Genomic DNA, 144179 nt, shown 5'->3' on the forward strand with positions numbered 1-144179 from the left:
AAATTCAGCAGCCTTTTACAACAGCATCTGAAAATATAAATACTTAATGGTATCAAAAATGCCCTTGTAAAAAGATGAGCAGGATCCATACATCAAAAACCACAAACATTTTCAGAATTAAATTTTTAATAAAACAAATAAATGGATATATCATGATCAGGAAAAAGAAATTTGAGATTGTTAATATGTTATTTACCCAAAAATGATCTACAGATTCAACTCAAGTAGAATAAAACTCAGAGCATGCCCTTTTGGAGATGTGAACAATGATATTTTCCAATAGCGAATACAATCCTTCATTCCACATGCTGTTCTGCAATGTGACTTTGCCATACGCCCCATGAAATCCTGTCATCTATTTCTCTACCAACTCAGATCTGGGCAGACCATGTGACTGCTTTGACCAATAGAAGATGGTGAAAGTGACATACTAGTTTGGGACATAGTCCTTAACTGGCCTCACAATTCCTACTTTCTACCACTGGGATCCCTGAGCACCATGTAAAAAGTCTGTCTATACTGCTGGAGAGAACTTGCAGCTCTGTGAATAACTGGATGGGGATTGGAACCCTGGAGCTCCCTTCTAGTCGTTACTTCCAAGATACCATAGATATGAATTAAGCTGTCCTGGATCCTATAGACTACTCGGTTATCAGATGAATACCAGACTGACTTCAGCCCATAGAACATGAATCAGAAGAAATATCCAACCTCTGCCTTCATTCCTGTCCCAAAAAATTTTCAGATAAAATAAAATGGTTGTTGTTTAAGGTCACAAAAATTTGGAGGATTATGCTATGTAGCAAAAGGTAACCAGAGCAAAAACTGGAACCTAAAAGTGTGGTGTTTCCATAACAAAAATTTAAAGGATGTGATATTAGCTTTGGTTCCAGGAGATTAACAGAGCTGGACTTCAAGTCTTCTGTAATTAAAGGCTTAAAAGATACGAGGAAGTGCTCTTGGAGGCTGAAGAAAAAGTGATTCATGTTACCTAGTGCTAGAAAAGTTTGGCAATGTCATCGCTGATACTAATGTGGGAAACAGAAAATATACCTAAATGAACAGTGGAGTCAGCTAAGATTTCCAAGTACACTATTGATAATGACAGCTGTGTCTTTTAGCACTGTACAATATGTTAAAGTGTGAACAAGGAGAGATGAGTTTAAAGAGTAAATGTTAATTTTCAAGCAAAATTGGAAACATTTAAAGGAGCCAAGAATTGCTGATTTCAAATATAAAACTGGTCCTTGTGCTTAGTCTATCCCAAGAGTGAAAAACTCTCAAATTAAGAAGACATAAAAAAAAAATCATTTCACAGTTCTATCTATGTTTCTTAAGACTTCAGAAAGAATGGATATATGTATCATAGACTCTATTAACTAGACAAAAAATATTTCTAAGAAGCTTAAGGGTATTACGCCACTGCACACAGTCTTTCAGCCCAAACCTGAGAAGGGAGAGTCTAATGATATTTGTGGATATGGCCCTTGTATAATGAAGTAAACTCAAAACCAACAAAAAAAAAGCCTACAAAATTTTTAAGAGAATTATACTAAAGGAAGCACCATAGGCTTCCTTTACGCATTCATCCATCTATGGATACATACGTTATTTTCATGTCTTGGCTATCGTGAAAAATGCTGCAATGAGCAGGAAGGTGCAGATATGTCTTGCAGGTACTGATTTCATTCTCTTGGACATACACACAGAATTGGGATTGCGGATCATATAGTAGTTCTATTTGAAACTTTTGAGGAAACTCCATACCATTTTTGATACTGAACACATTTATATTGCCACCAACAGGATACTGAAGTCCCTTTTCTCTACATTCTTACCAGCATTTGTTTTCTCTTATATTTGGTAACAGCCATCCTAATAGGGATGAGGTGGTTTCTCACTGTGGTTTTTTGATTTGCACTTCTGTGATGAGTCACAATGTTGAACATCTTTTCATGTTCCTATTGGCTATTTGTCCATCTTTTTTGGAAAAATATATATTCAGGCCCTTAGCTTATTTTTAATTGAGTTATTTGGGTTTTCTGCTATCGAGTTATAGAAGTTTCTCATATTTTGCAGATATTAACCCTTTATGAGATACATGATTTCCAAATATTTTCTCCCATTTCATGGGGTTCCTTTTCATTTTGTTGGTTGTTCACTTTGATGCACAGAAGCAGCCTGGATTTAGAACTTGAGAATGTGGGCTTCAAGTTGATGTCATGATGGGATGAGATCTTAACTCTCCTGATACATTTCACCTCCTCCCTCTGGAAACCCTGAGCTGCAATCTTACAAATGTGACAGCCTCACTGGAGAGACCTTGTTTGTATAGCCAATTTTCTTCATGGAAAAGGAGAAGGGCATAGTAGAGCCTGATCTTCTAGCCATTCCTGCTAAGGCACCATTCATATGCGCCAAGTCATCTTGGACCCTCCTTAACAGCCCAGCAATCAGCTGAATACTAGAGAGTAATCTCAGTTCATGCCAGAAGAATTGTTCAGTCAAGTTCTGCCTGAACAATCAGGAGGAGGAGGAGTAGAAACAGCCCCAAATTTAAAGTTCTAGATGTATGAAACTAGACATATTAAATAGAAATTGTCAGATCATTACTGAAATTAATAATGTTGGCAGAATATTTTACCTGTTTTGGGGAAATAAGCAAAGGTATTTTGTATCATAAAAATAAATTCTACATGGGTTAAAAAAAGTTTTTAAAAGTATCTTTAAAAAATCAAGATGTTAAAATTTATAAAATCTTATAAGAAGGAAATGGAATTTTGCAAGAGTGATGTGATAAAAGGAATCAGAAAGCAAAAGAATATTAAAATGAAACATATTTATATTAAAAATGCATACATACAGCATAAATAAGGTAAATATATGTAGCAAATATCAAAGATATAGATATAGATGTATAAATATAGATATAGATATATAGATACAGATATAGATATAGATATAGATTAGAATGAGTTCATCAAAATTCATCACTCCAACAGATCAAGTGAAAATTCTCACTCCAGTAAATCAAGAATGCAAGAAAATAACTAACAAACTTTATAAACTAGATTTTATGTGCCAGACATTGTGTAGGAAACAGAGAGCACAAAGACAATTAAGTAACTTTCCCTGACTTCAGGGCGGTTATATACCAATGAACATAGACAACTGACCAAGACTTTTATCACATCTCTTGGAAAATTTACACAAATCTGAAAATTAACTAAAAGTCTTAGTCCATTTTGGCTACTATAACAGAATACCACAGACTAGGTGGTAGACAACAAACATTTACTTTTCCAGTTTTAGAAGCTGGGAAGACCAAGATCAAGTTGCTGGCAGATCACTGTTTCATAGAGGCCTGCTTGCTTCCTACTTCATAGACAGCCATCTTTTCACTGTGTCCTAACATGGCAGAAGGGGCAAGTGAGCTCTCTGGAGTCTTGTATAAAGATGCTAATCCCATTCATTTGGGCTCCACCTTCATGACCTAATCACCTCCCAAGGGACTCACCTCCAAATACTACCATATTATAAAGGATTTAAGTCATGAATCGGAGGGTGGGGGGGGAGACACAAACCTTCAATCTACAGCAATGTGAAAAAGTGGAAAAGTTAATTATTTAAATTCTGATAAAATCAAATGTTTGCTATTATAAGGTATGAGCTAACAATACTTTGAATGTTTAAATAAAAGCAATTTATTACAATAAAAGACACATTGCCATTAATCACCCTAAAAATACTCTCTCTTGCTTTGAAAACATTTATCCCATCATTCTGGCCACTATCTGAAGCAGTTCTGGAAGTCCTCTTTCACGAGTGTCTTTAGTTGCGCTGTCGTGGCTGCCTCTATGTCCTGAATCGATTCAAAACATTTACCTTTCATGGTCATTTTGACTTTAGGGAAGAGCCATAAATCAGAAGGTGCCAGATCCAGTAAATAAGGTGGATGAACACACACCGTAATGTTTTTATTTGACAGAAATTGCCATACTAGAAGCAATGTGTAATACGGTGCCTTTCCATCGTGATTAAAAAAACAGTGAATGCTGCTGCCAAGTACCATCCCCTGAAAAGGCAGGGATCTTCAATACGGACAGTGGTGCTTTGAACCTTACTAACAGTGTATGACAAGTTTCAACTTATTCAGTGCTGTCAGTTGGGTGTGAGCTGCGGTTGAGAGAAGGTATGATTTAAAGTATGCCATAAATTATGGATCACAAATGACACATTAACATGAAATGGAAACGTGGTTTTATCCTCCATCATGACAACTCTCCATGTCACACATCACTTCTGGTATGCCAATTTCTGTCAAATAAAAACATTACAGTGTCCTCATCCACATTATTCACTGGATCTGACACCATGTGACTTCTGGCTCTTTCCCAAAGTCGAAATGACCATGAAAGTTAAATGTTTTGAATAGATTCAGGACACTGAGGCAGCCACGATCACACAACTAAAGACATTTATGAAAGGGGACTTCCAGAACTGCTTCCAGAAAATGGCAAGAATGATGAGATAAGTGAGTTTGAAGCAAGGGGGAGTATTTTGAGGGGAATTAATGGCAATATGTCTTTTCCTGTAATATTTTTTTTTATTTAAAAGTTCACCATATTATTTTATCATACCAAGTATTTAGTGAATAGTGTTATGTTTGGGAAACCTTTAAGATGTTATAAGAAATCTCCATGTAATAATAACAGGGATTAAACTCAGGATATAAGGTTTTCATACCCTGTGATTTACCCTTAAAAAGGACCCACTGCCCCATAGCCTTAGCCCCTTATGAATTCAGACTACACAGAGAGGCAGAATCACTACTAAATGCTTCCTACCATTTTTGAGGCAAAAAATATTTTGTTTCAAGCTTGATTCATAGAGAGAATATTATGAATGAGATATCTGTCAAATAAACAATGCATTCTGGCCTCTTTGTAACCTAATAATCTCTGTTCCATTAACAAGAATGATAAGAATAGTTATAAGAATGTATGAATAACATACACTGTCAGCATCTTTCTGAACAATGATATCACCCAAAATATCTAGTGTCAAGCTCTACATTGCATATTTGAAGCTCATGGGTTATGGGTTATTCTTACTTTATATACATAAGGCAGGGCCTGGATCTCAATAGAAAGAAGCCTAGAAAACTGTAAGCAAAAGAGGAGATGGGATATTGAAAAATGGCAGGGGAACTATGAGGTATTCTGAACTATCTGGGAAGATTAATGGATCATCTTCATGAAACTATAACACCAAACAAAGTTGATGCATATGAGGAGATAATATGATTTCCCAATCAGGAAAATACATAAGATTTAGTTATTTTTCTACGTGTCTTCCTTGTTGATTCAGATTCTTTCTATATGCTTAGCCTCCTCATGATGAATATTACAAGCCCAACATCATTCTCCTTCAATCTTAACATCCTAAGCAATATGAAAAAAATTATACATTTAAATATTTTGCAGATACAAAACTGTGATATAGGTATACTTCAAATATTAATATGAACTATCTTTGTGTGGAGAGAAGTCAACCAGGTTTTCATATCTTATTTCTTATTTTATCTCCTATAATCTATAATAAGCACTATTAATCTGAAAAAGATTACATTATTTAAGAGAGAAACATGAGAAACATCTTCCAAAATTAAGACAAATTTTCCGTATTAACTATAGCAAACTCATCACATAGAAAAATCTATAGTCTCAACAGAGACATTTTACACACAAAAACTGAATATATACTTTCCTGAGTTATGAAAAAATTTTAAATATATTTTAAACAATATATATATTGAATTATGAAATTATGACAATTTTAAAAATATATTTTGATCATCAGAAGTATTCACATAATAAATGTTCGCTTTAAATAAATGCCTTTTATTGCGTCTTTAAAATATCACAAATAAGTAAGGGGAATCACACAACATTTTGGTGTTTCTATAGATGGACAGTTTACATCTCATTCATCAGCCTGCTGAACTGTTCCTTTTTCAGAAACATAGACGGCATCCAAAATTTTTCTGATATCTTTGTTTTTTAACTTCTGTGGCTTGTTGAATCAAAGCAACTGAATTTGATACAAGTTCAGTATCATTTCCTTCAAGAGTTAACTCATCTTTCTGGGCTTGAGCTACCGAACAAACAACACCGACCTCACCCAAACTCTGCAGACATATTTTTCACCCAAGAAATTTTGGATTTCAACAAGAGAACCATTCTCCTTAACAACGATGTTGATGGGGAAGTGAGCACAAAGACCTCATCTTATAACAGAAGCCCAATGTAACATCCTTGATTGTGTTCTGTCTATGATGACAGAGAGTGTGAACATTAGCTAGCTCTCTTCTATTTCTTCAACATTTATCAACCCGGAGCCTCTTCTTTTCTTTCCAAATATACTGAGTTCTATATTAATGTGATTGAAGTCCCCCCACAGGGTGCCTCTGAGGCCCTTCAGAGTAACTGTGGTCCCTTCAGAGCAATGTCTACATTTTCTAGAATGTCCACAGTCTGATTGTTGAGAATGCTCTTCATCCTCACAGTAGATGCAGTAAAGAGCAGATAATAAATGATTTTAATCATACCCAAGTTATAGAACCTGAGGAGAAATTAGCTACAGTTCCATAATCACACAAGGTTTCCTGGAAGGAACAATGCTTCATTCAGAGAAATTATACATTTCTCTGCTGCCTCATTTTCTTTTTCTGGTCCACAGCTTTTTCATGGCATTTTTCATCTCTCCATTTCTCAGAGTATAGATTAAGGGGTTCAACATAGGGGTGATAATGGTGTAAAATACAGTCAAGGATTTATCAATCGGTAAAGTAGAAGGAGGTCTCATATATATAAAAATACAAGGGACAAAAAAGAGGACCACCACAGTAATGTGGGAGCCACAGGTGGATAAGGCTTTGCGCTTCCCCTCATGACTAAGATTCTTCAGGGAGTGCAGAATGACCCCATAGGAGATGAGTAACACCACCAAGATGACCACACAGATCCCACCATTATTGGCAACCACAGTGAGGCCAATAAAGTAGGTGTCAGTGCAGGCAAGTCTTAATAAGGGGTACATGTCACACATGAAATGGTCAATCACATTGGGACCACAGAAGGGAAGGTTGAGAGCAAAGAGAAGTTGAATGACAGCATGCAAAAAACCTCCCACCCAGGCCAGCAGCAGCAGCAGAATGCACACTCGCTGATTCATGATCGTCAAATAATGCAAGGGTTTGCAGATGGCCACATAGCGGTCATAGGCCATGACCACGAGGAGTAAAATCTCAGCACCACCAAATAAGTGCTCCATAAAAAGCTGGCTCATGCAAGCTTGGAAAGAAATGGTTTTCTTCTCATAGACTAAGTCTATAATCATATTTGGAGTAATTGTAGTAGAATAAACAGCATCCATAAATGATAAGTAGCCAAGAAAGAAGTACATAGGGGCACCTAGGGTTGGGCTGACCATGACAGTCACAACAATGAGTAGGTTGTCCACCATTGTCACAATGTAGATGAACAAGAACACGACAAACAATATTTTCTGAACTTGAAGGCTCTGAGTAAGCCCCAAGAGGACAAACTCAGTTACATTGGTCCTTTGTTCCATAGGTTCTTCTGTATGTCTTATTTCAGGGCTCAGGACACAATTACCTGTAAATATTTGTATTACTTCCTGAAATCTGAAGATAATTTGTTTATTCATTTAACAAATAGGCATTATGATTTGCTATGTTGCAGTACTTTCAAAGATTATAAGACTATAAGGCTGTTGACAACATGGTCCCTAACCGCAAACATCTTACAGACTATTGGAGAGGCAAGTAATTAGAGACATATGTGAGAAAGGACACGTTATAAAAAGAATGGGTTGCCACACGTAGCTTTCCATCTGGAAGTTCATAAAGTTGACAATATAGCTAATACCTTATACAAAAATAAAAATTGATTTGAGTTTTAATAAACAACTAAAGAAAAATTTACTTTATGTTTACTTTCTAGTTAATAAAGGAGATGACTTTCCGTATTCAAGTGGTGGAAGAATCTTCTTACTAATCACTAAAATCCCAAATAGTCAACATCAAATTGTGTTAAGGACTTAGGAATACATACCATAAAGTTAATAGATAAAAGTAGTTTGTGAAAAAGATTTACATTTTAGAGGACATACACAGAGTTAATATCTAAAATAGAGAAAGAGATTTAGGGAATTAACTAATGAATGACAAACACACCAACAGTACAGTGGGTAAATTACATAAACAGGCAATTCAAGAAGGAATAGTTTGAAATGGCCAATAAAAATATTTAAAATATTATGATAAAATGCAAAAACTCACCTGTATATTGAAATTGAAGTAACAGCTTGTGAACTATAATTTTAACTTGGATTTTTGAAAGGCCGTCAATCAAGTTCTACCTTATCTGCTAATTTTTAAGATTAAACAATGCTTAGAGAACATATTAATTGAACCTATCATAAGATCTCGAAATATCTGCCCATTAAAATATCCCAAATAATTACACTTAAAATTAGTTTCCAATAATACTGATGTTTGAAAAAATAAACTTATTCTGGATCTTTATAATATGAAAATATCCAATAGAGTAATACAGAATTGAATTAATCCCCACATACTTCAGTACTCACAGAGGATGTGGTTTTTGATAAGAATCACATCAGAGAACTTTTACAAGACTGTCAATTTTCACACCATCAATGTCTTCTTGCAAAATGTAAAGTCTATCTCAGAATCTTATGGATAAATGCATCCCCTGGGTTACCTGCATAACAAGAGAGCCTTTCAATCTACGCTCTGGGCCACGGTGCCCTCTTCCTTTCCTTCCCTGCACTGATGCCATCTCTGTGGACACAGAGAGCAAAACAACACATGTCTCATCACTGGCCCTGAACTGTTTCCATGGGACCAAATCTTTCCATGCTTCTGGGAAATCTGACTCATCTCAGTCTTTCTGAAAAAATCCTGCCTTTCAAATTACTGGGATTTTCAAAAAGAATATGAATGTCCTGTTACTAAAGAACTCTGAATCTGATTGTGAACAAAGAACCATAACATTCATTGCTGGCAGAATTTCCCTAATAACAAAATATTGTTAATTAGACATTTTCATAGGTGAGAAAATTGTAACTTGCGTATGAATTATTTCATAAATATTTTACAGTTTGTGTTTAATAGCAACAAGAGGTGAAATAGTGAAACAGCCTTTACAATATCATGATGCTTAATCAGTTTCGCTGGCCTGCCTTCATACAGCATTGTTGAATTTGGGTTACCTAAAGGATGGAGATCAGTTTCATACACATACTCTATGTGGTGAGCCCATCATTTCAATTCCTGAAAAAGCCAGTCATGTGAAAACCCATACAAACAAACACAATCTGAGAAAAAGACAAAGATCTGAAAACACTTTATCTACACTGGAAACGCAACAGAGTATTGAGTCATTCAGTTGGTGCATATCCAAGGATGATTTTTCTCTAATTAAATTCATTGGGACCTTGATCATAATTGTGAGTACTGCACATATAATCACCGTGTAGAACAGCATTTACAGAACCAAGTCCTTGGGGGGAAATCATAAAAGAATAATTTGAGGTCAAATGACCAAAAGGGAAAAGTCCAGTCTGGGCAGAAATGAAATATGTAAAAATCATGACCTTCAAAATAGGCAGACCTGTTTAAATTTAAGCTATATCTTTGCAGATGACATCTGAACTGACTTACAAAAGTTGGTAAGTGTTAATTTCAGAACAAGTGATTCAAAACTCATTTCAAATGCAGATAAAGTGTGGCAGTTTGTCACATAGTTTCAGTCAGGCAAGTGGGTAGGATCTGTGCTGGTATGGGAGTGGGGAAAGAGAAAACAGTGGGACTGTTCATTCCATTTGTCTCACACGCTCGTGGAACATTCACCACAATAGCTAGTACACTAGCCGATAAAACAAGCTGCAATGCATTTCAAAAGATTTACATCATGTAGAATATGTATTTTATAAAAAGGTAATTCAACTAGAATTAGTAAAAAAAAAAATGTAACATTTCTCAGTGATTTGTAAATTAAGCACCACAAGTCCGAATCACTCTCCTTCTACAGCTCTAGCCTCTCCAGTGTTCTACCTGCAGAACTCCAGCTGCCTTGATCTCCTTGGACTCTCACCTTCATCTCTTCACTCAGGGCATCTACCAGGATCTTCCTGGGTATCCCTGTCTGTACCACAGCAGGGAAACGTTTTAAAGGCAACAAGCTGGGACAACCCCCCTGGGCTCCACTTGTTTGCGTCCCATCTCAGTGATCACTGTGAGTTGTTTCTGAGGGATAGGGTCTTCAAAATCATTATTTCATATACTTTTTTTCCTGATTTATTGGCTTGTTTTAGGCAGCAGAGTGAATCTGGTCCCTATTTCCCACTTTAGCCTGAATTAACCTTCCAAGTATAATGATAATGAAATATTTTTAAATTTACCTATATTTTACGAAAATAGGTTAAGGGAAAAATGATCATATTTATAGGTTTCTAAGCATAGTAAATTAATTCTCACTTTCTGAAAAATATATGGTTATATTATGATAATAGATTTTCCTTAATATAATTTTTTTAACTCAAAATCTGTATTATGCTTAATAGTGAAACACTAAAAACTGTCTTTTTTATTTATGATTGTTTTTAAAGCACAATTTTCCTCTTCTTTATGTGAGTCTTTATGCTTATGTCACAATAGAAATACATGAGATACAATTAGAATAATAAGGTTTCAGGATGCCTCTGATCCTCTTTAGCACTGCCAGTGAAGAGAACTTACAATTTCTACCAAAAAACAGAATTATAAAATAAAATTCTCACAACTACTACCAAAATGTTTATGCTTCAATGGAAATGACAACAGTAAAATGATACAGAAAAACAAATGAGATGAAGAATAAAATATCAACAAAATAGATAAATTTTTAGCGAGACTGATCTAGAATGGAAAGGAGAGAACACACAAATTACAAATGTCAGGAATGAAAGAGAGGACATAATACAAATTTACAGACATTAAAAGGATAATAAAGAAATACTACAGATGACTCTATGTTCATAAATGTGACAATTTAAAGGGACTAATTCACTATAGCGCACAAATTGCCAAAGCTCACTTTAAAAAAAAAAATGATAATATGAGAATCTCTTTTGCTGTGAAAGAACTTAAATGCATAATAAATGCCGTTTCAAGAAAGTGGAATCCAAAGGTAAATCACACCATTGATGAATTCTGCTAAGCACTTAAGGAAGAAATACTATCAATTCAATAGAAATGTTTCCAGAATATAGGAGATTATGAAACACCCCAAATTCATTTTTGATGCCAGTGTTACCTTGATGCCAAAATCAAAGAATTTAAAAGAAACGTGCAGATTCATACATGAACACAGGTGTAAAATACTCAACAAAGTTCTAGCAAATCAATAGCTATACATGACACCAACCGGGATTTCTCCTGAGAATGCAAGGCTGGTTTAGTATTTGAAGATCAATGTATATAATTCACCGTATCAGCAGACAAAGTAAAATTATATGATCATCTCAATACCGTGTTTCCCCGAAAATAAGACTTAGTCGGACAATCAGATCTAATGCGTCTTTGGAGCAAAAATTAATATAACATCCAGTCTTATAATACTATAATATAAGACCAGGTATAATATAATATAACATAACATAACATAACATAATACTAGTTCTTATTTTACTATAATATATATTATATATATAATATAATATAATACAAGGTCTTATATTAATTTTTGCTCCCAAAGACATATTAGAGCTGATTGTCTGGCTAGGTCTTATTTTCAGGAAAACACGGTAGACACAAAAAATACTGAGACAAAATCAACTTTTAGTTTTGATAAAAGCCTTTGACAGATGAGGAATAGACGCTAACTTCCCCTTACGATACCAGACATTTCCAAAGCCCGACAGTTAGCATCATACTTAATCACAATAACCCAAATGCCTTCACCCCAAGATTCACCGTTCATATTCAAAAGCAGATGTAGGTCCTAAATTAACTGGCGCAATAAGACAAGAAAAAAAATAAAATTCATGATATTTGAAAGGATGGAATTAAAATTATCCTATCCCCAGACAAAACAGTGATATACCTAGAAAATCTGAAAGAATCTACAATAGCAGCTACTGTAAGTGAATTTAGTAAGGTCACAAGATACACTGTCAAAAAATTAACTATATATCTTTATATATTCCTACAAATAGGAAGAAATGCAGAAATAAAGGACCACAAGGAAGCTGAGAACATGAAAATTATTGATACCATACAGAGTTATTCATAGATTCATTTCTTTTTACTGAATACCTGCTATGCTAGTAATTGTGGTTAGTGCTGAAGTAGAAACACAAATGAATAGACAGTCCTTAACCTTCAGGCACTAGCATAGTATAGCGTATGATTTGGTAGCACTTCTCGAATGGCTCTTCTACTTTAATTTTGAGATATTTATTAGAAGGAAGACTTCCTCAATTAAAGAAAAAATGCTTGTCTTACTTTATTGACTCTCATCTTTTCTAAAACCCACCAAAAAGTATATTGTGTACTACTGCGTGTCAGGCACTATGTTAACACTTTCCATACATGGTGCCATTTAATCATCACAACTTTTTTCCATTATTAAATGAACATTATTGAGCACATTTCTGTTATTGGGACCCCAATGTTTTAATGTTGTTTTTCCATTAAATTTACTGGGGAGACATTGATTAGTAAAATTATATACGTTTCAAGTGTGCAATTCTATAATATTTCATCCATATATTGCATTACGTGTTTACCACCCAAACTCGGTTCTTCTTCCGTCGCCATATATTTGACCCCTTTTTCTCTCTCCTACCTCTCCCCTCCCCTCTTACCACTGGCTATGACCAAACTGTTGGCTGTGTTTGTGAGTTTTTCTTTGTTTGCTTTCCTTGATCGTTTGGTGCTTTCAGTTTTATATCCCACATATGAGTGAAGTCACATGGTTCTCAACTGTATCCGTCCGACTTACTTCACTTAGCATGGTAATCTTAAGATCCATACATGTAGAAGAAATAACTTCTTAAACTACATATTTTTCAATTCATTTAAGAGGTTAAAAAAAAAACTGAGGCATAGAGATGTTTAAAATAACTTTCGCAATGTTACACTATGGTAAGTAAGAAGGTAACCCTGGTCACCTCTCTCCAACATATTTGGAATTCTGATTAAACCCATAGTTGGCTATGTTCTAAATGGTGAGCTCATTCTATCTCTGTCTGTCTGGACCTCAGCTCCAAATGCAGGCGCCTGAGTCATCTACTTATCCACATGTACTTGTGTGCTTCTTCTTCCTGAATACTTGTCACGTTAAAAAAAAAGCTAATCAAAAGAGAAATGCAAATGAAAACCACAATGAGATATCACCTCACCCCAGTTAGAATGGCTATCATCAACAAGACAAATAGTAACAAGTGTTGGAGAGGCTGTGGAGAAAAAGGAACCCTCACACACTGTTGGTGGGAAAGCAGACTGGTGCAGCCACTATGGAAGGCAGTGTGGAGTTTCCTCAAAAAATTACAAATAGAATTACCATATGTCCCAGCAATCCCTCTCCTGGGTATCTACCCAAAAAACCTGAAAATATTTATCCATAAAGACAAGTATGTTCCAATGTTCATTGCAGCTTTACTTATGGTGGCCAAATCATGGAAACAACCAAAATGTCCTTTCATAGATGAATGGATGAAGAAGTTGTGGTATATATACACAATGGAATACTATTCGGTGGTAAGAAAAGATGAAATACGACCATTTGTGACAACATGGATGGATCGTGAGATTATAATGTTAAGCGAAATAAGTCAGACCGAAAAAGCAGAGAACCACATGATTTAACTGATATGTGGTCTATAAACCAAAACAACAAAAGAACAAGACAAACAAATGAGAAACAAAAATTCATAGATACAGACAATAGTTTAGTGGTCACCAGAGGGTAAGGGGGGAAGGGGATGGTAGATGAGGGTAAAGGGATCAAATATATGGTGATGAAAGGAAAACTGACTCTGGGTGGTGAACACACAATGGGATTTATAGATGATGTAATACAGAATTATACACCTGAAATCTATGTAACTTTACTAACAATTGTCACCCCAATAAACTTAAAAATATTATAACATACCTTATTGTTAGACCTGTTTTAGTTTCACAACTACACGAGCAGAAAGTACAGAGAGTTCCAGTATCATCTCTGCCCCCAACATGCAAATCTCCCCACTATGGAAATCCAACACCACAGTGCTGCCCTGACAACAATGGATACATCTGTATGGAAACCCCACCATCACATTAAGTCCACAGTTTATATTAGGGCTCATTCCTGGTGCTGTGCATTCTATGGGTTGCACAAATGTATAACGATACGTATTACATATCCACCATTATAAGATCATACACAATCATTTTGGTGGCCTAAAAATCCTCCCTGCCATATCTAAACTGTCCTAAAATTCTCCATTTCAATTTATCACCAAGAATGAAAAGTCATTGATGTGAGAACCTTCCAGTTAACGAGAGTCCCTTTTAAAAATGCATTTACTCTTAAAAGGGCTCAATGGAAATGGTAGCCTTATATTCAGTAAATATCAAATAAGCATTTACTCTGTGCCAGGTCTATTCTACATGCTGAAAATGCAGCAGAGAACAAAACAGCCAATGTCTCTGCTTTCATGAAGTTTACATTCTAGCAGCAAGAGAGAGAGAATAAACAAATAATGAGATGGTGAAGATTCTGTACGGAAACCAACTGCAGACTGAGTAGGCAACAATCCAGCCATCTGAAGTTCCAGAGGAAGCGTATTTGGGGCATAAGGAAGAACCAGTTCAAAGATCCACAGGTAAAAATAAGGCCCTTGCAGCTGGAGAGCATGACACAGGATACGGTCAGAGATGAGTGTTTGAGTAGAGGCTATTGTACAGCCTAATAGGCAAAAAAAAGGCAATTATATATTTAGTGTAAACTGGGTTAAACTGCTAGCTTTCTTTCTACCAATCAGTTTAGCTCAGCTCCTCTAAGTGAGTGTTTTTACATTGGAAAAAATGTAGAAATTAAAATAAAAGAAGGCATGAAGAGGCAAAGTGGAGATCAATGCTGTTGATTACACCAAAGACTTCAGTAAAGAAAACACCTGCAGGGAGCCCGATGCAAGTTCTGGGGAAAGATGGTTTCTGAGTCTACATGTTTTATTTTGCTTCAATCTGATTCAATCAGAGCTGGATTAATTACAAGTTTAAGGTTGCTTGGTGATCTTTGAGTCAGAAGAAGAGAGAACAGTTAATGATACTCATCCAGGTCAGATGAAATTCTCCGTCCACATACAGAAATTCCTCTCTAGTGGTTTTACTCATGACCTTCAGCTCATTGTCTCTCGTCCCTGAACACAGGCAGAGAAACACTGTAAATTCTTGCTCTTGGGTCTTCCTTGAAGAAACAATTTTAAATGGCTCCCTGCTTCCTGAGTCGCTCTACATCACATCACTTTTTAAGCACTTCTCATGCTGAACGCAGCTTGTTGTTTATATGTTTTCTTACTTATCGCTTATCTTCCTTCACTAGGAAAATGTTACGTGTTAAGTGTCATTATTACGATATATAATACTGTGTTTAACAGTGCAAGTTACAAAGCCAAACTGCATGGGTTCAAATCCCACCTCAGGCATTTTCTAGTTCTGTGACCTACAGTAAAATATATAAATTTCCCAAGTATCAGTGAATTCTTCTGGAAAGCAAGAATAATAATATCTATTTCATCAGGCTCTTTTGGGGATTAAACAATAACTTGCTTTTGTAGCATGAGACAAATTGTAGTAAATAAGAATAGCTATTAGTACAATTCCTAATTATTGTTCTAGACATCTTATTTGTCATAAAGTTTATTAAATTTTGAGGTATTCTTGTACCTGATTTTAACTCGAGAGACATTCACTTTCAAGGTGAATTATTTAGAGAGTGAATCTCAACCATCTTGCATTAATCTGGGGGACGTGGGACTACACTCAGAATCCTGAAATTCCTCATGACCTCCTAATACAGTATCTACATAGAACTGAATAGTAAATATAAATCAGAGAGATTTTCAAAAGTCAGACGGAAATGGAACACTGATGAAGAAGTGAAGGAAGCAACAAACACAGGTGACATTTATTAAGTACTCACTGAGTGACAAGCAGTGTCCTGGATACTTACATTACAGTGTCTCGCCTTAAGCTAAAAATCATCCTAAGAAACATGAATTATTACTATTTCATTCTGCATATGAACTGAGATTACAGTAAAATCCTGAGAGTTTGTGAAATCCATGCAATGCTACATAAACTAATGAGACAGAATTCAACACCAGTAGTATTGACTCCGTAACCAAAATCCACACCACCCAAAACTTTGATGCTAACAGAGGCTGAATAATAACCCTAAAAGTCAATAGAGTCCCTCCCCGAGTTCAAGGGAAAAGTTATCTGACATAGTATCAGTCATAGGAGGAGGTACCTTTTACACGTAAAGAAACAGGAACCAAGGCAAGATCCCTACGGGTCCTCATCCGAACAGAACGATTATTCACGATCAATGATTGTTCAATGATTCTTGCTAGTTCAAGAAGAGCTATAAGCCAATATCAGTCAGCACTAGTCAAGATTTTTTTTTCCTTTTAAACACACTTTTATAACGTTTACTATGTACCTGGAACTTTCATAAGCACTTAACATATATAAACTAACTTAATTGGCCCCAAAATTTTATGAGATAGGTATTATTACCATTTTTATAGATAAAGAAAATAAGGGATAGAAACGTTTAATAACCTTCCAGGGTCACATTCAAACCCAGGAAATCTAACTGCAGAATCTGCTCTTACCTCTGCACCATAATGCCTCCTCTAACCAAATACCTCACTTATTTTTATTCATATTTTTGCTGCCTGCTGCGTTGACCTCAGGTTCATAGGAAAATGATCATTCAGTTCCTCAATCAGTCTTATGGTAGAAAATCATAACCATAAATGGATCATCCCCAAGGCCTAGGAGGCATGAGGCCAGTAGAAATCAGAAAATCAACTAGAAGAATACAGTAAGTGTCTGAGGGTATTGGGAAGGATTCCAGCCCCCAAGGTGTTCTACAAGGCCAGTCAGCTCAAAGTATTATTCTTCACAAGCATTAGAGAGCAATTATGGATTTTCCTTTTTGCTTAACAAAATATTAGATTCATGAGTGGCTCTATATAGTTACCAAGACTCCAGTAATAAAACAAAAAAGTTCATAATGCATAACAGCTAGTGAGCATTTATTGGTAATAAAAGATTTACAAGAATTATTTAATTAATCCTGATAATATCTCTATCATTCTCTTTTGACTCAAACTTAAAGAGGTTGTGGTTTGCAAAGTTCACATTCAATGTGGCAAAATTAAGTGTTGCTCTCAGAACTATGTCATTCAGAGACTGAATTCAGAGATGGGTCATTCTCTTAACCATCATAGTATACTGTGTTTCCCCGAAAATAAGACCTAGCCAGACCATCAGCTCTAATGTGTCTTTTGTAGCAAAAAATTAAAATAAGTCTTGGTATTTAGTATAGTATAGTATAATATAGTATAGTATAGTATAGTATAGTATAGTATAGTATATAAGACCCCGTCTTAAATTGTATTAAAATAAGGCCCAGTCTTATATTAATTTTTGCTCCAAATGACGCATTAGAGCTGATGGTCTGGCTAGGTCTCATTTTAGGGGAAATCACGGTATTAAATCCTACTACACATTCCTCCAAAATGTGCATATAAAATGATACATAAAATATCCTTCACACAGCAAAATTGGGAAAACAGTGTTCTCAATATGAATGACTGGTTAAAATTATAATAACAATAAATTTTAGGCCAAATAATTCTGTAAGAATGGATTGTAGACTTTCCCTTTGGAAGACAGAGATAAAAAGAATCAGGTTAGATGTAGAAAAGTTTAAAAAATATAAAAAGACAGATAATAAGTACAAAAAACATTTCTATTTTCAGAGTGCACTATGTTTTGTTTTGCAATTGCGAAGGTACTGAGCTTCCACTGTACAATTTATGAAGAATTGAGAGATTCATGATTCTCATAGCATCTGCTATGAAAGACATTTCCCAAAACTACCGTGATAAGATGATCCGTTAATAGGCTGAGGATACAAGACAATCTATAGCACTGTTGCTTAGCGTGTATCTGCTTAGATCACCTGCTTAGAAATCTCTGGATAATTGGTTTAAAATGCAGAAATGCCGATCCACCAGCAGTCCTATTCAATTAGAATTTTGAGAGGTACATCCTGGGATTGTGTATTTTAACAAGAATTTCAACTGATTGTGAAAGGACACCAAAGTTTGATAACCAAAGGGGTAATAAAAAAATCTAAATGGAATATTTTCATTAATAAATTTTGATCAACACACATTTACATATAGTGTTCAATTCATCCTAAACCATAGAAATTATGTTATTTTTCTCTTTGCCACTTAAAACATAAAGTCATTTTACACTGCTGTGCTAATTTCTCCTTTGAGGTCAACTTTTCATCCAGAACTTCTTCATAGCATTTTTCACCTCTGCATTTCTGAGGGTGTAGATTAAAGGATTTAACATAGGAGTTATCGTGGTATAAAACACAGCCACAGCTTTATCAATGGGCAGCGTGGTTACCGGACGCAGATACTCAAATATGCAGGGCACAAAGAACAAGACGACCACAGTCATGTGAGCCACACAGGTGGAGAGGGCTTTGTGCCTCCCCTCCAGGCTGTAAGTCCTTAGGGAGCGCAAGATGACCACATAGGACACCACCAAGAGGAGGAAGATTAACAAGCAGATGAACCCACTGTTGGCAGCAACAAAGAGACCGAGGGTATGAGTGTCCATGCAGACAAGTTTCAACAAAGGATACAAGTCACACATGAAATGATCTATGACATTGGGGCCACAGAAGGGCAGCCAGACGAGGAAGAGGATCTGAACAGTTGCGTGGAGAAATCCTCCAGCCCAGGCCACTCCCACAAGGAGGCCACACACCTGTTGGCTCATGATGGCCGTGTAGTGCAGAGGTTTGCAGATGGCCACGTAGCGGTCATAGGCCATCACCGAGAGAAGGATGATCTCAGCAGCACCAAAAAGATGCTCAGTGAAGACTTGAGTCATACACCCCCTAAATGAGATGATTTTTCTCACAGTCAGACTGTCGGCTAGCATTTTAGGGGTAATAGAGGAAGAAAGGCAGCCATCTATTAGAGATAACTGAGACAGAAAGAAGTACATGGGGGATCGCAGGGCCCTGCTGGTGCTGACAGTGATCATAATGAGCAGGTTGCCTGCCAAGGTGACCACGAAGGCCATGAAAACCACAAGAAATGAGAATTTCTGAAGCTCCGTGTTTTGAGTTAGGCCCAGGAGAATGAAGTCCGTCACATTATTCATCCTCTCTGTCAGTTCAGCTCAGGTGACAGGTGACATTCCTAAAAAGAAAGTGACAGACACTCGACCTCAAAGTGACTCCTTCACTTAATTAATAAACATATTCATGCAGTGCCTTGTTCGTTCATTTTTTCAGAAGTCTAAAACAAATGCAAGACCATATCAACAACTTCATTTCTTTTATTCTTACACGTGACAATATAGGTTTTATTTATTTTGTTCTTTTTAATTTCCTAATTTGTTTTTAATTTTCTACAACAACAAAAAATGTAAACTTTTAAAAGCAGAAAAGAAAACTACTATGCATCAAGTATGAGGAGCCAGTCCAGGATGTGGCCATGTATGTGGCCATACATTCACAAACACCCAAAGCTGCATGAATTTTACCACCAAAATGGTGGGACATATTTACCAGTGAAACATCCAATTTGTTCTACTATTTAAATCATATAAAAAGACTCAAAGACATAAAAATATTCTTTCATGAGCCATCCTCTTCCCTAATTTGCCTATCTGGAAGCTTTCTGAAAAACGATGCTGCTACGTCCTTCCAGTCTCAGACTCCGGCGTCCATTCTAGCACTTCCATGTTGTCTCACACTCCTCTCTCTCTTTATTCAACATTGAGTCCTTGAAGGTAAAAACTGGCCTTACTACAAATGCCATCTTATTCCTTTTTGCTATCTCTGATGCTAGCCAAAATGTAATCACTCATTAAGCACTAACTGAGGTAAAAAGAAGGAAAAAAGAGGCAGAAGAGAAAGAACATGAGAGAGAAAGAAAAGAGAAAGGGAAAAGTAGAAACACATTAAACTCCAAGGAAAGAGAAATCGACTTCAAATCCAAAGCCTTAGCACAGGGATGTGAGATATAGTATGGGGAATATACTCGTAGTAAATAACGTTGTAAAGACTGTGTGTGTGGTGTCAGATGGGTACTGGACTTATTAGGCCAATCACTTCATAAATTATATAAATGACTAACCACTGCACTGTACACCTGAAATTAACATAAAATAACATTAAATGTCAACTATAATTAAATATACATATAGTCATGGGATATAAAGTAAAGCGTAGGGAATATAATCAGTGGTATTGTAATAGCTATCTACAGTGTCAGGCAGGTAGTAGGTTTGGTGGGGTCATCGCTTTGTGAGGGGTGTAAATATCTAATCATTATGTTGCTTTATACACCTGAAACTAATAAAAAACATCCAAAGTCTTAGTTTGGGAGTCCGGGACCTACCTCTTATTAACTATGTAACTTTAATTTATTTTATCTATCTGTGCTTCAATTTTTCACCTATTAAAGGAGGGATAAATATGACTATATTTAGGATTGCTGTGAAAATTAAATCATTTTAAACTTATTATTATTATTGTTATATGATTTACAGTTTTCACGTGAGTATCACTAAACAAAACTTTCAAAACTTCCTCTGAACATCTCCAAAAGACAGATTCCAAAAACATATGCTAAACAAGTGAAGAGAAAAGGAGATCAAAGAAAACAAGGATAAATGTCAAAAAAAACAGGTCGTCAGATAAAGAAAAAAAAACATTTTAAGTAAGCTATGTAAGAAATATTTAACATAAAGACTGAATTATTATTTGGTTTGCTGATTTGTTTTGAGGGACTTGTTGTTTATTCATTTCATTGATTCATTTCCTGAAGATACATAAGTATTCTAATACATTAAAAATTCAGTCTTTCCAAATTTGACTCTATAATGAGTGTGGAGTTTACCAGGAAACAAGAAACTTAATTTAGATCCAGTTCGTTATTTAAATAAATGCTTTGTAGAATAGTGTGCCTTACTAGTTTTATGACCTATTCATTTTTATATCCACAGTGCTGGCCAGTATTTGATATTATAAAACATTTGGTAAGAATGAGAAAGGGAATGTGGAGAGAGAAATACAGAAGAGGGGAGGGGAGGGGAAAGGAGGGGAGGAGATGAGAAGTAATGTAAAACAAAGAACAGAAAAGAGAAAAACAAGAGAAAAAAGAGAAATGGACACACCACAGAGTCCTAATAAAGACAATTTTATAATATTTCTAACAAGTGTTGCATTTGAAATCCAAACTTTCTATCAAACTCACATGTTGATTACGGTCATTAGGATCAACAGGAAAAAAAAATTGACAAATAAACAAATCATAGGTTATTCTTACATACAAACTGGTCAGCAAAAAGTTATTTTTGCCCAACTCAATATTGCGGGTTATAAACTATTGACTTGTTATGAGTTGGTTCTTTGCAGAGTCAATAATACTTAAAACAAACTCCTCAAGGTTTTCTTCAATCCAAGGTATGTGCAATCAGAGTCATGGTCATGTTAATTTACTGTGCAAAAAAAATAATGAAGTATTTCCAGAAAAGAAAATGCTGAGGTAAAATCAAAAAGAAGAAAACTGTGCTTCGCCTACATACCAATGCTCACCACATCCTGCGTGTCTCTAAGACTTCTAACCCTGGCCCAACTTGTCCATATAATAAACTAGCCTAGATAGTAGACACATGAACTTTGTATTTAAAAGCAATCTGGATTTTGGAGAGAAGGGGTAGATTTCGGCAGCTCTAGCACATTTCCATTTTACGGGACTCGCAGAAATCTGTATTTTTAACTTTTTTATATAGAATTTGGGCTGATAGACTTGATTCAGGCCCTCAGAACACAGTAGACATTTTTAAAGCTAGGAAAGCAAATCCAGTTACCAAAACATCACCAGTTGATTAAAGGTGTCTTGGATGAGGCATCTCTTGAAGCCAATTCTCCCAGCCTTTTATCAGAGCAGAGCCACAAGATTGGTCCACGAGACTCCCCCTGCCTTCTCCCACCACTTCTCTAGGACCATATGTCTGGAGGGTCAGAGAGAGACTTCCCTTTTGTTGTTCACTCTGCAAAGAAATTCTCAGTCTCACCTTCTCAACGTCTTTAATTCTCACAACAAAGAGACATAGGTTTTATTCATGTGGGTAACTCACCTCTCTGCTATTTCCTCAAGGGAGGAGTAATTAACTTGAGAAGTCTTTGCCAAGATGGCAACCAAATGCCTCTCCCTTCCTCCATGGTCCCTCTGACCAGAGAATGACATTTTGACAAGGGTTAGAATTCATCTGTAGAACTAAGATGACCATCAGGCTACAATCAGAACCTGGATTCTTCATTTCTTTCTTTTTCCCAATGGATATTCATTGAACCTCTAAAATGTACCATGTAGTGTTGCTGTACAATAACCATGATAGTAACTAACTATTGAGTGATGTATGCCAGGCCTGGTGTTAAAAACATCATGTGAAGAATCCTTTGTGATGGTACTATTATTCCCATTTTATAAATGAAGAAACTGAGGCACTATGAATTTAGGTAATTTGCCCAGGATCAGAAGGCAGTAGTGTGGCAGGGGTGAAATTAAAATACAAATCTGCATCCACAGCCGAGATTGTATCTCTGTCCTCAGGATACAAGCACTCAACTACTTAAAAAAGCAAAAGTGGTGAGCACCTAAAAAAGACAGAATGCTGTATGTCTGCGTAATGGAGACAGGGCCTAAACAGGAGTGCAGGTGAAGTGCTCAGGAAAAGTATTCGTAAGGAAGCGACGTGGAAGTTGAAAACAAACAAACAAAAAACTCTCCAAGGTCTAGATGAGATAAGTAATGGAGGGCCTGAGAAGGTTAACAAGTTTAGAGACAGAGCTGGACTCTCATCACTTGGTGAACAGTGACAGCTTAGTTAAATAAAGCACGCAGACACCGGAGAAACACAGACCCACTCTCTAATATAAGCTGTGCTGTGAATGTTTTCTCACCTTAAAATAAGTTACTGACTCATCTTCAAAATGGAACTAATAATACAGGTCATTGTTTTGAGGATTAAATAAAAGACCCAGAGTAAAAAATAATTAATGAACAGCAGCGATATTTGTATTAACAACAACAACAACAACAAAAAAAACAGCATCTCAACTTTTCCACTGTGACTTTGAAAGTCGGTTTTCAAGTGACTAAAGAAATCGACCGTCTCAGACATTCTCCGTGAATTATTTCCCATCACAGAACAACTAACAGTCACCCTCTCTCCCTGGAGCTGCTTGCTACACAAGCCTCGAGCGTGGAAGCCGACCGTGGCTGGACCTTGGGGTCCATGCTTCGGACTCAGGCAACACTCCTGGTGGTGCCTCACTGCTGATTTTGGTATTTCTGGTTTGTAACTTTTGTTTACTATGTGATTGAAAAGACTATATGCAAACAGTAACTAGGGAGATGCAGGGGCTGTATTATTATCAGACAAAAAAAGACTTTAAGACAAAAATGGTTACAAGAGAAAAAACAAGACACTCTCATGATAACATCAATCCATAAAGCGGTGATACCATTAAAACACACATGCAAACATTGACAAAATGAGGGAGGATAGACAGTTCTACAATAAGAGTTATAGAGCTCAACATCCCATTTTCAATAATATAGAGCACAATTAGAAATAAGATCAATAAAGGAACAGAGGATTTAAACAACACTATAAACTCACTAGACCTAACAGAAACATGTTATATATACATGTTATCTTGCTGAATATCGCCTATAATTCTGTGACACAGGTATTATTTTTTATTATTTATTTTCTTATTTGTAATTCCAGTTTATTGGGGTGCCAATGGTTAGTAAAGTTACATAGGTTTCAAGTGTACAATTCTGTAATACATCACCTATATATCGCATTGTGTGCTCACCACTCAGAGTCAGTTCTCCTTCCGTCACCATATATTTGATCCCATTTATCCTCATCTACCAACCCGCTCTCCTCTTACCCTCTCGTAACCACTAAACTATTGTCTATGTCTGTGAGTTGTTGTTTCTTTATTTGTTGAGACAGTTATCATTAAGACTATTTTATAGATTCTCACTGGCTCATGTTCCCATATTTCCATGACTAGAACATTCTGTGCTTTAGGTCTCGGTTTCTGGGGTCACTTCCTAAACACGGTCATAGGAAGGCTCCTAACCCATCTCAGCGGGTTCTCCCCTACCCTCTTGGTCACATATGCCATGACCACAAGAGAGAAAGAACAAACTGGTTTGGCTGCCATCTTGGTTGAAACCGCTAATTCTAATCCCCTGGGAATTGAGAAGTCAGCGCTTCCTGAAATCCTTGCACATGAGTAATATCCATTTAAATATTTCCCTAAAATCACAGGTGAAAATGTTGGTAAGAACAGACCCAGAAAGACCACATAAGCATAAAAAGCCACGGATCATAGAAGCTGTTAGGTTCTGAGTTTCCAACCCCAGACTCCCAGGGACCAAAGTAGTTGTCTCCAGGTTGAACACAGCTTTACTAAGAAAAAGGCTTAAAAGAACTAAGTTCAGGGGACTGCTACTCTAAAGCAACTTTCATTTGTGGCTGATTCTATGGTGCTTACAGTCCCTAACTTTTCTGCTATAACGCAGTGGCCATAACGCAGTCTGCTATTTTCAGAGTTTCAAATCCATTGGCTTTTACTTCATCTGGTCACCAAGATAGACTGGGAAATGTGTAGAACATGTCTTTGAGAGTGACGTCCTCCAATGGTTAGGATTTTTTCCCATCAATTTCTTATGAAGCCTAAATGTTGGAAGCTGTCTGACTCAAGAAATGCATTATCTGAGCTGGGATGCTGTACCTCACACTCACAGGATGGTGTGACCCTATCAAGCAAAACTAAACCTGGCCCATGAACTCAGCATTATTTAAGAAGTCTCTCTCAGCAACTGTTTTCAAGTTATTAGGAAAACGAAATTTATACTTCAGATAAAACTGGAATGAGCCTGCAAAGTAGCCATTAGTGATGGATCGATCAGTGATTGCCACCCCCATGCAAACTGTGCTCTACAAGTACGATGTCTTGTTATTGAATGAACCTGTTACTTCTTTCCCAAATGCATTCAGAGAGGTAGGTACAACCTGTGATTTATTGTGGGTTTTTTTTCCTCAAGGTGATTCTGTCACAATTTTTTATAAATGACTGGCATAGTTAATCTACTAAGAAAAGCAGTAAGGATAGTACGGACCCACACCTGAGATAAGAAAAAAATTATATTATTAAATTATTTTACCTATCATAAAGGTACTATATTCTCTTTGTAGAAATCTTGGGTCAGAATATTTTAAAAAGGATACAAAAATTGTCCTTAACTCACAAATCAGATTAGCACTATTAGTCTAATGCACTTTTTTCAGATACTTTTCATGTATATATGTCATTTTAGACAATTCAGATCATAACAGAGAAGTCGTTTTATAAGCTGAGTTTCCCACTCATTATATTGTAAGACTCTTTTCACACCATTAATTTTCTTGCAAATAATGTCAATGTTCACCTGGTAGTTCATAACTATAATTCATTAATTATTCCTCTTTATACAGCCATTTGGATTGTTTTCACTTTCTCATTATCATAAAAAATGTTGTGAAATACAAGCTGTAAGCGTAATTTTTGTCCATATTTATTTTATGTATGATGGATTCCAACGGACATGACTAGGTATATAAACTTCTTTCCAGAATATACTATATCAATACACACCAGCACTGTGTAATATAACTGTCATAAATCTTTGCCAATTTGCCAGTTAAAAGTATTTTATTATTTTTAAATTGTATTTCTTTGATGACTTATGAAATAGAGAAATTTTCAGACATCCTATTTTTTTCTGATAATTGTATTTATATTAGTTTTGCCCTTATTTTAATAATGGTGTGAGAACACCTTTTTTTTTTTTTTTGGAAAACCTATTTCTATAATAACTATTATCTGTATATTGTCGCAAGTATTTTTCCAGTGTGTTCCTTATCTATATCTAGTTGAATCCATTAGTTTTGTTCTGTATTCATACCATTGCATTTCATTTAAAACGCTGTTCCCCATCCAGAGATTAGATTTATACTTATTTCTTTGTTTTTCTGTTTGTAGACAGATTTATGTTTTATTTGAAGACTTTAATATACACTATTTGGGTTTTTTCTCTTTTTCTGTTTTTGTTTGTTTGTTTGTTGTTTTTGTGATGGCATGAGAAAACCCTTTATTTTGAAAAATGTCTATCCAGTTGTTGAAAAATCTTTTATGATCTATGCATATTATACTTTTAAATATTGTAAAATGTCCTTTTGCTATTTAATCATGCTTGCTTTTTATTGAGCTTATCTGTGCTCATCAGTTTTATTTATATTTGTAAAATACTAAAAAGCTTTTGAATTTATTTATCAAGTCTAATAGTTTTTTATTGTCTGGTATATTGATGTCTGCATTCAACTTTTTTTCTAAATATAATGGGTTGTTTTTCTAACCTCTTGAGTTGAACATTTAGTTCATCTATTTTCTCTCTTCATTTATGTCTTTTAATATTATAACAATCAAATATTTCAAGGATAAGACTAATAAAGGTGTTGTTTTGGTTTTTTTTTATTCTCTTATCAAGAATTTGCAATGTGTGGAAAGCTATGTGTTTTACCTTTAGGACAAAATTTTGGCCTGTGTAATAATGATAGTCTTCAATTCCACTGTGCCATTTGTTATTTTTCCTGTTTTATATATGAGAAAGTTTAGGTGCAGTAAGACCAAGATCTGTATACAACATCCCATGGCTACTAATCAGTGAAAACAGAATGAAACAAACAAACAAAAATAGTCTATCTGACTATAGAGAACATACTCAGTCCAACAAATTACTATGGTTTTGTTTCCTTCTCATCTTAAAAGAATTTGTTTTATAGACACAGAGAAGTTTTCATGGCATTGCTTAGATTGAGTTTTGATTTGCAAAATGACCCTGAAACCTAAACATGACAGAAGGTCTCCAAATAATGAATTCTGAAGTTTCCAATAAATCTGGGGAATTTTGCCTTGCATCATGCTGTCTGTTTTACTCTCTTCAGGATATTCTTCTTCCTTCTTGTTTGATGATCTCCTTAGACAATTCTGTTTCAATGTCGTATACAATCTAACTGCCAGGTATACCTTACTGAAACCTCCAACATTCACACAGTTCAATTTTTTTCTCGATGTGACTACGTCATTCCTAATTTTACATTGAATTCACCTGATGCTTTATATTCATTCTGAAACAAATTAAAAATAACAAGAATAATGGACTCTGAAGCTTAGTTTCATCAGATCAAGTGACTAGAGAAGAGATATGTGGGAATAGACCCTCATGAATTCAAGCCTCTACTCCTCTTACAGGTTCTTTCTTTATTCCTGTTTTTCTGTGGGGCAAATAGCAATTGTTGGGAGAATATCCATCCATGTACAATTACAGTAAAGGTGTCTGGAATGTCAACAGTGATAAAACCATGTTTATAGATATGAATGAGTGTGTGTGTGAGAGAGAGATAGAGATAGGGATGGAGAGAGAGAGAGACAGCGAGAAGGGCGATGTGTTCATTATGTGAATAAATTATATGGCCCAACTTTAAATCTTGAGTTTATCTGCTTGAGTTTCCCACAGTCTTACAGAAAACAATCCTGATAGAAATTATTTACTTGATCAAAATTTATCTGCCACAATTTCAACCCAAGTCCTATTAACAGATAAGTCAATTACCTAAATGCCAAAGTGGATTCATGGAGCAAACGAAAAACATGGCAGAATTCATCCTGCTTGGCCTGACATAGAACCCAGATGTGCAGAAAGTCTTGTTTGTTGTGTTTACAGTCATCTACTTTCTCACTGTGGCAGGCAACCTACTCATTGTAGTGACAATCGCCAAGCCGAGCCCTGGGCTCCCCCATGTATTTTTTTCTTTCTTTCTTGTCCTTCATAGATGGCTGCTGCTCTTCTACCATAGCCCCCAAAATGATATTTGACTTACTCACTGAAAACAAAACTATCTCCTTCAGTGGCTCAGCTCTTTGCCGAACATTTCTTTGGGGGAGTCGAGATCATCCTGCTCACGGTGATGGCCTATGACCGCTACGTGGCCATCTGCAAGCCCCTGCACTACAGGATCACAATGAACAGGCGAGTGTGTGGCCTCCTGGTGGCCACGGCCTGGGCTGGGGGATTTCTTCATGCTCTGATTCAAATTCTTTTCATAGTCTGGTTGCCCTTCTGTGGCCCCAATGTCATTGACCATTTCATCTGTGACCTTTTCCCTCTGCTAAAACTCTCCTGCTCTGACACTCACATCTTTGGGTTTTTGGTTGCCGCCAACAGTGGACTGATGTGTATGCTCATTTTTTCTATTCTTATCACATCCTATGTCCTCATCCTTTGCCCCCTAAGAACTCACAACACTGAGGGACAGAGGAAGGCTCTCTCCACCTGTGCGTCCCATGTTACTGTACTTGTCCTATTCTTCATTCCCTGTATATTTGTGTACCTTCGGCCCATGATCACCTTCCCCATTGATAAAGCAGTGGCTGTATTCTATACTATGGTAACACCAATGTTAAACCCTTTAATCTATACTCTCAGTAACTCAGAGGTGAAAAATGCCATGAGGAAGCTCTGGAGTCAAAGAGTAATCCTGGGTAACAATGCATGTGAATAGAGAAGATAAAAACAAAATCTATACATATTTTAACAACAAGTGTGACTAATAGAAAGGATAATGGTCTTGATGTCAAAACACGTGAGTTTAAGTATATTTTGCTCCTCTTACTTTCTGGAATCTTTCTTTAATGGTTTCTCTTTCAAAAAACATCAATATTTGATTAAATGATGACTAAAATTTCTTCCAATTAGAAACTTCTTTGTATTTACAAATTATTGATCAAAGAAACCTATGTAATTTAACATTTGTCACCCCAAAAAATAAATAATAAAGGAATGAATAAGTAAATAAATAAATGGGATATTGCTAATCAACATGAAAATGGCACAATGCATGGAAAAATCTCTGAATTCGTGTGTTCAGTAAAACAATTCCCTGTAAACCTTCAAGTATAGGTTACATATATAACCAAGAGGCCAAGTATTTAAAATACTTAAACACAAAGGCGGCAGCTAAGCATTTTGTTGAAAATGGATAGTTTTTATCCCAACAACTATAGTCAAAGTAGATTTATTATTGTAAGAGATAAAGATCAACCAAAAATGAATGCGTTTTAAGGAATGAGAGACAGGCATTAAGGCAGGATTCATTCCAAAATTAATGCTTCTGTGTTACACAGTCCCAGGGTGCACCATTTACATTGTAATAAGGGCTCTTCCAAGACTAAATTATTTTCTCTGTCTAAAGCCATAGAGGGACATAAAATTCTTCCAGGTACAGCCAGAGAGAAATCTTGCACATGATTTCCCAAGCAGAAAACAAATTGTGGAGCACCTTTTTTATCAAAGGCATCCTATATACCACTTTACCTCCAAACTAGCTTTTATTGGATGGACTTGTTACTTAGCTAATAGGAACAAAGGTATCTGGTAAAAAAGAGAGTTGATGACAGCTGAGTAATCAAGACATATTGTCTGCACATAAAAATTTCAATAGAAAACTTCAAACCAATTGCAGACCAATGAGATGAGAGGATTTTGAGATATAGACATACCATGTTTCCCTGAAAATAAGACCTAGCCAGACAATCAGCTCTAATGCATCTTCTGAAGCAAAAATTAACATAAGACCCAGTATTATAGTATATTATATTATATTGTATTATATTATATTAATTATATTATATTATACATTTATTGTATTTATTATATATTATATTATATTGTATTATATTATACCCAGTCTTATATTATTGTAAAATAAGACCAGGTCTTATATTAATTTTTGCTCCAAAAGATGCATTAGAGCTGATTGTCCAGCCAGGTCTGATTTTGGGGGAAACACGGTAGTGCCATTCTAAGAGGGAAAGAAAACCCCAGATAGAAGAAGGAGATCAAGATATGGGCCAGGAGAGAAGTTCTGAAAAGAAAAGGAGAAAATCAAAATATATGAATATGAAAAAGTCAACAAGATACAAAGGAAGTCAGTGAGAAAGAAAAAGAGGGACAAACGACCTATAAGACAGAAAGAAAACAACTAAAATGGCAATAGTAAGTCTTTACTTATCAATAATTATTTTAAATGTAAATGGGTTATGCTCCCCAATAATAAAAGGCGTAGAGTGGCTGAATGGTTTTAAAAAGAGATTCAACTGTCCAAGAGACTCACTTAAGATTTAAGGACATTCATAGGCTCAAAGTAAAGTGATGGAAAAAGGTACTGCAGGCAAATGCTAACCAAAACAGAGAAGAGGTGGCTATATTTATGTCACACAAAAATGGACTTTAAGACAAAAACTGTCACAAGAGACAAATAATAGCTTCCTATAATGATAACAGGGCAATTCACTAGGAAGATATAATAATTAGAAATATATGCAACCAACATTGGAGTAATTAAATAAATAAAGCAAAAATTAACAGACCTCAAAGAAGAAATAGACTAGAGCAAAGTAATAGTAGGAAAATATAATACTGCACTCTCAATGATGGATAGGACACCTAGATAGAAAATTAATAAACACAATGAACTTGAACGACAATACAGAACAAATAAACCTAACAGACATATATAGAACATTCCCTCTAATAGCAGTACAATATACATTCTTCCCAAGAGCACATGAAAGATACAGGAGAAATAATACACTAGGTCAGAAATATTCAAAAATTGAAGAAGATTGGAATCATATAAAGTATCTTTGCTTAATACAATCAAGTGAACTAGAAATCAAAAGCAGAAGAAAAAATGGAAAATTTCCCAATATATGGAAATTAAACAACACATTGCTGTACAACCAATGGTTTAAAGAAGAAATTAAAAAAGGAATTAGAAAGTATTTCAAGAAAAACAAAAATGAAAAAAAAACTATACACCATAATCTATGGGATGCAGCAAAAGCAATATTAATAGGGTAATTTATGAACATCTACATTGAAAAAGAAGATCTCAAGTAAAGAAGATCTCAAATAAACAACCTACAGTATCTCTCAAGAAATGAGAAAAAGAGGAACAAAGCCCAAAGTTAGCAGAGGAGGGAATAATAAAGATTAGAAGAGAAATAAATAGAAACTAAAAACAACAATTTTAAAAAATCAGTGAAACTAAGAGTTGGGTTTGTTTGAAAAGAAAACCAAAATATACAAATGGGCTAGACAGAGAAAAAAGAAAAAAAAGTCAAATAAATAAAATCAGAAATGAAAGAGAAGACCTTAAAACTGATGCCACAAAAATAAAAAGACTATAAGAGATTGCTATAAATAATAATACACCTACAAACTGGATAACTTAGAAGTAATGGATAAATTCCTAGAAACATACAAGCTACCAAATCTGAAGCAAGAAGAAATAGATAATCTGAACAGACCGATAACAAGCAAGAAAGTTGAATCAGTAATCACAAACTTCCCATGAAAGGAAAGAACATAGAATTCACTAGTGAAGCCACAAAACATTTAAAGAAGAATTAATGCCAATCCTTCCCAAGCTCTTCTAAAAATTTCATAAGGAAAAAAAAAAAGGAAAAAAAAAAACACTTCCAAACTCGTTTTATAAGGCCAGAATTACACTGTTACCAAAGTCAAACTCAAGAAAACTGTAGGCCAATGTTCTTGATGGACATACATGCAAAAACTCTCAACAAAGTAATAGCAATGAAACGACATCTTATAGAAAGGGAGAAAATATTTGCAAATCATGTAATTGTTAAGGGGTTAATATTCAGAACATATAAAGAATTCATAGAACTCAATAGCAAAAATACCCCAATTTGAAAAATGGGCCAAGGACTAGAATTGTCATGATTACAAAGACGATACACAAAAGGCCAAAAAAGTAAATAAAAAAATGTTAAATATCATTAAACATTAGGGAAATGTAAATCAAAACCACAATGATATATCACCTCAAATCTTGTTAAAATGACTATTATCAAAAAGACAAGAGATGACAAGTGTTGGTGAGGTTGTGAAGAAAAGGGAACACTTGTGCACTGTTGCTAGCAATTAGTACAGCCACTGTGGAAAACAGTGTGGAGGTTCCTAAAAATTAACACTACCATATGATCCAGTAATCCCATTCCTAAGTATTTATCCAAAAATACTGAAATTGAGATCTCAAGGAATTATTTGCACTCTGATGTTTATTTCAGTATTAAGCTCAAGAGCTAAGATGTGGAAACAACCAAAATTTCCATTGATGGATTCATGGATTTCTTTAAAATGTGGTACATACATACATGCAATATTACTTAGCATTACAAAAGAAAGAAACCTGCCATTTGTGACAACATGGATGGATTTTGAGGTCCTTATTCTAAGTGAAATAAACCAGTGATAGAAAAATTAATACTACGTAATTCCACTTACACAAGGTATCTAATATTGTCAAACTTACAGAAGCCAGAAGTAATTCCGTGGTTTCCAGTAGATGGTGTAAGGGAGCAATGAACAGTCATTTTTTTAATGGATACGGAATTTCAGTTTGGGAGGAAAATGTTGTGGAGATGGTTGGTGGTGATGGTTGCATATATGTGAATATACTTAATGCCACTGAACTATACACTTAAATAGTTAAAACAATAAATTTATGCTATGTATATTTTAACACAATAAAAAAATACTGAGGAAGAGAGACAAACTGTGAGTGAGGTTGGCAGAACAGAGGAGGAAAATTAACTGTTGAGGACAGAGTTTGGAGCATTGCTTCGTTATCTGGTTCTGGACTTCAGGAGTGTGTCAATTTGGTTTAAAGGTAAAGGCTGATGAGAACAAAGAAAGGTGATGCTTTGCAGTTCCAGCCAGCTCTTTATTGCCTCAGAAGCTGAGGCGATGAAGATTGTAATGGAGCTTCCTTTCTATAGTGTTTCTATACTCTACATCTGGATGTCTTTATGCATGAGTACTTGGCTGAGTATGATTTTCTCAGCAGCTACTGTGTGAAAACATAGTACTTTGCTGCACTTCCCCCAAGATACTCTATCTGTGGAGCAAAGAGAAAGCTATATTCCCCTGAATACATCTTGAGAATCTGTTATCTAGGTACTTTGTCTAAAGGAAGTTGACATGTCTACGACTTTAAAATTACTCAATTTTTGGTAGATAGGAATCCTGCCATCTAAGACTCCTCAGTAAGTCACTATTAAAAATGAAACAATCTCCAAGGGTATTCTGGCACATAACCTTGAAGACTAGCATTTCCATTCTCAGGGCAGACATATCATTTAGGACAGTCACATTTTCAGAGAGTAATCCATTCTCTGAACTCTCACCTATGCCTGAAACCACCTATATCCTATGTCATACTCACCAATGTCAAAATGAGCAACAAAGCCCCATAGTGAAGCTTTCCAACATCCATTACCCAAGCCCAATACTAAACTATAGCCAGAGACACATGTCCATCCATAGCTCAACTGCATTTCTAAAGCTGGCCTCTAAGGAGGTTTGTGGGTGCCAAGTGGGAGTAAATGCACGATTTTGGCTGATGCTGCAGCAAATCAAATATTTCAACAGACCCAATTACTAATCCTCTGAGGACTTGAGAGGTCAATGCATTACCAAATCCTTTACTTCATGTAAGCCAATTTAAACGTCTCTCTAGAGACAATGAAGAAAAAATTACAAAGAAGGACGTTTAAGGAAGTGACACCAGCAGAGCCATGTACTGACAAGCTGAAGATTTCTAAAGACACTGCTCCCAAGCTCAGTGCATTAGAAGGAGGGCTTAAATCAGGAAGATTAAGAATTCTCTCTACATTTTTCATGGACCTGTTTGGGAAACAAAAATTTAGCAGAATTGATTGAGAAAACAGTGTCCAATCAAGTTGATTTGATTCATGTATACGTTTTATACTTCCATATACTAACTTTTCCTGATTTAAAGAAGTTTGATTGTTCCCACTGTTTTTAAGTTCGATTGAATACAGCTCTAACATATCTGAAAATGTATGTATTTGTGAAGATGTATTTATACTTTCATTGGAAGCCAAGAAGTATAAATTCAATCCTTGAGCTACTAAAGTTTCCTAGTAAAAATAGCTCATTTTCTGAGTAAATCCAGACTGATAATGGGGACCAAAATAAACTGCAATTCCAAGATTGGGAGAGTTGTCTAGAGAGATAAGAATTTCCAGCGTACCAATTGTTAGCTCATGGAGTCTATTTGTGGGTGTGGAGCCTGTGCCACAAAGGGAGGAAAGCAATGGCTGGGCTCGATCTAAACACTGAGAAACCTACAGTCAACTAGATTCAGGTCAGTGATAACTAAATATATTTCCCCAAATTTTAAGCAGATAACTCAATTTAGCCAATTTATTTTCACTGGAATAGTTTTGGTAGTTAGAGTCTGTGAATTGAAGGTTAATCTTACTGTCTGAAAATGAATTTAGACACAACGAAATGAGAAGATCAATAGAAAACACTATCTGTGATATTGGCAGACCAGACACTGTTGAGAACTACTGAAATCACAATTACGACATTGTGGTTCACATTTATGTCTCATAAAGTAGCTGATATTGCAGCTTTCCGTTTCATGCAATTCTTTCTCCTTTTCATGACTTCTTGGTGCCACACTGACGGTAGAATTTGTGGATTACATCCATTAAGAATGATTAACCACACAGTCTCCGACTATAGGAGCCATGAATAGAGAAAAAACAACTCAGAGACGGACCTTTTCTGAAAAGTAAAGATATCTTTCCTCACCTTTGTTGAAGCTGAGAGGTCATGATGCTGACTTCTGTATTCAGAAATGTCTGAGGAAAAACATGTGGCTATGTTTTGGACAGAAAATGGAGAAAGAAGAAAGAGTGGGAGAAGGAATAAAATATCTTACGATCTTTTGTAAACAACATGTACTCACTCTTGAAAACCCATGTACAGATCATTCCAAAAAAAACAAAGTATTCTTTCATATATTCATATTTCCACCAGTTAGCAACAAAACTTCAAGTTCATCTTCCTTGATTAAACTTATAACAAAAGGGCAAATTGCAGTATATTAGGTCATCCCAACATTTGTGTTTTCTCAACAGGAAACTCAAGGAAAATTCATGACTCATTTAATTCCATTTGTAAAATGTAAGTAGGATGACATATCTAATCCAGAGCATTAGTGTATATGTGAAGAAAGACCAACTGCACAGAAAGTTCACTTAAGAAATACTGAGACCTTTTCAGGGAAATGTACATCACTTACACGTCTGCGTTCAAAGATGTGGAAAGAGTGAGCATGAAAGAATCATGTTGAGCCACACACAACAACCAAGGCTGTTGAGTGAATGCTTTTCCATGAGCCATTATAAAGACACTTCCTTGGCATTGAAGGGATGAACTGCCGTGCTGTCTCTATGTGTGTGTGCTTGTACATTCATTTGGCAGAAAGGAATAATAACTCACAGAACACATCTGGTATAGTAAGCCTGGGTACTTTCATGTCTGATGCATGGATGACTTTTGAAATAATATTGTGTTCATATACCTATAAATATTCATGACAGTAGACAAGTATAATTTCAAAACAATTGTTACTATTTCAATATGTCCCAAAAACTTATCTGTGAGAGTTTTAGAGCTAGAAAGTTTGGAAGTCAATGGTAATCAACATTTATAATTAACACCTTTCTTCTATTGTCGTGTTTGTAAGGTATTGTCACTTTTAATTATATAACTAAAGAGAAATTTAAACTCCTTCCATTCTTCTTTGTGACTATCTACAAAACGACAGAGTTGAGTGGAAGGAGTAGTCCAACAATCCCAGAACCAGGAAGAAAGAGGTGATGGCATATTGTAGTATTAAATTTAAAATATCATCACTAAGAAATGCTGTGCTCTTTCCAGATGGATCACATGCTCACAAGCCAAGCTGAACTGAAGGGAAAGATGAGCAACGTAACAGAATTCATCCTACTGGGCCTGACTCAGATTCCAGACCTGAAGGAAGTCTTATTTGCTGTGTTTTTCATCATCTACTTGATCACACTGGCAGGTAACCTGCTCATCTCGGACACCATCTTCTTCAGCCCAGCCATGGGTTCTCCCATGTACTTTTTTCTGTCCCATTTGTCCATTAAAGATGGTTTCTACTCATCTTCCATATAGCACCCAAAATGATCTTTAACTTCATCTCTAAAAAGAACACCATATCTTTCAATGGCTGCATGACTCAGCTCTTTGCTGAGCATTTCTTTGCTGGAGCTGAAATCATCTTCTTAGTTGCCATGGCCTATGACCGCTATGTCGCCATCTGTAAGCCCTTGCATTATAGGACCATCATGAGCCGACGTGTGTGTGGTTTCCTGGTGGGAATAGCTGGAGTTTTAGGGTTTGTTCATAGAGGGATCCAGATTTTATGCATAGCCCAGTTACCATCTGTGGCCCAAATGTCACTGACCTTTTTATGTGTGATTTAATACATGTCCTGGAGCTAACCTGCACACTCACACCTTGGGGCCCCTGATTACTGCCAACAGTGGGTCACTGTGCTTGCTCATTTTTTCTATGGTGGTTGTTTCCTATGTTGTCATCCTGTGCTCCCTGAGGACTCACAGCTCTAAAGGCCATCACAAAGCCCTGCCTATGTGTGCCTCTCATGTCACTGTTGTCATCTTATTCTTTGTACCTTGTTCGTCACTGTGCCCAAGACCCATGACCTTCTTCCCCACCGACAAAGCTGTGACTGTGTTTTGCACCATAGTAACTCCTATGTTGAACTCTTTAATCTACACCCTCAGAAATGCAGAAGTAAAGACTGTCATGAAGAAGCTCTGGGGGCAAATAGTGAATACTGATGATGAATAAATCTTGTGATTAGAGTATTTAAGAAAAAACTCTAGTGATATTTCATCGGATTTATTCCCCTTAGTTGATTAAACTTGGGATGATAAATTATCTGCCTGGATCGACTTTCTTCAGGTGCCTACATGCTGTGGGCCGTGCTGATGTATCCATTAAGGCATCGGAGGTGCAGTGCCTAGAGCCCATAATAGATTCATGAGCCCATGAGAAGTTTGCATTACTTTTAAAGAGAGAAGAAAAGTAAACATAATCCAAACATAACTTGGATTATAGTCATTTTTAAACCAACACAGTCATAAAATATATTTTTTAACATTTTTATGGAAGAAAGGACCCATGAGGACAAAAGTACCAGAGGCCTACAAAAGTCATAATGTCACCCTGATTGTGGATATGAAACAGATCAACAGCAATATTCTTTTGTTTAATAGCAATATTCTTAAACACTATATACAGCAATACAGCTAGAATAAAGTTTTATTTTAAAAGAGGAAAAACAACAGTCAACAATGGACCACATGAACGATGGTGGTCCCATTGATTAAACGGAGCTGAAAAATTCCTATTGCCTCGTGACATCGTAGCTGACATAATGTTGCAGGGACAGAAATTACTGACTGTTTGTGGTGATGCTGGTGAAAACAGACCTACTATGCTGCCAGTCAGATAAAAATATATCACACAATTGTGTACAGTACATAATATTTGATAATGTTAATAAATGACTATGCTACTGGTTTACGTATTTACTATGCTATACTTTTTATCATTGTTTTAGAGTGCACTCTTTCTACTTATACAAAAAGTTTTTGCTGTACAACAGTATGCCATGTTATGCCAGCAGCAACCTCACACATCTCGTGTTTACTGCATCTCTTGATAGGCATCATTTTCTTTTGTGCTTGATTTCATCTCATGTTGTCCTGTCCAGTAACAAGCTGTACAGGCTTGCAGCCTACAGGCAATAGGCTACATAGTGATGTAAGAACAAGTACGTGTCATGAAACTGGACAACAATGATACAAATCTGGATTGTAGAAAACAATCCATATCATGAACATAATGAAATTTTAAGAGATCTGGAAAGAGTCAGATGCTTCGAAGTCAGAGTTTGGGAGTTTTGGATCAAAAAAGCTTGATTTCTCATCTTGCTCCAGCTTTAATTAGCTTTGTAAATGTAAGCAAGTTACTTTACTTCTCTACCTGTATTATTTTTCATCTGTAAAAGGGAAATAGCATTACATACTTAAGTTGTAAGAATTAAATGCTTTAAATTGAAAACATGAGTCAGCTGAAAAATAGCGAGACTTGCTCACACACTGTCACAGCCTTCAGAGATGCCACCAGAGCACATGGAAAGCTGAAGACTGCAGCTCCTGGCAGAGGAGCCCAGGAATATTGCAACTGTCATTCCCCAACCGTGATCATGGGAGGACCACACATCTGCCTCAGCATCACTTCACTTCAAAATATGTCAAAAATGCCATCCATTTATGAATAGGGACAGCAAAACAGTGAGTTCTTATTTCTGCAAAGAAACTTAATGGGGCCAGTGAGCCGGTCTGGACACTAAGAACTAGCCCATCGCCAGCCCTTAAATATCTCCACAGTTACAAATGGGGGAGCTGGTTGGGGCAACTGTGAGATGCCTGAACAGAACTTGTTTCAAAAGCTTTTCGGATATCAACCCCTAATGAGATATATGATTTGCAAATATTTTCTCCCATTTCGTGGGGTTACTTTTCATTTTGTTGGTTATTCATTTGATGCACAGAAGCAGCCTGGATTTAGAACTTGAGAACCCGGGCTTCAAGCTGATGCCATGATGGAATGAGATCTTAACTCTCCTTAGACCTTTCGCCTCCTCCTGCTGGAAACCCTGAGCTGCAATCTTACAAATGTGACAGCCTCACTGGAGAGACCTTGTCCGTATAGCCAAGCATCTACATGGGAAAGGAGAAGGGCCCAGAAGAGCCTGAGCTGCTAGCCATCCCTGCTAAGGCACGATTCACATGAGCAAAGTCATCTTGGACTCTCCTTAAAAGCCCAGCAACCAGCTGAATACTAGAGAGTAACCTCAGTTCATGTCAGAAGAATCGTTCAGTCAAGTTTAGCCTGAACAAATGGGGAGGAGGAGTGGAAACACCCCCAAATTTGAACTTTTCAGACATATAAACCTTGACATATTAAATAGAAAATGTTCACATTACAGTAAAATTAATAAAAATGTTGGCAGATTATTTTATCTGTTTGGGGGAAATAAGCCAAGGTATTTTTTATCACAAACAAAATAAATTCTAGATGGGTTTTAAAAAGTTTTTTGAAAGTAACTTCAGAAAACCAAGGTGATAAAATTTATAAAATCTTATAAGAAGGAAGTGGAATTTTCCAAGAATGATGTGATAGAAGAATGAAAGTAAAATAATATTAAAATGTAACACATTTATAGAAAAAAAACACCCTAAGTATAGCATAAATGAGGTACATATTTGTAGCAAATATCACAAATATAGATATAGATACAGATATAGATATAGATTAGAAAGAGTTCATTCAAATTCATCACACCAATAGATCAAGCAAAAATTCTCACTCCAATAGATCAAGAATGCAAGAAAATAATTGACAAAGTTTATAATTAGATTTTGTCCCAGACATTGTGCAGGAAACAGAGCATGAAGACAATTAAGTAACTTTCCCTGACTTCAGTGTGGTTATATACCAATGAACATAGAAAACTGACCAAGATTATTATCACATCTCTTGAAAAATTCATACAAATTTGAAAATTAACTAGCAGTCTTAGTCCATTTCAGCTGCTATAACAGAATACCACAGACTAGGTGGTAGACAACAAACATTTACTTCTCCAGTTTTAGAAGCTGGGAAGACCAAGATCAAGTTGCTGGCAGATCACTGTTTCATAGAGTCCTGCTTCCTACTTCATAGACAGCCATCTTTTCACTGTGTCCTAACATGGCAGAAGGGGCAAGTGAGCTCTCTGGAGTCTTGTATAAAGACGCTAATCCCATTCATTTGGGCTCCACCTTCATGACCTAATCACCTCCCAAGGGACTCACCTCCAAATACCACCATATTATAAAAGATTTAAGTCATGAATCGGGGGGGACACAAACCTTCAATCTATAGCAATGTGCAAAGGTGGACAAATTAATTACATAAATTCTGATAAAATCAAATATTTGATATTATTTAGTGAACAGAGTTACATCTGAGAAGCCTTTAAGAAGATATAAACACCTCTATGTAATAATAACAGTGATTAAACTCAGGACACAAGGTTTTCACACAGTGTGATTTACCCTTGAAAAGGACCCACTGCCCCCTACTTAGCCGTAGGCCTTTGGAATTCAGACTAAATAGAGAGACAGAATCATGACTACATGCTCCCTAGCATCTGTCAGGCAAATAATATTTTGTTTTGCAAATAATATCTCAAGAGATGTGATAAAATCTTGTTTTAAACTTAATTCAAGAGAGAATTTTCTGAATGAGATCTCTGTCAAATAACACAATACAGTCTCACCTCTTTGTCACCTAATAATCTGTATTCCATTAATAAGAGAGGTACGAATAGCATATACAGTTAGCATTTTCTAACCTATGATATCACCCAAAATATCTGATGTCAATCTCTGTAATTGCATATGCGAAGCTCATGGATTATGGGTTATTCTTACTTTACATACGTGAGACAGGGCCTGGGTCTCCATAGAAGCCTATAAAACACTATAAGCAAAAGAGGAGATGGAATATTGACAAATGGCAGTGGAATTATCACATATTCTGAACTATCTGGGAAGATAAATGAATCATCTTCATGAAACTATAACAGCAAACAAAGTTGATTAACATGAGGAGATATGATTTCCCATTCGGGAAAATACATAAGATTTTAGTTGTTTTTCTGCATGTCTGCCTTGTTCATTCAGATTCTTTCTATATACTTAGCCTACTCATGATTAATATTAGAAGTCCGAAGCATCATTCTCCTTCAATCTGAACATGCTAAGCAATACAAATAAAGAAATTATATACTTAAAGTATTTTGCAGATACAAAAATGAGATGTATACTTCAAATATTAATATGGGCTATCTTTGTGTGAAGAGAAGTGAACTAACTTTTTATATTCTATTTCTTATCTTCTGATATCTGTAGTAAGCACTATTAATTCTGAAAAACATTACATTATTTAACAGAGAAACACGAGAAAAAAATCTACCATTAACTAAAATAAATTTACAATAATTACTATAGCAAACTCATAATATAGGACATAATCTATAATCTCAACAGAACATTTCACCCACAAAAACTGAATATATATTTTCCCAAGAAGTTATGAAAATATTAAAAATATATTTTAAACTACATATATATATTTAATTAGGAAATTATGACAATCTAAAAAACATGTTGATCATCAGAAGTATTCACATAATAAATGCTTTTTCCCATGCCCAAGTTATAGAACCTGAGGAGAAATTTCCTACACATCAATAATAATCCGTCTTTCCAGGAAGAAACAATTCTTCATTGAAAATAGGTGACACATTTCTCTGCTGCCTTATTTTCTGTTTCTGATCCACAGCTTTTTCATGGCACTTTTCATCTCTCCATTCCTCAGAGTATAGATTAAGGGGTTCAACATAGGGGTGATAACGGTGTAAAACACAGTCAAGTATTTATCAATCGGTAAGATACAAGGAGGTCTCACATATATAAAAATACAAGGGACAAAGAAGAGGACCACCACAGTAATGTGGGAGCCACAGGTGGATAAGGCTTTGCGCTTCCCCTCCTGACTATGATTCTTCAGGGAGTGCAGAATGACCCCATAGGAGATGAGTAACAGCACGAAGATGGCCACACAGATCACGCCATCATTGGCAACCACAGTGAGGCCAATAAAGTAGGTGTCGGTGCAGGCAAGTTTTAATAAGGGGTACATGTCACAGACGAAGTGGTCAATGACATTGGGGCCACAGAAGGGAAGGTTGAGAACAAAGAAAAGGTGAACTACAGCATGCAAGAAACCTCCCACCCAGGCCAGCAGCAGCAGCACAATGCACACTCGTTGGTTCATGATCGTCAAATAATGCAAGGGTTTGCAGATGGCCACGTAGCGGTCATAGGCCATGACCACCAGGAGCAGAATCTCAGCACCACCAAATAAGTGCTCTATGAAAAGCTGGCTCATGCAAGCTTCAAAAGAAATGGTTTTCTTCTCATCGACTAAGTTTATAATCATATTTGGGGTAACTGTAGTGGAATAAACAGCATCCATAAATGATAAGTAGGCAAGAAAGAAGTACATAGGGGCACTCAGGGTTGGGCTGACCACAATAGTCACAACAATGACTAGGTTGCCCACCACTGTCACAATGTAGCTGAACAAGAACACAACAAACAATATCTTCTGAACTTGAAGGCTCTGAGTGAGCCCCAAGAGGACAAACTCAGTCACATTGGTCCTTTGTTTCATAGGTTCTTCTGTATGTCTTATTTCAGGGCTCAGGACACAATCACCTGTAAATATTTGTATTACTAGTGACTTCTGGAATTCAGAGGACAATTTGTTTATTCATTGAACAAATAGGAATTATGATTTCTTAGGATGCAGTCCTTTCAGAGATTATAAGAATATACGGCTGATTAAAACGTGGTCCCAAACTTCAACCATCTTACAGACTAGTGGAGAGGCAAGTAATTAGAGTCATACCTGAGAAAGGACACGTTATAAAATGAATGCGTTGCCACACATAGCTTTCCACCTGGAAGCTCAAAAAATTGACAATATAGCTAATACTTTACACAAAAATAAAAATTGAATCAAGTATTAAAGAACAACTAAAGCAAGATTTACTTTATGTTTACTTTCTAGTTAATAAAGGAGATCACTTTCTATATTCTAGGGGTGGAAGAATCACTGCAGTCCCAAATAGACAATATCAAATTTTGTTAAGGATTTAGGAATAGATACCATAGTGTTAATAGAAAAAAGTAGTTTGAAAAAAGATTTACATAACAGAGCACATACAGAGTTCATATGTAAAACAGGTAATTAACAAATGAAAGACAAACACACCAATAGCAAAGTCCATAATTCAAATAAACAGGGAATTAAAGGAAAAATATTTTGAAATGCCCAATAAAAAATATTAAAACTATTATGATAAAATGCAAAAACTCACCTGTATATTGAAATTGAAGTAACAGCTTACTAAATACAATGTGAACTTGTATTTCTGAAAGTCACTCAATCGAATTCTGTATCATCAGCTACTTTTTAAGATTAAACAATGCTTAGATAACATATTAATTAAACCTATCATGACATCTAGAAATACCCGCCCATTAAAATGACCCCAAATAGTTATACTTAAAGTTAGTTTCCTAGAATAGTGATGTGAGGAAAAATAAATTTATTCCAGATCTTTATAATATGAAAATATTCAAAAGAGTATTACAGAATTGAATCAATCCCCACATATTTCAGTACTCACAAGGATATAGTTGTTTATGAGAATCACATGAGAGGTTTCATGACAGCGTAAATTTTCACACCACCAATGCTTTCTTGCAAAGTGTCAAGTCTAGCTCCGAATCTTATGGATAAATGCATTCCCTGGGTTTCCTGCATAACGAGAGAGCTGTTCAATCTACGTTCTGGGCCATGGTGCCCTCTTCCTTACCCTCCATGAACTGATGCCATCTCTGAGGACACGGAGAGCAAGACAACACATGTCTCATCACTGGCCATGAACTGTTTCCATGGGACCAACTCTTTAATGCTTCTGGGAAATCTGATTCAACTGTTTTTCTGAAAAATCCTGTCTTTCAAATTGTTGGGATTTTCAAAAGGAATATGAATGTCCTGAATCTCGATTGTGAACAGAGACGCATAATATTCATTGCTGGCAGAATTTGTCCTAATAACAAATATCGTTAAATCAACATTATGACTGGAGAGAAAATTGTCACTTGTGTATAAATTATTTAGATAAATATTTTACAGATTGTGTTTTATAATAACAAAAGATGAAGTAGTGAAACAGCCTTTACAACATCATGATGCCTAGTCAGTTACGCTGGCCTGCCTTCATACAGCATTGTTGAACTTGGGTTACCTAAACGATGGAGAACAGTTTCATATACATACTCTATGTGGTGAGTCCATCATTGTAATTCCTGAACAAGCCAGTCATGTGAATACCCATACAGACAAACACTCTCTGAGATAAGGACAAAGGCCTCTAAACACTTTATCTACACTAAAACTGCAACACGACATATTGAGTCATTCAGTTGGTGCATCTCCAAGGGGGATTCTTCTCTAATTAAATTCATTGGGACCTTGATCATAATTGTGAGTACTGCACACTCTGCATCTCCAGAGACGCCACCACGATAATCACCGTGTAGAATAGCATTTACAGAACCAAGTGCGCAGGGGTGGGCGGGGGTGGGAGGGGTGTGGAGAATCATAAAAGAACAAGTGGAGGTCAAATGACCGAAGGGAAAAGTCCAGTTTGGGCAGAAATGAAATATGTAAAAACTCTCTTGTTTAAATCACGACCTTCAAAATAGGCAGACCTGTTTAAATTTAAGCTATATCTTTGCAGATGACATCTGAACTGACTTACAGAAGTTGGTAAGTGTTAATTTCAGAACAAGTGATTCAAAACTCATTTCAAATGCAGATAAAGTGTGGCAGTTTGTCACATAGTTTCAGTCAGGCAAGTGGGTAGCATCTGTGCTGGAATGGGAGTGGAGAAAGAGAAAATAGTGGGACTGTTCGCTCCATTTGTCTCAACACGCTCGTGGAACATTCACCACAATAGACAGTACACTAGATGATAAAACAAGCTGCAATGCATTTCAAAAGACTTCAATCATGTAGAATATAAATAGGTAATTCAACTAGAATTAATAACAAAAATGTAATTTTCCCAGTGATTTCTAAATTAAGCACCACAAGTCTGAATCACTCTCCTTCTACAGCTCTAGCCTCTCCAGTGTTCTACCTGCAGAATTCCAGCTGCCTTGGTCTCCTCGGACTCTCAGCTTCATCTCCTCACTCAGAGCAACTACCAGGATCTTCCTGGGTATCCTTGTCTGTACCACAGCAGGGAAACATTTTAAAGGAAACAAGCTGGGACAATCCCAGGGCTCAGCTTGTTTGCTTCCCATCTCAGTGATCACTGTCAGGTTTTCCAAGGGCTAGCATCTTCAAAATCATTATTTCGTAATTTTTTTTCTGATTTGTTGGCTCTTTTGAGGCAGCAGAGTGAATCTGGTCCTTGTTTCCCCATCTTGGCCTGAATTAACCTTCCAAGTATAATGAATCAAATACATTTAAATTTACCTCTATTTTATGAAACAAGTCAAGGGAAAAGAGATCATATTTATATGTTGTTAAGCATAGTAAATTAATTTTTACTTTCAGAAAAAAATGTATTGTTATATTATAATAAATTTTCCTTAATATAAAGTATAAAGTTTTGAATCCAAAATCAGTATTATCTTAATAGTGAAACACAAAACTGTCTTTCTTACTTATGATTTTTTTTAAAGCAGAATTTTCCTCCTCTTTATGTGAGTCTTTATGTTTATGTCACAATAGAAACACATGAGATACAATTAGAATAATAAGGTTTAAAGATGCCTCTGATCCTCTTTAGCACTGATAATGAAGAGAACTTACACACTCCAGCCAAAAAACAAGAATTATAAAATACAGATTCTCACATCTCCCACCAAAATGTGAATGCTTCAATGGAATTGACAACAGAAAAAGGATACAGAAAAACAAATGAGATGAAGAATTTAAAAATCAATAAAATTGATAAACTTTCAATGAGACTGATCTAGAATGAAAAGGAAAGAATACACAGATTACAAATATCAGCAATAAAAGAGAGGACATAATACAAACCTACAGACATTCAATGGATAATAAAGAAATACTATAGATGACTCTATGACAGGCACAAGAGGCCATAGGGGCCTAACCTCATTTGAGCGGTCAACCCTCACGCAGCAGAACATCCACTGTGGGCAGAGCCAAGTCTGACAACTAGTCAGCATAGGGGTCAATCCCACCTACTGGTAAACCAAAAGCAATTAAATATCAACTTTGAAAGGACAATACACACAACACAGAGTCACCTTCGGAACACACACACAGGAGAAGAAGGAAGTGGTGCAAGTCAAATAAAAAGGACACATACTACATAAAATAACCCAGCAAAAACAAGAACCCTTGGTAGATATTAGGGTATCTACCTAATGTGATGAAGGAAACACACAGAGTCAGCCAGAATGGGGAAACAAAGAAACATGTCCCAAATAAAAGAATGGAAGAAACCTCCAGAATTGGAACCAAATGAAATAGAAATCACCACCCTATCAGAGACAGAGTTCAGAACACTGATGATAAGAATGTTTAAGGAGCTTAGAGTCGACATAAAGAAGGATGTAGAAATCATAATGAACAACTAGTTAGAACTACAGAATACAATAACTGAAATAAAGAACACATTTGAAGGAATTACCAGCAGGTTAGATGAGGCAGAGGATCGAATCAGCGACTTAGAAGACAAGTTAGCAGAGATCACCCAAACAGAACAACAAAAAGAAAAAAGAATAAAAAACAATGAAGATGGTTTAAGAGACCTCTGGGATAACATCAAGCGTGACAACATGCACATCATAGGAATACCAGAAGGTGAAGAGAGAAAGCAAGGGATCAAGAACATATTTCAAGTAATAATGTCCAGAAACTTCTCTAACCTGGTGAGGAAACCGACATACGAACCCAGGAAATGCAGAGAGTTCCAACCAGGATAAACCCAAACAGGTCCACACCAAGACACATTATAGTTAAAATGGCAAAGCTTAAAGACAAAGAGAGAATCCTAAAAGCAGCAAGAGAAAGACAGCGGGTTACATACAAGAGAACTCCTATAAGACTATCAAATGATTTTTTTATAGAAACGTGGCAGGCCAGGAGGGAGTGGCAGGAGGTACTCAAAGAAATGGAAAACAAAGGCCTACAACCTAGATTGCTTTATCCAGCAAGGCTATCATTTAAAATTGAAGGAGAGATAAAGAGCTGCCCAGAAAAGAATAAGCTAAAAGAATTTGTTAACCACCAAGCCAACGTTGCAGGAAATATTAAAAGGGTTTCTGCAAACAGGAGAAAGATGAAAACAATCTAACTACAAATTTAAAAAATGGCAATAACTATATACCTATCAATAATCACTTTAAATGTAAATGGATTAAATGCTCCAATCAAAAGACATAGGGTGGCTGAGTGGATAAGAAAGCAAGACCCTTGTGTGTGCTGTATACAAGAGACTCACCTCAGATCAAAAGACACACATAGGCTGAAAGTAAAGGGTTGGAGTAAGATATTTTATGCAAATGGAAATGAGAAAGAGCTGGAGTTGCAATACTTATATCTGACAAAGTAGACTTTAAAATGAAGAATACATTAAAAGACAAAGATGGGCACTATATAATAATAAAGGGATCGATCCGACAAGAGGATATAACCCTGGTAAACATTTATGCATCCAACATAGGAGCACCTAAATATATAAAACAAATATTGACTGACATAAAGACAGAGATCAACAGTAACACTATCATAGTAGGGGACCTCAACACACCTCTGACAACAAGGGACAGGTCTCCCAGACAGAAAATCAATATGGAAACAATGGCGTTAAATGACACATTGGACCACTTGGATTTAATCAATATTTTCAGAGCATTTCACCCCAAAGCTGCAGAATACATGTTCTTCTCAAGCACACATGGAACATTTTCCACGGTAGACCACATGTTACGCCACAAAACAAGACTTGATAAATTTAAGAAAATTGAAATCATACCAGTTGTCTTCTCTGACCACAGTACTATGAAATTAGAAATCAACTACAGGAAAAAAACTGGAAGACACACCAATTCATGGAGGCTAAATAACGTTTACTAAATAATGAATGGGTCAGCCATGAGATCAACGAAGAAATCAAAAGATATCTGGAGACAAACGAAAATGAAAACACGATGACACAAAATCTATGGGATGCAGTGAAAGAAGGGAAATTCATAGCATTTCAGGCCTACCTAAAGAAACAAGAAAAATCACTAATCAACAGTTTATCTTCACAGTTAAGGGATCTGGAAAAAGAACAACAAAATAAGCCCAAAGGGAGTACAAGGAAGGAGATAATAAAGATCAGAGCGGAAATAAAGGAAATAGAAACCGGAAAAACAATACAAAAAAATCAATGAATCCAAGAGTTGGTTTTTAGAGAAGATAAACAAAATCAACAAACCTTTAGCCAGACTCATCAAAAAACAAGATGAGACTGAATTCAGGTCATTCTCTTAACCGTCATAGTATACCGTGTTCCCCGGAAAATAACACCCCGCTGGACCATCAGATTTAACATGTCTTTTGGAGCAAAAATTAACATAAGACTTGGTAGTATACTATAGTATAGTATATAAAACCTGGTCTTATATTATATTAAAATAAGTCCGGTCTGATATTAATTTTAGCTCCAAAACATGCATTAGAGCTGATGATCCTGCTAGGTCTTATTTTCAGGGAAACACGGCATTAAAACATACCACACATTCCTCCAAAATGTGCATATAAAACGGTACATAAAATCTCCTTCACACAGCAAAATTGTGAAAATAATGTTCTCAATATGAATAACTGGTTAAAATTATAATAACAATAAATTTTAGTCCAAATAATTCAGTAGAAAGGATGATAGACTTTCCCTTTGGAAGACAGAGATAAAAAGAATCAGACTAGATGTAGAAAACATGAAAAAGTATAGAAAGAGAAGGCAGAGAATAAGGCCCAAAAATATTTCTATTTTCAGAGAACACTCTTTTGTTTTGTAATTGCAAAGGTACTGAGCTTCCACTGGATGAGTTATGAAGAATTGAGAGTTTCATGATTCTCATAGCATCTTCTATGAAAGACATCAATTTCCCAGAAAATACTTTGAAAAGATGATCCCATAATAGGCTGAGTATACAACATAATCTATAGCACTATTGCTTAGAGTGTATACATAGATCACCTGCTTAGAAACCTCTGGATAATTTGTTTAAAATACAGATATGTCGATCCACCAGCAGTCCTATTGAATTACAATCTCTAGAGCTGTAGCCTCAGATTGTGCATTTTAAAAAGAATTTCAACTGATTCTGAAAGGACGCCAAAGTTTGACAACCAATTGGGCAATAAATAAATTCTAAATGGGATATCTTTACTGATAACGTTTCATCAACATTCATTTACATGTAGTGTTCAGTTCACCACAAACCATAGTAATTACATTGTTTTCTCTTTGCTACTTAAAACATAAAGTCATTTTATGCTGTTGTTATTACTCCTTCATTGAAGTCATCTTTTGATAAAGAGCTTCTTCACGGCATTTTTCACCTCTGCATTTCTGAGGGTGTAGATTAAAGGATTTAACATAGGAGTTATCGTGGTATAAAACACAGCCACAGCTTTATCAATGGGCAGCGTGCTAACTGGGCGCAGATACTCAAATATGCATGGCACGAAGGACAAGACGACCACAGTGATGTGAGCCACACAGGTGGAGAGGGCTTTGTACCTCCCCTCCAGGCTGTAAGTCCTTAGGGAGCGCAAGATGACCACATAGGACACCACCGAGAGGAGGAAGGTTAACAAGCAGATGAACCCACTGTTGGCAGCAACAAAGAGATCGAGGGTATGAGTGTCCATGCAGACAAGTTTCTACAAAGGGTACAAGTCACATATGAAATGATCTATGACATTGGGGCCACAGAAGGGCAGCCAACGATGAAAAGGATCTGAACAGTTGCACGGAGAAATCCTCCAGCCCAGGCCACTCCCACAAGGAGGCCACACACCTGTTGGCTCATGATGGCCGTGTAGTGAAGAGGTTTGCAGATGGCCACATAGTGGTCATAGGCCATCACTGTCAGCAGGATGATCTCAGCAGGACCAAAAATGTGTTCTGCATAGACTTGAGCCATACATCCATGAAGGAGATAATCTTCTCGTGAAGAGAGTCCACAATCAGCTTAGGAGCTGAAGAAGAAGAATAAATTGTGTCTATCAGGGACAGGTGGGTCAGGAAGAAGTACATGGGGGCGTTCAGAGCCAGGCTGGTGGTCATGGTAACCACAATGAGCAGGTTGCCCGAGACCGTTAACACGTATAGAACCAAAAATACCGGAAACACCACTTTCTGCATTTGGGGGTTCTGTGTAAGACCTATTAAAATGAATTCAGTCACATTCCTTTTATTCTCCATCTGTGTGATGTAGGTGATAAAAACTCTAGGAAGGAATGCTTTGCCTTTAAAGAGAAAAAAAGGAAGGAAAAAGAAACTAACAACATTGACACTGATAGTCAATAAGTCAAATCTGTACAATCAACCTGTTAAGTTTAATGCAAAGAAAAGTCTATTTCCATTTAAATGATGAGAAATACAGCTATCATTTGGTTAAGCTTTAAGATAGTATTTCAAACTAAGTTTTGCCATTATTGATTTTCATTTTTTTCTGCACCTCAGATTCCCTTATTCCCTGTATCTTAATGTATTCCTAAAGCACAAAGACAGTAAAGGGTAAGAAGAATTGTCCCTGTTACATGAGGGCAACATACATCATGAGGTACATGGAAAGGAAACCTCTTCCAGATGATCCCACAAATGCTTCACTGAGAAGCTAGCCTTAGAGTGCCAAGGCCCCGCATAGTGGACTCCCTTCTGGATAGCCCACTGCATCAGAGAATCCTTCCAGGCGCAAAGACCCGTGAGAAGAAGGGTGTGCGCACTTCTAATGGCCACCTCTTCTCTAGAGGGGATGGCCCTTGGGAGAACCAACATCTGACTACTAATACGTTTGTATAACTTCCTGAAGGTCTGTGCCAAAGGTCAGATTTCATGATCAAAATCAGACAGAAAACCACACACTTGACTCATTGATCATCACTATTTCACTTACTACTTCAGTTTCTTGCAAATTCTGAAGTACCGGGAATATATTTTTAAAACACTTGTCTTTTACAATTTTCACCTGCCTCCTTTTGTCCCACACCACACAGAAACAGCTTGGCAATACATATATTGCAATACATATATTGAGTAATACATATATTGCTCAACCATTATATGTAGCAATAACCATTATATGTAGCTGTTAAGTCAAAACTAATGTCTCTGATATCCTCTGTTAACTGACAGACACAAGCACAGATCAGTCCTTTTTCTGTCTTAGTTCAAAGACAAAGAGTGTGCCTATTACTATTCAAATCTGCTAATACCCGTAAGTGTTTAAATGAGAAATGGAGAGAAGCATTGATCTAGCAGGATGACTTTAATAAAAGGGCCCTCAGACCACAATGGAAAGGCAAGGACCTAAGAATGCATATGTCTTCCAAGTAGAGAAACCTTTGTTAATTGTTTAAATTCCACATGTTCCAACATTTTGAATAGGAAACTTTTATTGTTACTCTGCTTTTTCCCCCTTCTTAATAGCATGCAGAGATTTATTTTCACACCATGTAGTTCCTATAATGATAGTTAATTTTTGTTGAGTATTTGCCATGTGGTAGGAAAAATACTAGGTACTTTACATGCATTATGTCACTTAATCTTCACAACAATGCTTTGAAATGGGTACCCTAGTGTCTATATTTTTTTTTAAAAAAAAAAGGAAACTGTGGTTAGGAGGAGATAAATGACTTGCCCAAAATCATAATGATAAAAAAGCAGAGGAACCCATATTCAAATCCAAGCTGTCTCTAGCTCCTGAACACTTAGTACCTCTCCAGTATAGATCCAGGTTACTTCTAGGATTCAGCAATGTCAGAGTTTGGACAAGTCTGTTGGTGCCTAACGCCACTACCTGTGACCATATGAAATCCATGGCAGTGCCTTTGCTAATGTACAAAATGGAGAGTCAGACGGTAATGAGTTGAGGGTCCACTGGACAAGACCCTAGAATTGTTGTACATTAGAAATACTCCAGAACTTTGCATTTTATCAACCAATACACTCTTTGAAGATCAGGAAACTGAGGCCCAGAGAAGTAAAGTCCAAGGAAACACAGCTAATTGATTAGTATCAAACCACCCCTTTCTTCTGATTTGCTTCTATCTCCTCCTATCAGTACAAGGTGGGATTTACGCCTCCCTTTCATCCCTGTAAATTATCAGTCACAGCATTGCTTCAAGGAAATGAGTGACTGTACATAAGCCAATCACTGACTATCCAAGCCATCACACCATCTGTCCGCCTCCTGGAGAAAACCCTCAGTGACCCATCCAGCTCCACTCTGCAACACTATTGCATTATCTCCACACTCCAAAGCCTACAAATTGACTCAGGGATCCATAAAATGTAAACCTATTCCTGATAACATAGATAGATTCACATACAGTGGGGAGAACAAATAGTTCTGCAAAATATCCTAAAACATATAGAAAGTAATGGTTTTAATGGTTTTAATTATGAACCCCTTACTAGAAAATGGGAACTGATTCTTGTCCCTGCATTTAACTTATATTTTAACAGCCTACATTCCTGGTCAAGATAATTATGGGATAAAGCACTCCTCTTAGAAGCCCTTGGGTATCATGAACTGGGACATGAAGGACTCTAAATGCTGTGTGAATAACAACATGGGCTTTCACTCAGGTTGCATATCCCCAAGGAAATTTCTTCACAGGCTGAGGTCACCAGAGATTAAGATACTGAGTTAGTCTCTAAACTGTACTATAAACACACCAGGACATACTCTGTTCATAGAAACCTTGCAATTTGATATATTTTCAGGCAGAGTGATATCTAGACTTGGGGAGCAAATAAAGGCTCAAATCTTATTGCCAACTTGTGATGCAAATATATAAAAAGATCAATTTTTATGCCTTTTCATTGACTATTTTTGGAAGTCTAGGAATTCCACTGGCCACTCAATGAAAGAAGTCATCTCCCCCAGGCAAAAAATTCCTTCAAATTTTCTTCACACGTATTTTCCTTAGGATAGTGGAGATTCACACAGGCAACTATATTCTGACATCTTGCAAATACATACTGAAGCAAGTACTCAGCAGTGTAGAGGGCAGGGTGGGGTTGAACCATACATCATAAGAGTTGAAGCACCTGCTATATTTAAATGTATAGATAGGCAGTGGATGGAGAACCGAAAGAAACCGTAATAACAGCACCTACCATTACTAAGCATCATGTCCCTTATTCTGTTAATATGGTGTATTGCACTGACTGATTTTTATCCATAAGGTCTGAAAACTAAGTTCGCAAACTTGTTGTACTGATGTTGCTAACCTCTTTTGATATCAGAGGGATTATTCATTATGAATTTGTACCAACTGGACAGTTAACCAAGTTTACTATTTGGAAGTGCTGAAAAGGTTATGTGAAAAAGTTAGATGACCTGAACTTCTTGCCAACAATTCATGGCTCTTGCATCAAAACGATGCACGAGCTCACAGGGCACTGTCTGGGAGGGAGTTTTTAGCCAGTAAACAAATAACTGTATTGGAACACCCTCCCTACTCACCTGATCTGGCCCCCAGTGATTTCTTTCTTTACCCTGAAGATAAAAGAAATATTGAAAGGAAGACATTTGGATGACATTCAGGGTAATATGATGACAGCTCTGATTGCCATTCCAAAAACAGTTCCAAAATTGCTTTGAAGGGTGGATTAGGCACTGGCATGGGTCCATAGCTTCTAAAGGGGAGTACTTTGAAGGTGACCATAGTGATATTCAGCAATGAGGTATGTAGCACTTTTTCTAGCATGAAAGAGTTCATGAACTTAATTGTCTGACCTCACATTAACCGACCTTCATTCCTAGGATAAATCCTGCTTGGTCTTGGTGTCTAGTCCTTTTTAATAGGCAACTGAATTCAGTTTGCTAGTATTTTACTGGTACTTTTGTCTATATTTATAAGAGATGTTGGTTATAGTTTTGTTTCCTTGTGATATCTTTGTTTAATTTTGATATCAGGAAAATACTGGTCTTATAAAATGAGTTGCAAAGTGGTCCATCCTCTTTCAGTTTTTAGAAGAATTTGTAAAGTATTGGTATTAATTCGTCCTTAAATGTTTGATAAAATTCACTTCAAAGTGATGCCCAATTGGCCTGGGTTTTCTTTGTGGGAAGATTTTTAATTGCTAGTTCAATTTCTTAACACATTTGGGCACAACTTCACCCCTTACCCAAGTCGTTTACAACTTCACTTTAGTCTTCATTTCTTGCTTCCACAGAGTCTCAAGGTAAGCCATAGATGAGCAATTTGGCCTTTCCCACCTCTTTCCTAAACATGCACACAGTCTGGTCCTATGCACAGCTCTAGTCATACACACAGCCCTCAAATTGCCAGAAATATGTCATAGTATTTCAAATCCCCCTATGGTATGTCATTCCTCCATGTTTCCTTTTAAACGTTTTGTTTAACCTATTGTTTTCTCCAACTGTTATCTACTGCCTAAGGCTGCTGCCATGTTCATGAATTGCCTCTGGTTGTTCTTGACATATGCAATCAGGAGAAAGCATCCAAGTCAAATCAAATAAAGGCAGTCTTATAAGTGAGATCTTCCAAAGAACCACCACACAGGCCAAATAATTCTCTGGGAATAGGCTTTGAACGAGCTCCAATCCCATTCTAATCCCTCCAACAGCTGCCAAGCTGCTATGAGTGCAGGCTATTGGTTTTCAAGGCTACAGAGGAGCTGGGGAGAGAGGATGGAAATGGGACAAATTTATAGCTTCACTACTATTACTGACATTCAGTCATTTTTTTTCTTGAATAAGTACTTCCAGATTGTAAAAGACTTTGGGTAATTTCCACAATTCCAAAAATGTTGACTCTTGACAGTTTTTTTCAGTATTCTCATTGCTTGGTTGGAGGAGAAAATTTTTGAAAGTTCTTATTCTACTTTTTTCACTGACATTTGCCTACTGAGCACTGTGTGGCAGGATTCATGCTGGGTTTCAGTATTTGATGAGCATTAACTTTAATCCCAACTGTAATTCTACGAGTATATATTATTAGCCCCACTTTAGGGTTAAGGAAGCCGCCACCAACTTAGTGACTGACACAAAAATCCAAATGCAAGCTGAGGTTTTGCTGGTATCAAAGTCCATGCTTTTTCTTTGAATTCTACTTCCCTTGGGTCAGAATTATATCAACTGGAAAAAAAATATGTGAGAACAAGAGGCAGGTTATTTCTGGGTACTGATGGCATGGAAAGGGAATTATGAAGAATTGTATTTGTGGTTCTGTTTTGCTGTTTGGATGGAGAATAAAAGTTGGGTTGCAGGCTGTGGTTATGTGTTTATCCACCATGCTTGCTAAATTCACTTATTATGTCTAATACTTTGTTTATATATACTCCTAGATTTTCTGTATGAGGAGTCTGGTTCTGCGCCGAAAGCCTATATGTGATATTTCAGGCCTCTTCATAGATAATTACAAAGGCTTTTTGGCATGCTTCATAGGAGAAAGCTGCTCTCCCCACACCAGACTTGGTAAAGAGCCAATGCATTACAGCATCTACAAAGAGCTGAAGTCAAGGACTCAGGCCTCCCTGGCCAGCCATGCCCTCATGCGTATCTGCATTACTAGCCCAGGCACTTCCATTTGGAGGTCTTCTTACCAGGGAATCTTGAAGACACTTTGCTCCACTCTGACTCAGTACTTTTCCATTCCTGCTAGTCCTTCACCCTTGCCCTCCTCCCGGACCCCCAGATCCATAAAACTGCAGGATCCTTTTGTTCAGGGAGTCCTTGGCAATGAGATGACTCCAACATCTGTGCTCATCCACCTGACTCTTGACTAGTACTCTGCTTCGTGGGGGTTAATGAAACAGGAAGTTGGTGCTTACCCTAGATTTAGCCTCTTGCTTATACTATCAAGCAAGTGATTAAAGACTTTACTGATGTGATTATTTATGGCTGGTTGATTTAATTCCCTACTCTGTCACATGACAGCTCAGCACTCACACTCTCTCCAGCTCAGCTGAGCCCTTGAATCTATATTTAGAATCATGTTATCTGTGAATAATGACAGTATTATTTCTTCTTTTCTTATCTTAATATCTTTCGTTTCATTTTCCTGTCACATTGCACAGGACAAGACCTCCGGTATTATACTAAAAGGAAGTGAGAATAGTGAACATTCTTAACCTGTTCCCAATCTGAGGGGGGAAACTGTTCAATTTTCCACCCCACGAAATATACTGAAATTTATAGATCTTTTGTAAATACCCTTTACCAGCAAAGAATTTATGTTCTATTAGTATTGGCTGAGGGTTTTAATCACAAATAGGAATTGATTTTACCACACTTTTTCTGCATTTATTGAGATGATGCTATGGATTTTCTCCTCTATTCTATTCAGCTGATAAATTATATTGATTATATTTTTAATACTAAAACAATCTTGCGTTCTTGGAACAAGCACAATTTTATAAAGATATATTACTTCCTTGTATATGTTGTTGGGTTAAATTTACTAATATTTTGCTTTGAATTTTTATATCTATATTCATATGAAAACTACCCTGCAATTCTTTCGTATAGTTTTTGTCTGGTTTTAGGATCATGGTTTGCAATTCTCACCTTTTCTTTTCTCTTGAAAAATTTTTGTATGATTGGCATTCTTTTTTCCCTAAATATTTTGTAGAATTCACCAATGAAGTTATCTGAGCCTAAATTTTTCTTTTCATGCAAATTTTTAATTACAGAACCAAATTAATATGCATAAATGTTCAACACTTTATTTCTTCTTTTATAGGTTTTGATAATATTTTTAACTACTTAGCTTATTTCCTCTAAAATTTCACAGTCATTGGCATGAAACTTTTTACAAAAGCCTCTTGCTACTTTTAATTTTAATAGAAATCTGCAGTAGTTGTCCTTTTCTTATTCCTCATATGAATATGATGGGTTTTCTCTTTTTTCCCCCTTGATTAGTCTTGCTCACAATGTATCAATTTTATTAATCTTTTCAAGGTACAAACTTCTGGGTTTATTAATTGAGAAAACAAAAGGGGTCAGATTGCCAAGTAAGATTTATAAAAATCAGGGATCTTATCTAGTAGTATCAAGCTTTACTAAGAATTTAAAGAATGTAAGTACCTATTTGAGCGCTTCAGCTCAATAGCATAATATGTTTTACCACCAATGAACGTAAAATCCTTTGTTCCACCATAAAGCTATGTCAGGAAGATTAGTGTCCCACAAACCGTACAGTCAGCAAAGTTACAGTACTTGCATCACAAGTACAGCATCACATAGATGACTCCAGACAAAATTCTTCTTAAATCCACAGCGACCCATCCTGGACCGTTAGCTTTAGATGAAGGTCATTTCTGCAAGTGAATTATAGTACTTCACTTTTATGGGCATCTATAAATATAGCTAAATTACAATATGTTCCTCTTGATCTTAACCTCTTATGTGGCCCCAAAATGTTAACTTTTCCTTTCTGTATTATTCATTTATGGCTCCCCTTTTAGCAGCAATTACTACTTCTTATTATTTGCATTAATTTTCACCCAGACCCTTTATTTGATATAACCCAGGGTTCCCCTTATCTTCCAATCATCTAAGACCCATTTTGCAGACTGTACTGCTAGTCCTTTGACTACTGCCTAAGAGTCAGTGAAACATATACTATGTCATTATAGTATATACAATACAGTTCTTTTGGAGCCACAGGGCACACCACTCTAAATCTTACCCATTGAGTGGATTTACATTTTCCTTCATTATTCTCTATGCTGTTGCTTTGCAGATTGACTGATTGCTCTCCACTCCTGAGCCACCATCTGCAATCCGTACTACTTGTTATTTAATAACTGATCATAGGGAAGGACTCATTCAGCCGTGAAGCTAGGTCACTCCTCAGGAGGATCTAATGTAGGGCACAAAAGCAGAGCAGTTACTTGTGCATGTGAGCAATGGATGCTACCTTCAGGTTTTTTGGGTAGATAGCCAGGATAGGGATTTTTGGGTCATAAGATAATTCTATTCTTAATTTTTGAGGAACCTCCACACTGTCTTCCATAGTGGCTGTACCAATCTGCATTCCCACCAACAATGTATGAGGGTTTCTTTTTCTCCAGGTGGTGAATACACAATGTGATATACAGATGATGTATTACAGAATTGTACCCTTGAAACCTATGCAACTTTACTAACCATTCTCACCCTAATAAAGTTTAATTTAAAAAAAAATAAAGAGATATTTCTTGTCATGAGTCTCTTTTTAAGAATTGAGAAGCATCAACCAGAAGAACCCCCTTAGTTTTTCTTACTTTATTGGCTAGAATTGTGTCGCATGCTTATCCTTAATCACTAGAAACAAAAAGAACATTACCACAATTGCTTTAGACTAACCCAGATTCACACCTATGGCTTGGGGATTGATCACACTTTCCCACAAACACATGGCCACCTGACACCAAAACAAATGGAGTTTTGTTAGAAAGAATGCAGATGTAACTATTTTGTGGGCAACTAACATACCTAATATGCCTCTACTGGTCACCCCTCTTTCTCTCCTGTATCTGTAACTTCTGTTTTTCTCTCTCTCTTTCTTTTGTCTCTATCTTTCTATCATCTCTTACCCTCCCCCCCCTTAGCTCTTCTCATTGGCATTTAAATATGATCGAGTTTCTCCCATCTTAAAAAATATTCACTCTCAATCCCATGTCCCACTTCAGTGACCACGTTGATTCTCCTAACAATCCTATGAGGTAACATTATCTCTATTTTGCAAAAAGGACACTGAGGCACAGAAAAGTTTAGTAATTTACCCAATCACACAGCTTAGCCAAGATTCAATAAATACTATTATAGTAGTGGAACATGCAAAAATTTCTCTCAAATTTATTTCAGAAAATATTTTCCCTATATTCAATGCAGAATGCAATAGTTGCATGATTTTACATGCTATCTTTTGGTATTCCTCCCAATAATCCCAGTTTATTTAAGACTATTTTATAGGCTCTGATAAGTCAAATGACATGTATAGAATATCACAGTAAACAGAATTGGGAATCACACCCAGATGCATGTCTTTGGTGTATTTCTCTAAGACTCTACCATGTCCCATTCATGTAGAAGATGTCCCTGGTCCTAAGTCTCAATTTCTGCTCAGTCTCCCCTTCTGTTCTGCAGGCATCAGGAAATTTCTAGACTCAAACAGAAGAGCCAACAAAACTTACTCTTAAGCATGATTCAGATTTTTACTATTTAAGAGCACTTTATCTAGTCTACATTTGTCTATCCTCAGGCATTAACAATAGAATACCAGTTTTGCACTGACTTACAGGTTTATACATGTTGTCTTGCTGAATATTCACTATAATTCTGTGACACAGGTATTATTTTTTATTATTTATTTATTTTTAATTCAAGTTTATTGGGGTGATAATGGTTAGCAAAGTTACATAGGTTTCAAGTGTACAATTCTCTAATACATCATCTATGTATCACATTGTATGCTCACCATCCAGAGTCAATTCTCCTTCCATCACCATATAGTTGATCCCGTTTACCCTCATCAACCACCTCCCGTCCCCCTTACCCTCTGGTAACCACTAGACTATTTTCTGTGTCTGTGAGTTTTTGTTTCTTTATTTGTTGAGACAGGTATTATTAAGACTATTTTATAGACTCTGACTGGTTCATGCGTCCATATTCTGATGACCAGAACATTCTGTGCTTTAGGTCTCAGTTTCTAGGATCACATCCTAAACATAATCATAAAAAGACTGCTAACCAATCCCAGTGGGCTCTCCGCTACCCTCTTGGTCACATATGCCATGACCACAAGAGAGAAAGAACAAACTGGTTTGGCTGCCATCTTGTTTGAAGCTGCTAATTCTAATCCCCTGGGAGTTGAGAAGTCAGAGCTTCCTGAACTCCTTGCACATGAGTAATATCCATTTAAATATTTGCCTAAAATCACAGGTAAAAACGTTGGTAAGAACAGATCCAGGAAGACCACGTAAGCATCAACAGCCACGGATGACAGAAGCTGTTTGGTTCTGAGTTGCCAGCCCAGACTCCCAGCGACCAAAGGAGTTATCTCCAGGCTGAACACAGCCTTACTAAGAAAAAGGCTTAAAAGAGCTAAGTTCAGGGGACTGCTACTCCAAGGCAACTTTCATTGGTTGCTGATTTTATGGTGCATACAGTCCCTAACTTTTCTGTGATAATATGGTCTGTTATTTTCTGGGTTTTAAATCCACTGGCTTTTATAACATACTTTATCTGTTCACCAAGAAAGACCGGCAAATGTGTAAAACATGCCTTGGAGAGTGATATCCTGCAATAGTTAGGATTTTTTCCCATCGATTTCTTCTGAAGCCTAAATGTTGGAAGCTATCTGACTCAAGAAATTTAGTGTCTGAGCTGGGATGCTTACCTCATACTCACAGGACTGTGTGACCTTATCAAGCAAAACTAAACCTGGCCCATGTACTCAGCATTATTTAAGAAGTCTCTCTCAGCAACTGTTTTCAAGTTATCAAGAAAAAGAAATATTATACTTTAGATAAAAATCGATGAGCCTGCAAAGCAGCCGTTAGTGATTGATCAATGACTGCTACCTCCATGCAAACTGTGCTCCACAAGGAAGATGCTTTGTTATTAAATGAACCTGTTATTACTTCTTTCCCAAATGCATTCAGAGAGGTGGGTACAACCTCTGATTTATGGTGTGTTTTTCTCAAGGTGATTCTGTCACAGATTTTTATGAATGACTGGAATTCTTAATCTACTAAGTAAGGATAGTGTGGACCCACACCTGAGATAAGAAAAATTTATGTTATTAAATTATTTTACCTCTCATAAAGGTAATACATTCCCTTTGTAGAAATCTTGGGTCAGAACATATTTTTAAAAATCCAAATATTGTCCTTAATTCACAGTTCAGATTAGCACTATTGGTCTTAATGCACTTTTTTCAGATACTTTTCTATGGTATATATGTCATTTTGGACAATTTAGATCATAACATAGAAGCCGTTTTATAAGCTAAGTTTTCCACTCATTATATTGTAAGAATATTTCCAAACCATTAATTTTCTTGCAAATAACCCGATATTTCATAGCTATAATATTTTTCATTGTTCCTCCTTATACAGACATTTGGATTGTTTTCACTTTCTCATTATCATAAAAAATGTATTGTGAAATACAAGCTGTAAGCGTAATTTTTGTCCCTATTTCTTTTTATCTATGATGGATTCCAAGGGACATGACTAGGTATATAAACTTCTTTCCAGAATATACCATATCAGTACACACTCAGAGGTAATATAACTGTCATAAATCTTTGCCAATTTGCCAGTTTTTTACTGTTTTTAAATTTTCTTTGATGACTTATAAAATAGAGAAAATTTTAGATGTCTAATTCTTTTTCGGATAATTGTATTTATATTAGTTTTGCCATTATTTTAATAGTGGTGTGAGAAGACCTTTTTTTAATGTAAAATCTATTTCTATAATAATGGTTATCAGTCTATTGTTTCAAGTATTTTTCTAGTGTGTTCCTTATCTATGTAGTTGAATCCATTAGTTTTGTCCTGTATTTATACCATTGCATTTCATTTAAAACGCTCTTCCCCATCCAGAGATTAGATTTATACTTATTTCTTTGTTTTTCTGTTTGTGAACAGATCTGTTTTATTTGAAGATTTTAATATACATCATTTGGGTTTTTTCTGTTTTTCTGGGTTGTTTTTTTTTGTTTGCTTGTTTGTTTTTTTGTTTGTCTTTTTTAGTGATGGCATGAGAAAACACTTTATTTTGAAAATGCCTATCCAGTTATTGAAAAATCATTTATGAACTATGTATATTATTCTGTTAAATATTACTTTAAAATAATTTTATTTTGAAATTTAATCATGCTTGCTTTTTATTGAGATTATCTGTGCTCATCAGGTTTATTTATATTTTTACAATACTAAAAAGCTTTTGAATTTATTTATTAACTCCACTATTTTTCTAATGTTTGATATATTGATGTCTGCATTCAACTTTTTTTCTGAATATAATGGGGTGTCTTTCTAACCTCTTGAGTTGAACATCTACTTCATCTATTTTCTCTCTTCATTTATGTTCTTTAATATTATAATGATCAAATATTTCAAGGATAAGAATAATACGGGTTTTCTTCATTTTTATTCTCTTACCAAGAATTTGGAATGTGTGGAAAGCTATGTGTTTTACATTTAGGACAAAACTTTAGCCTGTGCAATAATGATAGTCTTCAATTCCTCTATGCCATTTGGTATCTTTCCTGTTGTACACATGAGAAAGTTTTGGCGCAGTAAGACTAAGATCTGTATACAACGTCACATGGCTACTAATCAGTGAAAACAGAATGAAAAAAAATAGTCTATCTGACTATAGAGAACATACTCTGTCCAACAAATTATGATGCTTTTGTTTCCTCCTCATCTTAAAAGAATCTGTTTTGTAGATCCAGAGAAGTTTTCATGGTCTTCCTTAGATTGAGTTTTGATTTGCAGAATGACCCTGAAACCTAAACATGACAGAAGGTCTCCAAATAATAAACTCTACAGTTTCAAATAAATCTGGGAAATTTTGCCTTGCATCATGCTCTGTTTTATCCTTTTCAGGATATTCTTCTTCCTTCTTGAATGATGATATCCTCAGACAATTCTGTTTCAATGTAGTATAAGCTAACAATCTAACTGCCAGTTACATCTTACTGGAACCTCCAACATTCACTCAGTTCAGTTTGACTACATCATTCCTAATTTTAAGTTGAATTCACCTGATGTTTTATATTCACCCTGAAACAAATTAAAAATAACAAGAATAATGGACTCTGAAGCTCAGTTTCATCAGATCAAATGACTAGCGAAGAGATATGTGGGAATAGACTCTCATGAACTCAAGCCTCTACTCCTCTTACAGGTCCTTTCTTTTTTCCTGTTTTTCTGTGGGGCAAATAGCAATTGTTGGGAGAACATCCATCCGTGTACAATTACAGTAAAGGTGTCTGGAATGTCAACAGTGATAAAACCATGTTTATATTTATGAACAAGTGTGTGTGTGTGTGTGTGTGTGTGTGTGTGAGAGAGAGAGAGAGAGAGAGAGAGAGAGAGAGAGAGAGAGAGAGAGAGAAAGAGAGAGAGAGAATGAGAGAGAGAGAGAGAGAGAGAGAGAGAGAGAGAGAGAGAGAGAGAGAGAGAGAGAGAAAGGCTATGTGTTCATTATGTGCTAATTCTGTGGCCCCACTTTAAGTCTTGGGTATCTCTGCTTGAGGTTTCCACAGTCTTACAGAAAAAAATCCTGATAGAAATGTACTTGATTGAAATTTATCTGCCACAATTTCAATCCATGTCTATTCACAGATAAATCAATTATCCAGATGCCAAAGTGGATTCATGGAGCGAATGAACGTGACAGAATTCATCCTGCTTGGCCTGACACAGAACCCAGATGTGCAGAAAGTCTTGTTTGCTGTGTTTACAGTCATCTACTTTCTCACTGTGGCAGGCAACCTACTCATTATAGTGACAATCACCAACAGCCGAGCCCTGGGCTCCCCCATGTATTTTTTTCTTTCTTTCTTGTCCTTCATAGATGGCTGCTGCTCTTCCACCATAGCCCCCAAAATGATATTTGACTTACTCACTGAAAAGAAAACTATCTCCTTCAATGGCTGCATGACTCAGCTCTTTGCCGAACATTTCTTTGGGGGAGTCGAGATCATCCTGCTCACGGTGATGGCCTATGACCGCTACGTGGCCATCTGCAAGCCCCTGCACTATGTGATCACAATGAACAGGCGAGTGTGTAGCCTCCTGGTGGCCACGGCCTGGGCTGGGGGATTTCTTCATGCTCTGATTCAAATTCTTTTCATAGTCTGGTTGCCCTTCTGTGGCCCCAATGTCATTGACCATTTCATCTGTGACCTTTTCCCTCTGCTAAAACTCTCGTGCTCTGACACTCACATCTTTGGGTTTTTGGTGGCCGCCAACAGTGGACTGATGTGTATGCTCATTTTTTCTATTCTTATCACCTCCTATGTGCTCATCCTTTGCTCCCTAAGAACTCACAACACTGAGGGACAGAGGAAGGCTCTCTCCACCTGTGCATCCCATGTTACTGTAGTTGTCTTATTCTTCATTCCCTGTATATTTGTGTACCTTCGGCCCATGATCACCTTCCCCACTGATAAAGCAGTGGCTGTATTCTATACTATAGTAACACCCATGTTAAACCCTTTAATCTACACTCTCAGAAACTCAGAGGTGAAAAATGCCATGAGGAAACTCTGGAGCCAAAGAGTAATCCTGGGTAACAATGCATGTAAATAGAGAAGATAAAAACAAAATCTATACATATTTTAACAACAAGTGTGATAATAGAAAGGATAAAGGTCTTGATGTCAAAATATGTGAGTTTAAGTATATTTTGCTCCTCTTACTTTCTGGAATCTTTCTTTAATGGTTTCTCTTTCAAAAAAAAATCAATATTTGATTAAATGACTCAAGTTTCTTCCAATTAGAAACTTCTTTGCATTTACAAATTATTGATCAAGGAAACCTATGTAATTTAACCTTTGTCACCCCAAAAAATAAATAATGAATAAATAAATAAATGGGATATTGCTAATCAACATGAAAATGGCACAGTGTATGAAAAATCTCTGAATTCGTGTGTTCAGTAAAACAATTCTCTGCAAACATTCAAGTACAGGTTATATATATAAAACCAAGAGGCCAAGTATTTAAAATACTTAAACACAAAGGCAGCAGCTAAACATTTTGTTGAAAATGGATTGTTTTTATCCCAACAACTGTACTCAAAGTAGATTTATTACTGTAAGAGATAAAGATCAACCAAAAATGAATGCGTTTTAAGGAATGAGAGACAGGCATTAAGGCAGGATTCATTCCAAAATTAATGCTTCTGTGTTACACAATTCCAGGGGGCACCATTTACATTTTAATAAGGGCTCTTCCAAGAATAAATTATGTTCTCTGTCTAAAGCCATAGAGGGACATAAAATTCTTCCAGGTACAGCCAGAGAGAAATCTTGCACATGATTTCCCAAGCAGAAAACAAATTGTGGAGCACATTTTTTATCAAAGACATCCTATATACCACTTTACCTCCAAACTAGCTTTTATTGGATGGACTTGTTACTTAGCTAATAGGAACAAAGGTATCTGGTAAAAAAGAGAGTTGATGACAGCTGAGTAATCAAGACAGATTGTCTGCACATAAAAATTTCAATAGAAAACTTCAAACCAATTGCAGACTAATGAGATGGGAGGAATTTGAGATACAGACATACCATGTTTCCCTGAAAATAAGACCTAACCAGACAATTAGCTCTAATGCATCTTTTGGAGCAAAAATTAATATAAGACCCAGTATTATATTATATTATATTATATATTTATTGTATTTATTACATATATTATATTATATTGTATTATATTATACCCAGTCTTATATTATTGTAAAATAAGACCAGGTCTTATATTAATTTTTGCTCCAAAACATTATTAGAGCTGATTGTCCAGCCAGATCTGATTTGGGGGGAAACACGGTAGTGCCATTCTAAGAGGGAAAGAAAACCCCAGATAGAAGAAGGAGATCAAGATATGGGCCAGGAGAGAAGTTCTGAAAAGAAAAGGAGAAAATCAAAATATATGAATATGAAAAAGTCAGTAAGATACAAAGGAAGTCAGTGAGAAAGAAAAACAGGGACAAACGACCTATAAGACAGAAAGAAAACAATTAATTTGGCAATAGTAAGTCTTCACTTATCAATAATTATTTTAAATGTAAATGAGTTATGCTCCCCAATAATAAAAGGCATAGAGTGGCTAAATGGTTTTAAAAAGAGATTCAACTGTCCAAGAGACTCACTTAAGATTTAAGGACATACATAGGCTCAAAGTAAAGTGATGGAAAAAGGTACTGCAGGCAAATGCTAACCAAAACAGAGGAGAGGTGGCTATACTTGTGTCACACAAAAATGGACTTTAAGACAAAACTGTCACAAGAGACAAAGAATAACTTCCTATAATGATAATAGGGCAATTCACTAGGAAGATATAATAATTAGAAATATATGCAACCAACATTGGAATAACTAAATAAATAAAGCAAAAATTAACAGACCTCAAAGAAGAAATAGACTAGAGCAAAGTAATAGTAGGAAAATATAATACTGCACTCTCAATGATGGATAGGAACCTAGATAGAAAATTAATAAACACAATGAACTTGAACGACACTACAGAACAAATGAACCTAACAGACATATATAGAACATTACCTCTAATAGCAGTACAATATACATTCTTCCCAAGAGCACATAAAAGATTATACAGGAGAAATAATATGTTAGGCCACAAAGATTCAAAAATTGAAGAAGATAGGAATCATATAAAGTATCTTTGATTAATACAATCAAGTGAACTTGATTGAATCAAGAAATCAAAAGCAGAAGAAAAATTGGAAAATTTCCCAATATATGGAAATTAAACAACATATTGCTGTGCTACCAATAGTTTAAAGAAGAAATTTAAAAAGGAATTAGAAAATATTTCAAGACAAACAAAAATGGAAAAAAAAAAAACTATACGCCAAAATCTATGGGATGCAGCAAAAGCAATACTAATAGGGTAATTTATGAACATCTACATTAAAAAAGAAGATCTCAAATAAACAACCTACAGTATCTCTCAAGAAATGAGAAAAAGAGGAACAAAGCCCAAAATTAGCAGAGGATGGAATAATAAAGATTAGAAGAGAAATAAATAGAAATTAAAAAATACAATTTTAAAAAATCAGTGAAACTAAGAGTTGGGTTTGTTTGAAAAGAAAACCAAAATTTACAAATGGGCTAGACAGAGAAAAAAGAAAGAAAAGTCAAATAAATAAAATCAGAAATGAAAGAGAAGACCTTAAAACGGATGCCACAAAAATAAAAAGACTATAAGAGATTGCTATAAATAATTATACACCAACAAACTGGATAACTTAGAAGTAATGGATAAATTCCTAGAAACATACAAGCTACCAAATCTGAAGCAAGAAGAAATAGATAATCTGAACAGACCGATAACAAGCAAGGAACTTGAATCAGTAATCACAAACTTCCCATGAAAGGAAAGAACGTAGAATTCACTAGTGAAGCCACAAAACATTTAAAGAAGAATTAAGGCCAATCTTTCCCAAGCTCTTCTAAAAATTTGATAAGGAAAAAAAAAAAAAAAAAAAAAAACACTTCCAAACTCGTTTTATAAGGCTAGAATTACACTGTTACCAAAATCAAACTCAAGAAAAGAAAACCGTAGGCCAATGTTTTTGATGGACATACATGCCAAAATTCTCAACAAAGTAATAGCAATGAAACGACATCTTATAGAAAGGGAGAAAATATTTGCAAACCATGTAATTGTTAAGGGGTTAATATCCAGAACATATAAAGAATTCATAGAACTCAATAGCAAAAATAGCCCAATTTGAAAAATGGTCCAAGGACTAGAATGGACATGATTACAAAGACGATACACAAAAGGCAAAAAAAGTAAATAAAAAAATGTTAAATATCATTAAACATTAGGGAAATGTAAATCAAAATCACAATGATATATCACCTCAGATCTTGTTAAAATGGCTATTATCAAAAAGACAAGAGATGACAAGTGTTGGTGAGGTTGTGAAGAAAAGGGAACACTTGTGCACTGTTGCTAGCAATTAGTACAGCCACTGTGGAAAACAGTGTGGAGGTTCCTAAAAATTAACACTACCATATGATCCAGTAATCCCACTCCTAAGTATTTATCCAAAAATACTGAAATTGAGATCTCAAGGAATTATTTGCACTCTGATGTTTATTTCAGTATTAAGCTCAAGAGCTAAGATGTGGAAACAACCAAAATTTCCATTGATGGATTCATGGATTTCTTTAAAATGTGGTACATACATACATGGAATATTATTCAGCATTACAAAAGAAGGAAACCTGCCATTTGTGACAACATGGATGGATTTTGAGGTCCTTATTTTAAGTGAAATAAACCAGTGATAGAAAAATTAATACTACGTAACTCCACTGACACGAGGTATCTAATATTGTCAAACTTACAGAAGCCGGAAGTAATTCCATGGTTTCCAGAAGATGATGTAAGAGGGCAATGAACAGTCATTTTTTTAATGGATATGGAGTTTCAGTTTGGGAGGAAAATGTTGTGGAGATGGTTGGTGGTGATGGTTGCATCAGCCATGTGAATATACTTAATGCCACTGAACTATACACTTAAATAGTTAAAACAATAAATTTATGCTATGTATATTTTAACACAATAAAAAAATACTGAGGAAGAGAGACAAACTGTGAGTGAGGTTGGCAGAACAGAGGAGGAAAATTAACTGTTGAGGACAGAGTTTGGAGCATTGCTTCGTTATCTGGTTCTGGACTTCAGGAGTGTGTCAATTTGGTTTAAAGGTAAAGGCTGATGAGAACAAAGAAAGGTGAGGCTTTGCAGTTCCAGCCAGCTCTTTATTGCCTCAGAAGCTGAGGCGATGAAGATTGTAATGGAGCTTCCTTTCTATAGTGTTTCTATTCTCTACATCTGGATGTCTTTATGCATGAGTACTTGGCTGAGTATGATTTTCTCAGTGGCTACTGTGTGAAAACATAGTACTTTGCTGCACTTCCCCCAAGATACTCTATCTGTGGAGCAAAGAGAAAGCTATATTCCCCTGAATACATCTTGAGAATCTGTTATCTAGGTACTTGGTCTAAAGGAAGTTGACATGTCTACGACTTTAAAATTACTCAATTTTTGGTAGATAGGAATCCTGCCATCTAAGACTCCTCAGTAAGTCACTGTTAAAAATGGAACAGTCTCCCAGGGTATTCTGGCACATAACCGTGAAGACTAGCATTTCCATTCTCAGGGCAGATATATCATTTAGGACAGTCACATTTTCAGAAAGTAATCCATTCTCTGAACTCTCACCTATGCCTGAAACCACCTATATCCTATGCCAGGCTCACCAATGTCAAAATGAGCAACAAAGCCCCACAATGAAGCTTTCCAACTTCCATTACCCAAGCCCAATCCTAAACTATAGCCAGAGACACATGTCCATCCATAGCTCAACTGCATTTCTAAAACTGGCCTCTAATGAGGTTTGTGGGTGCCAAGTGGGACTACATGCATGACTTTGGCTGATGGTGCAGCAAATCAAATATTTCAACAGACCCAATTACTAATCCTCTGAGGACTTGAGAGGTCAATGCATTACCAAATCCTTTACTTCATGTAAGCCAATTTAAACGTCTCTCTAGAGACAATGAAGAAAAAATTACAAAGAAGGACGTTTAAGGAAGTGACACCAGCAGAGCCATGTACTGACAAGCTGAAGATTTCTAAAGACACTGCTCCCAAGCTCAGTGCATTAGAAGGAGGGCTTAAATCAGGAAGATTAAGAATTCTCTCTACATTTTTCATGGACCTGTTTGGGAAACAAAAATTTAGCAGAATTGATTGAGAAAACAGTGTCCAATCAAGTTGATTTGATTCATGTATACGTTTTATACTTCCATATACTAACTTTTCCTGATTTAAAGAAGTTTGATTGTTCCCACTGTTTTTAAGTTCGATTGAATACAGCTCTAACATATCTGAAAATGTATGTATTTGTGAAGATGTATTTATACTTTCATTGGAAGCCAAGAAGTATAAATTCAATCCTTGAGCTACTAAAGTTTCCTAGTAAAAATAGCTCATTTTCTGAGTAAATCCAGACTGATAATGGGGACCAAAATAAACTGCAATTCCAAGATTGGGAGAGTTGTCTAGAGAGATAAGAATTTCCAGCGTACCAATTGTTAGCTCATGGAGTCTATTTGTGGGTGTGGAGCCTGTGCCACAAAGGGAGGAAAGCAATGGCTGGGCTCGATCTAAACACTGAGAAACCTACAGTCAACTAGATTCAGGTCAGTGATAACTAAATATATTTCCCCAAATTTTAAGCAGATAACTCAATTTAGCCAATTTATTTTCACTGGAATAGTTTTGGTAGTTAGAGTCTGTGAATTGAAGGTTAATCTTACTGTCTGAAAATGAATTTAGACACAACGAAATGAGAAGATCAATAGAAAACACTATCTGTGATATTGGCAGACCAGACACTGTTGAGAACTACTGAAATCACAATTACGACATTGTGGTTCACATTTATGTCTCATAAAGTAGCTGATATTGCAGCTTTCCGTTTCATGCAATTCTTTCTCCTTTTCATGACTTCTTGGAGCCACACTGACGGTAGAATTTGTGGATTACATCTATTAAGAATGATTAACCACACAGTCTCCGACTATAGGAGCCATGGATAGAGAAGAAACAACTCAGAGACTGAGCTTTTCTGAAAAGCAAAGATATCTTTCCTCACCTTTATTGAAGCTGAGAAGTCATGATGCTGACTTCTGTATTCAGAAATGTCTGAGGAAAAACATGTGGCTATGTTTTGGGCAGAAAATGGAGAAAGAAGAAAGAGTGGGAGAAGGAATAAAATATCTTATGATCTTTTGTAAACAACATGTACTCACTCTTGAAAACCCATGTACAGATCATTCCAAAAAAAACAATGTATTCTTTCATATATTCAATATTTCCACCAGTTAGCAACAAAACTTCAATTTCATCTTCCTTGATTAAACTTATAACAAAAGGGCATATTGCATTATATTAGGTCATCCCAACATTTGTGTTTTCTCAACAGGAAACTCAAGGAAAATTCATGACTCATTTAATTCCATTTGTAAAATGGAAGTAGGATGACATATCTAATCCAGAGCATTAGTCCATATGTGAAGAGAGACCAACTGCACAGAAAGTTCACTTAAGAAACATTGAGACCTTTTCATGGAAATGTACATCACTTACATGTCCACGTTCAAAGACGTGGGAAGAGTGAGCATGAAAGAATCATGTTGAGCCACACAACAACCAAGGCTGTTGAGTGAATGCTTTTCCATGAGCCATTATAAAGACAGTTCCTTGGAATCCTGAAGGGATGAACTGCTGCACTGTCTCTATCTGTGTGTCCATGTACATTCATTTGGGAGAAAGGAATAATAACTCACAGAACACGTCTGGTATAGACATAGTGAGCCTTGGTACTTTCATGCCTGATGGACGGTTGACTTTTGAAAGAATATTTTGTTCATATACCTATATTCATGCCAGTAGACAAGTATAACTTCAAAACAATTGTTACTATTTCAATGTGTCCCAAAAAGTTATCTGTGAGACTTTTAGAGCTAGAAAGAAAGTTTGGAAATCAATGGCAATCAACATTCATAATTAACACCTTTCTTTTATTGTGGTTTGTAAGGTATTGCCACTTTTAATTATATAACTAAAGAGAAATTTGTAACAGAAATTAACAAAAGAGAAATTTAAACTCCTTCCATTCTTCTTTGTAACTATCTACAAAACGACATAGTTGAGTGGAAGGAGCAGGTCACCAATCCCAGAACCAGGACTAAAGAGGTGATGGCATATTGTAGTATTGAATTTAAAATATCATCACTCAGAAATACTGTGCTCTTTCCAGATGGATCACATGCTCACAACCCAAGCTGAATCAACAGGAAAGATGAGCAATGTAATAGAATTCATCCTACTGTGCCTGACTCAGAATCCAGACCTGAAGGAAGTCTTATTTGCTGTGTTTTTCATCATCTACTTGATCACACTGGCAGGTAACCTGCTCATCTCAGACACCATCTTCATCAGCTCAGCCCTGGGTTCTCCCATGTACTTTTTTCTGTCCCATTTGTCCATTATAGGTGGTTTCTACTCTTCTTCCATAGCACCCAAAATTATCTTTGACTTGATCTCTAAAAAGAACACCATATCTTTCAATGGCTGCATGACTCTGCTCTTTGCTGAACATTTCTTTGCTGGAGCTGAAATCATCTTGTTAGTTGCCATGGCCTATGACCACTATGTCGCCATCTGTAAGCCCTTGCATTATAGGACCATCATGAGCCGACATGTGTGTGGTTTCCTGGTGGGAATAGCTGGAGTTTTAGGGTTTGTTCATAGAGGGATCCAGATTTTATGCATAGCCCAGTTACCATCTGTGGCCCAAATGTCATTGACCATTTTATGTGTGATTTAATACATGTCCTGGAGCTAACCTGCACACTCACACCTTGGGGCCCCTGATTACTGCCAACAGTGGGTCACTGTGCTTGCTCATTTTTTCTATGCTGCTTGTTTCCTATGTTGTCATCCTGTGCTCCCTGAAGACTCACAGCTCTAAAGGCCGTCACAAAGCCCTGTCTATGTCTGCCTCTCATGTCACTGTTGTCATCTTATTCTTTGTACCTTGTTCGTCACTATGCCCAAGACCCATGACTTCCTTCCCCACCGACAAAGCTGTGACTGTGTTTTGCACCATAGTAACTCCTATGTTGAACTCTTTAATCTACACCCTCAGAAATGCAGAAGTAAAGACTGTCATGAAGAAGCTCTGGGGGCAAATAGTGAATACTGATGATGAATAAATCTTGTGATTAGAGTACTTAAGAAAAAACTCTAGTGATATTTCATCGGATTTATTCCCCTTAGTTGATTAAACTTGGGATGATCAATTATCTGCCTGGATTGACTTTCTTCAGGTGCCTACATGCTGTGGGCCGTGCTGATGTATCCATTAAGGCACAGGATGTGCAGTGTCTAGAGCCCATAATAGATTCATGAGCCCATGAGAAGTTTTCATTACTTTAAAAGAGAGAAGAAAAGTAAACATAATCCAAATATAACTTGGATTATAGTCATCTTAAAACCGGTACAGTCATAAAACATAATTTTTAACATTTTTATGGAGGAAAGGACCCACGAGAACAAAAGTACCAGAGGCCTACAAAAGTCATAATGTCGCCCTGATTGTGGATATGGAACAGATCAACAGCAATATTCTTTTAATAGCAATATTCTTAAACACTTTATATACAGCAATACAGCTAGAATAAAGTTTTATTTTAAAAGAGGAAAAACAACAGTGAACAATGGACCACATGAACGATGGTGGTCCCATTGATTAAACGGAGCTGAAAAATTCCTATTGCCTCGTGACATCGTAGCTGACATAATGTTGCAGGGCCAGAAATTACTGACTGTTTGTGGTGATCCTGGTGAAAACAGACCTACTATGCTGCCAGTCAGATAAAAATGTATCACACAGTTGTGTACAGTACATAATACTTGATAATGATAATAAATGACTATGTTACTGCTTTATGTATTTACTATGCTATATTTTTTATCATTGCTTTAAAGTATATTCTTTCTACTTATATCAAAATTTTTTGCTGTAGAACAGTATGCCGTGTTATGCCAGCAGCAACCTCATACATCTCATGTTTACCGCATCTCTTGTTCGCATCTATTTCTTTTGTGCTTGATTTCATCTCATGTTGTTCTGTCCAGTAACAAGCTGTACAGGCTTGCAGCCTACAGGCAATAGGCTACATAGTGATGTAAGAACAAGTACGTGCCATGAAACTGGACAACAATGATACAAATCTGGATTATAGAAAACAATCCATATCATGAATATAATGAAATTCTAAGAGATCTGAAAATCCTCAGATGCTTTGAAGTCAGAGTTTGGGAGTTTTGGATCAAATGAGCTTGATTTCTTATCTCGTCTCCAGCTTTACTTAGCCTTGTAAATGTAAGCAAGTTACTTTACTTCTCTACCTGTATTTTTTTTCATCTGTAAAAGGGAAATAGCATTGCATACTTAAGTTGTAAGAATTAAATGATTTAAATTGAAAACATAAGTCAGCTGAAAAATAGCGAGACTTGCTCACACACTGTCACAGCCTTCAGAGATGTCACCAGAGCACATGGAAAGCTGAAGACTGCAGCTCCTGCAGAGGAGCCCAGGAATATTGCAACTGTCATTCCCCAACCGTGATCACGGGAGGACCACACGTCTTCCTCAGCCTCACTTCACTTCAAAATATGTCAAAAATGCCATCCATTTATGAATAGGGACAGCAAAACAGTGAGTTCTTATTTCTGCAAAGAAACTTAATGGGGCCAGTGAGCCGGTCTGGACACTAAGAACTAGCCCATCGCCAGCCCTTAAATATCTCCCCAGTTACAAATGGGGGAGCTGGTTGGGGCAACTGTGAGATGCCTGAACAGAACTTGTTTCAAAAGCTTTTCGGATATCAACCCCTAATGAGATATATGATTTGCAAATATTTTCTCCCATTTTGTGGGATTCCTTTTCATTTTGTTGGTTATTCATTTGATGCACAGAAGCAGCCTGGATTTAGAACTTGAGAACCCGGGCTTCAAGCTGATGCCATGATGGAATGAGATCTTAACTCTCCTTAGACCTTTCGCCTCCTCCTGCTGGAAACCCTGAGCTGCAATCTTACAAATGTGACAGCCTCACTGGAGAGACCTTGTCTGTATAGCCAAGCATCTACATGGGAAAGGAGAAGGGCCCAGAAGAGCCTGAGCTGCTAGCCATCCCTGCTAAGGCACGATTCACATGAGCAAAGTCATCTTGGACTCTCCTTAAAAGCCCAGCAACCAGCTGAATACTAGAGAGTAACCTCAGTTCATGTCAGAAGAATCGTTCAGTCAAGTTTAGCCTGAACAAATGGGGAGGAGGAGTGGAAACACCCCCAAATTTGAACTTTTCAGACATATAAACCTTGACATATTAAATAGAAAATGTTCACATTACACTAAAATTAATAACAATGTTGGCAGATTATTTTATCTGTTTGGGGGAAATAAGCCAAGGTATTTTTTATCACAAACAAAATAAATTCTAAATGGGTTTTAAAAAGTTTTTTTAAAGTAACTTCAGAAAACCAAGGTGATAAAATTTATAAAATCTTATAAGAAGGAAGTGGAATTTTCCAAGAGTGATGTGATAGAAGAATGAAAGTAAAAGAATATTAAAATGTAACACATTTATAGAAAAAAAACACCCTAAGTATAGCATAAATGAGGTACATATTTGTAGCAAATATCACAAATATAGATATAGATACAGATATAGATATAGATTAGAAAGAGTTCATTCAAATTCATCACACCAATAGATCAAGCAAAAATTCTCACTCCAATAGATCAAGAATGCAAGAAAATAATTGACAAAGTTTATAATTAGATTTTGTCCCAGACATTGTGCAGGAAACAGAGCACGAAGACAATTAAGTAACTTTCCCTGACTTCAGTGTGGTTATATACCAATGAACATAGACAACTGACCAAGATTATTATCACATCTCTTGAAAAATTCATACAAATTTGAAAATTAACTAGCAGTCTTAGTCCATTTCAGCTGCTATAACAGAATACCACAGACTAGGTGGTAGACAACAAACATTTACTTCTCCAGTTTTAGAAGCTGGGAAGCCCAAGATCAAGTTGCTGGCAGATCACTGTTTCATAGAGGCCTGCTTCCTACTTCATAGACAGCCATCTTTTCACTGTGTCCTAACATGGCAGAAGGGGCAAGTGAGCTCTCTGGAGTCTTGTATAAGGACGCTAATCCCATTCATTTGGGCTCCACCTTCATGACCTAATATCCTCCCAAGGGACTCACCTCCAAATACCACCATTGTGACAGTCCAGCCGCCACAAATCGAACAGTACCCAAATGGGGGAGTGGGAATGAAAAAAGACACTCACACAAATGATGATGCGGCCGGTCTTCAGTGATCCTGAAGCACCAAGTTTACTTTCCTTTACCAATTTATACCATCTGTGTACATGTAGCTTAACAATCATGAGTGTGCATTATCTCATTAAGAGTAAATTTATGACTTTTACATACAAACTACAAAATCCTTGAAACTTTCCCAAAGTCATCATCTCATGACAAAGCCCACCAATTATTCTGCTAATCTTCAGTCCTCAGTGTCCGGGAACTGGTCACTCCTACCTCATTCCTCAGCAGCTTCTAAGCACCCTCCAGGTGTAGGCAGAGATAATGCCTTAGAAGCTGAAACAAGTTAATCATAAACTGAGCCAATCTGCAAGGCTTCAGAATAACAAGAAATCATGGCTCCCCATATCTCCCCCTTTTTTATTTTATAGAAGCAAAATCCATATTACAGGAGATATAAGACGACGGTGCCTGTCTTAGGCATCCCGGGACCGTCTCATCAATTAACCCGTCTTTGGAACTTGTATTTTCTAATACAAGCCCTGTCTTAGGTGTTGAAGGACCTCCCAGGATTTACCCGTCTTTGGCTAACCCTTCCCAATACATACAAGGGGGAGAGAGAGAGACTCAAGACCTTGTCTTAAGTTCAAGCTGATGGATGTCAGCTCGCAAGTCTAACATCCTGCTGATGAAACATTTAATGAGGATGGGGAGTAGGCACAGAACCAAACAGACACAGATGCCCAATGTAAGAAAAATCATAACAGAATGGGTAATATGAGGCATAGATGGCATAGCATTTCTAAGAACATCAATAAACTCAGAAGCAGCCTGGGCTGCATCAAATTTCAAGGGTTCAGCTTCTCTCATATTTTGAATTTCATCATGAAGCCGAAACATATCTAAAGACACATTAGCATCATGCCAAATTTCTTGAAGATGTAAACGAACCCGATTCCAATCATATTGACTATTATTATATCTTTTAGGAGTAACACATATCCAATGATATTCTGAATGACATTCTAAATAAGATTTAACTTTTACACTCTGAATCACATCTCCCATATACTGAACCGTATCATAGAGGGTATTCACCTTTTGCTCTAATTTCTCATCAATAGCTTCTTGAGTCCCTAAAGCCAAAGTAACATTTTTTGAAAGAGTATTAACATAATGAGCATTTTGAATAGTCTGAGAAAGGGCCACAGCTGCTGTAGCAGCAGTTGCAATAATAGTAACCAAAGCCATAATTCCTGTAATTAGAAGTCCAATGAACCGTTTCTGTCTACTCAAAGCATACGTAATTTCTTTGAAAATCTGCAAACTTCTTTCAGCATACCAAGGTCCAGAGATATTAACAGGAAGCATAACAAAAGATGGTTGTTTAAGTATCATAACATTAGTTCCTAACGGCACCCAAGAAATACAATTTGTTAAAGAACAATTATTACAGGAAACATTAAATTGATTTTCTACAAAGTGTACATTAATATTTCCAATCAAAGTGCATATGGGGAAGGAACACAAGCAGATACATTAACAGACTTAACAACAGTGGTCCAATCTCTAGTCCCATCTTGTAAATCAGCCACCTGACTGCAGGGAGTACCTGATTTACAAAACTCAACCATTTGAACAACCTCACCCATTGCTCCCATAAGTCTCCATAATGAATTTTGCTGATATTGCGCATCAGAGCTCCAAAATCCAGAAATTAATTCTCGGGCCCATCCTGACCGGTTACTCCTCGACCAGTCAACTATATATCTGCCTGTTCCAGGGATGTCATAGCGAACAGGATTATTGCCAGGACAATCTTTCCATGGAACAGTCTCAATGTCCAATTTCAGTCTTTTATTGCAAGATGGATGCAATGGAGGGACGGACAGATTTATTTTGCGTCCTCCGGACCAGTCGCCTAACATGTTGAGACGAATAGTCCATCCAACTAAAGAGTTATTAAGATGCATGGTAACAGGAGAACTGCGCAAGCACCCGGAAATTGATTTATTTTTTGCAATACAAATAGGCAAACCTATTCCTATACCATTATAAGTGAAATTCTTTTCCAAATGTTGTTTCATGTGTCCATCAGAAGGCAATCCTAGGGCGTGAGTGTCATTGACATAGACTGGAATCTCAGGACCATCCCATACAGCAGGGTGGAGGATTGGTGGATCAGGTACATAGGCCCAATACGTCTGGTCTTCTTCTGCATTGCTGAGGGTCATCAATGTCATCAGCAGGTAGAGGGTCCACATGTCGCACCAATCGTTCTGGCAGCCACCGAGGGCCTTCTGCATCCTGTGGAAAAACACAAACATGTCCTCGGCCCCATATGAGGACTGGATCTGGGCCTTGCCAAGAGCCTGTAAGTGGGTCTTTCCATTTGACCAAAGCCTGAGTGGCAGTAGAAGGATGCCAAAAGCGCTCTGCAGCACTCTTACCATGGGCATCCAAGGTCAAAAAATTTTGAATAAAGAGAGAATGAGACAGGTAATTATGGGGCGTCAGGGGATATAACTCCCCCTTTTTTATTTTTTGTAAATTGACTTTTAATGTGCCATGAGTGCGTTCAACAATCCCTTGCCCCTGGGGATTGTAAGGAATGCCAGTAACATGATTGATCGAGAATTGCTGGCAAAATAAAGAGAATTTTTTGTTGGTATAACCTGAGCCATTATCTGTTTTAAGTTTTTTCGGTGTACCAATCATAGCAAAAGCAGCAAGACAATGTCTAATAACATGAGATGTGGCTTCTCCGGACTGAACGGTAGCCACGACAAAGCCAGAAAATGTGTCTATGGAGACATGAACATATTTTAATTTTCCAAATTCAGGTATATGAGTTACATCCATTTGCCACAGATCATTAGGACGTAAGCCTCGAGGATTGACTCCATAATGAGGCACAGGTTGTAAATGTGAACAATCTGGACATTTTTTTACTATCTGACGTGCTGCTTCTCTGGTTATATTATATTGTAGTCTTAAGCTCTGGCTGTTTTGATGGTGGAGGCTATGAGCCTTTTGTGCCTTTTCTATTTGAGTTAAGGCAATGAGCTGCGTGGCAGAATCTACAGTTTGATTACCTGCGGCTAAAGGGCCTGGAAGATTAGAGTGAGCTCTAATATGGCCAATATAAAATTTTTCACAGCGCAGCTGAATGGCTTGCTGTATCTGAAGAAACAAATCCTGAATAACAGGATTACTGGTGCTAATAAAAGGTACTGTTTCTAAATTTCTGACGGCACGAACCACATAATGGCTGTCAGAGAATAAATTAAAAGATTGGGAAGCAAAATCAAGCAATACCATATGTACAGCTCAAAGCTCAATTATTTGAGCTGAGGCTGGAGGCGTCTGCACCTTTTTAATAATTTGTTTATTGAGTGCATAGACAGCTACACCATTGCTAGATCCATCAGTAAAAACATTAGGTACAGCAGGAAGAGGAGCATGGGACACAATTGAAGGAAAAATGGGATCATGATGTTGAAAAAATTGAAGCAATTTATGTTTAGGATAATGATTATCCAAAGTTCCTGCAAAATGAGCCAAGGCAATGGGAAAACTGTCTGTAAACTGCATCAGGCCTTGAATCTGCGTTTTTGTAAAAGGGATAACAATAGAATCTGGCTCCTTTCCATAATATTTTCGAGCTTCCAAGCGGCTCTCCTGAATTAAACTGGCCACAAATTCATAATAAGGAGTAAGATTCTTTTGAGCAGCCACATGGAGGTGTATCCATCTAAGTGGCCCTTCTTGCCATAATACCGCCGTGGGCGTGTGTCTGGTCTCCAAAATGTACACATACAGAGGTTTAGAATAATCTAAAACGGAAACATGCTGTTGCTGAATGGCTTTCTCAACCTTAGAGAGAGCCTTTCGTGCAGGCTCAGTAAGAGACCTGGGGGAGGTCGGATCAGAATCTCCTTTTAGAATTTCAAACAGTGGTTTAAGATCTCCAGTAGTTAATCCCAAAGAAGGGCGCAGCCAATTAATATCTCCCAACAGCTTTTGAAAATCATTAAGAGATTTAAGATGATTTTTTATAAGCTCTATTTTTTGTGGAGTGAAATACTGAGCAAAAAACTGAAATCCCAAGTAAGAATAAGGCTCACTTCTCTGTACTTTCTCGGGTGTAATAATAAGACCCGAGGTTAGAAGATTTTTTTGTATATTTGCAAAGCAAGCTAACAATACTCCTTCTTTTTCACAAGCCAATAAAATGTCATCCATATAATGAATGATGTAAACAGAAGGAAACTGTTTTCTGGTGTTATCAATTGCTTTACTAACAAACTTCTGACACAAGGTGGGGCTATTTGCCATGCCTTGAGGAAGAACTCGCCACTGATACCTTTTCATAGGTTCCTGAAAATTTGAGCTAGGGACGCTAAAAGCAAATTTCTTACAATCTTGGGGATGGAGTAATATATTGTAAAAACAATCTTTCAGATCTAGCACTATTTTATAAGTATCCTTTGGGATAGCAGAAAGGTGTGGCAACCCTGGCTGGAGAGCACCCATAATTTCCATGGTCTCATTTACTTTTCTCAAATCTTGTAATAATCTCCATTTTCCTGATTTTTTCTTAATTACAAAAATGGGCGAATTCCAGGGTGAAGTAGATTCAATTATATGGCCTTTATCAAGCTGCTCCTGTACTAGCACTTGGGTGGCTAATATTTTTTCTTGAGTAAGGGGCCATTGATCTATCCACACAGGCACATTAGATTTCCAAGTTATTGCCTCTGCAGTTTTTTGGTGGAGTACAGGTAAATCTATGACCCCTGGGGAAAATATCCCAGACCTGTTTTTTGCAAATTAGGATTAGGTGATATGGGCTCCCGACGTCCTTGTCCCTCAGTGCCTAAGCCCTGTCCGGGGAGGAGCCCTTGATCAAACATTTGCTGAGTTACTTGAAGGCTTGGGCTAAAAAGATAAACTCCCATATTGCTCATAACATTTCATCCCCAAAGGTTAATTGGGAGGCCAGGGATAATATATGGTTGAAAAGTTCCCTGGTGACCTTCCTCATCCTGCCAAGATAATAAATTACTGCTTTGTTGAGGAGAATGAGATTGGCCTATACCCTGTAAATCTGTATTAGTACAGTGTGTCGGCCAATTGAAAGGCCAATGCTCAGCAGCTATGCAGGATACATCAGCCCCAGTATCTAAAATCCCTTGAAAATTTTTTCCATTGATTTTAAGCTGTAAAACTGGTCGATCTCTTTTTATTTCTTGAATCCAATAAACATCAGAGGAGCCAAATCCTTGGTCTCCACGTTCTTGATTCTGTCTATTTTTTCCTATTTTTATGCGGGGCAAAATAATTAACTGAGCAATACGAGTCCCAGCAGTTATGGCAGAAATATTTAATGGTGAATGAGCCATAATTTTAATTTCTCCAGTAAAGTCCTCATCAATAACTCCCGGGGAAACTTGAATCCCTTTCATAGTGGTGCTACTTCTTCCTAGCAATAAACCCACAGTTTTTGGTGGTAATGGTCCAAAGACCCCAGTGGGCAATGCTTGCATTCCCATCTCAGGAGTTAATACGATGTCAGTGGTGGAACACAAGTCCAATTCTGCGCTGCCTGAGGTGGCCCGGAATAAATCTGTGATGTGTTTCCTTTCAGGGACTCGTTCCCTTTCTGTCCCTGCATCTGTTCCTGAACCTGCAGTGCCCCATAACATTGTTGATTCGGGGCCTGGGGCTGGCCCCTCACCCAGTTTCCCTGAACGAGTTTTCTATCTTTATCTGTCTTGGATTTGCACTCATTAGCCCAATGCTTTCCTCTCCTACATTTAGGACATATATCTGGAGGCCTTTTTGTGGGAACTGTGGAATTCTCAGGCTCAGCCTTACGAGGGCACTGAGCTGCCCGATGTCCAAATTTTCCACACGTATAACAAGCCCCAGAACGACTCCCTGCATGGAGTTTTGCCTGTTGATACATCACCTCCTTTATAGATTTTCCTTGCAGAGCTGCAGCTATGGCTATGCCTTGAGAAAAGGACGATCCCACGTCTGAGCATAGGCGGATAAAATCAGACAAAGTCCCTTTCTTTCTAAACGGTCTAATAACTGCTTGACAGGCAGAATTAGCATTCTCATAGGCAAGCTGCATTATGAAAGACTGAGTAGCTACTGACGGACCGAAAGTCCACCCTGCAGCTGTGCTGAGGCGAGACACAAAATCCTGGAAAGGCTCATCTGCGCCTTGTCTTATTTGTTAAACATGTTCTTCCTTACGGGAGGTGTCAGGCAGCATTCGCCAAGCATCTTTAGCTGCTGCAGCAGTTTGGACATAAGCGCCTGGCGCAAATCCCATTTGATTTCTTAAGTCAGCATACATGCCTTCTCCTGCTAGCATATCAAAAGTAATAGGGATCTGTCTTAAGGCATTCTCATTGGCCTTCTTTTTGCAATTCTCATAAAATTTTGATTTCCATAAGAGATAATCGCCTCCGGAAAGGCAAGCATGGGCAATATGCTTCCAGTCCTCAGGAGGAGTAGCCTCACTGGATAAAGCATCTAAAATTGCAATGGTGAAAGGGGCAATAGGACCGTACTGTGCGCAAGCTTCTTTTAATTCCTTTACTTGCTTCCACTGAAAAGGTCTCCATTCTCTAATCCTGTTTCCTGCCTGATCAAGCCTGTCAAAGACAGGATATACTCCAAATTGTCTCGTAGACTCCCCCTGCTTATGAGCCTTCTCACAAGCCATTTGAAGAGGGGAGCGCACAACAGAATCTGATCCTGATTTAACATACCCTGGTGGGGGGGTCTTTACCCCGAGGATCCCACTGATCTCTTAAAGAAATCTGGGGACCCAGAGGACAATTTTCTTTACCCACAGCAACTTTGAGCTCGACCAACTGTCCCTGAATCATCTTTATCTGTTTTGCAAGTGTAAATATAGGATTTACAAACCGCCTGCTTTCTTGAGCCGCAGCCATCAAAGGAGGATATTTTTTCCTATCATATTTAGCTGCAGCCTCTTTTAAATCTTTCTGATCTTGAGGGTCTAAATCTTCCCAGTGTTTATCTGGAGGTTTCTGACTAACAGACTCTTTATTATGCTTAGCAAGTCCCTCTGTATATCTGACTCCCTCCCCCTCCTCTTTCTCCTCCAGAGAGGCGGCAGATGGAAAAGTTTTCTCGGCATAATCAGCCCCCTCCCTTTCTCCCAGCTCTTCCAGTGAAGCGGCGAACGGAAGGGTTTCTTCATTCCCTGCCTGTTTTACTTTTTCTAGCTTACAGCCTTCCCTTTTAAGATCTAAGCAATCTCTGATTAAAGTCCACAATCCAAATGTTTCTACAGGGACCCGCTGAGGCCCTTGGACAGTATAATAGCCTTGTAATCGTTCTCCAACCTTTTCCCAAGTTTCCAAGCTGACGGTACCTTCATCTGGAAACCATGGGCAAACTTCCTTTACAAATTCTAAAAATTTATCTAATTGCTCTTTGCTCACCCTGCTGCCACGGGCGGCAAGTAATCTCTTAAGTCCTCTAACATAAAGGTCCTTGCTGCTAGCGTGACCCATTTCTCTTTTCCCTGACTCGGCCCTTCAATCAATCAAAGGAAAGCAATCAGATGCCCGTCTGGCCGTGCCCCTTATGGGACCAAATCTGTCTTAGCTAAGGCGTTTCGGTATAATGCCCCCGAACTGGTGGACAGAAGTCCAATCGCCGTTATGCCGTATGACAGAACCGGAAACTCAGATTAGGGCCCAAACAAGCTCCGTAACACGAAGTCGTGGAGCTACCATTCACTCAGACATTCATCCGACCGAGGAGACAGTACCTTACTCACCGCGCATCCATGAAATAAGCTCCTCAATATGAGCCGGGCCCTAACCATGCGGTGTTCCTCACTATTACCCCCGTATTCAGGTCCCTGTTCGGGCGCCAAGTGTGACGGTCCAGCCACCACAAATCGAACAGTACCCGAATGGGGGAGTGGGAATGAAAAAAGACACTCACACAAATGATGATGCGGCCAGTCTTCAGTGATCCTGAAGCACCGAGTTTACTTTCCTTTACCAATTTATACCATCTGTGTACATGTAGCTTAACAATTATGAGTATGCATTATCTCATTAAGAGTAAATTTATGACTTTTACATACAAACTACAAAATCCTTGAAACTTTCCCAAAGTCATCATCTCATGACAAAGCCCACCAATTATTCTGCTAATCTTCAGTCCTCAGTGTCCGGGAAATGGTCACTCCCACCTCATTCCTCAGAAGGTTGTAAGCACCCTCCAGGTGCAGGCAGAGATAATGCCTTAGGAGCTGAAACAAGTTAATCATAAACTGAGCCAGCCTGCAAGGCTTCAGAATAACAAGAAATCATGGCTCCCCACACACCATATTATACAAGATTTAAGTCATGAATCAGGGGGGACACAAACCTTCAATCTATAGCAATGTGCAAAGGTGGACAAATTAATTACATAAATTCTGATAAAATCAAATATTTGATATAATTTAGTGAACAGAGTTACATCTGAGAAGACTTTAAGAAGATATAAACACCTCTATGTAATAATAACAGTGATTAAACTCAGGACACAAGGTTTTCACACAGTGTGATTTACCCTTGAAAAGGACCCACTGCCCCCTACTTAGCTTAGGCCTTTTGAATTCAGACTAAATAGAGAGACAGAATCATGACTATATGCTCCTTAGCATCTGTCAAGCAAATAATATTTTGTTTTCAAATAATATCTCAAGAGATGTGATAAAATCTTGTTTTAAACTTAATTCAAGAGAGAATTTTATGAATGAGATCTCTGTCAAATAACACAATACATTCTCACCTCTTTGTCACCTAATAATCTGTATTCCATTAATAAGAGAGGTACGAATAGCATATACAGTTAGCATTTTCTAAACTATGATATCACCCAAAATATCTGATGTCAAGCTCTGTAATTGCATATGCGAAGCTCATGGATTATGGGTTATTCTTACTTTACATACGTGAGACAGGGCCTGGGTCTCCATAGAAGCCTACAAAACACTATAAGCAAAAGAGGAGATGGAATATTGACAAATGGCAGTGGAATTATCACATATTCTGAACTATCTGGGAAGATAAATGAATCATCTTCATGAAACTATAACAGCAAACAAAGTTGATTAACATGAGGAGATATGATTTCCCATTCGGGAAAATACATAAGATTTTAGTTATTTTTCTGCATGTCTGCCTTGTTCATTCAGATTCTTTCTATATACTTAGCCTACTCATGATTCATATTAGAAGTCCGAAGCATCATTCTCCTTCAATCTGAACATGCTAAGCAATACAAATGAAGAAATTATATACTTAAAGTATTTTGCAGATACAAAAATGAGATGTATATTTCAAATATTAATATGGGCTATCTTTGTGTGAAGAGAAGTGAACTAACTTTTTATATTCTATTTCTTATCTTCTGAAATCTGTAGTAAGCACTATTAATTCTGAAAAACATTACATTATTTAACAGAGAAACACGAGAAAAAAATCTACCATTAACTAAAATAAATTTACAATAATTACTATAGCAAACTCATAATATAGGACATGATCTATAATCTCAACAGAACATTTCACCCACAAAAACTGAATATATATTTTCCCAAGAAGTTATGAAAATATTAAAAATATATTTTAAACTACATATATATATTTAATTAGGAAATTATGACAATCTAAAAAACATGTGTTGATCATCAGAAGTATTCACATAATAAATGCTTTTTCTCATGCCCAAGTTATAGAACCTGAGGAGAAATTTCCTACACATTAATAATAATCCGTCTTTCCAGGATGAAACAATTCTTCATTGAAAATAGATGACACATTTCTCTGCTGCCTTATTTTCTGTTTCTGATCCACAGCTTTTTCATGGCACTTTTCATCTCTCCATTTCTCAGAGTATAGATTAAGGGGTTCAACATAGGGGTGATAACGGTGTAAAACACAGTCAAGTATTTATCAATCGGTAAGATACAAGGAGGTCTCACATATATAAAAATACAAGGGACAAAGAAGAGGACCACCACAGTAATGTGGGAGCCACAGGTGGATAAGGCTTTGCGCTTCCCCTCCTGACTATGATTCTTCAGGGAGTGCAGAATGACCCCATAGGAGATGAGTAACAGCACGAAGATGGCCACACAGATCACGCCATCATTGGCAACCACAGTGAGGCCAATAAAATAGGTGTCGGTGCAGGCAAGTTTTAATAAGGGGTACATGTCACAGCCGAAATGGTCAATGACATTGGGGCCACAGAAGGGAAGGTTGAGAACAAAGAAAAGGTGAACTACAGCATGCAAGAAACCTCCCACCCAGGCCAGCAACAGCAGCACAATGCACAGTCGTTGATTCATGATCGTCAAATAATGCAAGGGTTTGCAGATGGCCACGTAGCGGTCATAGGCCATGACCACCAGGAGCAGAATCTCAGCACCACCAAATAAGTGCTCTATGAAAAGCTGGCTCATGCAAGCTTCAAAAGAAATGGTTTTCTTCTCATCGACTAAGTTTATAATCATATTTGGGGTAACTGTAGTGGAATAAACAGCATCCATAAATGATAAGTAGGCAAGAAAGAAGTACATAGGGGCACCCAGGGTTGGGCTGACCACAATAGTCACAACAATGACTAGGTTGCCCACCACTGTCACAATGTAGCTGAACAAGAACACAACAAACAATATCTTCTGAACTTGAAGGCTCTGAGTGAGCCCCAAGAGGACAAACTCAGTCACATTGGTCCTTTGTTTCATAGGTTCTTCTGTATGTCTTATTTCAGGGCTCAGGACACAATCACCTGTAAATATTTGTATTACTAGTGACTTCTGGAATTCAGAGGACAATTTGTTTATTCATTGAACAAATAGGAATTATGATTTCTTAGGATGCAGTCCTTTCAGAGATTATAAGAATATACGGCTGATTAAAACGTGGTCCCAAACTTCAACCATCTTACAGACTAGTGGAGAGGCAAGTAATTAGAGTCATACCTGAGAAAGGACACGTTATAAAATGAATGCGTTGCCACACATAGCTTTCCACCTGGAAGCTCAAAAAATTGGCAATATAGCTAATACTTTACACAAAAATAAAAATTGAATTAAGTATTAAAGAACAACTAAAGCAAGATTTACTTTATGTTTACTTTCTAGTTAATAAAGGAGATCACTTTCTATATTCTAGGGGTGGAAGAATCACTGCAGTCCCAAATAGACAATATCAAATTTTGTTAAGGATTTAGGAATAGATACCATAATGTTAATAGAAAAAAGTAGTTTGAAAAAAGATTTACATAACTGAGAACATACAGAGTTCACATGTAAAACAGGTAATTAACAAATGAAAGACAAACACACCAATAGCAAAGTCCATAATTCAAATAAACAGGGAATTAAAGGAAAAATATTTTGAAATGCCCAATAAAAAATATTAAAACTATCATGATAAAATGCAAAAACTCACCTGTATATTGAAATTGAAGTAACAGCTTACTAAATACAATGTGAACTTGTATTTCTGAAAGTCACTCAATCGAATTCTGTATCATCAGCTACTTTTTAAGATTAAACAATGCTTAGAGAACATATTAATTAAACCTATCATGACATCTAGAAATACCCGCCCATTAAAATGACCCCAAATAGTTATACTTAAAGTTAGTTTCCTAGAATAGTGATGTGAGAAAAAATAAATTTATTCCAGATCTTTATAATATGAAAATATTCAAAAGACTATTACAGACTTGAATCAATCCCCACATATTTCAGTACTCACAAGGATATAGTTGTTTATGAGAATCACATGAGAGGTTTCATGACAGCGTAAATTTTCACACCACCAATGCCCTCTTGCAAAATGTCAAGTCTAGCTCCGAATCTTACGGATAAATGCATTCACTGGGTTTCCTGCATAACGAGAGAGCCTTCCAATCTCCGTTCTGGGCCGTGGTGCCCTCTTCCTTACCCTCCCTGCACTGATGCCATCTCTGTGGACACGGAGAACAAGATAACACATGTCTCATCACTGGCCATGAACTGTTTCCATGGGACCAACTCTTTAATGCTTCTGGGAAATCTGATTCAACTGTTTTTCTGAAAAATCCTGTCTTTCAAATTGGTGGGACTTTCAAAAGGAATATGAATGCCCTGAATCTTGATTGTGAACAGAGATGCATAATATTCATTGCTGGCAGAATTCGTCCTAATAACAAATATCGTTAAATCAACATTATGACTGGAGAGAAAATTGTCACTTGTGTATAAATTATTTAGATAAATATTTTACAGATTGTGTTTTATAATAACAAAAGATGAAGTAGTGAAACAGCCTTTACAACATCATGATGCCTAGTCAGTTACGCTGGCCTGCCTTCATACAGCATTGTTGAACTTGAGTTACCTAACCGATGGAGAACAGTTTCATATACATATTCTATGTGGTGAGTCCATCATTTTAATTCCTGAACAAGCCAGTCATGTGAATACCCATACAGACAAACACTCTCTGAGATAAGGACAAAGGCCTCTAAACACTTTATCTACACTAAAACTGCAACACGACATACTGAGTCATTCAGTTGGTGCATCTCCAAGGGGGATTCTTCTCTAATTAAATTCATTGGGACCTTGATCATAATTGTGAGTACTGCACACTCTGCATCTCCAGAGACGCCACCACGATAATCACCGTGTAGAATAGCATTTACAGAACCAAGTGCGCGGGGCGTGGGCGGGGGTGGGAGGGGTGTGGAGAATCATAAAAGAATAAGTGGAGGTCGAATGACCCAAGGGAAAAGTCCAGTTTGGGCAGAAATGAAATATGTAAAAACTCTCTTGTTTAAATCACGACCTTCAAAATAGTCTGACCTGTTTAAATTTAAGCTATATCTTTGCAGATGACATCTGAACTGACTTACAGAAGTTGGTAAGTGTTAATTTCAGAACAAGTGATTCAAAACTCATTTCAAATGTAGATAAACTGTGGCAGTTTGTCACATAGTTTCAGTCAGGCAAGTGGGTAGCATCTGTGCTGGAATGGGAGTGGAGAAAGAGAAAACAGTGGGACTGTTCGCTCCATTTGTCTCAACACGCTCGTGGAACATTCACCACAATAGACAGTACACTAGATGATAAAACAAGCTGCAATGCATTTCAAAAGACTTCAATCATGTAGAATATAAATAGGTAATTCAACTAGAATTAATAACAAAAATGTAATTTTCCCAGTGATTTCTAAATTAAGCACCACAAGTCTGAATCACTCTCCTTCTACAGCTCTAGCCTCTCCAGTGTTCTACCTGCAGAATTCCAGCTGCCTTGGTCTCCTCGGACTCTCAGCTTCATCTCCTCACTAAGGGCACCTACCAGGATCTTCCTGGGTATCCCTGTCTGTACCACAGCAGGGAAACATTTTAAAGGAAACAAGCTGGGACAATCCCAGGGCTCAGCTTGTTTGCTTCCTATCTCAGTGATCACTGTCAGTTTTTTCCAAGGGCTAGCATTTTCAAAATCATTATTTCATTTTTTTTTTTCTGATTTGTTGGCTCTTTTGAGGCAGCAGAGTGAATCTGGTCCTTGTTTCCCCATCTTGGCCTGAATTAACCTTCCAAGTATAATGAATCAAATACATTTAAATTTACCTCTATTTTATGAAAAAAGTCAAGGGAAAAGAGATCATATTTATATGTTGTTAAGCATAGTAAATTAATTCTTACTTTCAGAAAATAATGTATTGTTATATTATAATAAATTTTCCTTAATATAAAATAAAGTATAAAGTTTTGAATCCAAAATCAGTATTATCTTAATAGTGAAACATAAAACTGTCTTTCTTACTTATGATTGTTTTTAAAGCAGAATTTTCCTCCTCTTTATGTGAGTCTTTATGTTTATGTCACAATAGAAACACATGAGATACAATTAGAATAATAAGGTTTAAAGATGCCTCTGACCCTCTTTAGCACTGATAATGAAGAGAACTTACACACTCCAGCCAAAAAACAAGAATTATAAAATACAGATTCTCACACCTCCCACCAAAATGTGAATGCTTCAATGGAATGGACAACAGAAAAAGGATACAGAAAAACACATGAGATGAAGAATTTAAAAATCAATAAAATTGATAAACTTTTAATGAGACTGATCTAGAATGAAAAGGAAAGAATACACAGATTACAAATATCAGCAATGTAAGAGAGGACATAATACAAACCTACAGACATTCAATGGATAATAAAGAAATACTATAGATGACTCTATGACAGGCACAAGAGGCCATAGGGGCCTAACCTCATTTGAGCGGTCAACCCTCACGCAGCAGAACATCCACTGTGGGCAGAGCCAAGTCTGACAACTAGTCAGCATAGGGGTCAATCCCACCTACTGGTAAACCAAAAGCAATTAAATATCAACTTTGAAAGGACAATACACACAACACAGAGTCACCTTCGGAACACACACACAGGAGAAGAAGGAAGTGGTGCAAGTCAAATAAAAAGGACACATACTACATAAAATAACCCAGCAAAAACAAGAACCCTTGGTAGATATTAGGGTATCTACCTAATGTGTTGAAGGAAACACACAGAGTCAGCCAGAATGGGGAAACAAAGAAACATGTCCCAAATAAAAGAATGGAAGAAACCTCCAGGATTGGAACCAAATGAAATAGAAATCACCACCCTATCAGAGACAGAGTTCAGAACACTGATGATAAGAATGTTTAAGGGGCTCAGAGACGACATAAAGAAGGATGTAGAAATCATAATGAACAACTAGTTAGAACTACAGAATACAATAACTGAAATAAAGAACACATTTGAAGGAATTACCAGCAGGTTAGATGAGGCAGAGGATCGAATCAGCGACTTAGAAGACAAGTTAGCAGAGATCACCCAAACAGAACAACAAAAAGGAAAAAGAATAAAAAACAATGAAGACGGTTTAAGAGACCTCTGGGATAACATCAAGCGTGACAACATGCACATCATAGGAATACCAGAAGGTGAAGAGAGAAAGCAAGGGATCAAGAACATATTTCAAGTAATAATGTCCAGAAACTTCTCTAACCTGGTGAGGAAACCAACATACGAGCCCAGGAAATGCAGAGAGTTCCAACCAGGATAAACCCAAACAGGTCCACACCAAGACACATTATAGTTAAAATGGCAAAGCTTAAAGACAAAGAGAGAATCCTAAAAGCAGCAAGAGAAAGACAGCGGGTTACATACAGGAGAACTCCTATAAGACTATCAAATGATTTTTCTATAGAAACGTGGCAGGCCAGCAGGGAGTGGCAGGAGGTACTCAAAGAAATGGAAAACAAAGGCCTACAACCTAGATTGCTTTATCCAGCAAGGCTATCATTTAAAATTGAAGGAGAGATAAAGAGCTTCCCAGAAAAGAATAAGCTAAAGGAATTTGTTAACCACCAAGCCAACGTTGCAGGAAATATTAAAAGGGTTTCTGCAAACAGGAGAAAGATGAAAACAATCTAACTACAAATTTAAAAAATGGCAATAACTATATACCTATCAATAATCACTTTAAATGTAAATGGATTAAATGCTCCAATCAAAAGACATAGGGTGGCTGAGTGGATAAGAAAGGAAGACCCTTGTGTGTGCTGTATATAAGAGACTCACTTCAGATCAAAAGACACACACAGGCTGAAAGTAAAGGGTTGGAGTAAGATATTTTATGCAAATGGAAATGAGAAAGAGCTGGAGTTGCAATACTTATATCTGACAAAGTAGACTTTAAAATGAAGAATACATTAAAAGACAAAGATGGGCACTATATAATAATAAAGGGATCGATCCGACAAGAGGATATAACCCTGGTAAACATTTATGCATCCAACATAGGAGCACCTAAATATATAAAACAAATATTGACTGACATAAAGACAGAGATCAACAGTAACACTATCATAGTAGGGGACCTCAACACACCTCTGACAACAAGGGACAGGTCTTCCAGACAGAAAATCAATATGGAAACAATGGCGTTAAATGACACATTGGACCACTTGGATTTAATCAATATTTTCAGAGCATTTCACCCCAAAGCTGCAGAATACATGTTCTTCTCAAGCACACATGGAACATTTTCCACGGTAGACCACATGTTACGCCACAAAACAAGACTTGATAAATTTAAGAAAATTGAAATCATACCAGTTGTCTTCTCTGACCACAGTACTATGAAATTAGAAATCAACTACAGGAAAAAACTGGAAGACACACCAATTCATGGAGGCTAAATAACGTTTACTAAATAATGAATGGGTCAGCCATGAGATCAACGAAGAAATCAAAAGATATCTGGAGACAAACGAAAATGAAAACACGATGACACAAAATCTATGGGATGCAGTGAAAGAAGGGAAATTCATAGCATTTCAGGCCTACCTAAAGAAACAAGAAAAATCACTAATCAACAGTTTATCGTCACAGTTAAGGGAGATGAAAAAGAACAGCAAAATAAGCCCAAAGGGAGTACAAGGAAGGAGATAATAAAGATCAGAGCGGAAATAAAGGAAATAGAAACCGGAAAAACAATACAAAAAAATCAATGAACCCAAGAGTTGGTTTTTAGAGAAGATAAACAAAATCGACAAACCTTTAGCCAGACTCATCAAAAAACAAGAGAGAGGACCCAAATTAATAAAATCAGAAATGAAAGAGGAGAAGTGACAACAGACATCACAGAAATACAAAAAATTTTAAGAAATTACTATGAGCAACGATATGCGAACAAATTAAGACAATCTGGAAGAAATGGACAATTTTCTAGAAGCATACAACCTTCCAAGGCTAACTCAAGAAGAAACGGAAAACATGAATAGACTGATTACCACCAGGGAAATTGAATCAGTAATCAACAAGCTCCCAACAAACAAAAGCCCTGGACCAGATGGATTTACAGGTGAATTTTACAAAACATTCAAAAAAGAATCATCACCTATTCTCAAGCTATTCCAAAACATCCAGAAGAAGGGAAAGCTCCCAAACACTTTTTACGAGGCCACTATCACCCTGATCCCAAAATCAGACAAAGACACTACAAAAAAATAAAACTACAGGCCGATATCTCTAATGAACATAGATGCAAAAATCCTCAACAAAATATTAGCGAACAGAATTCAGCAATACACTAAAAAGCTCATACACCATGATCAAGTGGGATTCATTCCTGGTATGCAAGGGTGGTTCAACATCTGCAAATCAATTAATATGATACACCACATTAACAAAATGAAAAATAAATATCATATGATCATATCAATAGATGCAGAAAAAGCATTTGACAAAATACAGCAGCATTTATGATAAAAAACTCAAGAGAGTGGGACTAGAGGGACCGTATCTCAACGTAATAAAGGCCATATATGATAAACCCACAGCTAACATCATACTCAATGAGGAAAAGCTAAAACCATTCCCCTTAAGATCAGGAACAAGGCAAGGTTGCCCACTTTCTCCACTTCGATTCAACATAGGGCTGGAAGTTCTAGCCACAGCAATCAGACAAGAAAAAGAAATAAAAAGCATGCAAATTGGTAAGGAGGAAGTAAAACTTTCATTACATGCATATGACATGAAATTATACATAGAAAACCCCAAAGACTCCACCAAAAATCTACTAGCACTGATACATGAATTTAGTAAACTAGCAGGATACAAAATTAATATTCAGAAATCAGTTGCATTTATATATACCAATAATAAAATATCAGGAGAAATAAAAATAATAATAATAAAATAAAATAAAACAAGCCATGAAGAGGTAAAGTGGAGATCAATTCTGTTGATTACACCAAAGACATCAGTAAAGAAAACACCTGCAGGGAAGCCGACTTAAGTTCTGGGGAAAGACAGTTGCTTAACTCTACATGTTTTATTTTGCTTCAATCTGATTTAATCAGAGCTGGATTAATTACAAGTTTAAGGTTGATTGGTGATCTTTGAGTCAGAAGAAGAGAGAACAGTTAATGACACTCATCCAGGTCAGATGAAATTCTCCATCCACATACAGAAATTCCTTTCTAGTGGTTTTACTCATGACCTTCAGCTCATTGTCTCTCGTCCCTGAACACAGGTAGAGAAACACTGTAAATTCTTGCTCTTGGGTCTTCCTTGAAGAAACAATTTAAAATGGCTCCCTGCTTTCTGACTCATTCTGTATCACATCACTTTTTAAGCACATCTCATGCTGAATGCTTACATGTTTTCTTACTTATCAACTATTTCCCTTCACTAGGAAGGTGTTACATGTCACATGTTACATGTTATTACTATGATATATACCACTGTGTTTAAGAGTGCAAGTTACAAAGCCAAACTACATGTGTCAAATCCCACATCAGGCATTTTCTAGTTCTGTGACCCACAATAAAACATATAAATTTCCCAAATATCAGTGAATTCTTCTGGAAAGCAGAATAATAACATATATTTCATTGGGCTCTTATGGGGATTAAACAATAACTTGCTTTTGTAGCATGAGCCAAATTGTAATAAAGAAGAACAGCTTGTAGTACATTTATTAATTTTTGTTCTAGACATCTTATTTGTCATAAAGTTTATTAAATTTTGAAGTCTTCTTTAACCTGATTTTAACTTTAGAGACATTCGCACTTGTAAGGTGAATTATTTAGAGAGTGAATATAATCCATCTTGCATTAATTTGGGGAGGGGACACTTTACTCAGAATCCTGAAAGTTCCTCATGATCTCCTAATACAGTATCCACATAGAACTGACTACTAAATATAAATCATAGAGTTTTTCAAAAGTCAGACAGAAATGGGACACTGATGAAGAAGTGAGGGAAGCAACAAACACAGGTGACAATTAGTAAGTACTCACTGAGTGACAAGCGGTGTCCTGGATACTTTACATTACAGTGTCTCGCCTTATGCTAAAAATCATCCTATGAAACATGTACTACTATTTCATTCTACATATGAACTAAGATTACAATAAAATCCTGAGAGTTTTTGAAATCCATGCAATGTTATATAAACTAGTAAGACAGAATTCAATACCAGTAGTATTGACTCCATAACCAAAATCCTTCCGCATCATCCAAAACTTTGATGCTAACAGAGGCTGAATAATAACGCTGAAAGTCAATAAAGTCCCTCCTCAAGTTCAAGGGAAAAGTTATCTGATGTAGTACTGGTCACAGGAAGAGGTATCTTTTACACCTAAGAAAACAGAAACCAAGGCAATATCCCTAGGGGTCCTCATCCAAACAAATTATTCAAGATCAATGGTTGTTCAATGATTCTTGCTAGTTCAAGAAGAGGTATAAGCCAATATCGGTCAGCACTAGTCAGTATTTTTTTTTCCTTTTAAACACTTTTATAACGTTTAATATGTGCCTGGAACTTTCATAAGCACTTAACATACATAAATTCACTTAATGGCCCCAAAACATTAAGAGATAGGTGTTATCGTTACCATTTTTATACATATAGAAAATAATGGGTAGAAATGTTTAATAACCTTTCAGGATCACATTCAAACCCAGGAAATCTATTTGCAGAATCTGCTCTTACCTCTGCACCATACTACCTCCTCTAAACAAAGATCTCACTTAACTTTATTCATATTTTCGCTGCCTGAAAGGGCTTGTTTGGAGAAAATCATGCCCATAAATGGATCAGACCCAAGGCCTAGGAGGCCTGAAGCCAATAGCAATCAGAAAACCAACTAGAGGAATACAGTGTGTCCGAGGGTATTGGAAAGGACTCCATCCCCCAAGATGTTCTACAAGGCCAGTCAGCTCACAGTATTATTCTTCACAACCATTACACAGAAATTATGGATTTTCCTTCTTCATTAAAAAATATTAGATTCATCAGTGGCTCTATATAGTTACAGAGACTCCAGTAATAAAACAAAAAAGTTCATAATAGATAACAGCTATTGAGCATTTATTGGTAATAAAACATCTACAAGAATTATTTAATTAATCCTATCTCTATCATTCTCTTTTGACTCAAACTTAAAGAGGTTGTGGTTTGCAAAATTCATACTCAATGTGGGAAAATTTAGTGTTGATCTCAGAACTATGTTATTCAGAGACTGAATTCAGAGACTGAATTCAGTCATTCTCTTTACCGTCATAGTATACCATGTTCCCCGGAAAATAACACCCAGCTGGACCATCAGATTGAACATGTCTTTTGGAGCAAAAATTAATATAAGACTTGGTAGTACACTATAGTATAGTATACTATATAAAACCTGGTCTTATATTATATTAAAATAAGTCCGGTCTTATATTAATTTTAGCTCCAAAACATGCATTAGAGCTGATGGTCCTGCTAGGTCTTATTTTCGGGGAAACACGGTATTAAAACATAACACACATTCCTCCAAAATGTGCATATAAAACGGTACATAAAATCTCCTTCACACAGCAAAATTGTGCAAACAATGTTCTCAATATGAATAACTGGTTAAAATTATAATAACAATAAATTTTAGTCCAAATAATTCAGTAAGAAAGGATGATAGACTTTCCCTTTGGAAGACAGAGATAAAAAGAATCAGACTAGATGTAGAAAACATGAAAAAGTATAGAAAGAGAAGACAAAAAATAAGTACCAAAACCATTTCTATTTTCAGAGAACACTATTTTGTTTTGTAACTGCAAAGGTACTGAGCTTCCACTGGATGATTTATGAAGAATTGAGAGTTTCATGATTCTCATATTTGATAAGATGATCCGATAATGGGCTGAGTATACAACATAATCTATAGCACTATTGCTTAGAGTGTATACATAGGTCACCTGCTTAGAAACCTCTGGATAATTTGCTTAAAATGCAGATATGCCAATCCACCAGCACTCCTATTGAATTACAATCTCTAGAGCTGTAGCCTCAGATTGTGCATTTTAACAAGAATTTCAACTGATTCTGAAAGGACACCAAAGTTTGACAACCAATTGGGCAATAAATAAATCTAAATGGGATATCTTTACTGATAATGTTTCAACATTCATTTACATGTGGTGTTCAGTTCACCACAAACCATAGTAATTACATTGTTTTCTCTTTGCTACTTAAAACATAAAGTCATTTTATGCTGTTGTGATTACTCCTCCATTGAAGTCACCTTTTGATACAGAGCTTCTTCACAGCATTTTTCACCTCTGCATTTCTGAGGGTGTAGATTAAAGGGTTTAACATAGGAGTTATCGTGGTATAAAACCAGCCACAGCTTTATCAATGGGCAGCGTGCTAACTGGGCGCAGATACTCAAATATGCAGGGCACGAAGAACAAGACGAACACAGTGATGTGAGCCACACAGGTGGAGAGGACTTTGTGCCTCCCCTCCAGGCTGTAAGTCCTTAGGGAGCGCAAGATGACCACATAGGACACCACAAACAGGAGGAAGATTAACAAGCCGATGAATCCACCGTTGGCAGCAACAAGGAGACTGAGGGTATGAGTGTCCATGCAGACAAGTTTCAACAAAGGATACAAGTCACACGTGAAATGATCTATGACATTGGGGCCACAGAAGGGCAGCCAACAATGAAAAGGATCTGAACAGTTGCACGGAGAAATCCTCCAGCCCAGGCCACTCCCACAAGGAGGCCACACACCTGTTGGCTCATTATGGCCGTGTAGTGCAGAGGTTTGTAGATGGCCACATAGCGGTCATAGGCCATCACTGTCAGCAGGATGATCTCAGCAGCACCAAAAATGTGTTCTGCATAGACTTGAGCCACACATCCATGAAGGAGATAATTTTCTTCTCGTGAAGAGAGTCCACAATCAGCTTAGGAGCTGAAGAAGAAGAATAAATTGTGTCTATCAGGGACAGGTGGGTCAGGAAGAAGTACATGGGGGTGTTCAGAGCCAGGCTGGTGGTCATGGTAACCACAATGAGCAGATTGCCCGAGAGCATTACCACGTATAGAACCAAAAATACCGGAAACACCAGTTTCAGCATTTGGGGGTTCTGTGTAAGACCTATTAAAATGAATTCAGCCACATTCCTTTTATTCTCCATCTGTGCGATGCAGGTGATAAAAACTCTAGGAAGGAATGCTTTGCCTTTAAAGAAAAAAAAAAAGGAAGGAAAAAGAAACTAACATCATTGACACTGATAGTCCATAAGTCAAATTTGTACAATCAACCTGTTAAGTTTAATGCAAAGCAAAGTCCATTTCCATTTACTTGATAAGGACTACACCTGTCATTTTGTTAAGCTTTAAGATAGTATTTCAAACTAAGTTTTGCCATTATTGATTTTCATTTCTTTCTGGACCTCAGATTCCTTTATTCCCTGTATCTTAGTGTATTCCTAAAGCACAAAGACAGTAAAGGGTAAGATGAAGTGTCCCTCTTACATGAGGGCAACATACATCATGAGGTACATGGAAAGGAAACCTCTTCCAGATGATCCCACAAATGCTTCACTGAGAAGCTAGCCTTAGAGTGCCAATCCCCCGCATAGTGGACTCCCTTCTGGATAGCCCACTGTATCAGAGAATCCTTCCAGGCACAAGGACCCGTGAGAAGAAGGGTGTGCACATTTCTAATGGCCACCTCTTCTCTAGAGGGGATGGCCCTTGGGAGAACCAACAACTGAGTACTAATACGTTTGTATAACTTCCTAAAGGTCTGTGCCAAAGGTCAGATTTCATGATCAAAATCAGACAGTAAACCACACACTTGACTCATTGATCATCACTATTTCACTTACTACTTCAGTTTCTTGCAAATTCTGAAGTACCTGGAATATATTTTTAAAACACTTCTCTTTTACAATTTTCACCTGCCTCCTTTTGTCCCACACCACACAGAAACAGCTTGGCAATACATATATTGCAATACATATATTGAGCAATACATATATTGCTCAACCACTATATGTAGCAATAACCATTATATGTAGCTGTTATGTCAAAACTAATGTCTCTGATACCCTCTGTTAACTGATAGACACAAGCACAGATCAGTTCTTTTTCTGTCCTACTTCAAAGACCAAGAATGTGCCTATTACTACTCACATCTGCTAATACCCGTAAGTGTTTAAATGAGAAATAGAGAGAAGCATTGATCTAGCAGGATGACTTTAATAAAAGGGCCCTCAGACCACAATGGAAAGGCAAGGACCTAAGAATGCATATGTCTTCCAAGTAGAGAAACCTTTGTTAATTGTTTAAATTCCACATGTTCCAACATTTTGAATAGGAAACTTTTATTGTTACTCTGCATTTCCCCCCTTCTTAATAGCATGCAGAGATTTATTTTCACACCATGTAGTTCCTATAATGATAGCTAATTTTTGTTCCATATTTGCCATGTGGTAGGAAAAATACTAGGTTCTTTACATGCATTATGTCACTTAATCTTCACAACAATGCTTTGAAATGGGTACCTTAGTGTCTATATTTTTTTTAAAAAAGGAAACTGTGGTTAGGAGGAGATAAATGACTTGCCCAAAATCATAATGATATAAAAGCAGAGGAACCCATATTCAAATCCAGGCTGTCTCTAGCTCCTGAACACTTAGTACCTCTCCAGTATAGATCAAGGTTACTTCCAGGATTCAGCAACGTCAGAGTTTGGACAAGTCTGTTGGTGCCTAACGCCACTACCTGTGACCATATGAAATCCATGGCAGTGCCTTTGCTAATGTACAAAATGGAGAGTCAGACGGTAATGAGTTGAGGGTCCACTGGACAAGACCCTAGAATTGTTGTACATTAGAAATGCTCCAGAACTTTGCATTTTATCAACCAATGCGCTCTTTAAAGATAAGGAAACTGAGGCCCAGAGAAGTAAAGTCCAAGGAAACACAGCTAATTGATTAGTATCAAACCACCCCTTTCTTCTGATTTGCTTCTATCTCCTCCTATCAGTACAAGGTGGGATTTACGCCTCCCCTTCATCCCTGTAAATTATCAGCCACAGCATTGCTTCAAGGAAATGAGTGACTGTACATAAGCCAATCTCTGACTATCCAAGCCATCACACCATCTGTCCGTCCCCTGGAGAAAACCCTCAGTGACCCATCCAGCTCCACTCTGCTACACTATTGCATTATCTCCACACTCCAAAGCCTACAAATTGACTCAGGGATCCATAAAATGTAAACCTATTCCTGATAACATAGATAGATTCACATACAGTGGGGAGAACAAATACTTCTGCAAATTATCCTAAAACATATAGAAAGTAATGCTTCAATGGTTTTAATTATGAACCCCTTAATAGAAAATGGAAATGTGAGAAACTGGATTAAAAATCAGCCATTCTAGTTAACTGTGGTCACCTCTGTAGTTAAGGAAAATACCCAATGTGTTCAGGAATCAGAATTAACCATTATATGTAGCTGTTCAAACATCATATTGTGTAATATTATTTTTTAAGCCCCTGACTGAACAATATTATAGGTAACAGAGAAATGTGAACATGGCGCAAATCTATTCAAATGGATTCATCCAGCACTTTCAAAACTCTTATACCTTGAGATTTGAGTCAACGGACAAGAAAATGAGTTGAAGTTGAACCCAAAGTCCTCAGGTACTAAGGACAATCTTCTGATCTTCTCTATAGTTACAGAACAAACATGTCATTCACTTAACCACGATCTCTCATTCTGCTCTTACAACAAGAAAATCTCTCCTTTTTGAGCATGACTGAGTACGTTAAAGGACCTCGCTTTCTATGGAAGGTTTGGCCCTCCAAGGAATTAATTATCTGTGTTTTTTTAAAGATTTCACCTTAGAAACAGATATCTGGGAGAATCCCACTATGAATAACACATCTTCACCTGTCTGGTTCTTGTCCCTGCATTTAACTTATATTTTAACAGCCTACATTCCTGGTCAAGAAAATTATAGGATAAAGCACTCCTCTTAGAAGCCCTTGGGTATCATGAACTGGGACATGAAGGGCTCTAAATGCTGTGTGAACAACATAGGTTTTCACTCAGGTTGCATATCCCCTAGGAAATTTCTTCACGGGCTGAGGTCACCAGAGGTTAAAATACTGAGTCAGTCTCTAAACTGTACTACAAACACACCAGGACATACTCTATTCATAGAAGCCTTGCAATTTAATATATTTTCAGGCAGAGTGATATCTAGACTTGGGGAGCAAATGAAGGCTCAAATCCTATTGCCAACTTGTGATGCAAATATATAAAAAGATCAATTTTTATGCCTTTTCATTGACTATTTTTGGAAGTCTAGGAATTCCACTGGCCACTCAATGAAAGAAGTCTCCCCCAGGCAAAAAATTTCTTCAAATTTTCTTCACACGTATTTTCCTTAGGATAGTGGAGATTCAAACAGGCAACTATATTCTGACCTCTTCCAACACATACTGAAGCAAGTACTCAGCAGTGTAGAGGACAAGGTGGTGTTTAAACCATATATCATAAGAGCTGAAGCACCTGCTATATTTAAATGTATAGATAGGCAGTGGATGGAGAACCGTAAGAAATAGTAGTAACAGCACCTGCCATTACTAAGCATTGTGTCCCTTATTCTGTTAATATGGTGTATTGCACTGACTGATTTTCATACACAAGGTCTGAAAACTAGGTTCGCAAACTTGTTGCACTGATGTTGCTAACCTCTTTTGATATCAGAGGGATTATTCATTATGAATTTGTACCAAATGGACAGTTAACCAGGTTCACTATTTGGAAGTGCTGAAAAGGTTATGTGAAAAAGTTAGATGACCTGAACTTTTTGCCAGCAATTCATGGCTCTTGCATCACAACAATGCACGAGCTCACAGGGCACTGTCTGGGAGGGAGTTTTTAGCCAGTACACAAATAACTGTAAGGAACACTCTCCCTACTCACCTGATCTGGCCCCCAATGATTTCTTTCTTTACCTGAAGATAAAGGAAATATTGAAAGGAAGACATTTGGATGACATTCAGGGTAAAATGATGACAGCTCTGATTGCCATTCCAAAAACAGTTCCAAAATTGCTTTGAAGGGTGGATTAGGCACTGGCACTGGTCCATAGCTTCTAAAGGGGAGTACTTTGAAGGTGACCATAGTGATATTCAGCAATGAGGTATGTAGCACTTTTTCTAGCATGAAAGAGTTCACGAACTTAATTGTCTGACCTCACATTAACCGACCTTCATTCCTAGGATAAATCCTGCTTGGTCTTGGTGTCTAGTCCTTTTTTATAGGCAACTGAATTCAGTTTGCTAGTATTTTACTGGTACTTTTGTCTATATTTATAAGAGATGTTGGTTATAGTTTTGTTTCCTTGTGATATCTTTGTTTAATTTTGACATTAGGATAATACTGGTCTTATAAAATGAGTTGCAAAGTGGTCCATCCTCTTTTATTTTTTAGAAGAGTTTGTAAAGTATTTGTATTAATTCTTCCTTAAGTGTTTGATAAAATTCACTTCAAAGTGACGCCCAATTGGCCTGGGTTTTTCCTTGTGGGAAGATTTTTAATTGCTAGTTCAATTTCTTAACACATTTGGGCACAACTTCACCCCTTACCCAAGTCGTTTACAACTTCACTTTAGTCTTCATTTCTTGCTTCCACAGAGTCTCAAGGTAAGCCATAGATGAGCAATTTGGCCTTTCCCACCTCTTTCCTAAACATGCACACAGTCTGGTCCTATGCACAGCTCTACTCATACACACAGCCCTCAAATTGCCAGAAATATGTCATAGTATTTCAAATCCCCCTATGGTATGTCCCTCCATGTTTCCTTTTAAGCGTTTTGTTTAACCTATTGTTTTCTCCAACTGTTATCTACTGCCTAAGGCTGCTGCCATGTTCATGAATTGCCTCTGGTTGTTCTTGACATATGCAATCAGGAGAAAGGATCCAAATCAAATCAAATGAAGGCAATCTTATAAGTGAGATCTTCCAAAGAACCACCACACAGGCCAAATAATTCTCTGGGAAAAGGCTTTGAACAAACTCCAATCTCATTCTAATCCCTCCAACAACTGCCAAGCTGCTATGAGTGCAGGCTATTGGTTTTCAAGGCTACAGAGGAGCTGGGGAGAGAGGATGGAAATGGGACAAATTTATAGCTTCACTACTATTACTGACATTCAGTCATTTTTTTTCTTGAATAAATACTTCCAGATTGTAAAAGACTTTGGGTAATTTCAACAATTCCAAAAATGTTGACTCTTGACAGTTTTTTTTCAGTATTCTCATTACTTGGTTGGAGGAGAGAATTTTTGATAAAGTTCTTATTCTACCTTTTTCACTGACATTTGCCTACTGAGCACTGTGTGGCAGGATTCATGCTGGGTTTCAGTATTTGATGAGCATTAACTTTAATCCCAACTGTAATTCTACGAATATATATTATTAGCCCCTCTTTAGGGCTAAGGAAAAGCCACCAACTTAGTGACTGAAACAAAAATCCAGATGCAAGCTGAGGTTTTGCTGGTATCAAAGTCCATGCTTTTTCTTTGAATTCTACTTCCCTTGGGTCAGAATTATATCAACTGAAAAAAAAAATATGTGAGAACAAGAGCCAGGTTATTTCTAGGTACTGATAGGTCGGAAAGGGAATTATGAAGAACTGCATTTGTGGTTCTGTTTTGCTTTTGAATGGAGAATAAAAGTTGGGTTGTTGGCTGTGGTTTTATGTTTATCCACAATGCTTGTTAAATTCACTTACTATTTCTAATACTTTGTTTACATATACTCCTAGATTTTCTGTATGAGGAGTCTGGTTCTGCGCCGAAAGTCTGTATGTGATTTTTCAGGCCTGTTCATAGGCAATGACAAAGGCTTTTTGGCATGCTTCATAGGAGAAAGCTGCTCTCCCCACACCAGACTTGGAAAAGAGCCAACCCATTACAGCATCTACAAAGAGCTGAAGTCAAGGACTCAGGCCTCCCTGGCCAGCCATGCCCTCATGCGTATCTGCATTACTAGCCCAGGCACTTCCATTTGGAGGTCTTCTTACCAGGGAATCTTGAAGACACTTTGCTCCACTCTGACTCAGCACTTTTCCATTCCTGCTAGTCCTTCACCCTTACCCTCCTCCCGGACCCCCAGATCCATAAAACTGCAGGATCCTTTTGTTCAGAGCATCCTTGGCAATGAGATGACTCCAACATCTGTGCTCATCCACCTGACTCTTGACTAGTACTCTGCTCCATGGGATTAATGAAACGGGAAGTTGGTGCTTACCCTAGTTTTAGGGTCTTGCTTATACTATCAAAGCAAGTGACTAAAGACTACACTGATACGATTATTTACGGCTGGTTGATTTAATTCGCTACTCTGTCACATGACAGCTCAGCTCTCACACTCTCTCCAGCCCAGCTGAGCCCTTGAATCTATATTTAGAATCATGTTATCTGTGAATAATGACAGTATTATTTCTTCTTTTCTCATCTTAATATCTTTCATTTCATTTTCCTGTCACATTGCACAGGACAAGACCTCCGGTATTATACTAAAAGGAAGTGAGAATAGTGAACATTCTTAACCTGTTCCCAATCTGAGGGGGGAACCTGCTTAATTTCTCCCCCCCACGAAATATACTGAAATTTAGAGAACTTTTGTAAATACCCTTTACCAGCAAAGAATTTATGTTCTATTAGTATTGGCTGAGGGTTTTAATCACATATAGGCATTGATTTTACCACACTTTTTCTGCATTTATTGAGATGATGCTATGGATTTTCTTCTCTATTCTATTCAGGTGATAAATTATAGTGATTAAATTGTTGATACTAAAACAATCTTGCATTCTTGGAACAAACATAATTTTATAAAGATGTATTACCTCCTTGTATATATTGCTGGATTAAATTTACTATATTTTGCTTAGAATTTTTATATCTATATTCATATGAAAACTACCCTGCAATTCTTTCTTATAAAGTTTTGGTCTGGTTTTAGGATCATGGTTTATAATTCTCACCTTTTCTTTTCTCTTGAAAAATTTTTGTATGATAGGCATTCTTTTTTCCCTAAATATTTTGTAGAATTCACCAATGAAGTTATCTGAGCCTAAATTTTTCTTTTCATGCAAGTTTTTAATTACAGAACCAAATTAATATGCATAAATGTTCAACTCTTTATTTCTTCTTTTATAGGTTTTAATAATATTTTAACTACTTAGCTTATTTCCTCTAAAATTTCAGTCATTGGCATGAAACTTTTTACAAAAGCCTCTTGCTACTTTTAATTTTAGTAGAAATCTGCAGTAGTTGTCCTTTTCTTATTCTTCATGTGAGTACGATGGGTTTTCTCTTTTTCCCCCCTTGATTAGTCTTGCTCACAATGTATCAATTTTATTAATCTTTTCAAGGTACAAACTTCTGGGTTTATTGAGAAAACAAAAGGGGTCAGATTGCCAAGTAAGATTTATAAAAATCAGGGATCTTATCTAGTAATATCAAGCTTTACTAAGAATTTAAAGAATGTAAGTACCTATTTGAGCGCTTCAGCTCAATATCATAAAATGTTTTACCATCAATGAACGTAAAATCCTTTGTTCCACCATAAAGCTATGTCAGGAAGATTAGTGTCCCACAAACCGCACAGTCAGCAAAGTTACAGTACTTGCATCACAAGTACAGCATCACATAGATGACTCCAGACAAAATTCTTCTTAAATCCACAGGGACCCATCCTGGACCATTAGCTTTAGATGAAGGTCATTTCTGCAAGTGAATTATAGTACTTCACTTTTATGGGCATCTATAAATATAGCTAAATTACAATATATTCCTCTTGATCTTAACCACTTATGTGGCACCAAAATGTTAACTTTTCCTTTTCTGCATTATTCATTTATTGGCTCCCTGTTTAGCAGCAAGTACTACTTCTTATTATTTGCATTAATTTTCACCCAGACCCTTTATTTGATATAACCCAGGGTTCCCCTTATCTTCCAATCATCTAAGACCCATTTTGCAGATTGTACTGCTAGTCCTTTGACTACTGCCTAAGAGTCAGTGAAACATATACTATATCATTATAGTATATACAATACAGTTCTTTTGGAGCCACAGGGCACACCACTCTAAATCTTACCCATTGAGTGGATTTACATTTTCCTTAATTGGTCTCTATGCTGTTGCTTTACAGATTGACTGATGGCTCTTCACTCCTGAGCCACCATCTGCAATCCGTACTACTTGTTATTTAATAACTGATCATAGGGAAGGACTCATTCAGTCATGAAGCTAGGTCACTCCTCAGGAGGATCTAATGTAGGGCACAAATGCAGAGCAGCTACTTGTGCATGTGAGCAATGGATGCTCCCTTCAGGTTTTTTGGGTAGATAGCCAGGGTAGGGATTGCTGGGTCATAAGATAATTCTATTCTTAATTTTTGAGGAACCTCCACACTGTCTTCCATTGCGGGTGCACCAATCTGCATTCCCACCAACAATGTATGAGGGTTTCTTTTTCTCCAGGTGGTGAATACACAATGTGATATACAGATGATGTATTACAGAATTGTACCCTTGAAACCTATGCAACTTTACTAACCATTCTCACCCTAATAAAGTTTAATTTAAAAAAAAAAATAAAGAGATATTTCTTGTCATGAGTCTCTTTTTAAGAATTGAGAAGCATCAACCAGAAGAACCCCCTTAGTTTTTCTTACTTTATTGGCTAGAATTGTGTCGCATGCTTATCCTTAATCACTAGAAACAAAAAGAACATTACCACAATTGCTTTAGACTAACCCAGATTCACACCTATGGCTTGGGGATTGATCATACTTTCCCACAAACACATGGCCACCTGACACCAAAACAAATGGAGTTTTGTTAGAAAGAATGCAGATGTAACTATTTTGTGGGCAACTAACATACCTAATATGCCTCTACTGGTCACCCCTCTTTCTCTCCTGTATCTGTAACTTCTGTTTTTCTCTCTCTCTTTTGTCTATATCTTTCTATCATCTCTTACCCTCCCTCTCTCTCTCTCTCTCTTAGCTCTTCTCATTGGCATTTAAATATGATCGAGTTTCTCCCATCTTGAAAAATATTCACTCTCAATCCCATGTCCCACTTCAGTGACCACTTTGATTCTCCTAACAATCCTATGAGGTAACATGATCTCTATTTTGCAAAAAGGACACTAAGGCACAGAAAAGTTCAGTAATTTACCCAATCACACAGCTTAGCCAAGCAAGATTCAATAAATACAAGATTCAATAAATACATTATAGTAGTGGAACATGCAAAAATTTCTCTCAAATTTATTTCAGAAAATATTTTCCCTATATTCAATGCAGAATGCAATACTTGCATGATTTTACATGCTATCTTTTGGTATTCCTCCCAATAATCCCAGTTTATTTAAGACTATTTTATAGGCTCTGATAAGTCAAATGACATGTATAGAATATCAGAGTAAACAGAATTGGGAATCACACCCAGATGCATGTCTTTGGTGTATTTCTCTAAGACTCTATCATGTCCCATTCATATAGAAGATGTCCCTGGTCCGAAGTCTCAATTTCTGCTCAGTCTCCCCTTCTGTTCTGCAGGCATCAGGAAATTTCTAGACTCAAACAGAAGAGCCAACAAAACAGTGTGATTTATGGATGATGTGATACAGAATTGCACACCTGAAATCTATGTAATTTTGCTGACAATTGTCACCCCAATAAATTAAAAATAAATTTAAAAAAAAACTTACTCTTAAGCATGATTCAGATTTTTACTATTTAAGAGCACTTTCTCTAGTCTACATGTGTCTATCCTCAGGCATTAACAATAGAATACCAGTTTTGCACTGACTTACAGGTTTATACATGTTGTCTTGCTGAATATTCACTATAATTCTGTGACACAGGTATTATTTTTTATTATTTATTTATTTTTAATTCGAGTTTATTGGGGTGATAATGGTTAGCAAAGTTACATAGGTTTCAAGTGTACAATTCTGTAATACATCATGTATCACATTGTATGCTCACCATCCAGAGTCAATTCTCCTTCCATCACCATATATTTGATCCCGTTTACCCTCATCAACCACCTCCCGTCCCCCTTACCCTCTGATAACCACTAAGCTATTGTCTGTGTGAGTTTTTGTTTCTTTATTTGTTGAGACAGGTATTATTAAGACTATTTTATAGATTCTGACTGACTCATTGACCCATATTTCCATGACTAGAACATTGTGTGTTAGGTCTCAGTTTCTAGGATCACTTCCTAAACATAGTCATAGAGAGACTGCTAACACATCCCAGTGGGCTCTCCCCTACCCTCTTGGTCACATATGCCATGACCACAAGAGAGAAAGAACAAACTGGTTTGGCTGCCATCTTGTTTGAAGCTGCTAATTCTAATCCCCTGGGAGTTGAGAAGTCAGAGCCTCCTGAACTCCTTGCACATGAGTAATATCCATTTAAATATTTGCCTAAAATCACAGGTGAAAACGTTGGTAAGAACAGATCCAGGAAGACCACGTAAGCATCAACAGCCACGGATGACAGAAGCTGTTTGGTTCTGAGTTGCCAGCCCAGACTCCCAGCGACCAAAGGAGTTATCTCCAGGCTGAACACAGCCTTACTAAGAAAAAGGCTTAAAAGAGCTAAGTGCAGGGGCCTGCTACTCCAAGGCAACTTTCATTTGTGGCTGATTGTATGGTGCTTACAGTCCTTAACTTTTCTGTTATAATATAGTCTGTTATTTTCTGGGTTTTAAATCCACTGGCTTTTATAACATACTTCATCTGGTCACCAAGAAAGACCAGCAAATATGTAGAACATGCCTTGGAGAGTGATATCCTGCAATAGTTAGGATTTTTTCCCATCGATTTCTTCTGAAGCCTAAATGTTGGAAGCTATCTGACTCAAGAAATTTAGTGTCTGAGCTGGGATGCTTACCTCATACTCACAGGACTGTGTGACCTTATCAAGCAAAACTAAACCTGGCCCATGTACTCAGCATTATTTAAGAAGTCTCTCTCAGCAACTGTTTTCAAGTTATCAAGAAAAAGAAATATTATACTTTAGATAAAAATCGATGAGCCTGCAAAGCAGCCGTCAGTGATGGATCAATGACTGCTACCTCCATGCAAACTGTGCTCCACAAGGAAGATGCTTTGTTATTAAATGAACCTGTTATTACTTCTTTCCCAAATGCATTCAGAGAGGTGGGTACAACCTCTGATTTATGGTGTGTTTTTCTCAAGGTGATTCTGTCACAGATTTTTATGAATGACTGGAATTCTTAATCTACTAAGTAAGGATAGTGTGGACCCACACCTGAGATAAGAAAAATTTATGTTATTAAATTATTTTACCTCTCATAAAGGTAATACATTCCCTTTGTAGAAATCTTGGGTCAGAACATATTTTTAAAAATCCAAATATTGTCCTTAATTCACAGTTCAGATTAGCACTATTGGTCTTAATGCACTTTTTTCAGATACTTTTCTATGGTATATATGTCATTTTGGACAATTTAGATCATAACATAGAAGCCGTTTTATAAGCTAAGTTTTCCACTCATTATATTGTAAGAATATTTCCAAACCATTACTTTTCTTGCAAATAACCCGATATTTCATAGCTATAATATTTTTCATTGTTCCTCCTTATACAGACATTTGGATTGTTTTCACTTTCTCATTATCATAAAAAATGTATTGTGAAATACAAGCTGTAAGCGTAATTTTTGTCCCTATTTCTTTTTATCTATGATGGATTCCAAGGGACATGACTAGGTATATAAACTTCTTTCCAGAATATACCATATCAGTACACACTCAGAGGTAATATAACTGTCATAAATCTTTGCCAATTTGCCAGTTTTTTACTGTTTTTAAATTTTCTTTGATGACTTATAAAATAGAGAAAATTTTAGATGTCTAATTCTTTTTCGGATAATTGTATTTATATTAGTTTTGCCATTATTTTAATAGTGGTGTGAGAAGACCTTTTTTTAATGTAAAATCTATTTCTATAATAATGGTTATCAGTCTATTGTTTCAAGTATTTTTCTAGTGTGTTCCTTATCTATGTAGTTGAATCCATTAGTTTTGTCCTGTATTTATACCATTGCATTTCATTTAAAACGCTCTTCCCCATCCAGAGATTAGATTTATACTTATTTCTTTGTTTTTCTGTTTGTGAACAGATCTGTTTTATTTGAAGATTTTAATATACATCATTTGGGTTTTTTCTGTTTTTCTGGGTTGTTTTTTTTTGTTTGCTTGTTTGTTTTTTTGTTTGTCTTTTTTAGTGATGGCATGAGAAAACACTTTATTTTGAAAATGCCTATCCAGTTATTGAAAAATCATTTATGAACTATGTATATTATTCTGTTAAATATTACTTTAAAATAATGTCCTTTTGCAATTTAATCCTGCTTTCTTTTTATTGAGATTATCTGTGCTCATCAGGTTTATTTATATTTTTACAATACTAAAAAGCTTTTGAATTTATTTATTAAGTCCACTATTTTTCTAATGTTTGATATATTGATGTCTGCATTCAACTTTTTTTCTGAATATAATGGGGTATCTTTCTAACCTCTTGAGTTGAACATCTACTTCATCTATTTTCTCTCTTCATTTATGTTCTTTAATATTATAATGATCAAATATTTCAAGGATAAGAATAATACGTGTTTTTTTTTTTCATTTTTATTCTCTTATCAAGAATTTGGAATGTGTGGAAAGCTATGTGTTTTACCTTTAGGACAAAACTTTGGCCTGTGCAATAATGATAGTCTTCAATTCCTCTATGCCATTTGGTATCTTTCCTGTTGTACACATGAGAAAGTTTTGGCGCAATAAGACTAAGATCTGTATACAACGTCACATGACTACTAATCAGTGAAAACAGAATGAAAAAAAAATAGTCTATTTGACTATAGAGAACATACTCTGTAGAACAAATTATGATGCTTTTGTTTCCTCCTCATCTTAAAAGAATCTGTTTTGTAGATCCAGAGAAGTTTTCATGGTCTTCCTTAGATTGAGTTTTGATTTGCAGAATGACCCTGAAACCTAAACATGACAGAAGGTCTCCAAATAATAAACTCTACAGTTTCAAATAAATCTGGGAAATTTTGCCTTGCATCATGCTCTGTTTTATCCTTTTCAGGATATTCTTCTTCCTTCTTGAATGATGATATCCTCAGACAATTCTGTTTCAATGTAGTATAAGCTTACAATCTAACTGCCAGGTACATCTTACTGGAACCTCCAACATTCACTCAGTTCAGTTTGACTACATCATTCCTAATTTTAAGTTGAATTCACCTGATGTTTTATATTCACCCTGAAACAAATTAAAAATAACAAGAATAATGGACTCTGAAGCTCAGTTTCATCAGATCAAATGACTAGCGAAGAGATATGTGGGAATAGACTCTCATGAATTCAAGCCTCTACTCCTCTTACAGGTCCTTTCTTTATTCCTGTTTTTCTGTGGGGCAAATAGCAATTGTTGGGAGAACATCCATCCGTGTACAATTACAGTAAAGGTGTCTGGAATGTCAACAGTGATAAAACCATGTTTATATTTATGAACAAGTGTGTGTGTGTGTGTGTGTGTGTGTGAGAGAGAGAGTGAGAGAGAGAGAGAGAGAAAGGCTATGTGTTCATTATGTGGCTAATTCTGTGGCCCCACTTTAAGTCTTGGGTTTCTCTGCTTGAGGTTTCCACAGTCTTACAGAAAACAATCCTGATAGAAATGTACTTGATTGAAATTTATCTGCCACAATTTCAATCCATGTCATATTCACAGATAAATCAATTATCCAGATGCCAAAGTGGATTCATGGAGCGAATGAACGTGACAGAATTCATCCTGCTTGGCCTGACACAGAACCCAGATGTGCAGAAAGTCTTGTTTGCTGTGTTTACAGTCATCTACTTTCTCACTGTGGCAGGCAACCTACTCATTATAGTGACAATCACCAACAGCCGAGCCCTGGGCTCCCCCATGTATTTTTTTCTTTCTTTCTTGTCCTTCATAGATGGCTGCTGCTCTTCTACCATAGCCCCCAAAATGATATTTGACTTACTCACTGAAAAGAAAACTATCTCCTTCAATGGCTGCATGACTCAGCTCTTTGCCGAACATTTCTTTGGGGGAGTCGAGATCATCCTGCTCACGGTGATGGCCTATGACCGCTACGTGGCCATCTGCAAGCCCCTGTACTACATGATCACAATGAACAGGCGAGTGTGTAGCCTCCTGGTGGCCACGGCCTGGGCTGGGGGATTTCTTCATGCTCTGATTCAAATTCTTTTCATAGTCTGGTTGCCCTTCTGTGGCCCCAATGTCATTGACCATTTCATCTGTGACCTTTTCCCTCTGCTAAAACTCTCCTGCTCTGACACTCACATCTTTGGGTTTTTGGTGGCCGCCAACAGTGGACTGATGTGTATGCTCATTTTTTCTATTCTTATCACTTCCTATGTGCTCATCCTTTGCTCCCTAAGAACTCACAACACTGAGGGACAGAGGAAGGCTCTCTCCACCTGTGCGTCCCATGTTACTGTACTTGTCTTATTCTTCATTCCCTGTATATTTGTGTACCTTCGGCCCATGATCATCTTCCCCATTGATAAAGCAGTGGCTGTATTCTATACTATAGTAACACCCATGTTAAACCCTTTAATCTACACTCTCAGAAACTCAGAGGTGAAAAATGCCATGAGGAAGCTCTGGAGCCAAAGAGTAATCCTGGGTAACAATGCATGTGAATAGAGAAGATAAAAACAAAATCTATACATATTGTAACAACAAGTGTGATAATAGAAAGGATAAAGGTCTTGATGTCAAAATATGTGAGTTTAAGTATATTTTGCTCCTCTTACTTTCTGGAATCTTTCTTTAATGGTTTCTCTTTCAAAAAAAAATCAATATTTGATTAAATGACTCAAGTTTCTCCCAATTAGAAACTTCTTTGCATTTACAAATTATTGATCAAGGAAACCTATGTAATTTAACCTTTGTTACCCCAAAAAATAAATAATGAATAAATAAATGGGATATTGCTAATCAACATGAAAATGGCACAGTGTATGAAAAATCTCTGAATTCGTGTGTTCAGTAAAACAATTCTCTGCAAACATTCAAGTACAGGTTATATATATAAAACCAAGAGGCCAAGTATTTAAAATACTTAAACACAAAGGCAGCAGCTAAACATTTTGTTGAAAATGGATTGTTTTTATCCCAACAACTGTACTCAAAGTAGATTTATTACTGTAAGAGATAAAGATCAACCAAAAATGAATGCGTTTTAAGGAATGAGAGACAGGCATTAAGGCAGGATTCATTCCAAAATTAATGCTTCTGTGTTACACAATTCCAGGGGGCACCATTTACATTTTAATAAGGGCTCTTCCAAGAATAAATTATGTTCTCTGTCTAAAGCCATAGAGGGACATAAAATTCTTCCCGGTACAGCCAGAGAGAAATCTTGCACATTATTTCCCAAGCAGAAAACAAATTGTGGAGCACATTTTTTATCAAAGACATCCTATATACCACTTTACCTCCAAACTAGCTTTTATTGGATGGACTTGTTACTTAGCTAATAGGAACAAAAGTATCTGGTAAAAAAGAGAGTTGATGACAGCTGAGTAATCAAGACAGATTGTCTACACATAGAAATTTCAATAGAAAACTTCAAACCAATTGCAGACCAATGAGATGGGAGGAATTTGAGATACAGACATACCATGTTTCCCTGAAAATAAGACCTAACCAGACAATTAGCTCTAATGCATCTTTTGGAGCAAAAATTAATATAAGACCCAGTATTATATTATATTATATTATATATTTATTGTATTTATTACATATATTATATTATATTGTATTATATTATACCCAGTCTTATATTATTGTAAAATAAGACCAGGTCTTATATTAATTTTTGCTCCAAAACATTATTAGAGCTGATTGTCCAGCCAGATCTGATTTTGGGGGAAACACGGTAGTGCCATTCTAAGAGGGAAAGAAAACCCCAGATAGAAGAAGGAGATCAAGATATGGGCCAGGAGAGAAGTTCTGAAAAGAAAAGGAGAAAATCAAAATATATGAATATGAAAAAGTCAGTAAGATACAAAGGAAGTCAGTGAGAAAGAAAAACAGGGACAAACGACCTATAAGACAGAAAGAAAACAATTAATTTGGCAATAGTAAGTCTTCACTTATCAATAATTATTTTAAATGTAAATGAGTTATGCTCCCCAATAATAAAAGGCATAGAGTGGCTAAATGGTTTTAAAAAGAGATTCAACTGTCCAAGAGACTCACTTAAGATTTAAGGACATACATAGGCTCAAAGTAAAGTGATGGAAAAAGGTACTGCAGGCAAATGCTAACCAAAACAGAGGAGAGATGGCTATACTTGTGTCACACAAAAATGGACTTTAAGACAAAACTGTCACAAGAGACAAAGAATAACTTCCTATAATGATAATAGGGCAATTCACTAGGAAGATATAATAATTAGAAATATATGCAACCAACATTGGAATAACTAAATAAATAAAGCAAAAATTAACAGACCTCAAAGAAGAAATAGACTAGAGCAAAGTAATAGTAGGAAAATATAATACTGCACTCTCAATGATGGATAGGACACCTAGATAGAAAATTAATAAACACAATGAACTTGAACGACACTACAGAACAAATGAACCTAACAGACATATATAGAACATTCCCTCTAATAGCAGTACAATATACATTCTTCCCAAGAGCACATAAAAGATTATACAGGAGAAATAATATGTTAGGCCACAAAGATTCAAAAATTGAAGAAGACAGGAATCATATAAAGTATCTTTGATTAATACAATCAAGTGAACTTGATTGAATCAAGAAATCAAAAGCAGAAGAAAAATTGGAAAATTTCCCAATATATGGAAATTAAACAACATATTGCTGTGCTACCAATAGTTTAAAGAAGAAATTTAAAAAGGAATTAGAAAATATTTCAAGACAAACAAAAATGGAAAAAAAAAAACACTATACGCCAAAATCTATGGGATGCAGCAAAAGCAATACTAATAGGGTAATTTATGAACATCTACATTAAAAAAGAAGATCTCAAATAAACAACCTACAGTATCTCTCAAGAAATGAGAAAAAGAGGAACAAAGCCCAAAATTAGCAGAGGATGGAATAATAAAGATTAGAAGAGAAATAAATAGAAATTAAAAAATACAATTTTAAAAAATCAGTGAAACTAAGAGTTGGGTTTGTTTGAAAAGAAAACCAAAATTTACAAATGGGCTAGACAGAGAAAAAAGAAAGAAAAGTCAAATAAATAAAATCAGAAATGAAAGAGAAGACCTTAAAACTGATGCCACAAAAATAAAATGACTATAAGAGATTGCTATAAATAATAATACACCTACAAACTGGATAACTTAGAAGTAATGGATAAATTCCTAGAAACATACAAGCTACCAAATCGGAAGCAAGAAGAAATAGATAATCTGAACAGACCGATAACAAGCAAGGAAGTTGAATCAGTAATCACAAACTTCCCATGAAAGGAAAGAACATAGAATTCACTAGTGAAGCCACAAAACATTTAAAGAAGAATTAAGGCCAATCTTTCCCAAGCTCTTCTAAAAATTTGATAAGGAAAAAAAAAAAAAAAAAAAAAACACTTCCAAACTCGTTTTATAAGGCTAGAATTACACTGTTACCAAAGTCAAACTCAAGAAAAGAAAACTGTAGGCCAATGTTCTTGATGGACATACATGCCAAAATTCTCAACAAAGTAATAGCAATGAAACGACATCTTATAGAAAAGGAGAAAATATTTGCAAACCATGTAATTGTTAAGGGGTTAATATTCAGAACATATAAAGAATTCATAGAACTCAATAGCAAAAATAGCCCAATTTGAAAAATGGTCCAAGGACTAGAATGGACATGATTACAAAGACGATACACAAAAGGCAAAAAAAGTAAATTAAAAAATGTTAAATATCATTAAACATTAGGGAAATGTAAATCAAAATCACAATGATATATCACCTCAGATCTTGTTAAAATGGCTATTATCAAAAAGACAAGAAGTGACAAGTGTTGGTGAGGTTGTGAAGAAAAGGGAACACTTGTGCACTGTTGCTAGCAATTAGTACAGCCACTGTGGAAAACAGTGTGGAGGTTCCTAAAAATTAACACTACCATATGATCCAGTAATCCCACTCCTAAGTATTTATCCAAAAATACTGAAATTGAGATCTCAAGGAATTATTTGCACTCTGATGTTTATTTCAGTATTAAGCTCAAGAGCTAAGATGTGGAAACAACCAAAATTTCCATTGATGGATTCATGGATTTCTTTAAAATGTGGTACATACATACATGGAATATTATTCAGCATTACAAAAGAAGGAAACCTGCCATTTGTGACAACATGGATGGATTTTGAGGTCCTTATTTTAAGTGAAATAAACCAGTGATAGAAAAATTAATACTACGTAACTCCACTGACACGAGGTATCTAATATTGTCAAACTTACAGAAGCCGGAAGTAATTCCGTGGTTTCCAGAAGATGGTGTAAGGGGGCAATGAACAGTCATTTTTTTAATGGATATGGAGTTTCAGTTTGGGAGGAAAATGTTGTGGAGATGGTTGGTGGTGATGGTTGCATCAGCCATGTGAATATACTTAATGCCACTGAACTATACACTTAAATAGTTAAAACAATAAATTTATGCTATGTATATTTTAACACAATAAAAAAATACTGAGGAAGAGAGACAAACTGTGAGTGAGGTTGGCAGAACAGAGGAGGAAAATTAACTGTTGAGGACAGAGTTTGGAGCATTGCTTCGTTATCTGGTTCTGGACTTCAGGAGTGTGTCAATTTGGTTTAAAGGTAAAGGCTGATGAGAACAAAGAAAGGTGATGCTTTGCAGTTCCAGCCAGCTCTTTATTGCCTCAGAAGCTGAGGCGATGAAGATTGTAATGGAGCTTCCTTTCTATAGTGTTTCTATTCTCTACATCTGGATGTCTTTATGCATGAGTACTTGGCTGAGTATGATTTTCTCAGCGGCTACTGTGTGAAAACATAGTACTTTGCTGCAGTTCCCCCAAGATACTCTATCTGTGGAGCAGAGAGAAAGCTATATTCCCCTGAATACATCTTGAGAATCTGTTATCTAGGTACTTGGTCTAAAGGAAGTTGACATGTCTACGACTTTAAAATTACTCAATTTTTGGTAGATAGGAATCCTGCCATCTAAGACTCCTCAGTAAGTCACTGTTAAAAATGGAACATTTTTAACAGGGTATTCTGTCACATAACCGTGAAGACTAGCATTTCCATTCTCAGGGCAGATATATCATTTAGGACAGTCACATTTTCAGAAAGTAATCCATTCTCTAAACTCTCACCTATGCCTGAAACCACCTATATCCTATGCCAGGCTCACCAATGTCAAAATGAGCAACAAAGCCCCACAATGAAGCTTTCCAACTTCCATTACCCAAGCCCAATCCTAAACTATAGCCAGAGACACATGTCCATCCATAGCTCAACTGCATTTCTAAAACTGGCCTCTAATGAGGTTTGTGGGTGCCAAGTGGGAGTAAACGCACGACTTTGGCTGATGCTGCAGCAAATCAAATATTTCAACAGACCCAATTACTAATCCTCTGAGGACTTGAGAGGTCAATGCATTACCAAATCCTTTACTTCATGTAAGCCAATTTAAACGTCTCTCTAGAGACAATGAAGAAAAAATTACAAAGAAGGACGTTTAAGGAAGTGACACCAGCAGAGCCATGTACTGACAAGCTGAAGATTTCTAAAGACACTGCTCCCAAGCTCAGTGCATTAGAAGGAGGGCTTAAATCAGGAAGATTAAGAATTCTCTCTACATTTCTCATGGACATGTTTAGGAAACAAAAATTTAACAGAATTGATTGAGAAAACAATATCCAATCAAGTTGATTTGATTCATGTATACGTTTTATACTTCCATATACTAACTTTTCCTGATTTAAAGAAGTTTGATTGTTCCCACTGTTTTTAAGTTCGATTGAATACAGCTCTAACATATCTGAAAATGTATGTATTTGTGAAGATGTATTTATACTTTCATTGGAAGCCAATGAAATTCAATCCTTGAGCTACTAAAGTTTCCTAGTAAAAATAGCTCATTTTCTGAGTAAATCCAGACTGATAATGGGGACCAAAATAAACTGCAATTCCAAGATTGGGAGAGTTGTCTAGAGAGATAAGAATTTCCAGCGTACCAATTGTTAGCTCATGGAGTCTATTTGTGGGTGTGGAGCCTGTGCCACAAAGGGAGGAAAGCAATGGCTGGGCTCGATCTAAACACTGAGAAACCTACAGTCAACTAGATTCAGGTCAGTGATAACTAAATATATTTCCCCAAATTTTAAGCAGATAACTCAATTTAGCCAATTTATTTTCACTGGAATAGTTTTGGTAGTTAGAGTCTGTGAATTGAAGGTTAATCTTACTGTCTGAAAATGAATTTAGACACAACGAAATGAGAAGATCAATAGAAAACACTATCTGTGATATTGGCAGACCAGACACTGTTGAGAACTACTGAAATCACAATTACGACATTGTGGTTCAGATTTATGTCTCATTAAGTAGCTGATATTGCAGCTTTCCATTTCATGCAATTCTTTCTCCTTTTCATGACTTCTTGGAGCCACACTGACGGTAGAATTTGTGGATTACATCTATTAAGAATGATTAACCACACAGTCTCCGACTATAGGAGCCATGTATAGAGAAGAAACAACTCAGAGACTGAGCTTTTCTGAAAAGCAAAGATATCTTTCCTCACCTTTATTGAAGCTGAGAAGTCATGATGCTGACTTCTGTATTCAGAGATGTCTGAGGAAAAACATGTGGCTATGTTTTGGGCAGAAAATGGAGAAAGAAGAAAGAGTGGGAGAAGGAATAAAATATCTTATGATCTTTTGTAAACAACATGTACTCACTCTTGAAAACCCATGTACAGATCATTCCAAAAAAAACAATGTATTCTTTCATATATTCAATATTTCCACCAGTTAGCAACAAAACTTCAATTTCATCTTCCTTGATTAAACTTATAACAAAAGGGCATATTGCATTATATTAGGTCATCCCAACATTTGTGTTTTCTCAACAGGAAACTCAAGGAAAATTCATGACTCATTTAATTCCATTTGTAAAATGGAAGCAGGATGACATATCTAATCCAGAGCATTAGTCTATATGTGAAGAGAGACCAACTGCACAGAAAGTTCACTTAAGAAACATTGAGACCTTTTCAGGGAAATGTACATCACTTACACGTCCACGTTCAAAGACGTGGGAAGAGTGAGCATGAAAGAATCATGTTGAGCCACACAACAACCAAGGCTGTTGAGTGAATGCTTTTCCATGAGCCATTATAAAGACAGTTCCTTGGAATCCTGAAGGGATGAACTGCCGCACTGTCTCTATCTGTGTGTGCTTGTACATTCATTTGGGAGAAAGGAATAATAACTCACAGAACACGTCTGGTATAGACATAGTGAGCCTTGGTACTTTCATGCCTGATGCACGGTTGACTTTTGAAAGAATATTTTGTTCATATACCTATATTCATGCCAGTAGAGAAATATAACTTCAAAACAATTGTTACTATTTCAATGTGTCCCAAAAAGTTATCTGTGAGACTTTTAGAGCTAGAAAGTTTGGAAATCAATGGTAATCAACATTCATAATTAACACCTTTCTTTTATTGTGGTGTTTGTAAGGTATTGCCACTTTTAATTATATAACTAAAGAGAAATTTGTAACAGAAATTAACAAAAGAGAAATTTAAACTCCTTCCATTCTTCTTTGTAACTATCTACAAAACGACAGAGTTGAGTGGAAGGAGCAGGTCACCAATCCCAAAACCAGGACTAAAGAGGTGATGGCATATTGTAGTATTGAATTTAAAATATCATCACTCAGAAATACTGTGCTCTTTCCAGATGGATCACATGCTCACAACCCAAGCTGAATCAACAGGAAAGATGAGCAATGTAATAGAATTCATCCTACTGTGCCTGACTCAGAATCCAGACCTGAAGGAAGTCTTATTTGCTGTGTTTTTCATCATCTACTTGATCACATTGGCAGGTAACCTGCTCATCTCAGACACCATCTTCATCAGCCCAGCCCTGGGTTCTCCCATGTACTTTTTTCTGTCCCATTTCTCCATTATAGGTGGTTTCTACTCTTCTTCCATAGCACCCAAAATTATCTTTGACTTGATCTCTAAAAAGAACACCATATCTTTCAATGGCTGCATGACTCTGCTCTTTGCTGAACATTTCTTTGCTGGAGCTGAAATCATCTTGTTAGTTGCCATGGCCTATGACCACTATGTCGCCATCTGTAAGCCCTTGCATTATAGGACCATCATGAGCCGACATGTGTGTGGTTTCCTGGTGGGAATAGCTGGAGTTTTAGGGTTTGTTCATAGAGGGATCCAGATTTTATGCATAGCCCAGTTACCATCTGTGGCCCAAATGTCATTGACCATTTTATGCGTGATTTAATACATGTCCTGGAGCTAACCTGCACACTCACACCTTGGGGCCCCTGATTACTGCCAACAGTGGGTCACTGTGCTTGCTCATTTTTTCTGTGCTGCTTGTTTCCTGTGCTCCCTGAGGACTCACAGCTCTAAAGGCCGTCACAAAGCCCTCTCTATGTGTGCCTCTCATGTCACTGTTGTCATCTTATTCTTTGTACCTTGTTCGTCACTATGCCCAAGACCCATGACTTCCTTCCCCACCGACAAAGCTGTGACTGTGGTTTGCACCATAGTAACTCCTATGTTGAACTCTTTAATCTACACCCTCAGAAATGCAGAAGTAAAGACTGTCATGAAGAAGCTCTGGGGGCAAATAGTGAATACTGATGATGAATAAATCTTGTGATTAGAGTACTTAAGAAAAAACTCTAGTGATATTTCATCGGATTTATTCCCCTTAGTTGATTAAACTTGGGATGATCAATTATCTGCCTGGATCGACTTTCTTCAGGTGCCTACATGCTGTGGGCCGTGCTGATGTATCCATTAAGGCACAGGATGTGCAGTGTCTAGAGCCCATAATAGATTCATGAGCCCATGAGAAGTTTTCATTACTTTTAAAGAGAGAAGAAAAGTAAACATAATCCAAATATAACTTGGATTATAGTCATCTTAAAACCAGTACAGTCATAAAACATAATTTTTAACATTTTTATGGAGGAAAGGACCCACGAGAACAAAAGTACCAGAGGCCTACAAAAGTCATAATGTCGCCCTGATTGTGGATATGGAACAGATCAACAGCAATATTCTTTTAATAGCAATATTCTTAAACACTTTATATACAGCAATACAGCTAGAATAAAGTTTTATTTTAAAAGAGGAAAAATAGTCAACAATGGACCACATGAACGATGGTGATCCCATTGATTAAACGGAGCTGAAAAATTCCTATTGCCTCGTGACATCGTAGCTGACATAATGTTGCAGGGCCAGAAATTACTGACTGTTTGTGGTGATCCTGGTGAAAACAGACCTACTATGCTGCCAGTCAGATAAAAATGTATCACGCAGCTGTGTACAGTACGTAATACTTGATAATGATAATAAATGACTATGTTACTGCTTTATGTATTTACTATGCTATATTTTTTATCATTGCTTTAAAGTATATTCTTTCTACTTATATCAAAATTTTTTGCTGTAGAACAGTATGCCGTGTTATGCCAGCAGCAACCTCATACATCTCGTGTTTACCGCATCTCTTGTTCGCATCTATTTCTTTTGTGCTTGATTTCATCTCATGTTGTTCTGTCCAGTAACATGCTGTACAGGCTTGTAGCCTACAGGCAATAGGCTACATAGTGATGTAAGAACAAGTACGTGTCATGAAACTGGACAACAATGATACAAATCTGGATTATAGAAAAGAATCCATATCATGAATATAATGAAATTCTAAGAGATCTGAAAATCCTCAGATGCTTTGAAGTCAGAGTTTGGGAGTTTTGGATCAAATGAGCTTGATTTCTTATCTCGTCTCCAGCTTTAATTAGCTTTGTAAATGTAAGCAAGTTACTTTACTTCTCTACCTGTATTATTTTTCATCTGTAAAAGGGAAATAGCATTACATACTTAAGTTGTAAGAATTAAATGCTTTAAATTGAAAACATGAGTCAGCTGAAAAATAGCGAGACTTGCTCACACACTGTCACAGCCTTCAGAGATGCCACCAGAGCACATGGAAAGCCGAAGACTGCAGCTCCTGGCAGAGAAGCCCAGGAATATTGCAACTGTCATTCCCCAACCATGATCACGGGAGGACCACACATCTGCCTCAGCATCACTTCACTTCAAAATATGTCAAAATGCCATCCATTTATGAATAGGGACAGCAAAACAGTGAGTTCTTATTTCTGCAAAGAAACTTAATGGGGCCAGTAGGCTGGTCTGGACACTAAGAACTAGCCCATCGCCAGCCCTTAAATATCTCCCCAGTTACAAATGGGGGAGCTGGTTGGGGCAACTGTGAGATGCCTGAACAGAACTTGTTTCAAAAGCTTTTCGGATATCAACCCCTAATGACATATATGATTTGCAAATATTTTCTCCCATTTCGTGGGGTTCCTTTTCATTTTGTTGGTTATCCATTTGATGCACAGAAGCAGCCTGGATTTAGAACGTGAGAACCCGGGCTTCAAGCTGATGCCATGATGGGATGAGATCTTAACTCTCCTCAGATCTTTCGCCTCCTCCTGCTGGAAACCCTGAGCTGCAATCTTACAAATGTGACAGCCTCACTGGAGAGACCTTGTCTGTATAGCCAAGCATCTACATGGGAAAGGAGAAGGGCCCAGAAGAGCCTGATCTGCTAGCCATCCCTGCTAAGGCACGATTCACATGAGCAAAGTCATCTTGGACTCTCCTTAAAAGCCCAGCAACCAGCTGAATACTAGAGAGTAACCTCAGTTCATGTCAGAAGAATCGTTCAGTCAAGTTTAGCCTGAACAAATGGGGAGAAGTGGAAACACCCCCAAATTTGAAGTTTTCAGACATATAAAACTTGACATACTAAATAGAAAATGTTCACATTACACTAAAATTAATAACAATGTTGGCAGATTATTTTATCTGTTTGGGGGAAATAAGCCAAGGTATTATTTATCACAAACAAAATAAATTCTACATGGGTTTTAAAAAGTTTTTTTAAAGTAACTTCAGAAAACCAAGGTGATAAAATTTACAAAATCTTATAAGAAGGAAGTGGAATTTTCCCAGAGTGATGTGATAGAAGAATGAAAGTAAAAGAATATTAAAATGTAACACATTTATAGAAAAAAAACACCCTAAGTATAGCATAAATGAGGTATATGTTTGTAGCAAATATCACAAATATAGATATAGATATAGATATAGATTAGAAAGAGTTCATTCAAATTCATCACACCAATAGATCAAGCAAAAATTCTCACTCCAATAGATCAAGAATGAAAGAAAATAATTGACAAAGTTTATAATTAGATTTTGTCCTAGACATTGTGCAGGAAACAGAGCACGAAGACAATTAAGTAACTTTCCCTCACTTCAGTGTGGTTATATACCAATGAACATAGACAACTGACCAAGATTATTATCACATCTCTTGAAAATTTATACAAATTTGAAAATTAACTAGAAGTCTTAGCCCATTTCGGCTGCTATAACAGAATACCACAGACTAGGTGGTAGACAACAAACATTTACTTCTCCAGTTCTAGAAGCTGGGAAGACCAAAATCAAGTTGCTGGCAGACCACTGTTTCATAGAGTCCTGCTTCCTACTTCATAGACAGCCATCTTTTCACTGTGTCCTAACATGGCAGAAGGAGCAAGTGAGCTCTCTGGAGTCTTGTATAAAGACGCTAATCCCATTCATTTGGGCTCCATCTTAATGACCTAATCACCTCCCAAGGGACTCACCTCCAAATACCACCATATTATAAAAGATTTAAGTCATGAATCGGGGGGGACACAAACCTTCAATCTATAGCAATGTGCAAAGGTGGACAAATTAATTACATAAATTCTGATAAAATCAAATATTTGATATTATTTAGTGAACAGAGTTACATCTGAGAAGACTTTAAGAAGATATAAACACCTCTATGTAATAATAACCGTGATTAAACTCAGGACACAAGGTTTTCACACAGTGTGATTTAACCTTGAAAAGGACCCACTGCCCCCTACTTAGCCGTAGGCCTTTGGAATTCAGACTAAATAGAGAGACAGAATCATGACTACATGCTCCCTAGCATCTTCAGGCAGATAATATTTTGTTTTGTAAATAATATCTCAAGAGATGTGATAAAATCTTGTTTCAAACTTAATTCAAGAGAGAATTTTATGAATGAGATCTCTGTCGAATAACACAATACATTCTCACCTCTTTGTCACCTAATAATCTGTATTCCATTAATAAGAGAGGTACGAATAGCATATAAGGTTAGCATTTTCTAAACTATGATATCACCCAAAATATCTGATGTCAAGCTCTGTAATTGCATATGCGAAGCTCATGGATTATGGGTTATTCTTACTTTACATACGTAAGACAGGGCCTGGGTCTCCATAGAAGCCTATAAAACACTATAAGCAAAAGAGGAGATGGAATATTGACAAATGGCAGTGGAATTATCACATATTCTGAACTATCTGGGAAGATAAATGAATCATCTTCATGAAACTATAACAGCAAACAAAGTTGATTAACATGAGGAGATATTATGATTTCCCATTCGGGAAAATACATTAGATTTTAGTTATTTTTCTGCATGTCTGCCTTGTTCATTCAGATTCTTTCTATATACTTAGCCTACTCATGATTAATATTAGAAGTCCGAAGTATCATTCTCCTTCAATCTGAACATGCTAAGCAATACGAATAAAGAAATTATATACTTAAAGTATTTTGCAGATACAAAAATGAGATGTATACTTCAAATATTAATATGGGCTATCTTTGTGTGAAGAGAAGTGAACTTTTTATATTCTATTTCTTATCTTCTGAAATCTGTAGTAAGCACTATTAATTCTGAAAAACATTACATTATTTAACAGAGAAACAAGAGAAAAAAATCTACCATTAACTAAAATAAATTTACAATAATTACTATAGCAAACTCATAATATAGAACATAATCTATAATCTCAACAGAACATTTCACCCACAAAAACTGAATATATATTTTCCCAAGAAGTTATGAAAAATTAAAAATATATTTTAAACTACATATATATTTAATTAGGAAATTATGACAATCTAAAAACATGTTGATCATCAGAAGTATTCACATAATAAATGCTTTTTCTCATGCCCAAGTTATAGAACCTGAGGAGAAATTTCCTACACATCAATAATAATCCAGATCTTTCCAGGAAGAAACAATTCTTCATTGAAAATAGGTGACACATTTCTCCGCTGCCTTATTTTCTGTTTCTGATCCACAGCTTTTTCATGGCACTTTTCATCTCTCCATTCCTCAGAGTATAGATTAAGGGGTTCAACATAGGGGTGATAACGGTGTAAAACACAGTCAAGTATTTATCAATCGGTAAGATACAAGGAGGTCTCACATATATAAAAATACAAGGGACAAAGAAGAGGACCACCACAGTAATGTGGGAGCCACAAGTGGATAAGGCTTTGCGCTTCCCCTCCTGACTAAGATTCTTCAGGGAGTGCAGAATGACCCCATAGGAGATGAGTAACAGCATGAAGATGACCACACAGATCACGCCATCATTGGCAACCACAGTGAGGCCAATAAAGTAGGTGTCGGTGCAGGCAAGTCTTAATAAGGGGTACATGTCACAGATGAAGTGGTCAATGACATTGGGGCCACAGAAGGGAAGGTTGACAGCAAAGAAAAGGTGAACTACAGCATGCAAGAAACCTCCCACCCAGGCCAGCAGCAGCAGCAGAATGCACACTCGTTGATTCATGATCGTCAAATAATGCAAGGGTTTGCAGATGGCCACGTAGCGGTCATAGGCCATGACCACCAGGAGTAGAATCTCAGCACCACCAAATAAGTGCCCTATGAAAAGCTGGCTCATGCAAGCTTCAAAAGAAATGGTTTTCTTCTCATCAACTAAGTTTATAATCATATTTGGGGTAACTGTAGTAGAATAAACAGCATCCATAAATGATAAGTAGGCAAGAAAGAAGTACATAGGGGCACCCAGGGTTGGGCTGACCACAATAGTCACAACAATGACTAGGTTGCCCACCACTGTCACAATGTAGGTGAACAAGAACACAACAAACAATATCTTCTGAACTTGAAGGTTCTGAGTGAGCCCCAAGAGGACAAACTCAGTCACATTGGTCCTTTGTTTCATAGGTTCTTCTGTATGTCTTATTTCAGGGCTCAGGACACAATTACCTGTAAATATTTGTATTACTAGTGACTTCTGGAATTCAGAGGACAATTTGTTTATTCATTAAACAAATAGGAATTATGATTTCTTAGGATGCAGTGCTTTCAGAGATATAAGAATACAGTGCTGATTAAAACATAGTCCCTAACCTCAACCATCTTACAGACTAGTGGAGAGGCAAGTAATTAGAGTCATATGTGAGAAAAGACACGTTATAAAATGAATGGGTTGCCACACGTAGCTTTCCACCTGGAAGCTCAAAAAATTCACAATATAGCTAATATCTTATACAAAAATAAAAATTGAATCAAGTATAAAAGAACAACTAAAGCAAGATTTACTTTATGTTTACTTTCTAGTTAATAAAGGAGATCACTTTCTATATTCTAGGGGTGGAAGAATCACTGAAATCCCATATAGACAATATCAAATTTTAAGGATTTAGGAATAGAAACCATAGTATTAATAGACAAAAGTAGTTTGAAAAAAGATTTACATAACAGAGCACATACAGAGTTCATATGTAAAACAGGTAATTAACAAATGAAAGACAAACACACCAATAGCAAAGTCCATAATTCAAATAAACAGGGAATTAAAGGAAAAATATTTTGAAATGCCCAATAAAAAATATTAAAACTATTATGATAAAATGCAAAAGCTCACCTGTATATTGAAATTGAAGTAACAGCTTACTAAATACAATGTGAACTTGTATTTCTGAAAGTCACTCAATCGAATTCTGTATCATCAGCTACTTTTTAAGATTAAACAATGCTTAGAGAACATATTAATTAAACCTATCATGACATCTAGAAATACCCGCCCATTAAAATGACCCCAAATAGTTATACTTAAAGTTAGTTTCCTAGAATAGTGATGTGAGAAAAAATAAATTTATTCCAGATCTTTATAATATGAAAATATTCAAAAGACTATTACAGAATTGAATCAATCCCCACATATTTCAGTACTCACAAGGATATAGTTGTTTATGAGGATCACATGAGAGGTTTCATGACAGCGTAAATTTTCACACCACCAATGCCCTCTTGCAAAATGTCAAGTCTAGCTCCGAATCTTATGGATAAATGCATTCACTGGGTTTCCTGCATAACGAGAGAGCCTTCCAATCTCCGTTCTGGGCCGTGGTGCCCTCTTCCTTACCCTCCCTGCACTGATGCCATCTCTGTGGACACGGAGAGCAAGACAACACATGTCTCATCAATGGCCATGAACTGTTTCCATGGAACCAACTCTTTAATGCTTCTGGGAAATCTGATTCAACTGTTTTTCTGAAAAATCCTGTCTTTCAAATTGTTGGGATTTTCAAAAGGAATATGAATGTCCTGAATCTCAATTGTGAACAGAGACCCATAATATTCATTGCTGGCAGAATTTGTCCTAATAACAAATATCGTTAAATCAACAGTATGACTGGAGAGAAAATTGTCACTTGTGTATAAATTATTTACATAAATATTTTACAGATTGTGTTTTATAGTAACAACAGATGAAGTAGTGAAACAGCCTTTACAACATCATGATGTCTAGTCAGTTACGCTGGCCTGCCTTCATACAGCATTGTTGAACTTGGGTTACCTAAATGATGGAGAACAGTTTCATATACATACTCTATGTGGTGAGTCCATCATTTTAATTCCTGAAAAAGCCAGTCATGTGAATACCCATACAGACAAACACTCGCTCAGATAAGGACAAAGACCTCTAAACACTTTATCTACACTAAAACTGCAACACGACATATTGAGTCATTCAGTTGGTGCATCTCCAAGGGGGATTCTTCTCTAATTAAATTCATTGGGACCTTGATCATAATTGTGAGTACTGCACACTCTGCATCTCCAGAGACGCCACCACGATAATCACCGTGAAGAATAGCATTTACAGAACCAAGTCCGCGGGGGTCGGCGGGGGTGGGAGGGGTGGGGAGAATCCTAAAAGAATAAGTGGAGGTCGAATGACCCAAGTGAAAAGTCCAGTTTGGGCAGAAATGAAATATGTAAAAACTCTCTTGTTTAAATCACGACCTTCAAAATAGGCAGACCTGTTTAAATTTAAGCTATATCTTTGCAGATGACATCTGAACTGACTTACAGAAGTTGGTACGTGTTAATTTCAGAAGAAGTGATTCAAAACTCATTTCAAATGTAGATAAACTGTGGCAGTTTGTCACATAGTTTCAGTCAGGCAAGTGGGTAGGATCTGTGCTGGTATGGGAGTGGGGAAAGAGAAAACAGTGGGACTGTTCACTCCGTTTGTCTCAACACGCTCGTGGAACATTCACCACAATAGACAGTACACTAGCTGATAAAACAAGCTGCAATGCATTTCAAAAGACTTCAATCATGTAGAATATAAATAGATAATTCAACTAGAATTAATAACAAAAATGTAATTTTCCCAGTGATTTCTAAATTAAGCACCACAAGTCTGCATCACTCTCCTTCTACAGCTCTAGCCTCTCCAGTGTTCTACCTGCAGAATTCCAGCTGCCTTGGTCTCCTCGGACTCTCAGCTTCATCTCCTCACTCAGGGCATCTACCAGGATCTTCCTGGGTATCCTTGTCTGTACCACAACAGGGAAACATTTTAAAGGCAACAAGCTGGAACAATCCCAGGGCTCCACTTGTTTGTTTCCCATCTCAGTGATCACTGTGAGTTGTTTCCGAGGGCTGGTGTCTTCAAAATCATTATTTCGTATATTTTTTTCTGATTTGTTGGCTCTTTTGAGGCAGCAGGGTGAATCTGGTCCTTGTTTCCCCATCTTGGCCTGAATTAACCTTCCTAGTATAATGAATCAAATACATTTAAATTTACCTCTATTTCATGAAAGTAAGTCAAGGGAAAAAAGATCATATTTATATGTTGTTAAGCATAGTAAATTAATTATTACTTTCAGAAAATAATGTATTTTTATATTAAAATAAATTTTCCTTAATACAAAATAAAGTATAAAGTTTGGAACCCAAAATCAGTATCATCTTAATAGTGAAACATAAAAACTGTCTTTCTTACTTATGATTGTTTTTGAAGTAGAAGTTTCCTCCTCTTTATGTGAGTCTTTATGTTTATGTCACAATAGAAACACATGAGATACAATTAGAATAATTAGGTTCAAAGATGCCTCTGATCCTCTTTAGCACTGATAATGAAGAGAACTTACACATTCTAGCCAAAAAACAAGAATTATAAAATACAGATTCTCACACCTCCCACCAAAATGTGAATGCTTCAATGGAATTGACAACAGAAAAAGGATACAGAAAAACAAATGAGATGAAGAATTTAAAAATCAATAAAATTGATAAACTTTCAATGAGAGTGATCTAGAACGAAAAGGAGAGAGAATGTACAGATTACAAATATCAGCAATGAAAGAGAGGACATAATACAAACCTACAGACATTCAATGGATAATAAAGAAATACTATAGATGACTCTATGACAGGCACAAGAGGCCATAGGGGCCTAACCTCATTTGAGCAGTCAACCCTCACGCAGCAGAACATCCACTGTGGGCAGAGCCAAGTCTGACAACTAGTCAGCATAGGGGTCAATCCCACCTACCGATAAACCAAAAGAAACTAAAGATCAACTTTGACAGGACAATACACACAACACAGAGTCACCTTTGGAGCACACGCACAGGAGAAGGAAGTGGTGCAAGTCAAATAAAAAGGACACATACTACATAAAATAACCCAGCAAAAAACAAGAACCATTGGTAGATATTAGGGTATCTACCTAATATGTTGAAGGAAACACACAGAGTCAGCCAGAATGGGGAAACAAAGAAACATGTCCCAAATGAAAGAACGGAAGAAACCTCCAGAATTGGAACCAAATGAAATAGAAATCACCAACCTATCAGAGACAGAGTTCAGAACACTGATGATAAGAATGTTTAAGGAGCTCAGAGACGACATAAAGAAGGATGTAGAAATCATAACGAACAACCAGTTAGAACTGAAGAACACAATTATTGAAATAAAGAACTCATTTGAAGGAATTACCAGCAGGTTAGATGAGGCAGAGGATCGAATCAGCGACTTAGAAGACAAGTTAGCAGAGATCACCCAAACAGAACAACAAAAAGAAAAAAGAATAAAAAACAATGAAGATGGTTTAAGGGACCTCTGGGATAACATCAAGCGCAACAACATGCGCATTATAGGAATACCAGAAGGTGAAGAGAGAAAGCAAGGGATCAAGAACATATTTGAGGTAATAATGTCTGAAAACTTCTCTAACCTGGTGAAGGAAACTGACATACGAGCCCAGGAAATGCAGAGTTCCAACCAGGATAAACCCAAACAGGTCCACCCCAAGACACATTGTAGTTAAAATGGCAAAGGTTAAAGACAAAGAGAGAATCCTAAAAGCAGCAAGAGAAAGACAGGGGGTTACATACAGGAGAACTCCTATAAGACTATCAAATGACTTTTCTATAGAAACATGGCAGGCCAGGAGGGAGTGGCAGGAGGTACTCAAAGTGATGGAAAACAAAGGCATACAACCTAGATTGCTTTATCCTTCAAGGCTACCATTTAAAATTGAAGGAGAGATCAAGAGCTTCCCAGAAAAGAATAAGCTAAAGGAATTTGTTAACCACCAAGCTAGGAATGCAGGAAATATTAAAAGGGTTTCTGCAAACAGAAAAAAGATGCTAACAATCTAACTACAAATTTAAAAAATGGCAATAACTATGTACCTATCAATAATCACTTTAAATGTAAATGGATTAAATGCTCTAATCAAAAGACATAGGGTGGCTGAGTGGAAAAGCAACACCCCTGTGTATGCTGTATACAAGAGACTCACTTCTGATCAAAAGACACACGCAGGCTGAAAGTAAACGGTTGCAGTAAGATATTCCATGCAAATGGAAATGAGAAAAAGCTGGAGTTGCAATACTTATATCTGACAAAATAGACTTTAAAATGAAGAATACATTAAAAGACAAAGATGGGCACTGTACAATAATAAAGGGATCGATCCGACAAGAGGATATAACCCTAGTAAACATTTATACACCCAACATAGGAGCACCTAAATATATAAAACAAATATTGACTGACATAAAGACAGAGATCAACAGTAACACTATCATAGTAGGGGAAGTCAACACACCTCTGACAACAAGGGACAGGTCTTCCAGACAGAAAATCAATATGGAAACAATGGCCTTAAATGACACATTGGACCAGTTGGATTTAATCAATATTTTCAGAGCATTTCACCCCAAAGCTGGAGAATACACGTTCTTCTCAAGCACACATGGAACATTTTCCAAGGTAGACCACATGTTAGGCGACAAAACAAGTCTTGATAAATTTAAGAAAATTGATATCATACCAATTGTCTTCTCTGACCGCAGTGCTATGAAATTAGAAATCAATACAGGAAAAAACTGGAAGACACACCAATTCATGGAGGTTAAATAACATGTTACTAAATAATGAATTGGTCAGCCATGAGATCAATGAAGAACTCAAAAGATATCTCGAGACAAACGAAAATAAAAACTCGATGACACAAAATCTATGGTATGCAGTGAAAGCAGGCCTAAAAGGGAACTTCATAGTATTTCAGGCCTACCTAAAGAAACAAGAAAAGTCACTATTCAACAGTTTATCTTCACAGTTAAGGGATCTGGAAAAAAAACAGCAAAATAAGCCCAAAAGGAGTACAAGGAAGGAGATAATAAAGATCACAGTGGAAATAAAGGAAATAGAAACCAGAAAAACAATACAAAAAAATCAATGAACCCAAGAGTTGGTTTTTAGAGAAGATAAACAAAATTGACAAACCTTTAGCCAGATTCATCAAAAAACAAGAGAGGACCCAAATTAATAAACTCAGAAATGAAAGAGGAGAAGTGACACCACAGAAATACAAAAAATTTTAAGAAATTACTATGAGCAACGACATGCCAACAAATTAGACAATGTGGAAGAAATGGACAATTTTCTAGAAGCATACAACCTTCCAAGGCTAACTCAAGAAGAAACAGAAAACCTGAATAGACTGATTACCACCAGGGAAATTGAATCAGTAATCAACAAGCTCCCAACAAACAAAAGCCCTGGACCAGATGGATTTACAGGTGAATTTTACAAAACATTCAAAAAGAATCATCACCATTTCTCAAGCTATTCCAAAAAATCCAGAAGGAGGGAAAGTTCCCAAACACTTTTCACGAGGCCACTATCACCCTGATCCCAAAATCAGACAAAGACACTACAAAAAAAAAAAACAAACTACACGCCGATATCTCTAATCAGCATAGATGCACAAATCCTCAACAAAATATTAGCGAACAGAATTCAGCAATACACTAAAATGCTCATACACCATGATCAAGTGGGATTTATTCCTGGTATGCAAGGTTGGTTCAACATCCGCAAATCAATTAATATGATACACCACATTAACAAACTGAAAAATAAAAATCATATGATCAGATGCAGAAAAAGCATTTGACAAATTACAGCAGCATTTATGTGTGGGGAGCCAAGGTTTCTTGTAACTCTGGGCCTTGCAGACTGGCTCGTTTTATGATTAACCTGCTTTTGCTCCTAAGGCATTGTCTTTGCCTGCGCCTGGAGGGTGCTTACAAGTTGCTGAGGTATGGGGTAGGAATGGCCGGTTCCCGGACACAGAGGACTGATGATTATCAGGATAATTGGTGGGCTCTGTCATGGGATAATGACTTTGGGGTAGTTTCAGTGATTTTGTAGTTTCTATGTAGAAGTTAAAAATTTACTTTCAATGAGGTAATGCTTCTTTGTGATTGTTAAGCTGCACATACCCAGATGGTATAAATTGGTGAAGGAGAATAAACCCGATGCTTCAGCATCACTGGAGACGGATCGATCGCATCATCATTTGTGTGAGTGTCTTTTTTCATTCCCACTCCCCCATTTAGGTACTGATCGATTTGTACTAAATCAGTACATTTAGGTACTAAATCAGTACCATTTAGGTACTGACCAGACAAAGAGAATTAAACCAAGCCACCCTAGTCTGATAAAAGTGTCATGAATGTAATAGTAATTGAAGTATGTACCTCTGCAGGGGACAAAACCTTTATGTTGAAACTTACTGAAAGAATAGATGGAGAACTGATGTCAAACTAATATCATTGACTATAGCCAATTAGATGACCCCTATGTGGCTGTGTCCGTCTTAGGTTGTTCCTTCCTTGAGGAATCTTACCCGTCATTGACTAGCCGGCCTTTTTTTGGGGTCAAGTCTTTTGGATGACCCCTATGCGGCTGTGCCTGGCTTAGGTCATTTTTACCCGTCATTGACTAACCAGCCATCTTTTTGGGGTCGAGTTCTCCAGATGGCCCCTTATGCGGCTGTGTCTGGCTTAGGTCGTTCCTCCCTTGAGGAATCTTACCCGTCATTGACTAGCCAGCCATCTTTTGGGGTCAAGTCTTTTGGATGGCCCCTATGCAGCTGTGCCTGGCTTAGGTCATTTTTACCCGTCATTGACTAACCAGCCATCTTTTTGGGGTCAAGTTCTCCAGATGGCCCCTTATGCGGCTGTGTCTGGCTTAGGTCGTTCCTCCCTTGAGGAATCTTACCCGTCATTGACTAGCCAGCCATCTTTTTGGGGCCAAACAGGGAGGCATAAGGTGTAAGTACAAAGGTGAGGTAAAGTCCCCAAAAGGATCTGTCTCACAGACTCTAATTTGTGTTATCTAATTTTTTCTGGGGTGAGATGTTGGGGTGAAGCCTCCCATGAATGACCTTGCAAACTGCACGGCCCCTGTCAGCCCACAGCCCACTCTCCACATTTCCCCCTTCTCTTTTTGCTTCAAGCCATAGCTGATGTTGATTAAGACGGAGATGTACGAGTCGGTGTTGGGTGACTCAGTAGCCGACTGAAAAAATACAAAACAGAGTAAATACTAGAATAAAGATACCACACAGAAACCAGAATGAATGTCGGAGAAGGTTAAACGGGTTAAATCCCTTGAGTTGGGTAAGCAACTGTTGAGCTACATCAGCCAGGTGAGAATGGGATTGTGTGTATGTTGAATGTCAAGAATTTTTTGATGAAAAAGAACTTATGATGAGGGGACTGTCTGTCCACCTGTGAGGACTAAACAAAATAAACATAAAACAATAAACAGAATAGCAATAGCACCCGCAAACCCTTCACCTAAAGTCTTTATCCAATTGACAGGGTTTAAAGTAGAAAGTCCTTCTGTAGCTGCAGAAAGTATCTCTTCTCCAGGGAGGAGTTGAAACTTGGCATTAGACATGTGATCAACTTCTTCTTGTAGTTGTAAAATGTCCACAGTGAGATTGGGCATATGTCCCAGGAGATGGGCTCATACCTTAGACCAAGAGGTACGAATTTGATTAAAAGAGAAAGGGGTTACACAATAGGTAGATATATTCCAATCACATTTTAAAGTAATTATAATATGGAGATTTTCCAATTGATCACCAAGAAATACAGCAGTAGTTTCTAAGTCAGCTAATCTAACATTAATTTTTTGATCTTCACTTGTTGATTCCTGCATTTTTTTAGTAGCAGTTTCATGCTATTTTTGTACAAATTCAGTGGTCTGTACCGTTTGGTGTAGAGCTACTCCAGAAACGGCAGCTACAGTGGCTATAGCAATTATTTCCATAATAGCTGCAATTAAAAGTCCAATAAATCTTTTGGTTCTTCCTGCGGCTGACTGTCAGGCTGGGCTTCAGTGCGTTATTCATGATATGGTTTAATACACCGACTGGGCACCCACAAAGGACGTTCTTCTGGTCCTGGAGAAACACAAGCAGAACCTCGCCCCCATGTTAACAAGGTTCCTAACTGCCACTGATTAGTTTGAATATCTTTCCCCCAAATGGGCACATTCACTAAGGCTTTAGGACTATGGAGATTGTTAAAAATGTCTTTTTGCAGCTGTGTACCCAAGGTGTGGTTCTGTGCTTGAGCCAGAAGAATTTTTAAAATTTTAAAGTAAACATAGTTCTTGTTAATTGTGTCCGTGGGGGGTCCCCTATTTCTCTCCGATTTTGTTAAATGTCTTTTTAGCTGTAGGAGCATGGCAAGCAGCAGGGGGCAGAGCAGGGAGCTCAATGTGCCCACGGGGGCCACGCGCTGGGGGCACCCGCACTGCCCTAGTCCGGCAGCACCAGGGGTGGTGGTAGCCAAATCCCTATGGCACGGGCCTGGGCACACAGTCAGCTTTTCCGCGGCCCCCTCCCGAGCCCTGGGCACAGGTAGTGCAGCAGTGTTGACGGGATGAGCCAGGAGGCTGGTGGCAGCCAGAATCGACGGGAGGTAGGAGGGGGCGCTTGTGGCGGCCTCCACAAGAGAGCTTAGCAAAGTCCGCAAGGAGGTAGGCCGAAGGGGAAGACTCATTATCCATATCAGAGTCCTGGGGGCCGGAAGCATCGGGAGGGTTATAACATTTTTGTTTCTCATCTTGTAGTTTTTTGTCATAGTGGGGGTGGTGGGGGGGGGTTATCCTGTACTGGCGGCACCCAGGGAGCGCGAGAGTGGTTCAGTGCTTCATACCTCTCCACTGCATGGTATAAGACCTGAGAGAGCTCCCCATGCGCTGGGAGAGGCGGGGTAATCTCGAAACTTCCAGCGATCGGTCAAGTATCTTGTACTTTCTGGGAAGATGCTGAGGCGAGGCTTCCCATGGGAATGACCTTGCAGCTGCAAGGCCCTTGTCAGCTCACAGCCTGCTCCCTACACTCCCCGAGACACAAAAACATTTAATCCATTTGTATACTGCCGTTTTCTTCCTGGCATTATCCCCATAAACTTGGACTAACATGTCCCTGATTTTACTTCCACTCTTGCCAAGTTTAACAAGAAATTTAATGTTTGTTCATTGCTCTAATTCAAGCTCAGACATTCTCCCAACTGCACACAAACACATACAATAATGAATGTGACTCAGCAAGGCACCGCCACACATCGAGAATACAGCTGTGAGACACTGATATACCAACATTATGAAACCTTATCAAGCTGTTTGTACAGTGCTGCCAACGTAATCGCATGGTGGCAAGTTGGAGAACTTAATTGTCAGATCTCATACAATTGAGATCTTAGCTGTAGCATTTTGTCACCTCGGATTAAATTATTCTCTAGTTGTTTCACATATACCTGTCATGTCTCTCCAACATTTAGAGGGTCTAAGTTTCTGCAGGCTTTTAAAATGTCCCTTATAACCTCCATCACATCTTGCACAGGACTGGCAACACAGGAGATATTAGTATATAATATTTGGTTCCTCAATCACTGTAAATATAATATGAGTTAGGTGCCCCCTTGTGCCTTGTACTTGTTGTGTCAGGGGAACGTTCTGTCCAGGTGGAACACAGACATTGACTCCCCAGTCAGCAGGAGTAAACTCGGGGAGGCCTCGCCAGCCCCCCTGGCTGAACAATAGCTGACCCGCCGGCAGAATGCATGAATAGGATCACATAGGTTGCCCTGTGGCCATAGTAACTTCATGTACATTGTGAAACTGCCGGAATCATGTCCCCCAGCCTTCTACCCTAGATAATTACCCTGAAACTTGTGATTCATTGTCCCCATGCTTGCTGATTGTAATCACTATGACCTAGCTTTCTTTCCTGACTGGTAATCTATTGGAAAAAGCCCTGTATAATTAGTGTCCTGGGGGAGCCCTAGTTTGAACTCTCCGACGGGGATGCTCACCGAACACACCTGAAGCCAAGAGGCTGTCTTGGTTCCCCAGCGCCTTGGAAACACTCTTCCGGTGGTGAGAACTCACTGTTGCTCTTTGTCTTACTTTGCTTTATTCTGTCTATCTTACTTATTGCTTCACTTAATAAATAGTGTTTTGCTGCCTCAACTCTGTCTCAGTGTGCATGGTGAATGCATATTCGACACCCAAATTCTGTGGCCACTTAAAACATTGCCCCTTGCTGCAACAATCACCCATCTGCTAATGCATTTATTTCAAAATCAGAGCATCAGTGTGAGTGTCCTATAAATAGCACAGAAGATAAAGTATATGAGGGAATATCTAGTATAAAAAACAGCTCTTCATTTTGAAAGTAAAAAACATGACCCCATAGAGATTAAGTCAGTCAACCTATCTGGTTGCCTCAATTCTTGATGGCATTTTCTGAATATTTTCCAGTTAGAAATCTGATTCATTGGCACAAGTTACCACAGGGTAATGGAGTTTTGATTCACTAACAGAGTCTAAAGGTAAAGTAATCAAAGAAATGTAAAGAGTATGTTTACTGATCTAAAATGTGGAATTCTTGGTTCGAATTGGTCCGAACTGAGGTTGCTTTGTAGTCTATGTCCCTCAGGCTGAAATGGAGCTGTTGCCTTCATTTCTCCCAGAGAAGCCAGATGCCAATTAAGTATAGAAGCCTTCCTGGGACTCCCACAAGATCACATTGATGGTGAGGAAAAAGGCAAAACATCAACTTTTGTCTCCAAGAGCCACCATCTTTCCACATACCATAGCATGCTGACATCGAGAGAGAATGTAAATGAACCCAAATTGCACAGGAAGGAGACAACAGGGTGAGTTTCCAGTCCAGGTGATCCCTACTGAAGTCTATGCACTTGACACTATGGACCACTGAAGAAAAGGAGGAAAGTAGCTTAATTGTCAACATTCTTCAAAATACAGATAGATATGAATACGCCTTGATCAATACCATAGAGTATAAGGGGCTCATCTAAAACTCAAGAAAAAAATTTCCTAATTGATATAGAAGCCATTTATTCTGTTTCAACCACTTATTCTGGACCTTTATCCTCTGAAAACTGCTTGGTTGTAAAGATAAAGACAGCCCCCAGATTTGGGCTCGTTTTACTCATCCTGTTTCTTATCATTGGTCTATACCTTAAAGAAAATGTAAAATAAACAAGTTTAACTTAAAAAAAAGACTCTAGAACTATTTAAGTAAAGAATAGACCTCCTAGCACTGGGCTGGCCATCTTGCCTCCAGGCCATAGTTACAGCTGCCCTCCTAGTTCCCAAAGCCACCAAGATCACAGTGGGACAAGACTTAACCATTTTCACCCCACACCACATTCAAGGGCTTTTAAATGCTAATAATAGTCACTGGCTCACTGACAGGGACCTCCTGAGGCATCAGGGCCTCTTGTTAAAAGGTCCTGTAATCCAAATACCGACCTGCCCCACCCTTAATCCTGTCACCATCCTCCCAGAGACAGAGGAAAAATTAACTGCCAGTAAATTTTAATGCAAACTTATGCTGCCAGAACATATTTACAAAAAATACCCCTAGACAACCCAGATTGGATGCTCTTCACTGATGAGAGTTCTTTTGTAGGAAAGGACATACAAAAGGCCAGATAGTCAAACAGCTTACTCTATGACAGGAACCCTAAATGCCACCTTACAAGCTATCCATGCCATGAGACAAGAGTTAGGACAGGTCAGAGAAACAGTTCTCAAACAGAGATGCCATAGATTATTTACTTCTCAAACACAGTCAAGGATGTAAAAAGTTTAAAGGGTTATGCTACTTCAGTCTCTCTCATAATACACAGCCTAGACTTTTTCTTCCTTACTTCCTAGCTACCCAGTTTAACAGGACTTAAGGAAACTTTTCTCATTTCTCTTTTATTCATTATTATAGATATAACCCCATGCTATTGCCTATAATGCGTCTCAGCTTACAGATTACCCACTGGCCTACAACACAACATCCTCACCTGGACTTGTTCATCTACCGAGGACCCTTAGATAGAGCACTGGACAAGCCCTAGCTACCAGTCTCTATCTACTACGCCCCTCCTCAGCCTGAAGTAGGCAGAAAGGTCATCATCCCTATCCCCTAACAGCAGTTAGGGTTTTATCTTCAGAGGGGAGACTGAGACAGGTTAGTTAGCATGTCCTTAGGTAGACAGGGAGGTCCCTGGTGGAATAAACAAAGACAGCCATATCCTAAAACTCCAGGTTTTGAAATCACTCCTTCTCTCCAGGACATAATGTAACAATGCCTTGAGGTTAATCATAAAATTCCTTTTGGCCTGACAAATGGAGCAGATCTGATAGATAAGAGTGGGTTACTTTGCTAATTCCCTCAGGATGGGCAAGCAGAACAAACCTGGTAGAGGAATTTCATTAGAAGGCACCAGTTCCCTTCTTCAAACAGCTCCCCTTCCCCAAGCAGGCAATGGAAGGTATAAAAGTAAGAGCTTTTGCCAGTCACTGGGCACCCCCATTCGGGACACCCTCCCATTCAGGAGCTCTGATCCTTTGCTTTAAATTAACCATCCTCTTTGTAAAACTCTTTGCCTCTCCTGGATCCATGATTCCATTTTTCGGTCTCACGAGACACAATCCCGGCCCACACCCAGAAACTGCTGGAAGATCCAGCATCACCTATATCACAACCATTGAAGGAAATGGTCTTGCGCTCCACAAAAGCATCAGCAATCATCTTGGGTGTGGTAGCAGATAGATGGCACATATCAGCAAAACACAAGTGGCTGAGGAAGAAATACAAAAGAGCATGCAGGGCCTTGTTGGCATTGATGGTGATGATGACCAGAAGCTTCCCCAAGACAGTGAGCACGTAAAAGAGGGAGAAGACCACGAAGCCCGCATGCTGCAATTCCCTGCTCTGGAAAAAGCCGAACAACACAAACTCAGTCACGTTGTTCTTGGTGCCCATGGGCACTGACAAAGTTGTTAGCTCTGCAAGGACACAAATTACATGACAAAAAAAGTTTCCCAATATATATATATAGTCACAGAATGTGGAATACAGCACAGGGAACAGAGTCAGTGGAATTGTAACAGCTACATAGAATGTGACAGGGGTAGTACAATAGATTGGGGGAGAGAGGGTTATCACTTTGCAAGGGGTGTAAATGTCTAAGTAGTACATTGTTTTGTACACCTGAATCTAATTAAAAAACAGAAAGTTTCCCAAATCCAGGGAGTCGGAAAACTGTAATTCAAGTCCAATAATGATTCTAACACCCAATTTCAATTGGTGGAGAGAGGTTCCCCACACCTCCAAGCAATTCTCAGACACCAACTGAGAGTCCTACAAATCAACTCAATTCTGACACCGTCTACCTGGAGAGAGGATCATATCCCTCAGGTTAAGGGTTCAGTCCTACTGCCCTCGCCTACTTCAAATGGCAGCTGCAAGCCCAGGTTATCACCTGTGTGCTTCTGACCTAATGGCCATATATTGGAGGTTCCAACGAAACCCTCCTTGGGCACCGCTGATTTGCTTGAGAGACTCGCAGCAATCAGACAAAGATTTTACTTACAAGATTACCAGTTTATTATAAAAGAATATTATAACTCAGGAACAGCCAGATGGAAGAAATGCATAAGGCAAGGTGTGTGGTAAGCTCTTTCATGCTCTCTGAGCACATCACCCTCCCCAATCTCTACCTGTTCATCAATCTGGAAGCTCTGTAAACCCCTTCCTTTTGGGGTTTTATGGAGGCTTCATTACATAGTCATGAATTATTGACTAATTAATGGCCATTGGAGATCAATTCAATCTCCAGCCCCTCTTCCCTCCCCCAGGTTGAGGGATGGGACTGAAGTACCAACCCTGAAATCACAGGGTTCCCCTGGCAACCAGACTCCACCCTTAGTTGATCTAGGGGCATTCCAAAAGTCACCTCACTGACACAACAAAAGACACATTTCTCTCTCTCACTGGTCAGGAAATTCCACAAGTTTAAGAACCTCTCTGCTACAAATGGGGACAAAGACCAAATATTTATTTCTTATTGTAAGTCACAGTATCACAAGGTTCCAGCTGTGCTACATACTAAATGTGAACTTTGGCAACTCAATTAACTTTTCAGTACCTCATTTTCAAAGTTTAAAAAGATTCCCGAATTAGAAAAAGCTAAAGGAGTTCATTACCACCAAACCAGTATTATAAGAAATGTTAAAGGAACTTCTCTAAGAAGAAAGGGGTGGGGGGTGTGGGATCAAGAATATGAATAAAATGGCAATAACTACATATCTATCAACAATTACTTTAAGTGCAAATGAATTAAATGCTCCAATCAAAAGACATAGGATGGCTGAATGGATAAGAAAACAAGGCACTTACATATGCTGCCTACAAGAGACTCACTTCAGATCAAAAGACACACACAGACTAAAAGAGATGGGAAAAGATATTTCATGAAAATGGAAACAAACAAACAAACGAAAAAACCTGGGGTAGCAATACTTATTCCAGATAAAACAGACTTTAAAACAAAGGCTCTAACAAGAGACAAAGAAGGGCCCAGTAATTCCACTTCTGGGTAATTATCCAAAGAAATCCAAAACACTAATTCAAAAAGATACATGCAACAGTATGTTTATTGCAGCACTGTTTACAACAGCCAATATTTGGAGGCAACCTCCATAAGTTTCCATCAATAGATGAGTGGATAAATAAGAACAGGTACATACAGGCCAAAAAATTGTATACATATTTTAAGAAAGGAAAACTGTATTAAAATTGTAATACTCAACATATACCAATAACAAAAGATGAATATAAGTCATGTGTATACATCTTTTTTTGGCACCCCTGGTATACTCATATACAGTGGAATATTATTTGGTCATAAATAATGAAATCTTGCCTGGAATATTATTTGGTCATAAAAAAATGAAATCTTACCATCTGCAAAAACATGGATGGACATAGAGGATATCATACTAAGTGAAATAAGTAGGACAGAGAAAGACAAATACCATATAATTTCACTTATATGTGTAAACTAAAAAAAAAACAAACAAAGTGAACAAACAAAACAGAAACAAACTCAGAGAACATTTTGATGGTTGCCAGACAGGAGGGGAATTGATTGGGAGGATGGGTGAAAAAAAGGAAGGAATTAAGAAGTACAAAATAGTCAGTTACAAAATAGTCAAGGGGATGTAAAGCACAGCATAGGGAAACTAGTCAATAATATTGTAATAACTAAGTATGGTGCCAGGTGGGTACTAGATTTATTGGGAGGATCACCTTGTAAGTTGTATAAATGTCTATCTAATCACTATGTTGTATACTTGAAACTAATATAATACTGTATGTCACCTGTAATTGAAAAATAAAAATTATTTTAAAAAAAAAGTTTAAAAAGATAAGGATATCTGTCACTTCCTCTGCGTTCCACTTTCCCTGGTACACACTACCATCATATTTGTAACATTGTTCTGTAATTGTTTATTCACATGTCCACTCTCCCCACTCGGTTGTGAGCTGCTTGATAACAAAGCTCCTGACCACTTGGCTCTAGATAACGTTCACTATTTGGCACATAGTATGCTAGTAAATGTTTGTGGAATAAGGATTAATCAATACATGCCCTGTCCACTTCAAGATGTCTCCAAAAATAAACTCCAGATCTTTTCCCTCAAACATATTCTTCTGGAAGTCTACTACCACAGTTGATGGCAGCTCCGACTTTCTGAAGGCTCAGCCGAAAAATCTTGAAGTCATCCTTGATTCTCTTTTCTCACATCTCACATCGAATCATTTACAAACTCCTGTTGTCTTTAGCAACGCAATGTAAGGAGAATCTGTTCTCACCATCTCCATAACTACCCCCTCTACCCCACTCCCGTTCTTAGTCACAGTCACTTCTCCTTTGCTTCCTAACTGGTGTCCCTAATTCTCCTCTTACCACAGACCCTACCTGCAGTGTAATTTCATGACAACAGAGAGCTCCCTCAAAGCCCTGCAATGGGTGCCCTTTCCATTCACAGTAAAATCCAGAGCCTTTGCCATGACACACAGCGCTGCGGGATCTTATCCTCACTGCCTCTCTAACCTCATCTGCTCCCACTCTCCCCCATTCCCTCCTTTCCCAGCACACTGGCCTCCTTGTTATTCATCTAACACATCAGGCACGCTGCCACCCTGGGAACTTTGCACAGGTTGTGCCTTCTACACCGAGAACATTCTTACCTACATATCTATTGGCAACTCCCTCAGCTCCCTGTAGTCTTTGTGCAAATAACACTTTCTCAAGCAGACTATTTGATCACCCTATTTTAAATCCCAACCTCTCAGCACTCCCATTGTCCTTTACCCTGTTCTGTTTTTCTTCTATCCATCCACACATTGCTTTCAAACATATTACGTATTTTATTGTCTGCCTCCCCCCACTAGAATATGAGCTCCATGAGGCAGGGTTCATTGTCTATTTGGTTCTCTAATGTATCCTAAATGCTTCAAACATTGCCTGGTACATTGTAGGTACTCAATTAATATTTCTTGAATGAATAAATGATAGGTATAGAGGTCAAAAAAAATAGTACCAATCCATACATATATAAGACTTTACAGTTGTACATAATCTTATTTCATTGAGCTAATATTGACTCATCCTAATATGTGCCAGACACAGGCTTAGCTCCTTACACACAACAGTGTTAGCTCAAATCAACACAACCACCTTTGGAAATACATTTTATTTATTCCCTCCTTTACACGAGCAGGATCAAAAAC

General features: G+C 37.1%; 9 protein-coding genes and 5 pseudogenes across 9 annotated transcripts in view; 6 read left to right on the plus strand and 8 right to left on the minus strand.

Moving 5' to 3' along the window:
- Nucleotides 1-8452, minus strand: part of LOC117030512 (olfactory receptor 140-like) — a 14466-nt gene extending 6014 nt beyond the window's left edge. Inside the window, exon 1 of the mRNA XM_033120625.1 lies at nucleotides 8366-8452. The gene's annotated coding sequence lies outside the window, so the exon portion shown is untranslated. The remainder of the gene's footprint in view (nucleotides 1-8365) is intronic.
- LOC117030513 (olfactory receptor 4A15-like) lies at nucleotides 6718-7641 on the minus strand. Its single transcript, XM_033120626.1, has one exon. The coding sequence runs from the start codon at nucleotides 7633-7635 to the stop codon at nucleotides 6718-6720; it is 918 nt and encodes a 305-aa protein (XP_032976517.1). The 5' UTR covers nucleotides 7636-7641.
- Nucleotides 8453-18664: 10212 nt separating the features above from the next.
- LOC117030639 (olfactory receptor 4C12-like) lies at nucleotides 18665-19573 on the minus strand. The gene has a single exon (XM_033120795.1). It carries the CDS (start codon nucleotides 19565-19567, stop codon nucleotides 18665-18667), a length of 903 nt encoding a protein of 300 aa, XP_032976686.1. The 5' UTR covers nucleotides 19568-19573.
- Nucleotides 19574-28140: 8567 nt separating this feature from the next.
- On the plus strand, nucleotides 28141-29104 carry LOC117030704 (olfactory receptor 4C5-like; annotated as a pseudogene).
- Nucleotides 29105-36423: 7319 nt separating this feature from the next.
- LOC117031154 (olfactory receptor 4C45-like) lies at nucleotides 36424-37347 on the plus strand (annotated as a pseudogene).
- A 4587-nt stretch (nucleotides 37348-41934) lies between these two features.
- Nucleotides 41935-42852, minus strand: LOC117030683 (olfactory receptor 4A47). Its single transcript, XM_033120882.1, has one exon. The coding sequence runs from the start codon at nucleotides 42850-42852 to the stop codon at nucleotides 41935-41937; it is 918 nt and encodes a 305-aa protein (XP_032976773.1).
- Nucleotides 42853-49809: 6957 nt separating this feature from the next.
- LOC117030798 (olfactory receptor 4C12-like) lies at nucleotides 49810-50716 on the minus strand (annotated as a pseudogene).
- Nucleotides 50717-63830: 13114 nt separating this feature from the next.
- Nucleotides 63831-64804, plus strand: LOC117030623 (olfactory receptor 4C5-like). Its single transcript, XM_033120778.1, has one exon. It carries the CDS (start codon nucleotides 63869-63871, stop codon nucleotides 64802-64804), a length of 936 nt encoding a protein of 311 aa, XP_032976669.1. The 5' UTR covers nucleotides 63831-63868.
- A 7303-nt stretch (nucleotides 64805-72107) lies between these two features.
- On the plus strand, nucleotides 72108-73038 carry LOC117031089 (olfactory receptor 4C45-like). The gene is given in 3 exon segments (XM_033121424.1): nucleotides 72108-72606; nucleotides 72609-72671; nucleotides 72674-73038. Coding segments are annotated over 3 exon segments (912 nt in total). The 5' UTR covers nucleotides 72108-72122.
- A 13023-nt stretch (nucleotides 73039-86061) lies between these two features.
- On the minus strand, nucleotides 86062-86979 carry LOC117030614 (olfactory receptor 4A47-like). Its single transcript, XM_033120759.1, has one exon. The coding sequence runs from the start codon at nucleotides 86977-86979 to the stop codon at nucleotides 86062-86064; it is 918 nt and encodes a 305-aa protein (XP_032976650.1).
- A 10377-nt stretch (nucleotides 86980-97356) lies between these two features.
- LOC117030768 (olfactory receptor 4C12-like) lies at nucleotides 97357-98265 on the minus strand (annotated as a pseudogene).
- Nucleotides 98266-111940: 13675 nt separating this feature from the next.
- LOC117030635 (olfactory receptor 4C5-like) lies at nucleotides 111941-112923 on the plus strand. Its single transcript, XM_033120792.1, has one exon. The coding sequence runs from the start codon at nucleotides 111988-111990 to the stop codon at nucleotides 112921-112923; it is 936 nt and encodes a 311-aa protein (XP_032976683.1). The 5' UTR covers nucleotides 111941-111987.
- A 7309-nt stretch (nucleotides 112924-120232) lies between these two features.
- LOC117031283 (olfactory receptor 4C45-like) lies at nucleotides 120233-121135 on the plus strand (annotated as a pseudogene).
- Nucleotides 121136-125702: 4567 nt separating this feature from the next.
- LOC117030702 (olfactory receptor 4A47) lies at nucleotides 125703-126620 on the minus strand. The gene has a single exon (XM_033120910.1). The coding sequence runs from the start codon at nucleotides 126618-126620 to the stop codon at nucleotides 125703-125705; it is 918 nt and encodes a 305-aa protein (XP_032976801.1).
- Between the last annotated feature and the right edge of the window lie 17559 nt (nucleotides 126621-144179).

This window comes from Rhinolophus ferrumequinum, chromosome 11 (genome assembly GCF_004115265.2).
Source record: "Rhinolophus ferrumequinum isolate MPI-CBG mRhiFer1 chromosome 11, mRhiFer1_v1.p, whole genome shotgun sequence".
Classification (NCBI taxonomy): domain Eukaryota; kingdom Metazoa; phylum Chordata; class Mammalia; order Chiroptera; family Rhinolophidae; genus Rhinolophus; species Rhinolophus ferrumequinum.

Bases quoted from the DNA above. Each gene is read 5' to 3' on its own strand.
- LOC117030513 (XM_033120626.1), bottom strand. From the start codon at position 7,635: ATGGAACAAAGGACCAATGTAACTGAGTTTGTCCTCTTGGGGCTTACT.
- LOC117030639 (XM_033120795.1), bottom strand. From the start codon at position 19,567: ATGAATAATGTGACGGACTTCATTCTCCTGGGCCTAACTCAAAACACG.
- LOC117030683 (XM_033120882.1), bottom strand. From the start codon at position 42,852: ATGAAACAAAGGACCAATGTGACTGAGTTTGTCCTCTTGGGGCTCACT.
- LOC117030623 (XM_033120778.1), top strand. From the start codon at position 63,869: ATGGAGCGAATGAACGTGACAGAATTCATCCTGCTTGGCCTGACACAG.
- LOC117030614 (XM_033120759.1), bottom strand. From the start codon at position 86,979: ATGAAACAAAGGACCAATGTGACTGAGTTTGTCCTCTTGGGGCTCACT.
- LOC117030635 (XM_033120792.1), top strand. From the start codon at position 111,988: ATGGAGCGAATGAACGTGACAGAATTCATCCTGCTTGGCCTGACACAG.
- LOC117030702 (XM_033120910.1), bottom strand. From the start codon at position 126,620: ATGAAACAAAGGACCAATGTGACTGAGTTTGTCCTCTTGGGGCTCACT.